The 144,179-nt window shown below is 38.6% G+C and overlaps 9 protein-coding genes, 2 long non-coding RNA genes and 1 other non-coding gene across 15 annotated transcripts; 4 read left to right on the top strand and 8 right to left on the bottom strand.

Annotated features, from left to right (window-relative positions):
• The first annotated feature begins 26,610 nt into the window (after positions 1-26,610).
• LOC145163480 (uncharacterized) lies at positions 26,611-26,922 on the top strand. Its single transcript, XM_079082316.1, has one exon. It carries the CDS (start codon positions 26,611-26,613, stop codon positions 26,920-26,922), a length of 312 nt encoding a protein of 103 aa, XP_078938442.1.
• Positions 26,923-36,088: 9,166 nt separating this feature from the next.
• LOC145165618 (uncharacterized) lies at positions 36,089-39,569 on the top strand. The gene is made up of 2 exons (XM_079084380.1): positions 36,089-36,298; positions 37,405-39,569. The coding sequence occupies exon 2, from the start codon at positions 37,438-37,440 to the stop codon at positions 39,304-39,306; it is 1,869 nt and encodes a 622-aa protein (XP_078940506.1). The 5' UTR covers positions 36,089-36,298; positions 37,405-37,437; the 3' UTR covers positions 39,307-39,569.
• Positions 39,570-40,447: 878 nt separating this feature from the next.
• LOC145162306 (uncharacterized) lies at positions 40,448-41,819 on the bottom strand. The gene is made up of 2 exons (XR_013739028.1): positions 41,254-41,819; positions 40,448-40,765 (listed from the first exon to the last, which is right to left on the bottom strand). It is a non-coding gene; the product is annotated as an uncharacterized LOC145162306 (long non-coding RNA).
• A 1,155-nt stretch (positions 41,820-42,974) lies between these two features.
• UBP22 (ubiquitin-specific protease 22) lies at positions 42,975-45,400 on the bottom strand. Of its 2 annotated transcripts, none has more exons than XM_079084381.1 (3): positions 44,379-45,400; positions 44,151-44,269; positions 42,975-44,054 (listed from the first exon to the last, which is right to left on the bottom strand). In XM_079084381.1, exons 1-3 carry the CDS (start codon positions 45,152-45,154, stop codon positions 43,240-43,242), a joined length of 1,710 nt encoding a protein of 569 aa, XP_078940507.1. In that variant the 5' UTR covers positions 45,155-45,400; the 3' UTR covers positions 42,975-43,239. The 2 variants fall into 2 exon arrangements, with proteins under 2 accessions (XP_078940507.1, XP_078940508.1); XM_079084382.1 differs by having other exon boundaries at positions 42,975-44,024; positions 44,379-45,399.
• Positions 45,401-51,523: 6,123 nt separating this feature from the next.
• On the bottom strand, positions 51,524-52,998 carry LOC145165620 (selenium binding protein). The gene is made up of 4 exons (XM_079084383.1): positions 52,556-52,998; positions 52,126-52,222; positions 51,937-51,996; positions 51,524-51,817 (listed from the first exon to the last, which is right to left on the bottom strand). Exons 1-4 carry the CDS (start codon positions 52,852-52,854, stop codon positions 51,737-51,739), a joined length of 537 nt encoding a protein of 178 aa, XP_078940509.1. The 5' UTR covers positions 52,855-52,998; the 3' UTR covers positions 51,524-51,736.
• A 30,527-nt stretch (positions 52,999-83,525) lies between these two features.
• Positions 83,526-86,984, top strand: LOC145163481 (uncharacterized). The gene is made up of 3 exons (XM_079082317.1): positions 83,526-85,110; positions 85,582-86,356; positions 86,645-86,984. Exons 1-3 carry the CDS (start codon positions 83,526-83,528, stop codon positions 86,982-86,984), a joined length of 2,700 nt encoding a protein of 899 aa, XP_078938443.1.
• A 150-nt stretch (positions 86,985-87,134) lies between these two features.
• Positions 87,135-87,608, top strand: LOC145163482 (uncharacterized). The gene has a single exon (XM_079082318.1). It carries the CDS (start codon positions 87,135-87,137, stop codon positions 87,606-87,608), a length of 474 nt encoding a protein of 157 aa, XP_078938444.1.
• Positions 87,609-113,141: 25,533 nt separating this feature from the next.
• LOC145165621 (uncharacterized) lies at positions 113,142-116,119 on the bottom strand. Of its 3 annotated transcripts, none has more exons than XR_013740147.1 (5): positions 115,849-116,119; positions 114,523-114,625; positions 114,270-114,342; positions 114,144-114,192; positions 113,142-113,342 (listed from the first exon to the last, which is right to left on the bottom strand). It is a non-coding gene; the product is annotated as an uncharacterized LOC145165621 (long non-coding RNA). The 3 variants fall into 3 exon arrangements; XR_013740146.1 differs by having other exon boundaries at positions 114,270-114,367; XR_013740145.1 differs by having other exon boundaries at positions 114,270-114,625.
• Positions 115,399-115,491, bottom strand: LOC145168112 (small nucleolar RNA Z105). Its single transcript, XR_013741699.1, has one exon. It is a non-coding gene; the product is annotated as a small nucleolar RNA Z105 (small nucleolar RNA).
• Positions 116,120-119,775: 3,656 nt separating the features above from the next.
• Positions 119,776-121,296, bottom strand: LOC145162307 (uncharacterized). Its single transcript, XM_079081490.1, has 4 exons — positions 120,965-121,296; positions 120,551-120,647; positions 120,384-120,440; positions 119,776-120,209 (listed from the first exon to the last, which is right to left on the bottom strand). Exons 1-4 carry the CDS (start codon positions 121,267-121,269, stop codon positions 119,910-119,912), a joined length of 759 nt encoding a protein of 252 aa, XP_078937616.1. The 5' UTR covers positions 121,270-121,296; the 3' UTR covers positions 119,776-119,909.
• A 2,028-nt stretch (positions 121,297-123,324) lies between these two features.
• LOC145163483 (uncharacterized) lies at positions 123,325-126,088 on the bottom strand. Its single transcript, XM_079082319.1, has 7 exons — positions 126,056-126,088; positions 125,853-125,970; positions 125,482-125,762; positions 125,349-125,403; positions 124,839-125,261; positions 124,317-124,757; positions 123,325-124,238 (listed from the first exon to the last, which is right to left on the bottom strand). The coding sequence occupies exons 1-7, from the start codon at positions 126,086-126,088 to the stop codon at positions 123,325-123,327; spliced, it is 2,265 nt and encodes a 754-aa protein (XP_078938445.1).
• Positions 126,089-133,409: 7,321 nt separating this feature from the next.
• MAPR2 (membrane-associated progesterone binding protein 2) lies at positions 133,410-134,073 on the bottom strand. The gene has a single exon (XM_079084384.1). The coding sequence runs from the start codon at positions 133,933-133,935 to the stop codon at positions 133,633-133,635; it is 303 nt and encodes a 100-aa protein (XP_078940510.1). The 5' UTR covers positions 133,936-134,073; the 3' UTR covers positions 133,410-133,632.
• Between the last annotated feature and the right edge of the window lie 10,106 nt (positions 134,074-144,179).

Here is a 144,179-nt window from a genome sequence, read left to right on the forward strand (position 1 = left end):
TATAGCCTCCCACCCCAGCCTCCAGCACCCTTATAGCATTTCCCATGTAAACCCTAGCCCCCATTGTTGAGTTTGAGTGTGTTTGTGCTAGTTTGGAAGCTTTGGACAAGTTGTTCATACAACTCAGCGAGTCGGATGAAGTTAGACTCGATGTTAGTATCGAAGAAGAAATCGTCGAGTTTTTGCCAAACTCGACGAGTAGAAGCGGGTAGAGGATTAGACTGGATGATAGGGACTCAACAAGTTGGCGGCCCAACTCGGCGAGTCCGGTCAAATGGAAGTTGACTTGACCAGGGGTAAATAGTCATTTTACCCTGAGATTAGTTATTAGTATTTGATTTAGTGTTTATGGGATTTGTAGCCGGGGAGTTCCGGAGCAGCAGTCAGGCAGATTCAGATTTAGCATCTCGGTAGCCAGCATTACGAGGTGAGTTTCCTTCCAGTAGGAACAGGTCTACGACCACAATGCCGGCCTGTTTAGTTAGCAGTAGTTCCGGACGTCGGTCCGATGCAGTAGTTCAGTGTGCTTGAGGTCTTTGTGATTCAAGCATGTCTTTGTGTTATGTGTTCCGGACTTCGGTCCGATGCAGTATGCAGTATATGTGTTTAAGCCAGTAGTTGTGATTATGCTATGTTATGTTCAGTCAGTTCCGGACTTCGGTCCAATGCAGTTTCCGGACTTCGGTCCGATGCAGAGGGCAAGGCCCTGGTTAGTTCCGGACTTCGGTCCGATGCAGTTTCCGAACTTCGGTCCGATGCAGAGGGCAAGGCCCTGGTTAGTTTCGGACTTCGGTCCGATGCAGTTTCCGGACTTTGGTCCGATGCAGTGGGCAAGGCCCAGTAGTTGCTTTATATGTTATTGTATGGTATGTGGTAGTTTGGGGGAAACTCACTAAGCTTTATGCTTACAGTTTCAGTTTTGGTTTCAGGTACTTCCGCTAGTAAGGGGAAGAGCTCGGGATGATGGCATGGCACACACCACAGCTTCAGTTTAGCCTGGGAGTTCACTCTGATAGTTTGAAATGATTTGACACATTTTCTGATTTGATACATTGATTATAACTTTTTGAGATAAATGTTCCATGATTTTATGATATGACATTTGATGTTGTGATTTTTAGTAATGTTGAAACAAAAATTTTTGGGTCGTATTTTTAGGTTGTTACAAGTTGGTATCAGAGCCTTGGTTTGAGGGATTCAGGCACACTTTCGGGTATGACTAGACTCAAACTAAGGAAATGGTAAGAGATTTTCAAAAGAAAAATGTTTTCTAAAGAATTTTTGGAAAAGAAACTTAAAAAGAAAAGAGTTTTGAGAAAAGGAAAAAAAGGGTGTGGTGCATGCGATCAGCCGAGCTCAAGTAAGTACTCCCAAATTACCCATACAAGTTTATGTTATAATTATCAGTTCCAGTTTCAGTAGAACAACATGCTAGAATAGGACTAAGGATCTAGGAGGATGTCTTATGTGCCTGTTATATGTGTTTCAGCTTATTGAAAATTATATGCTAGTATTGAGTAGACAGCAGTAGGATAGCCTGTTTAGGTTATGCCTGATAGTATGAGCTTAGCATTGTATGCTAGTACAGTTTCTCGTTATGAGAATAGATTTGCTTGAGTAGTTTCCTGTGTCCAAATGCTGCTTGCTTCGTGCTTAGTAGGACTCGGAGTGATGGGAGTTAGCCATTAGGTGAATACGCTACGTCACATGTGATCAGGGTTGAATAATCTAAGAGTGCTGGATTTGGCCCTATTGCGCAACTCTTGTTTGAGTCTAACCGTTATAGGGACGAGTCTTTTACTCGAAGGATTATCTGAGCCTCGTCACATGTGATGGTATTCAGGTGATGGCTAATTGGCATTACAAGGAGGCCTTCAGCGGCTGAGGACTGGATCGGGTGGAGTCAGAGATTTCCCAAGGGCAGGCCTAGGATGAGAGTATCAGATATCAGTAGCAGTAGAAGTAAATTAGTGGAGTCAAGGCAGTGCTTGAGGAAAGTATGGATAGATGTGGAAGGTAGTATGGGCCCGTACTACTGAAAGAAGAGGATCCGTACTTGAATCGAGTAAAGCTGAGATGATACCAGGGAACTTGTAGTAGCAGCGGTCCCTCGAGATATATCCGTGTTTCTGACGTTTTGTCGTGGTATGTTTTCAGAATGGTGGTTTTATGCCCTAGACCAGCAGTCGGCAGTTCAGGTGCCGGGGAGGGATCAGGATCAGGCTCGGGGGCCGAGCATCTAGATGAGCAGACCAGGGAGTTCCTCTCTTCAGAGGTTACTCGCACCATACTTGAGCAGACTCCTGTGATCTTCGGTTCGATCAAGGAGGGTATCTTAGAGCCGATGGACGAGAGGTTGAGCACCTTCCGTGCTGAGGTGGCGGCCATGATGGGGTCGCGCACACTCACTTTCAGGGAGTTTCGGGCTTGTGGAGCTCCAGATTATCATGGGGCGCGGGACCCCATAGCGAGTACCAGATGGTTGGCTGATGTTGCCAACGCTTTCCGCACCAGCAGATGTCCCGAGGGGGACAAGGTCAGACTAGCATCCTGTCTTCTGAAGGACAGGGCACGAGATTGGTGGGAGGAGGTCGGACATGTCATCGGGGATGACGCAGCGCTTGATGCCATGACTTGGGCTGATTTTACCACCATGTTCAGAGCCGAGTTTGCACCGGTTATTGAGGTGCAACAGTTAGCCAGGGAGTTTCAGGACCTCACCCACACTACAGAGACCGTGGCGGAGATTACCGCCAAGTTCAGGGAGACGGCTCTTCTTGTTCCTCAGTACGCAGCTGATGAGGAAATGAAGAAGGCCCGTTATCATGAGATGTTGCGGAGTGATATCCGCCAGTTTGTGAGCCGGTCCAGCTGTAAAACGCTGGATGATATGATTACGAGGGCTCGGGAGAGGGAGATAGATCTCGAGATGGAGAGGAAGAGGAAGCCAGAAGTGGCTTTTGGTACAGGGAGTTCGAGCAAAAAGCCCAAGGTGTCAGATCACAGATCCAGAGGACAGCAGAGCCACAGCCGGTGTGGCAAGTGTGGGAGATTGCACGATGGGGCGTGCAAGGCAGGTAGTGCCGGTAGCTATAAGTACGGTCGGACCGGGCATATGAGTAAAGATTGTACAGCTACTACTACCGCCACCGCAGCAGCTGATCTGATTTGCTTCCATTGCAATCAGAGGGGACATAAAAAGTCCCAGTGCCCGAGTTTAGCAGCAGCAGGGAAGGTGGCAGCACCTGCCCCTGCTACTTTGAGGATTACAGACGGCCGTCAGGGCTGGGGTGAGACGCCAGTGGCGAAGAGTAGAGCTTTCCAGATGACAGCAGAGGAGGCGCGAGCGACTCCTGATGTGGTGACAGGTATATTCTCCTCTTATCTCCTTATTGATTTTGATCGTTTCTCATGGTTATATGTTTTGTATAGGGTCGTTCTTAGTGAACGGCATTTCAGCTACAGTATTGTTTGACTCGGGGGCTACCCGATCATTTGTGTCTCTTGCGCTTAGCAAGAGGTTTAGCAGAGCTCCGGGGGAGCTGGATTGCCTACTAGAGGTTGAGATAGCTGATGACAGGACCGTCAGGGTCGCGAGAGTTCATAGGGCGTGTTCGCTGCAGTTATTTGATGAGCAGTTTTCAGTGGACTTGGTTCCCATTCCCCTGCGAGGGAATAAGGTTATAGTGGGTATGGATTTCCTGAGCCCCAATGGGGCAGTGATTGATTGTGAGCTACAGTTAGTGAGGGTTCGCACTCCTAGTGGGGGAGAGTTAGTGATTCAGGGCGAGAGGCCCCAGCGCGGACCGATTCTTTGTTCAGCAGCGAGAGTGAGGCGCTACTTCCAGCAGGGTTGCACGGGGTACGTCGCCTATGTTGTGGATGCCCGGGAGAAGGGCAAGGTGACTGTTGACGATGTACCGGTGGTACGTGAGTACTCGGATGTATTTCCAGAGGATCTGCCTGGGATACCTCCGGAGAGACAGGTTGAGTTTCGGATTGACTTGGTTCCAGGTGCGGCTCCGATAGCCAAGGCGCCGTATCGGTTGGCTCCTCCAGAGATGCAGGAGTTGTCTACGCAGTTGCAGGAGCTGCTAGACAAGGGTTTCATTATACCGAGTAGTTCACCATGGGGAGCCCCGATCCTGTTTGTGAAGAAGAAGGATGGGTCGCACCGTATGTGTATAGATTACCGGGAGTTGAACAAGGTAACGGTGAAGAACCGTTACCCACTCCCGAGGATAGATGATTTGTTCGATCAGCTTTAGGAAGCATCTTGGTTTTCCAAGATTGATCTGCGCTCCGGTTATCATCAGATGCGGGTCAGAGGTGATGACGTTCAGAAGACAGCTTTTAGGACCCGTTATGGTCATTATGAGTTTGTGGTGATGCCGTTTGGGCTCACCAAAGCTCCAGCCGCGTTCATGGACCTCATGAACCGCGTATGCAGGCCGATGCTGGATCGGTTTGTGATAGTGTTCATTGACGATATCTTGGTTTATTCCAAGACTAATGAGCAGCATGAGGAGCACCTGAGGGAGGTGCTAGAGACTTTGAGGAGGGAGAGACTTTTCGCGAAGTTCTCCAAGTGCGAGTTCTGGTTGCGCGAGGTGCAGTTCCTTGGACACCTCGTCAACCAGAAGGGGATATTGGTGGATCCGGCCAAGATAGAGGCCGTGATGCAGTGGGAGGTCCCGAGGTCTCCATCTGAGATTCGGAGCTTCCTAGGGTTGGCAGGGTACTACAGGAGATTCATCCAGGACTTCTCCAAGATAGCAGTTCCACTTACCCGACTGACTAGGAAGTCGGTGGTGTTTCGCTGGGGGCCTGAGCAGCAGTCGGCATTTGAGACCCTCAGACAGTGATTGTGCGAGGCACCGATTCTTACCCTGCCAGAAGGAGTGGATGACTTTGTGGTCTATTGTGATGCTTCGATCACATGGATGGGAGCAGTGTTGATGCAGCGAGGGCATGTAATAACATATGTCTCTAAACAGTTGAAGCCTCACAAGGCTAACTATCCGACGCACGATTTAGAGCTGGGGGCAGTGGTGTTTGCCCTCAAGATTTGGAGACATTACCTCTATGGGGTCTGTTGTACCATTTACACGAATCACAAGAGTCTGAGGTACCTCATGGACCAGCCGAATCTAAACATGAGGCAGCGTCGATGGTTAGATGTGGTAAAGGACTATGATTGTGAGATCCTTTATCATCCAGGCAAGGCCAACGTTGTGGCCGACGCCCTGAGCCGCAAGGCGGTAGCGGCCCCGATTAGGGATGTATGTCTGAAGATGACGGTGATTACTCCGTTGTTGGAGCAGATTAGAGAGGCTCAGGTCGAGGGCCTGAAGGAGGAGAGGCAGAAGTGTGAGAGGATTGTGGGCCGAGTAGCTTCTTTCAATTATGACAGTCGAGGATTGTTGACCCTTCATGGGAGAGTCTGGGTGCCGTATTGGGGAGGAGTATGGCAGGTGTTGATGGATGAGGCCCCCAAGTCCCGGTTCTCCATCCATCCAGGGGCGACGAAGATGTATAGAGATCTTCGACCCGATTATTGGTGGCCCTGCATGAAGCGGGACGTAGCTTGGTACGTGGAGAGATGTCTGACCTGCAGGAAGGTCAAGGCGGAGCATCAGAGACCCCACGGCAAGATGCAGCCGTTAGACATTCCCGTGTAGAAATGGGAGGATATCACCATGGATTTCATCACTAAGCTTCCCAGGACCGCGCGTGGAGTTGATTCGATTTGGGTCATAGTGGACCGGCTGACTAAGAGCGCGCATTTCATACCGATTCAGGAGAGCATATCGGCCGAGAAGCTAGCCAATATTTATGTGCGCGAGGTAGTGGCACGGCATGGGGTGCCTGTATCAGTAGTATCAGACCGAGACGTCCGTTTTACTTCCAGATTTTGGAAGCAGAGCGAGAGGACGATTCAGCACCGCATGGGTGTACGGCCAACATGGATGGGTGTACGGCCAACATGGGTGTACGGCCAACACACATGTGTGTACGGCCGCATACTCATGTGTACGGTCGTACACTCCCTCAAATGGAGTGTAGGGATTGATTTCAAGGCTATGAACTTACGCGACCCAATTCTATACTCAATGCTTGAATGTACTGAGCTTTGAACCCTTAAACAAACTCCAAACAAGGCTAACTGATAGCAGAAACGAGTCTGACACTCAGTTGAGTTGAATGGCTGGACTTTTCAAGGCAAAAAAATTCGGGTTGTCACATCATCCCCCCGTTAGATGGAATTTCGTCCCGAAATTAGCTTTCTTAGCAGTACTACTGGGGTTGCGCTCCTCTGATTTGCAGAATACTCCCACTTAGACCTGGAAACTTTGCCCTAATGTCCATGATAGGATTCATACTTGGTCCATCTATCATTATCTCGTGTATACAAGTCGTATATAATTAGGATTAGTAAGACGGTCGGATGTGCGACTCTGCCCCAAGTCCACAACCAAACAAGAAACAGGAGATAGAGCAGAAACACACATACTAGATCTACGTAATCATAATCATATACCACCCTCGCAGAACCTGAGCCGGTGGTGCAGATGGGTACAGAGGAGTTGGATGCCAGGATTCGAGAGATCCAGCATGATGAGGTTGCTGCTGCGTTCCGGGCACAGCTGCCAGAGATGTTCGGGTCGATTAAGACCGCCATGGTGGAGTACTTTGATGAGCGCTACGCAGCCCTTGCAGAGACAGCTGCAGCAGCAGCTGCATCAGTTGTATCCGCGGAAGGGGGAGGAGTTGGTAGAGGCTTTCAGTACAGGGACTTCGATAACACGAAGCCCCCTACTTTTGATGGGACGCAGGATCCCATCAAGGCTATGAGGTGGATCTCAGATGTGGAGGGGTGTTTCTTCACCTGCTCGTGTCCTATTGACCAGAAGGTCAGGTGTGCTCTGAACCTGCTGAGGTCTGGGGCTAAGGACTGGTGGAGACTTGCGACGGGTCGTAGACTGGTCATCAGAGAGCTGCTGTTACTTGGGAGCAGTTCAGGGACATGTTTCGCGCCCGTTACATTCTGCAGGTCGAGCGGGAACGTTTGGCACAGGAGTTTCTGAGTTTGAGGCAAGATGCGGAATCGGTGATGGAGATTACCCGTATGTTCACTGAGAGGGCGATGTTTTGCCCGGAGTTTGCTTCCGAGCAGGCCCAGATGACCCGTTATCTAAGCATGCTCAAGACTGACATCCGTCAGTTTGTGTCTACCCAGCAATCTGATACTCTTTTGGAATTGCAGGAGCCCGCTAGGCGGCGTGAGTTGGAGATTGAGCTGCAGATGAGGGAGCAGCGGTAGGCCCCGACGCAGTCGCAGCCGGCACCGAAGCGGTTTAAGAACGTTGATACTAGGACCGGGGGTCAGCAGAGCCGCACATGTGGGAAGTGCGGCAAGGGTCATTATGGTGTGTGTCGAACTGGTAATGGGTGCCACAAGTGTGGAAAGGAGGGGCATTACGCGAAGGACTGTCGCCAGGCAGTCCCAATTCAGGGTATGAGGTTATGTTATCACTTCGATCAGGTTGGCCACATTAAGGCCAACTGTCCATTGCTTGCCGCTAATCCGACGCAGACACCCGCTCCAGCTACCATGAGGATTGCAGATGGGAGGCCAGCTAAGGCAGAGCCTCCAAAAGCTCAGGGGCGTGCCTTTCAGCTTACGGACGAGGAGACCAAGGCAGCACCGAATGTGGTTGTTGGTATGTTTCTATCCTTTATCTCATTTACTATATCTGTTGTATGCTTATCTGTTGAACCTGTCATTAGGTACGTTTCTAGTGAACTCCCTACCTGCATTGGTTTTATTTGACTCGAGGGCGAGTCGGTCTTTTGTATCTCATACATTTAGTAGGGAGTTCAGGGTGCCAGTAGGCGAGCTAGAGTGTCCGTTGCGAGTCTCTATCGCTAACGAACACGGAGTTTCTGCTTCCTCGGTCTATCGAGGTTGCGAGTTGGAGATCTTCAGAGTGTCCTTTCCGATAGATTTGATACTGATTCCTATGAGGGAGGTGTGCGTGATCGTAGGGATGGATTGGCTTATCCGTTTTGGTGCCATGATAGATTGTGAGGGCCAAAGAGTGGTAGTTAGAACCCCAAGTGGGGAGAGCTGATTGTTTATGGCGAGGGCACCAGAGTGGGATCAGGGTTTTGTTCGGCTGCCAGGGCTCGGCAGTACATTCAGCACGGGTGTGCGGGTTATTTAGGATATATGATGGATACGCGGGGCAGGAGATCAGACTCCAGTTTCAGAGGTCCCCGTGGTTAGAGAGTTTGCTGATGTGTTCCCGAAGGAATTACCCGGAGTACCTCAGGAGAGGCAGGTCGAGTTCAGGATCGACCTGGTGCCAGGAGCGGCCCCTATCGCTAAGGCGTCGTACCGATTGGCACCACCAGAGATGCAGGAGCTATCGTCACAGCTACAGGAACTGTTGGGCAAGCAGTTCATTCGACCTAGCAGTTTCCCGTGGGGAGCACTGATACTCTTTGTCAGGAAGAAGGATGGATCGCATCGGATGTGCATTGATTACCAGGAGTTGAACAAGTTAACGGTGAAAAACCGTTATCCACTCCCGAGGATAGATGATCTTTTCGATCAATTGCAGGGTGCGTCTTGGTTTTCCAAGATAGACTTAAGGTCTGGGTATCATCAGGTCAGGGTCAGAGAGGAGGACGTGGAGAAGACCGCGTTCCGTACTCGTTATGGACATTACGAGTTCGTGGTGATGCCGTTTGGCCTCACCAACGCGCTAGCAGTATTTATAGACCTGATGAATCGAGTCTGCAGACCGATGCTCGATTGCCCGGTCATAGTGTTTATCGACGATATCTTGGTGTATTCTAAGACCCGAGAGCAGCATGAGGAGCATTTGCGGGAGTTATTGGGAGTTCTGAGGCGAGAACGGCTTTATGCCAAGTTCTCGAAATGCGAGTTTTGGTTACGAGAGGTCCAGTTCCTGGGGCACCTCATTAACCAGGATGGGATTTTGGTCGACCTGGATAAAATCGAGGCAGTCATGCAATGGGAGGTTCCGAAATCTCCCTCGGACATTAGGAGTTTCCTGGGATTGGCAGGGTACTACTGGAGATTCATATAGGATTTCTCCAAGATTGCAGTACCCCTCACTCGTCTGACGAGGAAGGGGGTGGATTTCCGATGGGGCCCTGAGCAGCAGAGGGCGTTTGAGACCCTCCGTCAGCGGTTATGTGAGGCTCCAGTTTTGAAACTCTGTTGAATCATGAAAAGTGACCCTCTTGAACTTCAGCTACCGCAGCCTACAAGCACCCGCAGTCAAGGTCTCATCAGCAACCTCACCCGGAGTCATCAGCAACCGCAGTCTATTTTACTAGATTACTTTACTTTGTCTATTTTCTGTAATACTCTCTATTGTCCAGTATGCCTTGCATGGCTACTCTTAGAGACGTAATCTAGTGTATTTCCTGAGACTCTATAAATAGAGCTCATTCGTTCTTATTCAATACAACTCTGAAGATATCTTTTCTATCTCTTTATCTGATCACGCATCTCTTCTTACTCTCAAATCTTACTAGAATATAACTGATTACAATCTCTCTTCGGAGCAAGTCTCTTGTGACTTAATCACTAAGTTTGATCTTCCTTATTAACTTGGTTTGAATGCATTCCTTGTTATGAATCAACTTATGTGTATACTTGATATAACAATTGTTGTCATTTCCATTTCTTTACTTTTCCGCAACTAACTCTCTAACTATCTAACTCTAACTTATTAATATTATTGTTGAGCTTTTAGATCCTTCGAGATTAACTATTCCGCAATATACTTGTTCTAATGTTTGTTCAAGTGTGTCTCAAAGTTTTTCTCTCAACAATTGGTATCAGAGCCATAGTGGTTGCCTTTTGAAAAACGGAACTCTGATTTTCAAAGGGCCTTCTATACCACTGAAGCTCATTTTTTTTTAAAAAAACTTCAAAAAGGGAAATATGGCACAATCGTTATCTCTGAATGTTTCCAACGGTGTTGGTGGTTCAAATCGAGCCCCAATACTGGTAGCAAATGAATATCATCATTGGTCACAAAGAATGGAAAGATACTTAAGGAGACTTGGTAGAGATGTATGGTGATCCGTAGAAGAAGGACCACATGTCCTAATTCTTACACCAGTCCAAACTGACGGCGCTACAACCAGACTAGGAGGAGGTTAACCAGTCATGAGCCGTCCCACCAAGTATGATCTCGATAAAATGGAAAATGATGATGTTGCTTTTTATGAAATTTCTTGTGGAGTTGCTCCTGACAACTTCGATATTATCATAAATTGCAAATCAGCAAAAGAGATCTGGGAAGTTCTCAAGAATTTGTACGAAGGCTCAGAACAAGCACAAGACAAGAAGCTTACAACCGCACTCAATGAGTTCAACAACTTCAAAGCTCATATTGGCGAAAGTTTGGAAGACTCCTTCAAAAGGTTCAACCTGATAGTCACCAAGTTATCCAATGCGGGTACCATCCGCAGTAACCATGAAACAAATCTTCAGTTTCTTAATGGCTTGGGAAGACATTGGACTACAGCTAAGATGATAGTCCAAGGCGATAGAAAGATTCACTCTTTGCCTCTCTACAAGCTCTATGGAGAATTGCAAGCACAAGAATCCACCGTACTCAAAGACTGTACTGACTTTAGCGGACCACTTGCTCTCATAGCACAAGCTCCACATAATCAATCTTACTCTCCCTCGTATGACACTCCACCGCAGTCATATGAAGCTGATTCAGAGTATGATGATGAAGAAGAATTTCAGAAGGCTATTGCTCTAGTTAGCCAAGAGTTGAATCGACTACCACCTTCTTCCTTTCGCAAGAATCAACAGTTCAACAATCCTCCATTCAACCGTAACTTCAACCCACATAATAATCATTCTCGTTATCCCAAAAGTTCTCATCCACCACCGCAATCTCAAAATACTCAACCAAAGGAGGCACCACAGTCTACTCAAACCACTGACTCCGGTACTCCCTCAGAAGACAAAACTGATGTTGTGATTTGTCACAAATGCAACAAAGAGAATCATTTTGCAAGAGATTGTAAGGCCAATGTAGTAAAAGACAGAGCATTCTACCTTAGAATGGCTCAAGAGTTGGAAGATAAGGAAAAGGCAAGGGCATACGTAGCCCATGTCAAAAGAGACCATGAAGTTTGGTCATCCGGAGATGAAGATGAAGCCATCAACAGTATCAAAGGAAAAGGTAAAATCTGCATGCTGGCAACTGCGGATGATGATGAGTCTACAAAGCTGGAAAAGAACTACTGCTACATGGCAAAGGATGGAACTCTAAGCATCGTCGAATAGGTAAAACTCATGATCCAAACTCTAAACTATAACATGCATGATTATCAACCTTTCATAGATAATCTTAATGACACATGTGTTGCCGTCCTTACAGACTATAACAAAACCTTAGATGAGAAGAACATTGCGTCCCAAGAGATGTTCCATGTAAGAGGACGACTGGATAACAAAAGACTCAAAATGGCTATGTTAGAAAAGGACTTAGAGTTAGAAAAAGATGCAAGAATGTTGAGTGAAACACAATTAGAGATAGCTTTAAACCAGAGAGATTTAGCTCAGAGTGAAATTGTACGCTTAAATCTTTTAATCGAAAAATTGTTCAATGAAAGTGAAGCTATTGAAAATTTGGTAAATAATGGAACCGTGGACAACACATACAATTGGGGTTGGTCAAATGGATATCCTACCGCAATGGATTCCTCACCCCGGTTTAACAAAGATAGACTGTATGTCCCTCCAGACCGAGAATTTCATTTCCCAATCAATGACAAGACTTTTTCCGAAGACATCAGAACACATTTCGGTAGACTTCATAATCTAAGCAATAATTTTGTCATTGAGGAAATCGTGCCTGAGGTTTCGGGTCACACACGTGATCAAATTCCTATCTGTGGCACCATTTACCCAAATTCTCAAACCTCATCCGAAGTTGATGAAGAAATAGTTGTTGAGGGTCCGGAAGTCTCGCAAAACTTTCCATCTCTGCCCTCAGACCGCAGTGTCTCTCACTGTAGTCAAAAGTCCCACAAAAGTTCCACTGAAGTCCCAACTAAGACTTACTCTGCGGTAGTCAAATCATCCCTACCGCAGTCCACGAACAAAAGTTATGCGACTCTTCAACCGATTCATCACGAATTACCCATAGAAAACTTTGAAGTGGGTCAATGTTCTCAAATCCCTGAATCTTCAAGTTCTGATGACTCAAGCCCTCGTTTTCATAAACTTTCAAAGGGTTCCAGGAAACCGCAGTTGAACAACAAACACTGCGGTTCCCCAAAATCCTTAGCTAAAAAGGCTTTCAAAGAGGAAATTCGATCCCGAGGCACAAATAGACAAACTTTTTCGAAAAACAAGAAGCATGTCAGATTTCCAAAGTCCAAGAGTCCAGAAAAATTTGTTTTCTCACACTACTTTTCAAAAAACTCTCCCATCAAGAAAACATACAAAAAGGAATGTACAGTTTCAACAGTCATTCCTAACTCATCTGACACAACCCAAAAGAGTGTAAAGTCTTTTCGAAACAATTGTTTTCAAGTCTATTCCTCAGATGATCCAAAATGGAAAGGTATCTTACCCACTCCAACACTTTTAAAATCATGACAAAATTTTAACAAGTGGAAGGGTATTCTACCAAATCCACCCAAAAGGACTCAAAGATCTACACGTGCTAAACCTTTTTCAAAACAAACTTTTTCAAAGTCCAACAACACTCATGTCAGATATTACCAACCTCGGACCGGTCACAAGTCCAACTCATCCTCTAGACCGCTGACCAAGCATGGTGTCAGAACAACAGACAAAATCTCAACCTGTAAATGTCAGTGTAGTTGCCAAAAAGATTCATCCTATGTCAAATCTAGTTGGAGTCGAAAACCTCGTAATTTTTCAAAAAAGCACAACACTCCAAAACTGCACAAACATCCAGGACTAGGATTAAAAGTTGACAAGAAACCCGTCCCTGCAACCTCGGTCCATGCATCATTCATAAATTCACCAATTGCCCAAGGCTCCAAACTAGTTTGGATGCCTAAGCTAACCGTGTAATTCTCAGGCTTTGTGCAAGGAGGAACAAGAAGATGAATGGTTAATCGACAGTGCCTGCTCCTTGCACATGACCGGAAGGTTAGAATACCTTCGGGATTTCAGGCCAATTTGCAATGGTGGAAATGTCACATTCGGCAACAATGCGAATGGGGTCATCCGAGGTTACGATGTTCTCACTACGGGGAACTTCTCTATTCAGAAGGTTGCTTATGTAGAAAGCCTTAAACACAATCTCATCAGTGTTGGCCAACTATGTAAGGCGGGCCATCGAGTTGAATTTGATGATCAATCTTGCTATGTAATGACAAGTGATAGGAACACGTGTCTGATCAAATCCCGATCCGAAGGTACCATGTATCCTCTGGATGTCTCTCTTATCATAGACAGATCGCAGTTGTGTTTCCTATCCAAAGCTGTATCCGAAGTCAGCTGGCTATGGCACCGCAAGCTAGCTCATCTCAACTTTAGGTACATCAACAATTTGGTCACCGAAGAACTGGTCAGAGGACTCCCTATTCTCAAATTCAGCAATGAAACTCTCTGTCCGACATGTGAATGTGGAAAGCAATCTAAAGCAAGTCACCCTATGGTGATTGACTCTTCAATTTCTGAACCACTGGAGCTCTTGCACATTGATCTCTGCGGTCCATCCACCGTAGCCAGTCTCCATCACAAGAAATACATACTGGTTATTGTAGATGACTTTACACGCTTCACATGGGTCTTCTTCCTTAGACTCAAGTCAGAAACACCGCAGATTCTTATCAATTTCATCAAGGAGATAGAACTTCAGATCAAGCTACCAGGGCATCTCTGATCAAACTCACAAGTGGATTCTCCACTTGTGAGTTTGATCAGAGATGCCCAGGTTAAGGGCATGCGACCGGAGAATTGGAAGCTGGAGAGGATCAAGGGTGAGAATACCCGGTTTGTGCTGGATAGTCGGGGATTATTGACCCGATGCGGTTGGGTTTGGGTTCCGATGTCTAGTGGGGTCAGGCAGATGGTCATGGAGGAGGCTCACAAGTCTCATTTTTCTATTCACCCAGGGGCCACCAAGATGTACAGAGACCTGAGTTTGAGTTACTGTTGGCCATGTATGAAGCGAGAAATCTCTTGGTATGTCCAGAGGTGTTTGACCTGCAGGATGGTCAAGGCCGAACATCAGAGGCCGCATGGTAAGCTGCAGCCTCTAGAGATTCCCATGTGGAAATGGGAACAGATCACGATGGATTTCATTACCAAGTTGTCGAGGACGACGAAGGGATTTGATGCTATATGGGTCATCGTGGATCGATTGACCAAGAGTGCCCATTTCTTGGCGATTCGGGAGGGTTCGTCGGCCGAGAAGTTGGCCGACATGTACGTTCGCGAGATCGTGTCTCGCCATGAGGTTCCCGTATCCATTATCTCTGATCGGGATGTCAGGTTTACCTCCCGTTTCTGGCAGAAGTTCCACGAGGAGCTGGGCACGCGATTGCACTTCAGCACAGCATTCCATCCACAAACTGACGGTCAGAGCGAGCGAACCATTCAGACCCTCGAGGATATGTTGAGGGCGTGTGTCATTGAATTCGGTGCGAGCTGGGATTCCCACCTACCGCTTGCAGAGTTCGCCTACAACATCAGCTATCATTCCAGCATTGGCGCCCCGCCTTTCGAGCTGTTGTATGGATGAAGATGTCGCACCCCGGTTTGTTGGGGTGAGGTGGGACACATGGTGATGGGGCAGACGAAAGTAGTCTTGCAGACTACTAAGAAGATTCGGCAGATTAGGCAGAGATTGCAGACCGCTCAGAGTCGGCAGAAGAGTTACGCCGATAGACGTTGAGCTGAGTTAGAATTTCAGGTGGGCGATATGGTTCTCCTGAAGGTCTCACCCGGGAAGGGTGTCATTCGCTTCAGGAAGAGGGGGAAATTGGGTCCCCGCTACATTGGGCCGTTCAGGATCATTGCCAGGGTTGGCAAGGTGGCTTACAGGCTAGAGCTACCGGAGGAGCTTAGTCGAATCCACAGCACTTTCCACGTTTTGCAGTTGCGAAAGTGCATTATGGATCAGGAGGCAGTGGTGTCGCTGGATGATATTCAGGTCGATGAGCGCCTGAATTACGTGGAGAGGCATGTGGCCATACTGGAGAGTAAGATGAAAGTTCTGCGGAACAAGGAGATACCTTTGGTAAAGGTACAATGGGAGCATCGGAGGGGATCCGAGTGGACGTGGGAGACAGAGGCAGAAATGCGGGAGCACTATACGGAACTGTTCGGCACGACAGACTTCGAGGATGAAGTATAGTTCAAGTGGGGGAGAATTGTAGCGCCCCGATTCTCAGGTATTGATTTAAATAAGAAATTCTTTGATTCCAAGGTCTACTCGACGAGTTGGTTGCCCTACTCGTCGAGCAGCAGCGGGTTGGTCCACCTATTTTAGTGACCTACTCGCCGAGTCCAAGAAGGGACTCGATGAGTAGGAGCTGGCAGATGAAACCCTAAATTTCGGGGTATTGCACCCTATTTAAAGGATCATTGGCCTCCCCCAGCCTCTCCTTTACTGCTTCTTGTCCCTCTCAAACCCTAAAGCGAGTGTGTGTTCTTTTGGTGTGTTCAAGCTTGGAGGAGGAATTGTGGAGGAGGAAACACTTGGGGAAGCAAGGAAATCAAGGCTAAGAACTCGTGGGGTGCTAAGAGATTCATTAGTTGTCACTCTCTGGAAGGTATTAAGCTGCTTCTTTGACTCATCTCTCTTTTAACCTCCTTTGGATGGGTTTTATGAAAGGCTTCTTATGTTTGAGCTAATATCTGAAGTTGTAACTTCAGATCTGGACTCCCTTTGGCCTCTAGATCCATAAAGTTATTAGCCTTGCCTAGTATGAGCCTTCCTTCAAGTGTGAGACTTCATTGCAAGCTTAGTTTTGTCATTTAAGGGTCTTAAAGTTTTGCATGCACGTAAAGTTTGCAACTTTACGTGATAAGCAGGCCTTAGAAGATTGGATTTGTAATCTGGAACCTTTGCATGGCTTAAAAAGCATCTGTATGGTTGAAGGATTGAAGGGACTCGGCGAGTCGCAAGGTCGACTCGGCGAGTCATATGAAGATAGTCATGTACTCGACGAGTTGGATGAACAACTCGGCGAGTCTGATGAAGATTTCCTTGGACTCGGCGAGTCAGTCAAATGACTCGGCGAGTCGGTTAGGGTTTTCCCAACCTTCGGACACATATGAACTCGGAGAGTTGTAAAGGGAAAACTCGACGGGTTGGACAAGGGGTTACGACCACTGACACTAGGAACTCGACGAGCCACTTGAGTGACTCGGCGAGTTGGCTAGTCATGCCAGGAACTCGGCGAGTAGTTAAGGGTACTCGACGAGTTGAGGTCAACATGGACTGTTGACCTTGAAAGTTGACTTGGACTTTGGACTAAGGTTGACTATTGGACTTCTGGAAGTATCTTGGAAACCTATGAACTTTGTGATGTGTCGGATATAGGTGGTGGAGTTTGTGGTGGTGATCCGGGAGTTGAGCTTTCTAGTTTCAGACGACGGTTGCGAGGTGAGTTATCCTCACTATACTAAGGGGTCTAAGGCACCAAGTCCGGCCCATTGGTTATGTTATTTTAGCAGTATTAGATGTTGAATATGAGTTAGTGTTGCATGCTAGTGGTTATGCCAGTTAGGTAGATCTGTAGGACTACCTGTGTTGTTATATGATTATTTTCATGCACAGTGGTTATGGTTATATGTGGACATGTTATGTGGTATGGGTTGAGGTGATACTGCTCCGTGCGGTAACTAACAAACCCGGGAGTATTCTGGATATGAGCTAAGGGAGACTCGTACTGTGGGCTCGAGAGCATTCCAGTTACGAGCTAAAGGAGACTCGTACTGTGGGCTCGATGGCAAGCCAGATGTGAGCTGTGGGCCGGTAAGGCAATCCAGACTCACACTGTGGGCCCAGGGGTAATCCAGACTTACAGTTTCAGTTTATTGTTTTAGGTACATCAGGGGATCGCGGCAAGGCGAAGGCGTGATCATACAACTCCTCATGATTTGTTATGTTTCTGGGAAAAACTCTGATATTATACATTTTGAAAACAAAGTTGTAATGATTTTAATGATTTGAAATGTTTTTTTTAAGTTTTAAATCGGCTTGAATTTTTGGGTGTTACAAGATTGTTACAAGACAATTCCATAGTCATGAAGTCTCACATTCAAATTACATTCCTTTGAACATCCTTCTTGCATAGAAGTTTCTAATCTAGACATAAATTCTTAACGTCCAACTCCCAATATGGAAACATTTCCATATTTGCCATATAACAACTCATTGTGAATAGAGTCTTATCTATTTATAATAATGTCGATATGGTCCATTCATTACTATACTTCCAACTGCTCACAAGCGACCAATCCTTAGCGAACCTTAGATTGTCGTTGACAGTTGTTCAATTTATTTTAGTCAAACCGGTTCTAGTCCCTTTTCCCTCTTATTGCCCAAGGCATTTGAAAATTTTTAGAACGGTCAAATATTACAGCATATGCAATCGATCTTATACCCTTAGCATATGGGATACGATTCATAATGAAAAACGTGATACTTTACTAGTTTTCTTGCTATAATATTGCCATAATATTTCTATTTGTCGTGTTCTCAAAGTTCGAACTATGAAGAGGGATGCCGTAATCATAATCGAACTTTGAGAATGCAATTAATAAATATATCCTTGACTAAATTCAATTAAAATTTATCGATCTAAGCTTTTAGATTGGAAACGAAGTATAACATTCTCTCCCTTAATTATAGCAAAAACAACTTTTCAACCCCTGCAACTTTGCAAAGTGAAACTTTTGTTTTTCTATAATTAATATTGCCAACTTGTAACACTTAAAATAATAATCATGCTCCAACTAACATGATGATTATATCCATTCCAGCATAACATTTATGCGCCCACTAGCTTTGACACGTATTCAGAAAACAGTTGGACTTCTAGAAGACAATACTTATTGGCTTCCAAAGTTCATATTTCCAATACGATGTGCTTCGATAAGCCTTTATCTAAGCTTCTCAAACTCACACACCTTTCCTTATACAACTCACATGTGTGTCTAAACTAATTCAGAACTTATATTACTAAGTCTAAAATGTTCAGACTAATTGCCAAATTTCACAATTCGAACTATGAAGAGGGATGCCGTAATCATAATCGAATTCGAGAATGTAATTCACATAATCGCTATCTCCTTAAAATCTCTCTTGGTGAAAGCGTTTCCTCACAATCATTTTCATGAAAGAGAGAAACCTTACGACACTTAGATCTTATGGTGCATGTGTTCCTATCCATGAGAATTTGTCATAACCATAATCATAAGATAATGTTCGTGACAAATCCAAACTCTTATGGATAGAACTTGTTCATACTTAATTTCTTGTCATCAAGGGTCCCACCATTGCTTCCAAGTTATTTAGCAGCTCACCTATGCCTGTCAATGTACTTTAATTGAACAAGGTGCTTGCCTTATGCAATCTATTGAGAACTCGCATAACTCATATGCATAATCAACTCAACTGGATTGGCACAGAAACAAGAATACGTCAACAGGATAGGTTACAATCCTCAACTCGTGTGCTAGTGTTTAATAGGGTCACTCTTGATTAGTTCTTGAACCTTTTCAAGATCATTTAGACTCCCACTGACCTCTTGACATATTAGATTCTCTTATCAAGAAACATTTCTTGACAAAACAAATATTCAAGAGTTAGTGTGTGTCTATATCAAGACAAAACCTACACGCAATTTGGTACTAGTTGGTCTTTGTCTCATTCAAGACATCACAACTTACCAAAATGTGCAAGTGTAAGAACATTCCTACTTAAGATTTTGTCACTCAATTCACAATCTTGGAATATGACTCTAAGACTTGATTTTGGAACGAAGTATGATTCACCTTTTGATTTAACCATTTCAACAATTTCTGATTCCTCTTCTTAGCCATACTAGTGATGATATATGGTCCATTAGCATGGCCTAGACTGATCTAGAGTGCCAGCCTGGCCTGGCGCGCTCCTGCCATCCCTGCCTAGCGTTCCCTTGCCAGCCCTGCTGGGGACTCTCCTGCCGGCCCGACCAGGCGCTCCCTCGCCTGGCGCTCACCTGTCATCCTTTCCTGGTGCGCGCCCGCCAGCCCCGCCCAACGCCTCCAGGTGGCCTTGCCCAGCTCCTTGCTAGTTGGGCCTGAATTGGGCTGGCCCAAGGCCTGACCCAATTCCCCTTGACCTAATTGCCCACTATAAATAGAATAGTGCCTCCTCCATGAAGGAGGACCCCCTTTTCCCTAAGACCTTTCCCTGGGACTCTTCCTTCATGGCTCAGCCGCCACACTATACTTCGGTCGGGTGGCTCAGCCACCACCTGCCGCCGTCAACCACCATACACCACCACCAGCACCAAGATGGTTCTCTCCAGCTATGGAGGACCATCTCAGATCTTCCAGATGATCTAACTTGGCCATCGGAGCCCGCTACTGGGGCACAGTCCGTGGGGCGGCTCTAACGACTTTGCACTGTGATGTCCAGATCTCCGCCGCAGCAGAAGACTAAAAGACTCGCCGGAGGACGATGTCGCATCATTTGGCGCCATCCCGGATTCGAGCAAGTAGCAAAAGCCTCAGTTGGTTTCAAGCTCGTTCTTCCTCACATCTGTTCAGATCTGATGGGTTTTCATCTCAGGTCTCCTCAGATTTGTTAATTTCTAGTATCATTTGTTCAGATCTGTTTATTTTTTGCCAAGATCTGTTCAAATTTGCTTCACCATCTTTAATCTTGTAAGTATAACCACATTTACCAGACTTTTAATAAATCATGACGAATAATGTTATTATTATTTATGGTGGACTTGACTAGTGCACAACATTGTGTACTAGTTCCTTTAGTTCTTCACTTGACTCACATACTTATGTGAACAAGGAATAAGTCTTAATTACCTAATTACCAAGATTCCCATACATCACACAATACAAGTTGTACGATTCCAAGTTTCTGTCCAATTGAAACTTAGGCGATGGGAATCTTTCCTTACTTAGAAAATTATGACACTACCATAAATAACATAACTAATAATCACATCCATTTCAACATTGCTAATAATAGAAATACACAAACATCAATTTTTCATACATGTCATTGCAAGGATAAATAAATAAGACAAAATCAAAATTTATTTTATTGCGGAAAAATTTGTCCTTACAACGCAACTCAAATGAAAAACTATGCTATTACATTTCTTAGCAATCTATCCTAACTCTAAAGTAGCAGCTCAAACATGCGATCGAAATCCATTTCTTCACAATCAGATTCAACACGCTTCTTCCTTTAAGCTTCCTCTATTTTCTTCGATCCTTCAAAACATCAAAAATGTAATCTTATCACATAATGTATCAAGAATCAAAAATAGGAACTTATAGAGTTAGTTAATGGATTTTACTTGAAGTAGAGCCATACGTCTTGACTCTCCCATCTCTTAGATCTCTTAGGTAAACAGGGCAACTTTGTCTCCAATGCCCCTTCTCTTGGCAATAAAAGCAAATTGACTCTTTTGGAACCGCACACGGAACTACTTCAGACTTTGCCTTTCTCTTATGATCAAACTTTTAGACCATGGCATGCCTTTCGTTGCCATTGCCTATGTCCATGGAGGTTTGGAAGGCAGATCCACCAATCAACTTTGCTTCTCCAGTGCGCCAAATTATTGTTGATTCAGCAGCAACAAGAAAATAGGTGAGATCGATGAGGGTCACGTCGTGGTCTATCATATAATACTCTCTTACGAACTCACTATATGAGTCAGGAAGCGATTGAAGAACCCAGTTAACAGCCAGCTTCTCACAAACAACGACTCCCAACATTCTTAACCTATCAATGTGTGACTTCATCTCAAAGACGTGTGCACACACTGACTTTCCTTCTTCATGTTTACTTGCCAAAAGGGTTTGAGTGAGCTTGAACTTTTCAAGCCTTTGAACTTGTGGGTTAGGGAGAACAATAGGAGGAGGTGGAGGAAGAGAAGCATGATCTCTCGTTCCTCGATTGAATCGTGGAATATCATCTTCATGTGGAAAGCTTGTTCAAAGGGATTTGGGAAGACCATAGTTGTCATACTTTGATATCTACAAATCGGGAGAAAATTCAAGTTAATTGATTGATTGAGTCCTTAATAAAACATCCAAATGAGATATTAAGGCTAGGACCCAACACAATATTTTACAACTTGGAAGAGGGACGTCGTAGTCCAAATTGCAGAACATTTGAAGGAAAGTGAATGACAATTCACTAATTTTCCGCCATGAAAAAGGAAAAAGAGATTAAGTTTTAAGTGTATTGAAAACTCCTAGATCCTTTGAGATTCATTGAACTTTTCAATGGCATGTTTAAATCTCGATATGCCCCTCGTTTTGTGACTGGGATGCCGAGGATCACAAAATAGGGTGTGAATAACCATGCAAATATACATGGTGCCCCCAATGTTACAATCACCTAATCGACGTGTCGGTTAACCACACACGCTCCATCGATATATGACAAACATCGAGTCACCCTTTGCCACCTTTTCTTAGAGCCCATTTAGTGTGTCGGTAACCACACACACTCCACTAACGTCGTAGCAAGGGTACAAAGTGTAATTTCATGGAATTGCATCAAATTCACTTTTGCCTAAAGTAACTAAGATTGGGAATTTTGTAAAAACATTTATTTACTTTATAATTCATTATACTTTTAATGGAAAGGGTTTGCTCTATCCTACCCGTTCGGCTAACGACCCTCCACCAATCAAGGAAGCGGTGGGTGAGAGTGGACACCCATGAAACTGTCATTTTATAGGCCATAACCTTATACCCCCCTTATAGATCGGCTTCGTGAATGAGGCCTACTAACGGTAAGACTAGCATGTAAGTTATACATATATAATATTAGACTTTTAATTTTATATATAGTATAAGGGTGTATTTTACACTTTTAAAATACTATGTGGTCTAATTTAATAAATTACACTTTTTAATTTAATTAAATGTAAACCATATCACTATGGATTTATTAACTCTCTTTTAATTATACATTTAATTAATCTAATAAAACCATAAGGGTGCAATTTGAATTTTTTCAAACATTAGGGTTTCAGAATTTAACATTTTAAAATTAAACTTTTAATCAAAATTTAAATTCCAAAACTTGAGGGAAAGTTTTGAAACCTTTCAAAACAATTAGGTTTAACTATTTAAATTTCAAAACTAAAACTATTAAGTTCAAATTTAAACTATAAAACTTAAGGGTGTAAATTGAAACTTTTCAATGTAACTAGGTTAAATATTTGACTTATAATAATCCTATATTATCCATATTTAACCAAATCCATCAATTTTGATGAAGATAATCATTCCAAACTTAAAAAATAGTATTTAGGCAAGAAAAATGAGTTTTGGCAATTATCCTCAACAAAATCTGGCAGAAAAATCGAAAATCCCGGCAACAAAACAGGAAACTCGTCGAGTTGGGCTCTGCACTCGTCGAGTTCATATAGAACTCGTCGAGTTCATATAGAACTCGTCGATTTCATATAGAACTCGTCGATTTCATGCTCCAGACAGCAAAAAATTTCGATTTCCTGATCTTTTACAGTTCACAATTGCATCAATTCATTATACAAACAGCCTAGGCTCTGATACCACTGATGGGTTTTGAGCACTACATCATTCCTATGGTGTACATGCAAACCCTAAAGCTTTGGATCTAGTTTGTCTAATGAACATGCAATAATCATCCAAAGCTCATAACCCCTAGATCTAGCATATGTATATCGAAATTGACATGTAAGAACAGATCTAGATGAATACCTCTTATAGAATGGCTTGAATCTTGTTTCCTTGGAGCTTGGAGTCACAAATGTCACTCATCTAATGGTTTACAAACACCAAGAGCAAGAGGATGACTTATGAGAAGGATAAGGAGCACCAAAAACGTCCTAGGGTTCTTCCAAAAGTTAACTACGTTTTTGGGGCCATAGGGGTCTTTATATAGTGATGCTATTAGGGTTATCAAACAAGGAAACCCTAATTTGACTGCTTAGGCTCCAAGCATCCCATGGACTCCTTTAGAACACCCCTTGGACGAATTCCTTATGGGCTTCCCATAGAATTTGTCCAACCTATGTTCCAAGGTGATCCATAGCCCAATTGCATTTATCTTATAATTACAATTCCAGTCCCCTAAGTTTAATTAATGTCTTTTAGTCACAAAACTAATTCTTAATTAATTCTTGACTAATATTAATTAAACAATATGATTTCTCCTTTAATATAATATTCATACAATATATTAATAAATCATAAATAATCCTCTTTCTCCATAAATCATCCTATCAAGTTGCTTTGGTGAAGGCAACCCAAAAGAACCATGCACAACCGGGTCAAATACTTACCAAATATAGTTACGGGCTTAGACACTAATCCAACAAATTAATGGGGTTCACCGGTCACAATCTGTTGCCATTAGGCACTATTCAACTGCCCTTAACGTTGGCCAGTCACGACAAGAGGGATCGAATCACAAGAACAATTGAATTCTCTGTGATCCGGTTTCCAGCAGAACACAATATTTTGTTGGGACGGTCGGCAATCTCCTTACTACACCTCGTGCCATTGACGATCCATATCATAGTTAAATTTAGCACACGCCAAGGATCAGCGACGATCATCGCTACAAACACCAAGGCACAACATTTCCACCAGATCATATCCGCTCCCGAATTGGTGCGAACCCCAAAGAAGTCGAAGGAGGGAGGTTCAACCGAACAACATCAAATAAACAAGGAATATCCAGAACAAGTCGTGCGAATTGGCACTCACCTATCGGACGAGACCAGGGCACGGCTGGTAGCAGTTCTGAAGCAATATTCCACCGTTTTTGCTTGGAAACCAACAGACCTGATAGCCATGGATCGACAGATTATAGAGCACAGCCTCAACATCGCACCTGGAAGTAACCCTGTAAAGCAAAAGAAGAGGGGTCAGGCGGCAGACCGAAACAGGGCTATAAACGCTGAAGTGGCCGACCTGGTGAATGCCAACATACTCAGGGAAGTAATGTTCCCATTGTGGATAACAAATCCTGTCATGGTAAAGAAAGCCAACGGATCATGGCGGATGTGCATTGATTACTCAGATCTCAATAACGGCTGTCCAAAGGATTGCTACCCTCTCCCGAAGATCGATCAGAATGTCCAATCGCTTGAAGGTTTTCAACTTAAATGCTTCCTCGACGCGTACAAGGGTTATCATTAGGTATAGATGAAGTGAGAGGATGAGGCGAAAACTGCCTTCCATACCGAGAGGGGTACCTTCTGCTACCAAGAAATGCCTTTCGGACTAAAAAATGTGGGCGCTACATACCAAAGGCTAATGGATAAGATATTTGCCGACCAAATTGGTAGGAATATCAAGGTCTATGTCGACGACATGGTAATTAAGAGCCGCGATGAAGAAACATTGCTCCATGATGTGGAGGAAACCTTCAAAACGCTAGTTAAAGTGCAGATGAAGCTCAACCCAGCTAAGTGCACTTTTACGGTAGAGGAGGGGCAAGTTCCTGGGTATCAGATATCCAAGGAAGGAATTTTGCCCAATCCCACCAAAATACAGAAGTTCCTTGAGTTGAAAACTCCCCACAATCTCAAGGGGGTACAGGTAATTAACGGTAGGTTGACGACACTGGGAAGATTCATTGCCAAATCTGCAGAAAAGGCACTTCCTCTATACTAAAAACTCAAACGATGCCTAAACAAAAAGCAGTTCAAATGGACAAAAAAACAGAAGCGGAATTATAACAACTGAAAGATACCTTACACCAACTACCGACCCTCGCCTGCCTGTTACCAGGGGAAACGCTGCGGATGTACTTAGCAGCTTCCAAAGAAGCTATCTCCTATGTGTTGGCGGTGGAGAGGGAAGGCAAGCAGATACCCATATATTTTGTTAGTAGAGCCCTACAAGGGCCAGATGTCAATTACCCGGCCTTATAGAAGCTGGTCCTAGCCCTGGTGTATGTTGCCAGATGGCTACGGAGATATTTTCAAGCCCACAAGGTGGATGTTCTCACTAGTTACCCGATAAAGCAAGTTTTGCTGAGGCCGAAAAAGTCTGGATGCCTGGCCAAGTGGGCCATCGAACTAGGCGAACATGATATCCATTTTCATCCCCGGACTAGCATCAAAGCCTAGGCCCTGGCAGAATTCCTGGTCGAAATCCCAGATATTATCAAGGGAGTGCCGACGATAATCTCCTTCGATCCACTCGAGCCTGAACCCGGCAAGGAACTTTGGAAGTTGTATACTGATGACGCGGAAAGCAAGGAAGGCTCATGCGCAGGCCTGGTCCTTCAAAAGCCCCAAAGGTGAAGAGATCACCTACGCACTGCGATTCGACTTCCAAGTATCCATCAACGAGGCAGAGTACGAGGCACTTCTGGCAGGTCTGAGGCTGGCTAAGGAGGTTGCACAAAGCATTTGGCAGCCCTCAGTGATTCACTACTTATTATAAACCAGATAAACGGAACGTGTGAGACTAAAGACCCAAGGATGCAGAAATAACTAGACGTAGTCTTAAGTCTAACCAGCACATTCAAAAGCTTTTCCATAAAACAAATCTCCCGGGGAAAGAAATCAAGGGCGGATGCCCTCAGCAAGCTAGCCTCAACTTCCTATGGTTACTTAACAAAGAAAGTGCTAGTCGAAGTGCTCTCGGAGAGAAGTATCGATAACCAAAAGGTTAATACAGTATCGACTACACCGGAATGGACCAAACTGTATGTCGATTACTTACGCCATGGCATACTCCTGGATGACCCTGAGGAGGCAAGAAAAGTCAAGATCAGGGCGTCGCATTTTGCAATTAGAGACGACCAGCTGTACAGGAGAGGGTATTTAAGCCCATGGCTAAAATGCATCTCTAAAACAGAGGGAAAGACGTTCCTGGATGAAAGCCATTCTGGGGACACGCGACACATGAAGGCGCTCGATCGCTCACGGGCAAAATACTCAGTCTAGGAGTATATTGGTCGGACGTGTACAACGACGCTGCGGCCCTAACCAATAATTGCAAAGAATGTCAGGCATTCGCTCATTTCCAAAATCAACCGGTCATGCCATTGACAAGCATTACCAGCCCCTGGCCTTTCCATCAGTGGGGAATCGACATAGTGGGACCTTTCCCACCGGTGCTAGGGGGTGTGAAATTTTTGCTAGTGGTCGTGGATTATTTCACTAAATGGATAGAAGCATAACCACTAGCCACTGCCACTGGCAATCAAATGATAAAGTTCATGACCAAGAACATCTTGGCCCGTTTTGGCACTCCCAGATTCCTCATAAGCAATAACGACACACAATTTGAAGGAAGTCCCTTCAAAGAGTGGTGCGAAGACAAAAAAAATTCACTGCCGGTTCACGTCAATGGCACACCCTCAGGCCAACGGACAAACTGAGATATCAAACAAAACCATAGTTAATGGTTTGAAGAAAAGGCTACTTAGATCAAAGTTCGCCTGGGTGGATGAGCTCCCGACATTGTTGTGGTCATATCGTACCACAACAAGGTCAAGCACGGGAGAAACATCATTCAGTCTAACCTACGGGACAGAAGTAGTACTCCCATTAGAGATAGTGGTCGGCTCCCTACGAACAAAGAGTTTCGAGGAGGCAGCTAACGAAGAAGGACGGCGCCAGGACCTGGACATGCTCAATGAAAAACGTGAGGCGGCATAGATGCCCCAAGCACTGTACAAGTCACGAACTGAGAACTATTACAACCGCCAAGTCCGGGTCAAGAACTTCAAAGTTGGAGAATAGGTGCTAAGAAAGAACGAGTCTAGCCACACTACACCATTGGGGAAACTCAGTGTCACGTGGGAAGGACCGTACAAAATCGTGGAAGCCCACAAGAATGACACTTATGTCCTAGAAGCTCAGGACGGGCGTGCCATTCCAAGAGCCTGGAGTGTGCAGAGCCTGCGACATTTTTACTCTTAAAACGAGTGTTATAGGTAGATTCAATGCTAGCAAAGGCATTCTATACTAGTTTTGATATGTAAACGTAACCAACAAAAAATACATTACCATTTTCAGTTTTATAACGCTCCAACACTAAAACTAGAAAAAATAGAGATAGCAATTCAAATGCTTCTTATTTTCAAGCTTGAAAAATTAAACAAAAGAGGTTGTGTACATTTACCGTGTGACAACAAGGACTGATCATCCAACGTCACATGAGCGAAATCGTTACAAGGAGGCAGCCAGGGGGTTTCATCAAAACGGCTCGTAACCTTTCCCCCAAAACATGTTCGTTAGTTACATTATAACAAACATATGAAAGAACATGTGACATAAGTGTATAAGAGTCATAACCTTCCACTAATAAGAAAAACAAAATTGGGTGAGCCTCAAGATGACGATCTTGGCTACACCTAGGGTCTTTCGGTAGCAAATCAGACTATGGTGCATATGGCAATGTTGTTATAAGAATACACAATGGAGTTGTTTCTATGATAATAGGCAGCCACATTGTTGCCAAGAGCCATACAACATAGATGTTGATGGACTATAAGTGACAGTGTTGTTTTCGATAGCGTTCTTCTTAAAGAGTAACCTTACTATAGCAAGATGTAATGTAGGAAACGCCTTATTGATCATCCGAGCATAAGAAAACCATGCTCATTATAAGAGAATAGACCAAATGTGGTGTTAAGCGTGACATAAACTTATGATGCGCGACAATACACGACTTATTTGCGCGGCTTAGAAGAATAGTTCGGGCTTAGCAGCCAGCAATCAAGGAGATGTCACGCGGGAGAGCATCACGTGGAATGGATCGAGCTTGGCTGCCAACGATCATAGATACATCACGCGGGAGATCATCGCGTGGAATGGATCGGGCTTAGCTACCAACGATCGTAGATACATCACACAGGAGAGTATCGCATTGAATGAATCGGGCTTAGCTGCCAACGATCGTAGATACGTCACGTAGGAGAGCATCGCGTGGAATGGATCGGGCTTAGCTGCCAACAATCGTAGATACATCACGTGAGAGATCATCGCGTGGAATGGATCAGGCTTAGCTGCCAACGATCGTAGATACATCACACGAGAGAGCATCGCGTGGAATGGATCGGGCTTAGATGCCAACGATCATAGATACATCACGCGAGAGAGAATCATGTGGAATGAATCGGGCTTAGCTGCCGATGATCAAAGATACATCACGAGGGAGAGCATCATGTGGAATCATATAGGCAAAGGTTGCAAGCCTTTGAGCCTCGTTGGCGGAGCATGTCGCTGTAGTGGAGCCGGGCTGGGGAGCCAGGCGTCTCCAGGAAAAGGTACTAGACTTTGCACGCGGAGCTTGCTGCTAGAATGGAGTCAGGATGAGGAGCCAAGCGACTCAAGTCAAGGATGCTGAACCTTGCATGCGGAGCTTGCCGTTATGATGGAGTCGGGCTAAGAAGCCAGACGACTCAAGGCAAAGGTACTAAACTTTGCCGACGGAGCTTGCCGCTAGGATGGAGTCGGGCTGAGAAGTCAGACGACTCAAGGGAAAGGTACTGAACTTTGCCGGCGGGGCTTGCCTCTAGAATGGAGTCGGGCTGGGAAGCCAGACGACTCAAGGAAAATGTACTGAACTTTACCGGCGGAGCTTGCCACTAGGATGGAGTTGGGCTGAGAAGTCAGGCGACTCAAGGCAAGGATGATGAACCTTGCTTGATTGGGCGCAACGGCCAGCAATCTATGTGTCCGACCCAGGTTATCATGAGCAGCTGAAGTGTAATGGCACCTGATGCTCTGTCGTATCATTAATTGTAGAAATAATTGGTGCCTCGTCATCTAAAGATACTGTCTAGAGCTATGCAACGAGGCTATTGAGAGCTGGACTATGGAGCTTCATTCAAGAGGTGTGTAGGGAGGATGCCTGGAACCTGTCAACACGGCTGCTGATAGCCGGGTAGCGCGATTGCTGAGAGTTGTCAAAGAAACTGCCAAAGACCAGTTAGCACGACCGCTGGGGAAAGTTGGGCATCATAACCGATGAGAGTTAGGCAAGATGGTTGCTGGGATTTAGGCCGCATGGTTACTAAAAGGAGTTGGGTATCATGGTTGTTGGGATCTAAGCAATGCGCCTACTGAGAGCTGAGCCACGAGACTGCCTGGGACCGGCCACCACGGCTACTGATAGCCAGGAAACATGATCGATGCTTGGTGTTGGGCCATGGAGCTTTTTATTCATTCATAACACCAATCTCTTCCCGGGATGCACAATCGTACATAACATCAACTCGTTATGTAGTTCAGCTCGAAATAGAAATAACACCTCTGCATAATGTTGTGCCACTACTTCCGCTCCCCCGTTTTTAGAAAGTGCGAGGAGTAAGAACAAATGGATGTGTGATATTGGCATGTTGCTTGCGCGTTCGAGCTTCATTCGTTTGCACATGTTTGCAAGTCCCATGCTCATGTTTTATAGACCGAGCTTTCCTCCGTCGGCGAGCTTTGAGCATCGCGACACTGGAGCAACTATCTAAAAGGACAACACAATCAGATTTGATAGTTAGTATACTTTATTGAAGTAATAAGCTGATTAAAATTGTGATAATCTTGAACTACTTCGCGAGTAGCAGTAGCGATAATGCACTACTCTTCTCCCTCCCATTCTCTTAAAGGAGGTGGAGGGTGGGAACAATGGATGTATAGTTTTTAGAAACTGGGCGACACAGTCGTTGGAAAGAGCTAGGCGACACCAGTGCCAACAAAGGCTGCATAGTGCGGCCGCCGAGAGCTGGGCAGCGCAACTGCTGGGAGTCGGACAACGTAACTGCTGATGACTGGGCTTTGCGGTTGCTGAGATGGGTCGCATCGCTAATGAGGGTTGGGTTGCTAGACTGCCTAAAATTGGTCGACACGGCTGCTGATAGTCGGGCAGCGCGGTTGTTGAGGGTTATTTCGAAATGCTTCGCGAGTAGTAATTGCACACTACTCTTATCCCTCCTTTTTATTGAAAATGTTGTGTGGATAGGACCGCAGAAGCGGATCTTGAAATTTATTTGATGGGGTTGCAGTACGCGAGCGCTGGGTGACTGACTGTTAAATTTGTCTCATAAGATTCGGTCGTTTTATTGTTGTCGACGCATCCCAATAAAATGAAGGAGCCCGCTTGGAAAGAACCCAAAATAAACTAGTATAGGCCTATTTGTCATAGGAGCCCAAGATTTCCAGTTTGATGAATTTTTCTTCATTATTGGGCCAAACTCTTTTTTTTAAATGCCGAGCGATCCGGGATGCAACGTGTATTCTGAAAGCGTATATTGGTTGAGCGGGGCTTGCGACACACCAACGTTAAATTGCTAATTATTGTCTTGCGACAGTGGCTAATTTAATTGTTGAGATAATGTAAATGGTCCAATATGGGAGAAACCTAAAATAGAACGACAACAACCCATTTGTGAATGAGCCCAAATGTTGAATCGTTAGCCCAAAACTTATCTCTCTCTCTCTCTCTTTTTCTTTTTTCTTTTTTTTGAAAACGCAGAGTGAGTTTTGACCGTCATATGCATTCTAAAGATGTATTTTGATGAGCAGAGCATGCGGAACTCGGGCGCTGAGTGGCTGAGTCTTGTAGACCGTTTTTGTTGTTGAACCAACCCATTAAAAAATGATTTAATGAAGGCTCAAAAAGTTGTTGAAACCCAAAATCTGTTGAGCCCAAAAAAGAATTGTTTAGCCCAGGAGCCCCAAAATTACACTATTAAGAGTCCATTTAAAATACTTAGCCCAACTTTTTTTTTGTTGTGGGTTAATCTGATTATTAGGGTAGACATATGAAGGTGTGCTTATGCGCCAGAGAGGATCTGCGAGATCACAACAGACAAGGCAGTTAGAGCTGCCCCAGGGACTGTACCCCGAGATCGGACTCCGACGATCAAGTTAGATCAGCTGGTAGATCTGAGATGGATCTCCTTAGCTGGAGAGAACCATCTTGGTGCTGGTGGTGGTGTACGGTGGTTGACGGCGGCGGGTGGCGGCTGCGCCACCCGGCCGGAGTATAGTGTGGTGGCTGAGCCATGGGCTGAAGTCTAGTGGCGGCTGAGCCACTTGGGGAAGAGTCCTCCTCTATGGAGGAGGCACTATTCTATTTATAGTGCGCAATTAGGTCAAGGGGAATTAGGTCAGGCCTTAGGCCAGCATTGTGTTGGATTAATGTCTAAGTCCATAACTATATTTGGTATGTACTTGACCCGACCTGGCATGGTCCATTTGGGTTGCACTTCACCGGCACAATTTATATGGATAGTCTTTTGAGAATAGTATATTTATGATTTATATTAATATATTATAAGTTCTAATATATTAATATGGAATCATATATTTCATTAGTATTGATCAAGAATTAATCTAGAATTAATTAAGTGATCAAAAAGAACTAATTAAATATGGACTCTTATATATATGGAATGGGCCAAGTTCATTTAGGTTGGGCTAAGCTTTCATGGATGGTCCATGGAGCTTTTAACCCATGGATCCTATGTAAATGAAAGGTCATGGGTATTAGGGTTTACATAGATGTAACCCTAATCCTCCATAATATATAAAGGGGTCCTTGGCTCACAAAATTGGCACAAGTGTGTGAAAATAAGAGTGGGCCGATTTTAGTGTGCATACATATTCTCTCAAGTTCTTCCAAGGTGTTTTGGTGATTTGTGATTCCATTTGAGGCTTCCACACTATTGGGGCTAAGCTCTTAAAGCTTGAAGACATCAAGCTACATCAAAAGGTATGTCATCTAACTAGAACTTTGTAGTATAGGTGCTTCATAATATGCTAGTTAGGATGAAACCTTGGAATAGTTAATATTTGCATGTATAATAGAGAAAACATAGATCCAAGGTTTATAGGGTTGCATGTACACCATAGGAGTGTTAGAATGCGCAAAACCCAACACATTGGGCCAGCCCAATTCAAGCGCACCTAGCAAGGAGTCGGGTAAGGCCGCCAGAAGGCGTCGGGCGGGGCTGGCTGACGCGCCCCAGGCAAGGCTGACGGGCGCGCACCAGGAAAGGCCAGCAAGGGGGCACTAGGCAAGGGAGCGTCAGGTTGGGCCGACAGAAGAGTCCCCAACACGGTTGACAAGGGAGCGCCAAGCAAGGCTGACAAGGGAACGCTAGGCAGGGCTGGCAGGAGCGCGTCAGGCCAGGCTAGCGCTCTAGAGCAGTCTAGGCCATGCTAATGGACCATATATCACCAATCCACAATCAAAAATGTAATTCAACAAGTATAATGTGTTAATTAAACCAATAAAATACCAGAACTCTATTATGAATGAGTTCTTCAAGCGTATTCTTCTCCAAATTGAGGTTTATTGCACGAGAAATGGAGAGTGTTTTCAGTTATGACCTAATGGGGTATTTATAGTCCCGAAAACCGTGAGTTATCATCCACTCGACCGAGCGGATTTGCCTAAAATTCTACTCGACATGGGCTTCCAAAACATGTATTTTTTCTTCATCGACTCAACCGAATGGAAGTAAAGGGAAATGCCACTCAACCAGAAATGCCACTCAACCGAGTAAAATGTTGTAAGCATGTAATCTTCAAAATATGTAACATTCGGATTCCAAGGTATGTCCTTTTAAGTATTTATTTTTGAGGATAATTGACCTACTCGACGAGTTGGAGCTATAACTCGCCGAGTAGAGTCGGGCTGGCCACGTGGGTTTAATGATCTACTCGACGAGTCGGGGAGTAGACTCGCCGAGTAGGCGCTGTGAGTTGAAACCCTAAATCCCCGGGTTTGGGGCATATATAAGGATAAGTATAGCCTCATTTGCGGCTCTCCATCTGTGTCCTTTCTTTGAGAGAAACTCTAATCGCCCCTTGAGCTTTTGAGAGAGTTTTGAGCCATTGTTTGAGATTTTGGTGCATTTTGGTAGAGGGAAAGAGGATTCCAAGCAAGGATTGTGAAGAAGTTGATAGATCTACTGCTTTGACGTCCATGAGCTTCTGTTTAAGGTATAAAGCTCGTACCTTTCTCTCTTGTATGGATAGATCTTATGGTTTTAGAGTTAGGGCTTCATTTCCATCTTATTTTGGGGACCTTGAAGGTTTTGAGCACCTTCTTAGAAATAGACATCAGATCTGGACCTTGTGAGGTCCCATGAGTCGAAAGTCCCCTGCTTTATTCAGCCATGATAGCCCCTTGAATGAGAGACTTCTTCTCAAGCTTGTTCTTGGCATTTTAGCTCTTTAGTGTTATGCATGAACGTAAAGCTCAAAGCTTTACGTGACATTCGAGCCCAGGGAGCCTAGATCTAGAGTTTGGAGTGATAGATCTGCCCTAAAACGTCTGAATGGGAATATAGACTAGATGCACTCGCCGAGTCCATGAGCCGACTCGACGAGTCGCTTGGGGTTTGTCCCGATAAGTCTGAGCACGTTGTGACCCAACGAGTAGGCGGGTCTACTCGACGTGTAGAGTTGGTCTTCATAGGGTCCCTGAGGGAACTAGGGAACTCGACGAGTCTCCCTAGTGCACTCGACGAGTCTCCCTAGTGCACTCGACGAGTCTGGTCAGAGTTGGACCGTTGACTGGAGTTGACTTTCGTTGACTTTTAGGGTTTGGTCAACATTTGGACATTTGGACCATTGGAGGGGTAAAATGATTTTTTTCCCTTCTGAGAGATTATAGGACGGGATTAGTCTAGCATATGAGAATCGTTGTTAATTAGAGGTAAATTACTTTATGTGATTAGGCGGAGGCTAGATCAGTACTTCGAGTTCAAGACTTTTCGAGGTTATCCGAGGTGAGTCTTCTCACTATACATTACCTAGAGTGGTATCTATGTGCAGACCGGAGGGTCTTATGTGTATTGTGTATGTTGAGATTATGTGCTTGTGTTATATGTATGATATGTGTTATATAGACCGAACCGGAGGGTCCAACGACTTACGAGGCCAGGCCAGAGGGTCCTCGATCAGATCGGACCGGAGGGTCCAACGATTTAGACCGGACCGGAGGGTCCAACGAGCTAGACCGGACCAGAGGGTCCAACGAGCTACGGGACTGGAGGGTCCAGCTGAGACACAGTGACCAGAAGGTCATACCGAGTTGTAGCCTTGAGTGGCTTACATGCTGTATGTGGTATTTTGGGGAACTCACTAAGCATTTATGCTTACCGTGTTGTGTGGAATGTGTTTCAGGTATTAGCGAGGATCGCGGGAAGGCGCCAACATGATTCGTACACACTGGCTGAGGATTATGTTTTGAGATTCTGGGATATGTTTTATTGTGATGACTTTTAATACACATGAGATTTTGAGATCATTATATGGGTTTATTGTGTTGGAAAAATGAAAAAAAAATGTTTTAAAATTTACGACGTTACAAAATAACTTTCAATTTTGCTCCGGTCTTCACGAAACTTGAACTCAAACTCCCGAGCATCATCCTAAGCACGAGCCAATCTTCAAATGCCCTACAAATCATCCAAAAATTATGCCAACAAAAAGATTCTACAAATCCACATAAAATGTCCCAAAGATATAAAAAAAATACGTGAAATGTAATACATATATGCCATGCAATTGAATGAAATAATCACATTCAATAATGCATAAAATGCATCTAACACAAACCAAGCTTCATTGGCTTATCCTTGATTTAGCCAAGAAGGAAAAGAGGATTTAGAGTCACTAAGATTCGAAATGAAGGGAAAAAGTGAAGGGAAAGAAAGGGGAATGAAGTCGACGAGGGGGGAAATATCATTGAAGGTGAAGATAATTTTTTGTGATATAACAAACCGAGTAATAAGGCTCATGAGTGTGGGCATCACACCTCATACATAATGTTGAGTTAGACGAAGAACTGCGACATGAACCCCACCCCGTCCACATGTGGTGTCCCATGACCCCTTCATAGGACTGTTCACTATTTGGAAAAAACCGAATTATCCAATTGGACAATTTGGATTGGACAATTCGGTTCGGATATTCAGATTTTTGGATTGGTTTTCAACAAAACCGAATTATTATTTTGGATTTCGGATTGGTTGTGGTTTATACAATAAGAACCGAATAGTCCAAAAAAACCGAATAAACATTTATTATTTATATATTTATAATATATATTTATAGTTATTTATTAATTTTGTAATTTATTTTTTCACATAGGTTCAAAACGTATAACCCGATAAAAAAACATTAGTATGCATTTTTCTCTCCAAAGTTTTCTATCTATAAAATATTTAACTATAATATATCTTCTTATTAGTTATTTATAAATTTCAATTCACAACTACATAAATTGTTTTTGATTCTTGTGTAAAGTTGGGTAACATTATAATTATATGTTGTTTTAAAATGTTTCGGTTTTTGAAAACCGAATTATAAAAACCGATCCAACCGAATTGTAATTGGATCGGATCAGATCGGATTTGAATTTAGTTTGAACTATTCGGATCCATATTTTGAAAACCGAAATCAATTTGGATTCACTTGATTGGATCGGATCAAACCGATCCATCCAAACGAACACCCCTAACCATGCCGGTGAACACCGTCCCTCCTTCACATGATGTTGATGTAGTTATGTCGATGAGGGGTGACATGATGATCATATCCATCGCCTTAATAATACATAAAATTCATATGCAAAATCATTTTTCCAACAATAACAAAAAAATGTCGGTGTAAGCACATGAAAGCTGGTAAAGCCTTTAACACCGACTAATAATAGAAAGTTATCAAATCTATTTTTTTTTCTGTTAAAAATTAAATTCAATCTTGATTTTTACAAAATTTAGTAAAATATAAAAAATTATATGAAATGATTACTTTTTTTTTTCATTCACTTTTTCTTTTCCCTCCAAACTTGAGGACGCATTTTTAGCGAAGGCAAAGCTTTAACTTAAGGCACGGAGTTGCGGCCAAAACCTAACAACCCTAAACCCCTTCTTTTACATCTTTCTGCGCCTCTCCCTCTCAAGATTTCAATTCGGTCGCCCCCTCTCCTTCATCTCATCTGCTCTTCATACCCTAATTCGATATTTTCTGCGCCGCAGCTTCATCTCCTTCACTCCATCATCTCGTCGTCTATCAGGTAATGAAAACCTTTTTTTCCCGATAGAAATATTAACAAAAATCATGTTATTGTTTGAATGTTCCTATTACAAGTCATCTGCTACGTGCTAATTGTTCACGCGTGCTTTACAAACAACACTATCGCTAAAAACAATGTATCGAATGCTTATGAACTTCGCACATAACCCATGGAGCGTGTTAGTTGTTACGATGTGTAATTGGAAAGTTTTACTTTAAGGTCTTAGAAGGTGCTGAAAGAACCCTTGGAAAATAAGTAAAGTAAATCTTTTACTGGTTTCTTTGTTGTAAATTGCAAGTACTTTTTATCAATAACTTACTTGAGATTTTGATTGCTTTGGGCGTTAACTGAAGTCGACGACTAGACTTTTGGTTATTTGGCTTTTGTGAACAGGGAAGTGGAGTTTTCATTTGCCCTTTTGGGAAAATCCCATTCTAAGAGTCTGATGTACTCTTTATAAGATTTTTGTAAGTTTCTTAAGGATGCTTTACTGATGAACAACCATCTTTGAAGTTTTGATCATGTTATCCTCCATTTACAAACATATTTCAAAGAAATTCTAGCATTATGAACAATGGAATATATGAATTTTACTATTTGTTTTGCTCATGTCATAGTCCATTTAAAGAGAAATACTAATTGGATCATAGGTTGGTTACACTTTTGTCATTGAACCATAAACAATGCCCCTCCCCGAACAACAGTTCAAACAATGTCCTCCTTGTGATGTTTTGGATTGGGTCTTTCAAGTGAGTGATTTCTTATTACTAACTCGACCAAAAAAACAACTTCCATGTCCCTTTATTTTATTTCTCTGGTTTGGCAATTAAATGGTATATATGGACAAATGTCACTAATCATATCTCAACATGGGAAGTGTTTTCATATTTTGGTTTAGTACACATTTCAGTTTTTTGCTTTCTTTTCCCTTTGGAACAGGAAAATGGCATGTTTTTGTGTTTGTTCTATTGCTTGTGTAAATGTAATCCATATTATTTGATAGATCCTTAATTGAATGAATATGCTATTCTAATTTGTTAAACATATCTATCAAAACTTATATCTTTAGACTCACATGGTTTTTGCCTTATGTAATTCTAATGTAGCTCGGAGCTGTGGATGCTTGATTTGCTGTAATCATGACAGCCCAAGCAAGCATTCTCTACATCACTTACTCAAATGAGCTTCTAAATGGAGAATCAATCTTTGTTTCCTCAAATTGCTATCCAGTCAAGGCTTCACGTTTTGAACCTGCTGGCCATTCATTTCATGATGCTGCACTTAAGCTCCGTGGCTGTTTCATGGAAGAAAACACAGATGATAATGATGATAACCAGAATTCACCCAAAGACAAAGAACATGATTACATGCAATCATCAGATTCATACAGCAGCAAAGGCAAAAAGAAATCTGGTGATGGACCCAACAAGCAAGATCATTATGCATTATTGGGTTTAGGTCACTTAAGGTATCTAGCAACCGAAGATCAAATCAGAAAAAGCTACAGGGAAACTGCTTTAAAGCATCACCCCGATAAACAAGCTGCACTTCTTCTTGTTGAAGAAACCGAATCTGCTAAACAAGCAAAAAAAGATGAAATCGAGAATCGTTTCAAAGCAATTCAAGAAGCATATGAAGTGTTAATCGATCCAGTAAAGAGAAGAATATATGACTCAACAGATGAGTTTGATGATGAAATTCCTTCCGATTGTGCCCCTCAAGATTTCTTCAAGGTGTTTGGACCTGCTTTTTTGAGGAACGGAAGGTGGTCTGTTGTGCAGCCGATCCCTTTCTTGGGAGACGAAAATACCCCTCTTAAAGACGTTGATTTGTTCTATGATTTTTGGTATGGATTCAAAAGCTGGAGGGAATTCCCACATGCGGATGAACACGATCTTGATCAAGCGGAATCACGTGATGAGAAAAGATGGATGGAAAGGCAGAATGCAAAGCTTTCAGAAAAGGCTAGAAAAGAAGAATACGTGAGAATACGCGCTCTTGTTGACAACGCGTACAAACGAGACCCAAGAGTTTTAAAAAGAAAAGAATTGATGAAAGCCGAAAAACAAAAGAAAAAAGAAGCCAAGTTTATGGCAAAGAAGCTACAAGAAGAGGAAGTGATTAGAATCGCAGAAGAAGAGAAACGTAAGAAAGAAGAAGCCGAAAAGGAAGCTGCTGAAGCCGCATCACAGCAAAAGAAAATCAAAGAAAAAGAAAAGAAATTGTTGCGTAAAGAAAGAACTCGTCTTCGAACTCTTTCCAACAATGTGGTGAGTCAGCGTTTGCTTAATATTACCAATGATGACGTGGAAAATCTCTGCATGTCACTTGATATTTTGAAATTAAAAGATTTATGCGACAATCTGGAGACAAAAGAAGGGAGTTCACAAGCTGAACTTTTACAAGAGGCGATTAGTAACACTGATGTTTCTGATAAAGATTATATCCCAAAGAATGTTCCGAATGGGTCTGTGAAGGTGAATGGAAATGCTCCCAAAAATAATAGTCCTAAACCTTGGGGGAAGGAAGAGATTGAGCTATTGAGGAAAGGGATTGCAAAGTACCCGAAAGGAACTTCTAGAAGGTGGGAGGTGATATCTGAATACATCGGGACTAATCGAAGTGTAGATGAGATTCTGAAAGCAACTAAAACAGTTCTTCTTCAAAAACCCGATGCCACAAAAGCGTTTGATTCGTTTCTTGAAAAGAGGAAACCGGGACCTGTGATTTCTTCTCCTTTGTCAACTAAGGAGGAAAGTGAGGGGGTGTCTTTGACAAATGGTAGTGAAAAGGCGGATGAAGTTGTTGAAAATGGTGTGGCTAATGGGGAGGAAGATGTGTGGTCAAGTGTTCAAGTAACAGCATTGATTCAAGCTGTGAAGACATTCCCGAAAGAAGGAAGTCAAAGGTGGGAGCGGATTGCGGCTGCTGTTCCGGGAAAGACGGTTAATGATTGCAAAAAGCAGTTTACTTTGCTTAAGGAGAAATTCAGGAACAAGAAAAAGTAGTAATGTTTTTCATGGTCTTCTATCGATTTTGACAGGTATGGGAAAACATATTTATTAGCCAGAGGTATAATTAATGATTTTTTTTACTACTATCAGTTGGTCTTCATGTGGCTCCTATGTGTATGCTAGGTGAAGCAGAAGAATTTGTATTTTCTTTTCTTTTTTATCATATTTTTATTGCAAGGTTGGACCGATATATTTCAAGTATGTGACCATTTTTGTTGCTAATGTCGAATGCATCAGTAGAAATTGTTTTGGATTTACTGTCATGCTGTTTCTGCTTTTTATTCTTTCAAATGTATGTTTGTGTTTTGTTTGTTGGTTATTTAGGAATTGCGTTTTAAAAAACATGAGCTTATATGAAAAATGGCCTTTCGTATCTTGTTATTTAAATGTATTTGTTTTCAATTACTGGCTTGCATTTTCTCTGTATGCAAGAGGTCATTGATGAAAGCAATCTCCTGCTCCCAGCTATAAATTGCTTACATCCTACACAATCATCGGACTCCATTATTATGAATGATACTTGGGTATTGTTGTTTGCTTGTTTATTTTTATTGATAAAAGTTGTTATCTGTGATCGTGAGACTTATTTTACTTTCTAATAGAAATATCGCTATTATAAGTTTTAAAAAAGTTTTTCTTATAAACCCAATTTTTTTTTTTGAATTGGTTAAAAACTAGTTGTTTGACCTTAATGAGAGTTAAAATCACTTATTCAAAAGTCAAAACTAATAACATAAATCTAAACATTTCAACAATTATGTTATTTTTATTACTTAAGCAGCTTATTAGCTTACGAAGGGGTTGTTTGGCAGGATCTTAATTTTTAAGAGGTCTGAATTTCTAAGAGGATTTGAAACTTTAAGATTTGAATTTTTAACATGCTAATTGGTTGGAACATCTGAATTGCTGTGTTAAATTATAAAATGACCATTTTACCCTTCAGTGTTATGTTTTTTTTGTTGAATTCAATGTTTATGTTTATAAAATAACCAAACCCACTTCTTGAACATTTATAACAAAAGTATAAACACAATACAAAAATCCAAATTAAAAAAAATAAACCAAACATAAATATTTGACAAAAATCAAATCAAACAATGCTCTAATATAAAGAGGTAAAAGTATGATGCTATAATAAATAAATAAATAAACGTACATTACTATTTCTTGTATTTAACCCTTACAAAAACAATCTTACAATAACTATGAAAACAACCTGAACTTTATGCTTATATGGATCAAATTACATGTATACAACCCAATTCATTTACACATCTTGACAAGTACAATACCATTATCTAAGAGAACACAAAGAAAAACTTTGAATAAATCATAAAATTGAAACCATTCCATTCATTCTTTGTGTTCCAAATCAGTGATATGTGGTTAGCTACTGATGATTGTCCTGAACCTTTCTTGTCCAACAAAATCCCCCTGCATAAACACTATCCCACTGCATAAACATGGAACATTCAACATTAGTTTCATACAAATACAGTCTTATATATATTTTCAGAAGAGACAGAAAAGGAACATTCAACATTAGTTTCATCTAAAGTTCCAATTGCTCAAGGTCAAACATCAATGCCTAAAGTTCCAGTTGCTCAAATGAGAGATAGAAAGAGAACAAATTTTAGCAAAAAAAATCACAGCCTTCATCCACCATCATCTTTGACCATTAAAAATCACACAATGCTCTAAATCAATAACCAATTTGGAAACAATACATCAGTGTATGATAATAATAATCATTATTATACTAGAAAACTATAAATTAATAACTAATTATGAATGAAGCTATGTTTCACCACCGATTCAAAACATCACAGAAAACCTAAAATATGAACATTTAAAAACTCAATACATTAAATCGATTTTCGATTTCACATCATGAAAAAAATTCGATTTCTCGAATGTGAAGTGATTTTCGCAACTTTATACCTGACCAACGAAGGAGATCGGAGATCGCCTGTCGAGACCGACGTTGTCGAGGGCGGAACCTGGAGAGGGCGGCACTTTCGAGGGTGGAATCAGCGAAGCCAGAGCTTGGCGTCGGATGTCGTAGTTCGGCGATGGGAGTCGATTTCATGGAGGTGGGAGTGATATCAAAAGTTGTGTGAAACTTGTAGGTGTGCGAGGTTTACGATGGGGCGACAGTGTTGCGCGAGTCGACGACGGGAAGAGGTGGCCGACGATGGGATGAGGTGTTTGGTGATGGGAGGAGGTGGTTCGCGTTGGATTTGATCGGAGGTGGGAGGAGACATGAGAGGATCTAATGAAGGTGGGTTATGGAATTGGAAGCGTTCATATGAGGGCAATACAGGGAAGGAAGCGTATTTTTTTTATTCAGATATAAGTTTAGGTCTGAAAGTTTAAGAGGATTTTAAGAAATTAAGAGTCTATTATTCATAGGCTACCAAACGTTCTACATCTTAAATATTAAGAGGTTGCCTCTTAATTTCTCAATTAAAAGGCTACCAAACAGCCCCTAAGATTTGGTATCACCAATAAACACCTTTGAGGCTATAACTTCAATAAACATATTTGTTTATATTACATGTGTTCAAAACTTATATATTGAAACACATTTACCTTTTTTTTAATCATTGTTTTAATATCGATCATATTCTTTTTTGCATCCCACACATCAATTTACCATTTTGCCTGTCCGGGTCATTTTATATGGATAAACATAATTTGCCTAACATTTAAGGGGTGTTTAGTATTGTTTTTCAACACAATTTATTAACTTAGATGTCAATAAGTAAAAAAAATGTTTGACAAACTCAAAAACATTTTTCATAATAGTTTTTTCATTAGCTTCAAAAAATAGATTTTTAAAACATAAAACTTGGCTTTTTGAAACTGTTTTTGAGTTTGTAAGTTTTTAACCAAAGTAACTTTAAAAAAGAGATTTTAAGCCTTATTTGATTTCTTGACTTTTTCAATATAAAAGCTAATCCAAATATTTTTTAAAAACTTTTTTTTTACCATCATGTCAATAAACACTTAGCATTTTTAAAGTTCAAAAACAATATTAAAGACCCCCTTGAAAACAGCTTAAATCAGCTTTGCAGTTTGTTTCCGTACAGCATTATATGGTAAATCAAACACTTTCTTCTAAACTCTATTTATACAGAAAGGTACGTTTTAAATAGCAACTTATAACATATAAGGTAATAAGTATTTATAAACACTAAAAACATCTTATAAAACGTGTTATACATCTCCATTCACCTTTCTTTAATTATGTGTTATGTCAATGTGACGTTACATCCTCAAATTTTTATTAAAATTTTCAAACTATGTTATTCCAAGTTTCATCTCTCAAAAGAAAAATGCAAATGTCTAGTGATAATAAACTTATATACAAAAAGGCATAAATTGTTTTAAATAAGCATAGAGCATCTTTCTTGTTCTACAAAAATATCAAAAACAATCTTCATGTCATTTCGAATTTATTATTTTATCAATTTTCTTTTTACCAAAGTCATCTTTTGCAATAAACGAATGAAAGAAAAAGATATACAGAGTCAAGCTAAGCCGTTACGCCACTCTTGACTAGACAACTCATTTTGAATCATTCGTTAAAAAGATTTCCATTCTAGTCATTTTGATATGTTAAGTCAAATCCAAACCATCAAAAAAATGCCCACAAGCTCTTAGACTTAAGTAAAAACTTCAATTATCAATTAGGAAAGAAGATTCCAAGTTAGAGAAATGCAAAATAGCAAAAAAAACCCTCTCACTTTCCGAGCAAAAGGAATTACTCTGTACATACATGAAGGTTAGAAAGCCAAACCCAATAAAATTGATGGCTGTTTTTCAATGGCCCTTATTTTGCACCATATTCTCAAACAGATTACCAAAAGTCAAAGGTACAACCGATCAAAGCATAACGTACCACCTTCCAAAATCCATCCATCTTCAGCAACAACCAGCAATCGACTTATAGGACTCGCCAGAACCCGACAGGAGATGACAGCCGGAATCCTCGCCGGATTTATGCTCGTTCGGTTTCTGAACATAAAACACCAAGTAAATTTGCGATGATCGGACAATTTCGTCCTCGACTTCCGTGATCCATGCATCATCACACTTGTACCATTGCTCATTCAACCGAAGATAAGTCACATAATGACCCGATTCAAGCATACCCGAATGAGTAATCACAGCAAAAACTTCAAAATTTGTTGAAATGTCTGATTCGTCCCCCTCAAACGCAAAAATCCGGTTCCCAAATCTTTTCCTGACAATCGAAGACGACACATACGGCGTCATGTCTAAAGAAAACGGGAACTGTAAATGTCGGTCGATCTTTCGTGACGCTTTTCTTGCAAGAGAGTGTTCGAATCGTTTCACATGTAAACATAAGACTAACGGGAGTCTTCTGATTGACATTTGTTTAACAGATTCGTGTCTTTCTTGACAGTTTTGGCAGAATAGTTTTTGGTCGGAGCCCAATTTTTCCGGCCGGGTGAAAAGGTCCAGGCAACTAGTCAAAGTTGAAATTCCGGTGTCTGTTGACTTTTGTGCTTTGTTACTTGCGATATGAAGAGTATGATCGATATTTGTGTTTAAATCAAGAGATATGTCTACACATGGATCGTAGGTAGTGGAAGTGAAACCGCAGGTTGTGCAGGTGACGTCGGATCTCAGTAACCCAGAAAACGCTCTATGAACTACACAATGGCAATCTCCGGCGGGATTATCTGTAATAATTTGACAGAAAGTTGATCCTCCTTAAACCCAAAAATCGAGAGAGAAAGTAGTCATTTTTCTATGGTTTTTGCCATCATGAGAATCTTTACCCATATAATCAATCGAATCAAAATTACCTTTGCTTGTGTTTCTTGTTTTCCCTTCTTTCTCATGGATCCGATCGAGCACTGACATGAAGAATTCATGAGCATCTTGTTGCTCGTAACAAGCAAGATTTTCTGAAAGCCGCCACCAACTGCAAGAGCCAGAAGATCGATTGTATAAGTATCCAAAAATTGAAGAAAGGATATGTGATTAACATTTAAGAATATAGAAAATTTGAATAAAATGGGAAAGATCAAGACCTGTATAGGAATTGAGCAGGACTGTAGGGTGCCCGGTCACCGGAAAACACTGCGGAGAAGATGACCTCGATGTCACAGGATAAACAAAACCGGTCGTTAGAGGCTTTCCGGCAAGAATCCTTGTTATGTCTACCACTAAGGAAGTAATTTCTAAAAGGAGGAGCATGAAGCAATGCTTGCAACACAGAGTTCATGAAACACGTGTTGCCCAAATTGTTCAAGCCTCTCAACCCCACCGGAAAACAAGATTTCGATATCCTTCTATCGTGATCCCATTCACCGCCGCCGCTAACAGTAACCCTTTTCAGATTCTTGAAATCGGAATTCAATCCGACCTCAGAACTCAATCGTTTCCTCTTAATATTAGATCTAACACCTTCAAGATTCCCATTTCCTAATCCTACAATCTGCTCACACATAACGGCTCTATCGAAATCGGGATCGTATACCTGATCATCGCAAGCGATACAATAAAGCTCAGATCTTTGGATGTCGACAGCAATCTCATGCCCAATCTGATTTTGCGTATGCAAAAGGGCGTGATTTGATTCTGGGGACAAAGAACAAGACATTGATGAACAGATCAAACAGATATATAATCTACCTTCATACCCACAACAAAAACTACATCTGGGTATCTCTGATTTCGATTTTTCCATCAGGGTTTTTCTATAAGGGCTTGCTTTGACCCACTTTTGGATCATATTGAAACCTTTCAGGCCATACCTGAGCTTGTAATCTGAAAGATGCTTGCAGGGATTTAGGGTTGTCGACATATTTGATGGAAAAAGGAAAAAATAAAAAATAAAAGCTGATCAATCACAGATAAACAATTTCCAAGAAACTAAAATAAATTTGGATTTTGTTGAGAGTGTTAATGAATCAAGAAATTAAATTAAAGATATCGATGGTACGTTACTACTGGAGAAGAGGGGAAACGAAGGGAAGGGAAGGAGGCGAAAAGCAGGGAGTGGAGACGAAGAAGACCGACTGAATGCTGTTTGTTCTACTTTCTTCTCGTTAACTACGCGCATTAAGATGGGCCGTTAGATTTTGATCATATAGGTGGGCCTACTTTTGATGTGATCCTGACCGTCGATGTGAAATTATTTATGCGATTGGTTTATGTGGACCAGATCAAGAAGTTGCGTGGGTGTTTCATATTGGTAGTGATCCCACTCAATACTCACAATTTTTCGTTAAAGCAACCACTCGAATCAAAGATTTTAACTTAAGTCAATTTGATCGGGTCATGTTATGTTAGAACATAGTGTGATAATCAAAGAACTTGTATATCCATATATATGATCATGATATATGTTTGTGTATCACTAAATTTTTGTATGATAAGTGATTACCTATTTGAGAAATGAGTCGATTCGTTATATAACAGTTTGTCACAAAAAAAAGAAGAGAGAGTAAGAATAAGCTTCCATATGAAAATTGGCAACTTCATGTTTAGGTTGAATACGATAAATCTTTAGTAAATTGGATTACGATTCCAAACATTCAAAAGGTTTCTAAGAGAATCCAAAAGCATATATAAATTTAACATTTATACATATAAATTGTATCACTAGTGGCGTTTAAGAGGTAGTTTTAGACGGTTTTGATAGTTACTAGCATTAATTAGTGTAACACCTACAATATGAGCTTGGACTTTTTGACCATTTCTCGACTTAATACCTATTCTATATTTCTATTATTATTAATGACGTTAATATTGATAACATGGTATTAAATTTGTGAAGTGTATAATTAAGGATAATGGAGGTGAGATGTAGATAAATCTTAAATACGCTTCATATTATTTATATGTCGTTAATTTATAAAAGATTGTTGAAGCGTGATAACAATTATATTTTTGCTTCAAGGTCAATGACCGAAGAGTAAATATCTAGAAGATATTCAATTTATTTTTTAATTAGTAAATAGAAAATTATTGGAGACAATGCAAAAGGCCAAACAAATAAATATAAAATAAATAAATGACTTTTTTGTTGCTTTGATCGATCAAGAGTAATGCAAGAGGCCAAATTGCCAAATTGGTGATTTTTTGCAATCAAGAAATGTGACGTTGATGCTTGGTATTGCATCATAGCATCAGAGTGCTTTAGAGGTAAACAATCTTCTTCTTAGAACCCTTATAATAAAAATCCTACAATCTTAATCAATGATGTGGTTTGGATGTTATTTTGATGTCTGCATTGCTTTAGAGTTTAGATGTTGACATTTTGACATCGTTGGCAAACACTTTGGTCACGCTATTTAGTGCCTAAAATGACATAATAACCTAACAAATTTAATGAATTGCCAATTAGCATTTCATTTTTCATACAACTTCGTCATTTATTTTTTACGATCTATTGATTTCACATAGTTTAATGGAACATTTTTTAAAATATGTCAGAATTTTTATTAATCATTTTCCTATTTAATACTTCAACAAGTATTGAAATTCAAATCTATTATATGTCAGCTTGAAATTTCATTATGTTTGGGTTTAACCTATTATATATCAACTATGAATCCCATCTTATTCATCCATTCATTCATGCATTAGGATTAATCTTGAAACCCTTTCGATCCGCCACTTATTTTTTGTTAAATATTCTCCTCTTATATTCATAACACTACACTTTCCTACTAAATTGTGTTGATTAGTCTTGTTATATTAGTTTAGTTGCGAATATTGAAATATTTTTTTAAATTTTGGAAAATTGACGATGGATTTAGGTTGAACTCGGTGACTTCAACTGTTCAATGGAAATAAAACAACCTTCTTTATATGTTTCATTGAAGTTTGTAAATTCTAATGCGTTGTAAAATTAAATGATAAGTTTTTATGAAAATTAATAGGAACTAGGAAGATTTTGTATGCTTTCGAATGGAAGGTTAAAGTTGTTAGGTTTAATAAATGAATGAGGGATAAGGTTTTATCTCGTCTTTTCGAGATCCAAAAGCATCGCATGCTTTCGAAGCTTTCACATGCCACTGACTCCAACAATAGCTATGTCGGTAATGAGGAAGGACATTAAGGGAGAGTGAGAGTATGAGAGATCTATTTAAAATAGGATTGGGGAAGAGGTGGGACCCATTGATATTTCCATATTAATTTTATTTAATAAAAGAAAAAAAATAATAAAAAGAAAAGCTATAAAAATAATTGCATATAACATGGACTAAAATCACAATAGTATTATAGCACAACAGCCAAATGCAAAATAAAAATTAAAGACCAATGATAAAATTTTAAACAAACCACATGATTTACTCTAAATAAAATACAATAGATCTAATTTTTAAGTTTGCATCTAAATATGACTATTGAGATTTTTTTGAAGTATAAAGAAAACCTTCGAAAAACTGAAAAAAAAAATTGAAACAGTGTATGATTAGCGATTTCCTAACCTACTTTCGGTACAAAATTGGTTTAGGAACAGACTCGGGCCTAACCAAATCAGTTATAAAGTTTTAGCCCAATTCCTCATTTCACGCCATCTGTGCATATGCTCTATTATTGAAGCTTTTTTATGGGCCTCAGACCCGCTTGTTGCACCTATGACCTATCTCAAGGAATACCATAAGGCCATTGAAAAAAAAACAGTAAATTTTCTAAACTGTTGTTAATTTCACATTCCAATTTTTAAAAAGAGAGGACAAAATGTGATATGGTTGGACTAGAAATATGTGTTGTGTTCATCAGTAATACTGCCGAAGCCCACCTTCTTCTTTGTGTTGAATCTTGGTATTCATCATTTTGCTCCCCTACATTTTCTTTTCCATATTTTTATACTTTGACCACCAAAAATTTACATTTGATGTATCAACCATCAAATATAAGTCTTGTAAGAGGCCTTTTTCTGATTTAATAAATTTAATAGGCTGTATTAATATTAGACAACCATAAATAAATGCCAGTTTCTTTTTTTACTTTAATTTGAACATAATAATTTAATAATTTAATGTTCAAGAAAAAAAAATCCAAGCTTAATGAGTTAACCCACTATCCATTTACCTATTTGTTTTTCTTTCATCCTCACAACTTTTATATATATATATATATATATATATATATATATATATATATATATATATATATATATATATATATATATATATAAACTGGTCATACAATGTCATTTGACTCAAACTGTTTAGTCCGTTTAGAAGAAAAACAAACCTTATGAACTTAACAAAACTAAAGAAAAAGATGTAGGCCCTTAACAACAATGACTAGAAAGTTCAGACACTTCATTCTTTGCTAGTTTGATGTATCATCACATTTGATATTTTGTTTGATACAAACTCCCTTTTGGAACAACAAAATATAATCTAAATTGATCATTATTTCGATCAAACAATGTCAGAAAAGGGTTTAGAAAGAGGATTATAATAGAATGATAATTGAGGTAGACCACAACTTAATCAACCCACATGTTATTCCCCTGATTTACAAAGCTTGGATGTCTTAATTGCATACATTTTCCAAAAGTTGTATTGTGACATCCCCTAATTTCTCGGCCAGAAAAGACCGATTTCGTTTATGCTTTTTAAAATAAAATCAGAGTAATCCTTTTAAAAGGTGTTGCGGAATTTGTTCCCATAAAAACATGATAATTATATTATCAAATCATTTCTGAAGAAATGTATTTTATTCACTTAAACCATTGGGATGTCATCGTCAATATAGAAACATAAGCATAAACAGAACTTACATTCACTTACACTAGTGATCTACATCTCTTTTAATCTCTCCGTGTAAAGTAATTTTGTATCGATACCTGTGATACAAACAAACTGAGTGGGTCAGGCTTGGGAGCCTGGTGAGCATATAGGGTTTTCAACCCACAATAAATAATTTATTATGCTTAAACATCAAACAATCAACCCAATTACCCAATCCTCATTATCTTATTTATTTCTTAAGGATTTACCCTAAGTATCAAATCTCACTCATTCCTAAGGATTCATCCTAAGGAATAGGCCCAAGGTTCATACAACAGGCACTACGTCACATAGTCGCCGGGTTTATACAATAGGCACTACGTCTCATAGTCGCTAAGGTTTATACAATAGGCACTACGTCTCATAGTTGCCAGGGTTTATACAATAGGCACTACGTCTCATAGTCGCCAGGGTTTATACAATAGGCACGAAGTCACATCGTCACTAGGGTTTATCTAATAGGCACGAAGTCACATCGTCGCCAAGATTTATACAACAGGCACTAAGTCCATAGCTGCCAACATACTAAATCCGTAGCTACCAACGTACATCTATACTGTACAAAATTCATAGCTACCAACGTACATCTATACTGTACTTCTATCCCTCATACTTTATCTACCCATGTTTTACCCAACATATTCGAAGATAAAATATATATACATTTTAAATCATTTTAAACATGTATAAAACATTCATTCAACACCCATCTCGAATAAACAAACAACATATATACACATATCACGTATTTTATATAAAATACTTCATATTTATGTGTAAGATGAAAGTAACTACACACTCACCTGATTTAATGAAAATCGGGCAGCAATTCGTTTTCTAAAACGATCGTTTCTAATAAAACCGGAAGTTTTATTGAGAAACCGGGCTCTACGAAAGGTCGGGCTTCAAAACCGAAAAAAATAAATTTTTCGGGCTTCTCGGGCTCTTCGTGGCGTATTCCGGGGGTTATGATCGATACCGGGGCTTTGAGGGATGCTAAGATGAAGAAAATATGAAGAAAGGGGCTAAATATGGCAAAATTCCAAATCTAACCGGGAAGGCTCGCATACCCCTTCTATTTATAGGGGTCCGAAGTCGGTTCCGGTGGTGGGGTCCGCAGGCGAGGGTCCGCAGGTGGCTGCACGTGGGCTACGCATGCGAGGCCTCGGTGTCGCCTCCTGATTGGACCGCGGCCTAGGGTCCGAAGCAGCGAAGAGAAGACACGTGTTACCATCTGCGAGGTTCGGAGGCTAAGGCGGTGCGAGGCTCGGTCCAGCTGCGAGCTTCGGATTGGGCCTCCCTTCGGTCGAATCAGAATCCGACACGCAGCTACTGTTCATGCGAGGGAAGGCGACACGTGGCTTCGCATGACTCACCAATTTCGGACACGTGGCACTCTTTCAGCGAAGGTGACGTGGCCGAAGCCACCTATGCGAAATTTCTCGGTTTTCGCGCCAAAACTTTTAAAATCCATAACTTTCGCATACGAGCTCCGTTTTTGACGTTCTTTATATGCACGCGTAGGTAAAATTACGCTCTACAACTTTCGTTTAGATTTCGTCGGCTAATTTTGACTTTAATTTTTATATTATTATTTTTAACAGACCGGGACAGAAAATCCGTTAAAAATTCATAACTTCTTCATCCGACGTCCGTTTTTGTCAGACTTTTTACCGTTGTGCTACTATTTATGAGACCTTCGATTCTCGTTTAGGTCGTGTCGGCTAAAAATCACTCGATCTAAAATTCGAGTTTTTAGCTGTCTACTGCTAAGCTGAAACTTCGAAAAATCATAACTTGCTCATACGAAGTCAGATTTGGGCGTTCTTTTTATATTTACTCTCGGTTTAACGAACACTACAAGTTTCGTTTAGATCACTAAGACCAAAAAGTAGTTTATCGAAAACCCACTTTTTACGACATTCGGCCCCGTGCCGGTTTGTCGCGAAACTTCGACATGTCATAACTTCTTCGTTATAACTCGAATTTCGGCATTCTTTATACATCCGTAATCCTTGTCACGCCCACTACAAGTTTCTTAATAGATATCGACTTTATCTAAAATTTAATTTTTGACGCTCATGTTTTATTCTTAATTAATTAAGCCCTAATAATTAAGCATAAAACACATAAAACACATAATATTCACATAATTCTTTTTCATTTCTCCAAAATGAGTCACAAATGTTAACCTAAACTATTTTGTTAATATTAATGCCTAGCCTAGAAACACGGACATTACATGTATTTCAACCTTAAGTCCAAGTTTCACAAAATCAACAATACCATAATCCAAAAGAGTACTAATAGTTTAGGCACAAAACTGAGAATAAATGCACTTGATTCGTGCATGTATTTTTGTTCTAGATTCTATGAGACCAAAAAAAAAAACTTATATACTGGTGTACACTCCAAAATAACGAAAGATCTCAAATTTCAGTTTCAAAAACTCAAATAGTTGAACTTACACAACAAAGAACACTGAGGGGGTGAATAGTGATGGATTACATCTAGGAAACCGTTTCAAGTTGGTCACAAAAACTAACAAACATTGATGAAAATAGAAAACACTGCTGCAACTTCAACAAGCCATTTAAGGTACATATCCCATATATGGGTGACTTGTTAGATCATTTGACCTGGTCAACGATATCCGATATCACAGCATCCATGTCCAATGCCTTCATAGGTCCAAATGGTCGCTTCATATCCTGAATATAACAAGGTATACAACAGAAATTTTCAGAAGAGAAGAACATTTGAAGGGCAAAAAAAGGACAATATTATTTTATAAAAATCACAACAGATTGAGAGTTTGTAAAGAGATTACCAGAAGACTGATGAACTGCTTGCCACCTTCTTCGCGTATTTCAAAGCATCCTCTTCTAGGCTGCAACAGACAGAATTTAAGTAATACAAAACAACGCTAGAAAGTAAACCATAAAGTAATAATCTAGTAGAAAATTAGCCTTTAATAGAATCAGTGTGTGTGTGGATAATCAGGTGTTAATAGAAATACCTTTTCTGGGTTGACGAGCACATTAATGCCAGATACAGCAGTCTCCAAACCAAGCTTCACCTTCGCAGCCCTTATTTTGAATTGAGTGCATTGTTTGCTGGTATACAAAAGAATATGTAAGAAAACCCAGTGTACAACTGTACACCTCCCAAACAAACAGGAAAAAAACCCTAATCTAGCAATTCCCATTTAACAAGTAGATTCATTTTCTTGTAATTTGAAATTTAAAGTCCTGATTTTCTCAGTCCTTTGAATTTAATGTTCTACTTGCCTTTTGCTTCATTTTTCTGACTATTGAGAAAAATTGCACTCTGTGTTATCAAATAGCGAAAATGGTTCCTACATTACTTCTTTTGTATCATCAACCCTGATTCTGGACAATAATAAGTAACTAAAAGGGGGAAATCGAAGAGAAGAAAGATAAACTTACCAGTGCTCAATCACGATCGTCTTTGAACCATTTACGCCGTTAGACGGTAGATCTGCTGCTGCTGCTTCTGTTGTTTTAGGTTTTGGTTGTGGCTTCTCTTTGGAACTGGGCTTAGACTTTGTATCAGGCTTCTCTTTGGAGCTGAGCTTAGCCTTCTTGGTCTTCGGCGCCGCCTCAATCACCACCTTCGCAACCCCTTGGCTCGCTTGGCGGGTCGAGCTTCGAGTCGCTCTTGTTGACTTGATATTCTCGGAAGCCGTGCCTTCTTTCCCGTCATTTTTACGCTTCGTCGGCGCCATTGATGATGACAGAGGGTTGAAGGGTGGAACCCTACCTTTGGTTTCGGCAATACGCTAGTGGGAACTCGGGAGCAGAGGTTCTACGGTGGTTACGGAGGAGTATGGTATAAGTAGCTCCTTTTCGATTTCCCGCGCACTCTTTGTTTGTTTTAATGGCATCTTGCCCCTCTTCTATCCCTTCAATCTCTATTTCTTGGGCCTTGGGATAGCTCTATTTTAGGGTTTCAACAATTTTCTTGTATTATCTTTTTTGTGCAACTGATTTACGGGTTGTTCCGTATGAAATAATAAAGTTCGGGTTCGGCAAAATTAACGGGTAGCGGTTAACGGGTGGCTGGTAGCGGGTAGCGGGTAACGTTTGATTTTTGAGCGTTTTATTGAAAGCTACTCCATGTAGCTTTTGATTTTGGAGTATTTTGTTTAGGTTAAAAGTTAAACGCTCCTGTCGTCGAACGAGATTTTTTCTTTTTTACTAGCGTTTTCTTAAAGCCTAGAAGTCAAAAGCTCCCAAACGTTACGTGCCGAACACGCCCAAAGAGTAACTTACACGAATGGTCCCTATAGTTTGGGGTAATTTGCGCGTTTGGTCACTAACTTATTTTTTTAACTCGGAAGGTCCTTACTATTTGTTTTTGTTACGCGTTTGATCATTGTCTTACCTAAAAAGACTATTATTTAAATAAAGAAAAATGGTGGGATATGTAAGGTAAGGTGAGGGGATAAGGTTGGGGGTGTGTTTATTTAAATAAATTAAAAAATCAATGGGAAAATAGTATTTTTAGGTAAGACATGGACCAAACGCGTAACAAAAACAAACAATAGGGATCTTCCGAGTTAAAAATATAAGTTAGGGACCAAACGTACAAATTACCTTAATCCATAGGGACCATTCGTGTAATTTACTCAATAATAAAATCATGTTCATTATACATTAACTTCACAGTTATTATTTTGAAACCGGACTTAGATTTCATCTCAAAACAATTTACTGATCAGTTGGCATTTTAAAAAGTTAGTAAATCATAAAAATATTTGGTAAAAAATGACTTTTAAAACAACTAAGAAGTTGGAATCTATACTTTTTCTAAACTCGTGATGATTTTTTGAGTTGTAAAAATCAATATTATCTTTAAATACCCTTAAACTAATACAAATATATATTAAAAAAAACAACTTATTGAGTTATTGATTTTTTTTCCACCACAAACTAATCCAAACATTTAAAAAAAATCATTTTCCTACCACCTATGTCAATAAGTCTTCATGTCTAAAAGTCATTTTGTAAATCAAAATGAAATCTCAAACACCCTCTTAATGTTTGTGATGAGAATTAAGGTACTAAAATGTTATTTCATTCCATTATATCAATCAACATTAACTTTATATACAACTTTATATACATGTGACAACCATGTACCATGTGACCTCTTATAGTCATCAAATCTTGGCAAAAACACAAAAAGATTACCATGATCAAACTTTTGAATCCGACATACTTAAGATTGAAGTCTATAAGATTCGAATGTGACCCGACTGATGATAGTGGAAACACGTCTGATCCTTCTTGCAGTCGCGAACGACATGTCATTTCTCTCCACACTTGTAGCATTTGAACTTGTGACAAGCAAACTCGTGAGTTCCACCACATTTCGCGCAAATATCAAAGTCCCCCTGACTACCAGTACCCAAGTTAGCAACCTAAAAACTCTTCGTCCATCATTAAATGAGCCATCTTTCTCTTTCCTAGTCGCGTGCCCACATCAAGATCTCCCCCAGTAGTCGCCTCAGCAGTCCCTCTCATAGTCTGTAAGGTTGTAGTTCGCTCATCGAATTTGGCAATTAGCCTGTCAGTAATCTGACCCACAATACCATGCAACTCTTCCCGCAATATCTATGAAACCTCAGTGGCAATCCAACCATGCAACCTTAAGTCCACATTAATGAATAACGAGAGCTGAAACTATAAAAAATAAAAAATTTATTTTATCTTAAAATTATATCAACATGGATGTCTATTTGTAGATAATAAAAAATTATAATTTTGATATATTTAAAATAGTTTTTTTCGATAAAAATAGTTCCTTAAAAATTATATTTAAAAAAACTATGTTTTTGTACATATTAAAGTAAAGATTATCATAGTTTAAGGAAAACATGTTTAATTGGAAAACATATATGTACTTATTTCCCCTTTCCGCCGATACAATAGAGGGTTCTAAATAACGTAAGACGTGACTTGACGGCAATGTCAAACCTCAATCTTTTTTGAATCGTAACGAACCAAGTCGTTTGTAAATGTGACTTAAGGCGACAATTTTGTATATAATTAATAATTTTATATATATTTTCTACTATTTGTAACACCCATAAAATTCAAGTTAAATTTAAACTTTTCAAAAACATTTAAAACCAATAGTTATTACAAATTTGTTTCCAATATAGTTTATATCAGAGTTTTCCCAAAAATCCATAACAAAAGAGGAGTTGTACGATCACGCATTTGCCTTGCCGCGATCCCCTGATGTACCTGAAACAATAAACTGAAACTGTAAGCCCAAAAGCTTAGTGAGTTTTCCCCAAAATACCCATACTCACAATAATACACATATAATCATAAACACAACATACTATGGGTCTAGTCAACCATCGGGTTGGAATACCCCAGGCCCTCAACCAACAGGTTGGAATGCCAACATACTATGGGTCCAATCATCATCGGGATGGAATACCCCAGGCCCTCAACCAACAGGTTGGGATGCCCCGGTCTATTGGCCTCCGCACGAAACAGATAAACCTCAACCGCCAAACAAACATGCGCACATATAACAGATAATTACATAACAGTCTATAGACAACACTGATCTAGCAGATCATACCACATAGCACAATACCATCCTATCTACCAGGATACCGATCTAACAGCTCATACCACATATCATATAATATTATCCTACCTTCTAGGATACCGATCTAACAGATCATACTAGCATAACATAACCATATAACAATCCAAATGGCCGACCTTGGTGCCTTAGACCCTTGACTATAGTGAGGATAACTCAGCTTGCAAATGTCGACTCGAAAGATAAGCTCACACTCTTGGATTACTGCCAAAAACTCCACCACCTATAATCGCCATACAACCATGTTCATAAGTTCCCAAAATGCCCCCAAAAGTCCAAAAGTCAACTCATGGTCAAAGTCAAAGTCAACTGCCAAGGTCAACAGTCCATGTTGACCTGAACTCGTCGAGTGCAACTAGACACTCGCTGAGTTCCTTGTATAACTAACCCTCTCGCTGAGTCACTCTACTGACTCGCCGAGTCTACGACAATCTTCAACGGACTCGCCGAGTTGTTCATCCAACCCATCGAGTTCATGACCATCTTCATATGACTCACCGAGTCTACCATGCGACTCGCCGAGTCCCTTCAATCCTTCATCCTTACAGGTGCTTTCTAAGCCATGCAAAGGCTCCATATTGCAGATCTAAGCTCCTAGGGCATGTTTATCATGTAAAGTTGCAAACTTTACGTGTATGCCAGATGATAATGCCCCAAAACAAGCTAAATGGGTGACTTAAGGTAATGGAAAGGTCATAGCTTGACAAAGACTGAAACTTTATGACAAAGAGGGGCTAAAGGAGTCCAGATCTGAGGTTGCAACCTCAAATCTTGACCCAAATCGGAGAACCACCACAAAACCCCAAAAAGGGCTCTAAACCCATAAATGAAGAGATCTAACCAAAGCAGAGTCAAGGTAACAAGTTGTTACCTTCAAAACGATGCCACGACAGAGAAGAATCCGGATCTACAACAACCCCTTGCTTCAAACTTCTTGAACTCCAAGCTCTTTACTCCAAGAATCTTCTTTCAAGATAAGAAGCACACAAAATAGAGGGAAATCACAAATTAGGGTTTCTGAATTCGAGGGAGGCAGTAAGAGAGGATAGGGGGATAAGTGATCCTTAAATAAGGTGCAAAACCCCGAAAATTAGGGTTTCATCCTCCAGCTCCTACTCGTCGAGTCCCTTCTTGGACTCGGCGAGTAAGTCACTTAAAACACACGGATCAACCCGCTGCTACTCGACGAGTAGGGCAACCCACTCCTCGAGTAGACCTTAAAATCAAGAATATTCTTATATAAATCAATACCTGAGAATCGGGGCGTTACAATTTTCCCCCACTTGAACTAGACTTCGTCCTCGAAGTTCGCTGAGGTAAACAACGCCGGGTAATGCTCCCGCATCTCAGCCTCTGGCTCCCACGTCCACTCGGATCCCCTCCGATGCTCCTGTTGGATTAATGTCTAAGTCCATAACTATATTTGGTATGTACTTGACCCGACCCAGCATGGTCCATTTGGGTTGCACTTCACCGGCACAATTTATATGGATAGTCTTTTGAGAATAGTATATTTATGATTTATATTAATATATTATAAGTTCTAATATATTAATATGGAATCATATTATTTAATTAGTATTGATCAAGAATTAATTTAGAATTAATTAAGTGATCAAAAAGAACTAATTAAATATGGACTCTTATATATATGGAATGGGCCAAGTTCATTTAGGTTGGGCTAAGCTTTCATGGATGGTCCATGGAGCTTTTAACCCATGGATCTTATGTAAATGAAAGGTCATGGGTATTAGGGTTTACATGGATGTAACCCTAATCCTCCATAATATATAAAGGGGTCCTTGGCTCACAAAATTTGGACAAGTGTGTGAAAATAAGAGTGGGCCGATTTTAGTGTGCATACATATTATCTCAAGTTCTTCCAAGGTGTTTTGGTGATTTGTGATTCCATTTGAGGCTTCCACACTATTGGGGCTAAGCTCTTAAAGCTTGAAGACATCAAGCTACATCAAAAGGTATGTCATCTAACTAGAACTTTGTAGTATAGGTACTTCATAATATGCTAGTTAGGATGAAACCTTGGAATAGTTAATATTTGCATGTATAATAGAGAAAACATAGATCCAAGGTTTATAGGGTTGCATGTACACCATAGGAGTGTTAGAATGCTCAAAACCCAACAGTGGTATCAGAGCCATGGGTTGTTTTTTATTATATTCATGCAAATGTTTGATTTTCAAAGTTGGAAAAAAAGGAAAAAAAATGACGTTTGTCAAATTTTAAGATAATTACTTGTTTTTGTGAAAAACTAATTTTTTGTAAAATTTGAATCATTTGTTATATGAGTTGAATTAGGTCAAATTTAGTAAAAGATAAAATGATATGATTATTTTATTAGTTTTAAAAGTTTGATCTAAATGTTTTAAGGAGTTACAAATTTTGTCATAAATTTTTGGAGCTCAAAAATTTTCTTTTTTAAAGTTGTGATCTTAAGAGTTTTGAAACTTCCATAAGTTATGGATATGAAAGTTTTTTTTAATAAAAAAAAAATTTGATTCAAAGTTTTTATGGAGTTACAAAACTTGGTGTTAATGTTTTAAAGAAATTCCATAACTTGTTCTTAAGTTATGGAACATGGAAAGTTTCATCATAAAACACCATTAATTCCATAAGTTATGGAATCCAAAGGTTTTCAAGAGTTACAAAACTTGCCCTCAAGTTTTGGAATTTGAAAAAAGTTTTTTATGAAAAAAAGAATTGAATTCTAAGACTCTTGGGTTCATATCTTAAACAATTAATTAAATGATTTTAATTTTGAATTTAATAATTGGAATTATGATGTTTTGTTGAATAGTTCAAATTAACTCTTATGGACTTTATTAATAGTTAATTAAAGCGTTTAATTAAAAGAGTATTATTAAATCCATAAATAAATGTATGGTTTGAGTTTAATTAAATTAAAAGTCTAGTTTAATTAATAGATTAAACCACCAAGTATTTTAAATGTCTAAAATACACCCTTATACTATTATAATATTAAAAGTTTAATATATTATATGCATAAGAGCAAGTCGTCTTACCATTAGTAGGCCTCATTCACGAAGCCGGTCTATAAGGGGGGTATAAGGTTACTGCCTATAAAATGGCAGTTTAATGGGTGTCCACTCTCACTCACCGCTTCCTTGACCGGTGGAGGGTCGTTAGCCGAACAGGTAGGACAAGGACTATAATTCTCCCTTCATTATAAGTATAATGATAAATACTAAGTAACTAAACACTTATAAATTCTCAATCTTAGTTACTTAGGAAAATGTGAATAAGGTGCTAATCCATGAAATTACACTTTGCACTTTGTTTAAGCTGTTAGTGGAGCGTGTGTGGTTAACCGGCACACTAACCTGGACTTAACAAGGTAGGCAAAGGGTAACTTAATGTTTATCATAGTATCGTTGGAGCGTGTGTGGTTAACCGGCACATCGATTGAGGGGTAAATATTAAGGGTACCAAGTATATTTGCATGGTTACTTCACACTTTGTTTTGTGATCCTCGGCATCCCAGTCACAAAACCTGAAGGGCACACTCGAGATTGAAACATGCCATTGAAAAGTTCAATGAATCTCAAAAGAATCTAGGAGTTTCAAAACCAATTAAAACCTAATAATACATTTCGTTTATCTTGGTGGAAATTAGTGAATCGTCATTCACCTACCTTCAAATATTTTATAGCTTGGATTACGGCATCCCTCTTCTAAGTTATAAAATAGTTTGTTGGGTCCTAGCCTTAATATATCATATTGGGTGTTATATTAAGGACTTAAATCAACTTTACGTGAATTTCTCTCATTGTTGATGTCTGGTTTAGACAACAATGATCTTCCCAAACCAAGCTTTCCTAATGAATATGACTTCCCGAGTTTGGCTCATGGAAGTCATTCTTCTCTTCCTCCACCTCCTCCAATTATTCTCCCTAACCCACAAGTTCAAGGTCACTCAAGCCCTAATGGCAAGCAAGGTCTATGTGTGATCACATCTTAGAGATGAAGTCACATATTGACAAGTCGGGAGAGTTGGGTGTCAAAGTCTTGAGAAAGTTAGATGTTCAATCACTTTCTAAGTCACATAGTGAGTTCCTTTGGGACTACCATGAAACAGACTATGACATGAACCTTAATGATCATATCTATTTGCTTGGTGCTGCTGAATCAACAATGATTTGGAACGATAGTAAAGCAAATTTGATTAGAAGATCAACTTCCCAAAAACTTTATGGACAGTGACAATGGTGACACTGGAAATCCAGAAAAAGCATTCTCTTCCCAATGGAAAGGGATTGGCCATAGTCAACCCGGTTGACCAAATGGTAAAGAGAAAGGCTAAGTCTGAGATAGTCCCATTACCAAAGGGTCCATATGTTTATTTTGCCAAAGGAAGGGGCGTTGATTACAAAGCTGCCAAATTTACCTAAGGATGTTAAAGTCAATAAGTTTGACTCTACATCAGGTAGAGCCCATTATCTAACTCTGTTAAGTTCTATTCTGAGATCCTCATTACATGATGTGACTGGGTCACATGTTGATGTTTTAAGAATCAAAGAATAGAGAGAAATCTTAAAGGAAGTATATGCTGATTCTGATCGCGAAGGTGGATTTCGATCGCATCAGAATTTTGAGCAGTTGCTTAAGAAGTTATGATATATTGCTAAGGAATAGATAACAACAATTTTCCATGTGGATTGTAAGGATAAGTTTTTCCGCAAAGTTTTAAAATAAAAGAAAATTGTTTAATTTTATTTATTTGAAGTATCCTTACAATGGCATTTGTGGAAAATTGTTGCTTATATGATTCCACTGACAGCAATATTGGAAAATGGATTTGATTCTTTCATTTGTGGTAGTGTCTAAATTTACCAAATCAGGAAAGTTCCTCATCGCCCAAGTTTCAATTGGATCGAAACTTGGAATCATGCAAGTTGAATAGTATGATGAATGAGAACTTTCAAGCATTGGAAAATCAAGACTAATTACTTGTTCACATGGATGTGTGAGTCAAGTGAAGGACTAAAGGGATCGAGTACACATTCTTGTGCACTGGTCATGTCCACCACAATGCTCGTTAAGACTATTTGATTTACTAAAGTTTAGTAAATATGGTTATACTTACAAGTTTAAGTATAATTCTGAAACATTGGAAAAGTCTCAATGTATGGCAGAACGAATGGGAAGAATCAAATTAGGCAGAAAGATAAAAGTTTCTCAAATCTGAAAAGATGGGAGAGTACTTTAGTATCATGTTTGTGATCATCTTAATGATTTAGAAATCATACCACACTTAGTCCTCTAAAGGTCATCTTAGTGCATTCTTATGACTAAGAAGAGGAGTCATGAATTGTTGAAATGGTTAGATCAGGAAGATGAGTCATACTTCGTTCCAAAACAGTTCTTAGAGTCATACTCCAAGATTGTAACTTGAGTGACATATCTTAAAGAAAGGTTTAAAACATTTGTCAAATGTAAGAGTAAAAGTGTCCTACTCTTGTACATTTGAAATTGGTAAGTTGTGATATTTTGGATAAAACAAAGACCAACTAAGGCCAATTGTGTGAAGTGTTTGTCTTGATAAAGAATCCGCACTATCTCTTGAATATTTGGCAAGATAGTCTTATATGTCAAGAGGATAGTGGGAGTCTTAAAGATCCTAAAAAGAATTTCAAGAACTAATCAAGAATAAAACCTGAGGTTCTTCACTAGCACACGACTTGAGGTTTATAACCCATCGTGTTGACATATTCTGTGCCCATTTCAGTTAAAGTTGGCTTTGCATAGGAGTTCTGAAAGTTCTAAATTGGTTGCATAACAACTTGGAAGCAATGGCAGACCCTGTACTGCCAGGTGGCAAGAAGTTAAGATTGCATAAGTTCAGTCCATATGAGTTTGGATTTGTCATTATCCTTGTCTTGTGACTATGGTTTTGATGATTCACATGGATAAGAACACATACACCATAAAATCTAAGGGTCATAAGGTTTCTCTCCGATTCATGAAAATGATGGTGAGGAAACACTTCCACCAAGTAGATTTGAAGCAGATGGCAAAAGGTCTAAACAATTGAGACTATGATTACGGCATCCCTTTTCATAGTTCTGAAATTGTTTAGACACACATGCATGTTATCTAAGGAAAGGTGTATGATTTTGATAAAGTTTTATCAAAGCATCTCGTATCAGAAATCTGAACTTTGGTAAGAAAGTCAATAAAGTATTGATTTCTAGAAGTCCAGCTGATTTCTGAGTACATGTCAAAGCTAGTGGGAGCATAAGTGTTATGCTAATAATCATCATGTTAGTGGGAGCATGATAATTATTGTTAGTGTTGCAAGTTAGCAATGTTAATTATAGAAAACAAAAGTTTCAATTCGTGAGGCTGCAGGGATTGAAAAAGTTGTTTTGCTATAATTAAGGGAGAGGATATACTTCATTTCAGTTCTAAAGGCTTAGATTGAGACCTTAATCATCTTTAGTCAAGAATATATATATGAATTTCATGTTGGATTGGTTCAACTTAAGGAAATTCTATATATTGTGTTCTCAAAATTCGATTATGATTACGGCATCCCTCTTCATAGTCAAATTTTGAAAACATGGCAAATAAAAATATTGTAGCAAAAGGCTGGTCTAGAATCATGTCTTTATGTGAGACATCATGAATCGTGTACCATTTGCTTTGGGTACAGGATCGATTGCATGTGCTATAATATTTGTGATTTCTAAATTTTTCCAAATGCCCAGAGGCATTAAGAAGGGAAAAGGTCTAGAATTGGATATGACTAAAATGATTAAGCAATTGTCGAGGACAATCTGAGGTTTACCAAAGATTGGTTGCTCAGGGACAGTTGGAAGTATAGTGCTAATTTTGGATGGACCATATTGACATATTCTGAAAAGAGGCATCTCTTATTCAGAAGTGATAGTCAAAATGAGAATATGAAGTTGTCTCCATAGGTGGAAGTTATCTGTGTAAGATTAGAAAACTTAATGCAAGAAGCATGTCCAAAGCAAGGTACTTTGAATATGAGACTTAGTTTCCATGGAGTTGATCTCCATTGGAATACCTTATAATGACTGTTGACAAGTCTTTGTGACTTTGTACATATTCATTACAGGAGGGTCAGTGCATATAAGTTTAAAATCTAAACAAATTGCGATAAATGATAGGAATTTGAAATTCTCACATTTTTCGATAAGGATTTGGGAGTGTGAAATTAGAATCATTGAAATTATGTTCAATTGGTTTATTTCACAAAGTAAGGATCATAGACAAACATAGAGTGCATACTAGGTGTATGGCAAAGCTATTGTTTAAGAAAAACATAGTGTACATGCTTGGAGCATGGGACAACTAGTGTTTTTAATTCAAGTATAAAGTTGATAAAACCGAAACAATGAATAATGAGTAATCAGTATGGTGATAAATAAAAGTGTTTATTTATATTCATAGGGTTTGATACCATATTTGATTCATTTATTCTTGTGTTTCACTTTGCATGTTTTGACTTCCAGAATAACTAAGTCGCTCTTCCTGAATGATTAAGTTATTCAAACCATCCACAGTCGGTCATATGTTGGAAGTAGATATGAATCAAGACTGTCATGGGTTGGTTTGTAGAGGTCCAAGTTGGTGGACAAAGTGGTGCTACAACACTCATGAGTGCTCATAAGTTCTGAGTATTGGATTCAACCCGCGCTCATTTGAATCACTTCATGGATTTTATCACGAGTGATCATGAGACGATAATATCTTATATTCTTCAAACCTAGAGATATGAGTTGTTACTATGAGTTGGTTATACATTGATTGCACGAAAACGCATTTGGTAACTCGATGTTATAAAACGTGCCTTTGTGTATGATTCAACAAGTAGTAGAACAAGCCATATGAGTCGAAGTTTATCCATTCCTTTTACCTTCGGGATAAAAGCGATATCTGTGGGCCCCTCGATGATTTAGCGATGACACATGTGAGTGCTTGGCCAAGCCAGGACTGATTTGATTTGTTCAATCAGTCAGTCATCATAAATCGAAAATCGGGAAACAACAAATGGACAGAGATAATGATTATAATCCATGTCTCAGTCCATATGATATCTAGAATGGAGGAATATATGATCCCTTATCTAATGGACAAGTCATTGACAAGGTCAGAGTTCGACAACGGCTTTAAGAGCTACGATTGCCAGTTAGGTTTTGAAGTCATACTCAATAATAGTTTTAGACTTATCCAAGTGGGAGACTGTTGGATTAATGTCTAAGTCCATAACTATATTTGGTATGTACTTGACCCGACCCGACATGGTCCATTTGGGTTGCACTTCACCGACACAATTTATATGGATAGTCTTTTGAGAATAGTATATTTATGATTTATATTAATATATTATAAGTTCTAATATTATGGAATCATATTATTTAATTAGTATTGATCAAGAATTAATTTAGAATTAATTAAGTAATCAAAAAGAACTAATTAAATATGGACTCTTATATATATGGAATGGGCCAAGTTCATTTAGGTTGGGCTAAGCTTTCATGGATGGTCCATGGAGCTTTTAACCCATGGATCTTATGTAAATGAAAGGTCATGGGTATTAGGGTTTACATGGATGTAACCCTAATCCTCCATAATATATAAAGGGGTCCTTGGCTCACAAAATTTGGACAAGTGTGTGAAAATAAGAGTGGGCCGATTTTAGTGTGCATACATATTATCTCAAGTTCTTCCAAGGTGTTTTGGTGATTTGTGATTCCATTTGAGGCTTCCACACTATTGGGGCTAAGCTCTTAAAGCTTGAAGACATCAAGCTACATCAAAAAGTATGTCATCTAACTAGAACTTTGTAGTATAGGTGCTTCATAATATGCTAGTTAGGATGAAACCTTGGAATAGTTAATATTTGCATGTATAATAGAGAAAACATAGATCCAAGGTTTATAGGGTTGCATGTACACCATAGGAGTGTTAGAATGCTCAAAATCCAACAGCTCCCACTGCACCTTCACCAAAGGTATCTCCTTGTTCCGCAGAATTTTCATCTTCCTTTCCAGTATGGCCACCGGCCTCTCCACGTAATTCAAGCGCTCATCAACCTGGATATCATCCAATGACACCACTGCCTCCTGATCCGTGATGCACTTTTGCAACTGCGAAACGTGGAAAGTGATATGTACCCGACTAAGTTCCTCCGGTAGCTCTAGCCTATATGCCACCTTGCTGACCCTGGCAATGATCCTGAACGGTCCAATGTAACGAGGGCCCAATTTCCCCCTCTTCCTAAAGCGGATCACACCCTTCCAGGGTGAGACCTTCAGGAGTACCATATCCCCCACCTGAAACTCTAACTCAGATCGGCGTCTGTCGGCGTAACTCTTCTGCCGGCTTTGGGCGGTCTGCAATTGCTGTCTGATCTGCTGGGTTTTTTCGGTAGTTTGCAAAACTACCTCCGTCCGTCCCATCACTCTGTATCCGACCTCACCCCAACAAACTGGGGTGCGACATTTCCGCCCATACAACAGCTCGAAAGGCGGGGCGCCGATGCTGGAATGATAGTTGTTGTTGTAGGCGAACTCCGCAAGGGGTAGGTGGGAATCTCAGCTCCCACCGAAGTCAATGACACACGCCGTCAACATATCCTCGAGGGTCTGGATGGTCCGCTCGCTCTGACCATCGGTCTGCGGATGAAAAGTTGTACTAAAATGTAACCGTGTGCCCAGTTCCTCGTGGAACTTCTGCTAGAAACGGGAGGTAAATCTAACATCTCGGTCTGAAACAATGGAGACCGGAACCCCATGGCGAGCAACGACCTCGCGAACATACAAGTCGGCCAACTTTTCGGCTGAAGAACTCTCCCGTATAGCCAAGAAATGGGCACTCTTGGTCAATCGATCTACGATGACCCATATGGCATCTAACCCTTTCGCCGTCCTCGACAGCTTGGTAATGAAGTCCATCGTGATGTGCTCCCATTTCCACATGGGAATCTCTAGAGGCTGCAACATCCCATGCGGCCTCTGATGCTCGGCCTTGACCATCCTACAGGTCAAGCACCTCTCGACATACCAAGCGATTTCTCGCTTCATACATGGCCACCGGTAACTCAAACTCAGGTCTCGGTATATCTTGGTGGCCCCGGGTGAATCGAGAAGTGAGACTTATGAGCCTCCTCCATGACTGTCTGTCTGACCCCACCAGACATCGGAACCCAAACCCGACCCCACCGGAAATCCACCCCCTTCCTCGTCAGACGAGTGAGGGGTACCGCAATCTTGGAGAAATCTCGAATAAATCTCCGGTAGTACCCGACTAAACCCAGAAAACTCCTGATATCCGAGGGAGATCTCGGCACTTCCCACTGCATGACTGCCTCAATCTTGGTCGGGTCGACCAAAATCCCCTCCCGATTAATGAGATGTCCTAGGAACTGGACCTCTCGCAACCAAAACTCGCACTTCGAGAACTTAGCATACTGTCACACCCCCAAACCGGAACGGCGGAAACGTTCGGGGGTGAAGGACGTCATGTTTAGTATCACAAGACATGCATCATAGTAATCAAAGTAATAAACAACCATTTCATTAGAAATAAAGTGTTTACAACGTATGTGTTTCACATAACATAGGTTACAAAGTAAATAACAAAAAGACATGAAGCTATTATGCTTCATCTTTTGAATTCCCAGTGCGCGTACCTGTCTACTAGTTACCTGAGAATACAAGTTATTTTGAAAGAGAAGATCAACATTTAAGCTGGTGAGTTCATAAGTATTTAAGTGATGTATTAGTAAGTTGAAAGCTCTTTTAGAAAAGTTCGCCTGTTCCTCCAGAAGATCCTATATCTTTTGATATGATGAAAATAAGTAAAAATGATTCTACAATCCTTTCTATGAGTACTAAATGAATATAAGTTATATAGAATACAGATCAAACAAACAATCGATTGTGTGAATCTGCCCTAAACCCACAACCAAACAAGGAACAAGGAATGAGGCGGAAGTCACACATCCCATTGTTTGTTAGATTTTTACTGTATATAACTCTGGTGCATTCATTTGGTACTCACGGAGTTAATTGTAATAGTTCCTTTATATTGATGAAAACATTCTTTAAGAAAACTCTTAATTCTTTTAGTAAAAATGGTAACCACAATAGTTCCTTCTACAATCACTTAGTTTATACTAGCTATATATAATCTAATATCGAACAGATAGTTAATTGTGTGAATCTACTCAAAGCCCACAACCAAACAAGGAACCAGAAGTAAGGCGGAAATCACACATCTAACTATCTGTCGGATATTACATATATATATAACCCTGATGTGTAAACTAAGGTATTATAGAATTAACCACTTAAGGTCCTTAAAGTTGTACTGGTTTAATAAAATGGATTAAACCTTTCACTGTTAAGTTTCTAGTTTAGTTTACTCAATGTTCTATCTGAAAATATGTTTTTGTACTAGAAAACGATGTATTGAATTTGTATACTATGACCTGACCTAAACCTGGTACTCCTTATGATTACTTGGTGTATATGGAATATATATATATAGTCAAGATCGAATAGATAGTAGACTGGGTGCATCTGCTCTAAGCCCACAACCAAACACGGAACAGGAAATAAAGCGGAAAGCACACATCCTACTATCTACTGGACTCAATTAATATATATCCCTGATGTATCTACCGAGAAATCATAAAGTTAGCATTATAGGTCACCTTCTAACCGAATGTTCATGTTACAAGTAAGTTATGTGGCGTTATTCTAATGTTTGGACAATTATTAGAAGTAATGAAATCTTGTACTCTTAACGCCTCAATCGATACTGTTGTGAGTTTTACATATGTTTATGTGTTTCCCTGTATCATACTTCGTGTTTGCTAACCCTGGTACGTTGTATTTGTACATTTGTTAGTGTAAACCTGGTATGACGTTTTACCTCGTGTTTGCTAACTTTGGTACGTGGTATTCGTACCGTTGTTAGTACAAACCCGGAATGATGTGTTATTACCTCGTGTTTGCTAACCCATGTACGTTGTATTTGTAACCTTGTTAGTAACAACCCGGTATGCTGTATTTTGTATATATTTATGTGTGTTATTTATTATTGTCCGGTACTTTGTAGATGTACCCTTTATAAATAATTCATGTATCATACTCGTGTTTGCTAACCCTGGTACGTTGTATTTGTACCTTTGTTAGTGTAAACTCGGTATGCTGTATTACCTCGTGTTTGCTAACCCATGTACGTGATATTCGTACCATTGTTAATACAAACTCGGCATCGTGTTCGCTAACCCATGTACGTTGTATTTGTACCATTGTTAATACAAACCCGGCGTGATGTATTACCTTAATTTGTTAAAAGTAATGAGTTAAAGATACAATATCTTCCTAGGATACTAGGAATATATAGTATAAGTGTGTAATTCATGATTTGTTCTTCTGTTATAGTTATAGTATGTTCCTCCCTGTACTAGTTATAGTATGTTCCTCTCTGCACTAGTTATAGTATGTTCCTCCCTGTATTAGTTATAGTATGTTCCTCTCTGCACTAGTTATAGTATGTTCCTCCCTGTATTAGCTATAATATGAACTCTCTGTACTAGTTATAGTATGTTCCTCTCTGTACTAGCAATAGTATGAACTCTCTATACTAGTTATAGTATGAACTGAACCCCTAAACTATACCTATTATAGTTTACTAGTATGTTTGTTTGAATTGTTACTACCTTGAAATAAAGACTCATTTATCTACTAAGTTATGATTTCACTTTAAAAACGGAGTTTTATAAACCATAAAGTAACATAACTTTTAAAAGAGTTTTTGCAATGATTTGATCACTTAATAACACATAAGAAATCCTTAAAAGGATGTTTATCACAAAACATTTACACAATTATCATTGTGTTCAACTTGTATTCCCCCCCTTAAAAGCATTTAAAACATTTAAAAGATTGATTATAGGGGTATGAACTCACCTTATGTGGGTGATTCAATCGAATATGTGCGTAAGGATGAGAAGTTCCACGAATGAATTCCCGAGACACAAACGAGTCCTAGATGATATATAATGGCATATAATGGCATGAATTTAGTGTTTAAAGCAACTAACATGCAAGGAAACATCCTTAGGGACTAGGAAACACTAGAAACTAAGTGCTACAATCACATGTGATTGTATTAAGGGGGTGTACGGTCACACCTAGGTGTTTACGGCCATGATGTTTACGGTCTAGGGAGTTTACGGCCAAGGGGTTTACGGCCAAGGGAGTTTACGGCCGTAAACTCCTGGAGATCATTCTCAAATTGTTTGTTCCATGCATTTAGGCTAGTGATTCTACTAGGTAGCAAGTGTATGAAAGGAATACTCACGATTTTGAAGCCTTAAAAGGGGTTTTCGGCCACCAAGAACAAGTGTGTGTTCTTGGTGTTCTTGGTGAAAGATGAAGATCTTGAAGATCTACCCAAAAAGACGATTTTCATGGATGGAATCAAAGGGTGATTCATGATTAAGAAGAATAACAACAACTAGATGGAATAATCACTTACGTTTTTGAAGATCAAGATGAAGATCCTTATGATACTTGAGAGAGAATGGATGTTTCTTGACTTGGAAATGTGAATAATGAAGAAAGTGAAGGAATATGAGACTTATGGGCATGAGTTTACGGCCACCATGAGGTTACGACCATAAACTCATGTGTTGTGGCCGTAAACTCCTCATGATCGAGTTTATGGCTTGTTTGATGGTTTTGAACTTCAGCAGATACTTCCTAATACTCATTCCTTGGATGTACTAGGCTTAGAACCCTCAAACGGTCTCTAAACAAGGCTAAAAGATAGCAGAAACGAGTCTGGCACACGGTTGAGTTGAATGGCTGGACTTACAAGGCAAAAAATTTCGGGTTGTCACATCATCCCCCCGTTAGATGGAATTTCGTCCCGAAATTAGCTTTCTTAGCAGTAATACTGGGGTTGTGCTCCTCTGATTGGCAGAATACCCACTCGTAGACCTGGGCAACTTTGCCCTAATGTCCATGATAGGATTCATACCTGGTCCATCTATCATTACTTCGTGTATACAAGTCGTATATAATTAAGATTAGTAAGACGGTCGGATGTGCGACTCTGCCCCAGGTCCACAACCAAACAAGGAACAGGAGATAGGACGGAAACACACATACTAAATCTGCATAATCATAATGATATACTAGCCTCGCGTATACACTTATTAGTGATAAGTGGACTGTATTCGTCCTTAGCCTCTGTGCTTGAACTTGATCTGTTGAACGAGTGGTATTTCGGGAAGGTCTGCTGAGTATACGGTGGCAAGGCTTCGGAGGGCAAAGTACACTTCGCATGAGTACTTCGGGGTTTAGAATACGAGGTAGACGATTCTGAAGTCTGGGTCGGACTGTCGTTACGAATGACGAAGGTATCGTGAATTTGACGGTCAAGGCGATGGAAACTTATGAACTTAGCATGGTGAGGACCACTCCAATTCATGATGAATGATAGTAACAGACTCTTTACTGAACAAATGTTAAGCCGATTTGAAATGAATGTTTGTTATTCGATGGTGTATCTCGAGTGTGTTCGACAATGTACTATGTGTAAATGTTCTAGTGGTTTCTGTTTTCTCCTTGATATTTGTTGGGTTTTGGTATAATACAACATCCTATGGTGCACATACAACCCTAAATACCTTGGACCTATGTTTTCACTAATTATACATGCAAATGGTTTCCAAGGTATTGAACCTATAGCTAGCATGCAATTGTCATACAAACTATATAAAATACTAGATAGAGTAACATACCTTTTGTGTGGCTGGAAGTCTTGATGTATTTGGCCTTAAGAACTTAGCCCCAATAGTGTGGAAGCCTCAAATGAAGTCACAACACATCAAGGACAAAGGTAGGACTTGAGAGAGAATCTCCATGCACTCTAAAACCTTCATGAACTCCAAGAACATGCACACACACTAAAGGGGTGACTAGGGGTGGCGGTTTTAGGTCATAACATATGTATTTATATGTGTTGAATTCTAAGAATCATGGGTATAACCCAAACCCATATCCAAGGATTTTATGATCCATGATTCATGTGGCCCAACTCTTTATGTATCCATACATAAACTTGGTCCAACATGGATCATAAGCCCAACACATATAAATATAACTAATTACCATAATTAGTCCCCATAGTTTTAATTAGTCTCTTTTGATCACTAAATTAATTCCAAATTAATTCTTGATCAATACTAATTAAAACATATGACTTCATATTAATATATTAGAACTTATAATATATTAATAAATCATATATAACCTCTTCTCTCAAAAGTCCATCCTAACAAATTGTCCTGATGATATGCAACCCAAATGGACCATGCTACTCTCGGGTCGAATACATACCAATAATAGTTATGGGCTTAGACACCTAATCCAACAGTCTCCCACTTAGATAAGTCTAAAACTATTATTGCATATGACTCCAAAACCCGACTAGCAATCGTAGCTCTTAAAGCCGTTGTCGAACTCTGAAGAAATCAATGACGCGTCCATTAGATAAGGGATCATATATTCCTCCATTCTAGATATCATATGGACTGAGACATGGATTATAATCATTCTCTCTGTCCATTTGTTGTTTCCCGATTTCCGATTTATGACGACTGACTAATTGAACAAATCAAATCAGTCCAGGCCCGGCCGAGCACTTACGTTTGTCATTACCAAATCATCGAGGGGCCCACAAATATCGCTTTTATCCCTCCAAGGGTAAAAGGAATGGATAAACTTTGACTCATATGCTTGTTCTACTACTTGTTGAATCATACACAAAGGCATGTTTTATAACATCGAGTTACCAAATGCGTTTACGTGCAATCAATGTATGACCAACTCATAGGCAACAAGTCATATCTCTAGGTTTGAAGAATATAAGATATTATCGTCTCATGATCACTCGTGATAAAATCCATGAAGTGAGTCAAATGAGCGTGGGTTTAATCCAATACTCGAATCCTTATTCCAGGAGTACTCATGAATGTTGTAGTAACTCTTACTATGTCCACTACCTTGGACATCTACAAACCCGATTCATGACAGTCTTGCCTTAATACCTACTTCCAATGTATTATCGACTGTGGATGGTTTGAATAACTTAGTCATTCGGAAAGAATAACCTAGCAATTCTGGAAGTCAAAACATGCAAAGTGAAACACAAGAATAATACTAATCACTCTATGGTCCCAAGCACCTTTGAGAGTAAATAAAACACCTTTTATTTAAACACCATATTGATTACTCATTATTCATTGTATAATGTTTCAAATAATCAACTTTATACTTGAATTAAAACAATAGTTGTCCCATGCTCCAAGCATGTAAACTATGTTTTCTAAACACTAGTCATGTCATACACCAAGTATGCACACTATGTTTATCTATGATCTTTACTTTGTGAAATAGATCAATTGAACATGATTCCAATGATGCTCATTTCACAATCCCAAATTCTTATCGTAAATGTAAGAACTCCAAATTCCTACCATTTACTGAAATCTGTTAGATTCTAAACTTATATGCTTTGATCCTCTCGTAATGATTATGCACAAAGTCACAAAGACTTGCCAACAGACATTACAGAGTATTCCAATGGAGAGCAATTCCATGGAAACGAAGTCTCAAATTCAAAGTACATTACTTTGAACATCCTTCTTGCATTAAGCTTTCTAATCTTACACAGATTTGAAGAACAACTTCCACCTATGGAAACCTTTCCAGATTCCCATTTTGACTATCACTTCTGAACAAAAGTTGCCTCTTTTCAGAATATGTTAATATGGTCCTACCAAAAGTAACAATATACTTCCAATAGTCCATGAGCAACCAATCTTTGGTAAACCTTAGATTGTCCTCGACAATTGCTTAATCATTTTAGTCATATCCAATTCTAGACTTTTCCCTTCTTAATGCCCTGAGCATTTGGAAAATTTAGAAAGGATAAATATTATAGCACACATAATCAATCCTATATGCGAAGCATATGGGACACGATTCATGATGTCTCACGTAAAGACGTGATCATAGACCACTCTTTTGCTACAATATTTTTTATTTGCCATGTTTTCAAAATTTAACTATGAAGAGGGATGCCGTAATCATAATCGAATTTTGAGAACGCAATATATATAGAATTTCCTTGTGTTGAACCATTCCAACATAAAACTCATATATATATCCTTGACTAAAGATGATCAAAATCTCAATCTAAGCTTTTAGAATTGAAATGAAGTATAATTTCCTCTCCCTTAATTATAGCAAAACAACTTTTCCCAATTGAAACCTTTTGTTTTCTATAATTAACACTTAACATAATGGTCATGCTCCCACTTACATGATAATTATTAGCACAACACTTATGCTCCCACTAGCTTTGACATGTACTCAGAAATCAGCTGGACTTCTAGAAATCAATACTTTATTGACTTCCTTAACAAAGTTCAGTTTTCTGATACGAGATGCTTTGATAAGAATTTATCAAATTCATACACCTTTCCTTAGATAGCTCATATGTGTGTCTAAACAATTTTAGAACTATGAAAAGGGATGTCGTAATCATAGTCTCAATTGTTTAGACCTTTGCCACTTCTCACAAGTCCATGTTAGTGTGCCGGTTAACCACACACGCTCCACTAACGACTTTGAGAATGCAAAGAACACAATTGCTATCTACTTAAAATCTACTTAGTGAAAGCGTTTCCTCACCATCATTTTCATGAATCGGAGAGAAACCTTATGACACTTAGATTTTGTGGTGAATGAGTTCCTATCCATGTGAATTTGTCAAACCATAATCACAAGACAAGGTTAGTGACAAATCCAAACTCATATGGACCGAACTTGTGCAATCTTAATTTCTTGCCAACTGGCAGCACAAGGGCCTGCCATTGCTTTCAAGTTGTTATGCAACCAATTGAGAACTCTCAGAACTCCTATGCAAAGCCAACTTTAACTGGAATAGGCACAGAAATGTCAACACGATAGGTTATAAACCTCAAGTCGTGTGCTAGTGAAGAACTTCAGGTTTTTATTCTTGATTAGTTCTTGGAACTTTCAAGAGCTTTAAGACTCCCACTGTCCTCTTGACATATAAGACTCTCTTGTCAAGAACCATTTCTTATCAAGGGTCAATGCGGATTCTTATCAAGACTAACACTTCACATAATTGGCCTTAGTTGGTCTCTGTTTAACCCAAAACATCACAACTTACCAATCTCAAATGTACAAGAGTAGAAACACATTTTACTCTTACACTTGACAAGTGTTATAAACCTTCCTTAAGATATGTCACTCGAGTTACAATCTTGGAGTATGACTCTAAGACTTGTTATGGAACGAAGTATGATTCATCTTTTTTGATTTTAACCATTTCAACAATCCACGATTTCTCTTCTTAGCCAAACAAATGCACTAAGATGTCCTTAGAGAATCAATTGTGATATGGTTTCATAATCACTAAGATAATCATAAAACAAGATACTCAAGTACTCTCCCATCTTTTTAGATTGGAGAAACTTTTATCTTCCTGCCTTATTTGATTCTTCTTATTCGTTTTGCCTAACATTGATACTTTTCCAATGTTTCAGAATTATACTTAAACATGTAAGTATAACCATATTTACTAAGCTTTAGTTAATCATGACGAATAGTCTCATCATTCTTTGTGGTGGACCTGACCAGTGCACACTCAAGTGTACTCGATCCCCTGATCCTTTCACTTGACTCACATATACATGTGAACAATGAATTAGTCTTAATTTCCCAAAGATGAAAATTCTCATTCATCATACAACTTGCATGATTCTAAGTTTCTACCCAACTGAAACTTGGGTGATGAGAATCTTTCCTTATTTGGTAAATTATGACACTACCACAGTCGAAAGAATCAAATCCATTTTCCAATATTGCTATCAATGGAAACATATAAACAACAAATTCTCACAAATGCCACTGTAAGGATATTTTAAAATAAAATAAAACCTTTTCTTTTATTTTAGAACTTTGCGGAAAACCTTATTCTTACAATGCAAATGCATGTGAAAAACTATGTTGTTATGTATTCCTAAGCAATCTATCACAACTCTTTAAGTAACAACTCAAAATTCTTCCTTTAAGCTTCCTCTTCACTTTGATTCTTAAAACATCAAGATGTGATCTAGTCACATCATGTAATAAGAATCTCCAAATAGGAACTTAATAGAGTTAGATAATGGACTTTACCTGAAGTAGAGTCAAAACTTTTGACTTTACCGTCCTTACAGACTATCAGGTAAATTTGGCCAGCTTCGCAACCAATGCCCCTTCCTTTGGCAATAGAAGGTTTGGGAAGTCTATCTTCTAATCAAATTTGCTTTTACCAGTGCTCAAAATCATTGCTGACTCAGCAGCACCAAGCAAATAGGTAAGATCATTAAGGGTCAAGTCATGGTCTGTCACATAGTAGTCCCAAAGGAACTCACTATGTGACTTAGAAAGTGATTGAAGATCCAACTTTCTCAAGACTTTGACACCCAACTCTCCCAGCTTGTCAATATGTGACTTCATCTCCAAGATGTGAGCACACATAGACTTTGCTTTGCCAATAGGGCCTGAGTGACCTTGAACTTGTGGGTTAAGGAGAATAATTGGAGGGGGTGGAGGAAGTGAAATTCCAAGAGATTTGGGAAGATCATAGATGTCTAAACTAGACATCTACAATGGGAGATCTTCAAGTTAGTTGATTTTTAAGTCCTTAATATAACACCCAATATGAAATATTAAGGCTAGGACCCAACACAATATTTTACAACTTGGAAGAGGGATGCCGTAATCCAAGCTATGAAATATTTGAAGGTAGGCGAATGACGATTCACCAATTTCCACCATGAAAAACGAAATAATTTATTAGGTTTTAATTGGTTTTGAAACTCCTAGATCTTTTGAGATTCATTGAACTTTTCAATGGCATGTTTCAATCTCGATTGTGCCCTCTCAAATTTTGTGACTGGGATGCCGAGGATCACAAAACAAGGTGTGAATAACCATGCAAATTCACTTGGTACCCTTAATATTATCACCTAATCGATGTGCCGGTTAACCACACACGCTCCACCGATCTATGATAAACATTAAGTTACCCTTCGCCACTCTTACTAGTCCATGTTAGTGTGCCGGTTAACCACACACGCTCCACTAACGACTTGGTAAGGTACAAAGTGTAAATTTCATGGGTTAGCACCAAATTCACATTTTCCTAAGTAACTAAGATTGGGAATTTATAAGTGTTTAGTTACTTAGTATTTATCATTAATACTTTTAATGAAGGGAGAATTATAGTCTTGTCAAACCCGTTCGGCTAACGACCCTCCACCAGTCAAGAAAGCGGTGGGTGAGAGTGGACATCCATTAAACTGCCATTTTATAGGCAGTAACCTTATACCCCCCTTATATACCGGCTTCGTGAATGAGGCCTACTAACGGTAAGACTGACTTTTACTCTTATACATATATATAAATATTAAACCTATAATATTATAATAGTATAACGGTTGAATTTTAAACTATTAAAATTCTAAGGGTTTAACTTGGAACTAAAGTATTCATGGGGGGAAACTTTACAAATTCCAAAACTTGAGGGCAAGTTTTGAACAATTCAAAAACCTTTTCAATTCCATAACTTATGAATTTAAAGTAGTTTTAATGAAAACTCTTCAAGTTCCATAACTTGAGGACAAGTTATGGAAGACTTTAAAAAATATTTAAGGAAAAAATAAACTATTCATTTTCATAACCTATGAGTTTAAAGTAGTTTAATGAATAAAGTCTTCAAGTTCCATAACTTGAGAACAAGTTATGGAAGACTTTAAAATCATTCAAGAAAATAAGACTCTTCATTTTTCCTAACTTATGGAAATCTTATGAGTTTTAAAGAATCATAAATGTGACTTTTCATATAACTTGAGGACAAGTTACAAAAACACATTTCATGAGAAACTTTAAGATTAATATGGATTGAAAACAAATTATCACATAACTTATCTATTAATCTAAACTAACTCATAAGAACAAGATAATTCAAGTCAAACAATTTTCATGAAATTAGACTAACCATTAAACTAATACAAAACATGAATCTATTGACAAATATCTTTGAAATTGGTTTAGCATGAACATTACCACATCAAAAACAGGTTTACAAGACCAAAAACAGCTTAGGGTAATGTTTCTAGTCCAATTCCAGCCTTAAAAGTCGAAAATATGCTGTCAGGGGGTCCAACTCGTCGAGTGCATGAACCAACTCGACGAGTTGGATGAATTTCTTCATGGACTCGGCGAGTTCGTCAGTGGACTCGGCGAGTCCAGTGCTCAGACAGCCAAAATTTTTGATTTTTTCAGCCATTTCAGCAAGTATAACATGAAAACAAGCCTTGGCTCTGATACCACTGTTGGGTTTTGGTATAATACAACATCCTATGGTGCACATACAACCCTAAATACCTTGGACCTATGTTTTCACTAATTATACATGCAAATGGTTTCCAAGGTATTGAACCTATAGCTAGCATGCAATTGTCATACAAACTACATAAAATACTAGATAGAGTAACATACCTTTTGTGTGGCTGGAAGTCTTGATGTATTTGGCCTTAAGAACTTAGCCCCAATAGTGTGGAAGCCTCAAATGAAGTCACAACACATCAAGGACAAAGGTAGGACTTGAGAGAGAATCTCCATGCACTCTAAAACCTTCATGAACTCCAAGAACATGCACACACACTAAAGGGGTGACTAGGGGTGGCGGTTTTAGGTCATAACATATGTATTTATATGTGTTGAATTCTAAGAGTCATGGGTATAACCCAAACCCATATCCATGGATTTTATGATCCACGATTCATGTGGCCCAACTCTTTATGTATCCATACATAAACTTGGTCCAACATGGATCATAAGCCCAACACATATAAATATAACTAATTACCATAATTAGTCCCCATAGTTTTAATTAGTCTCTTTTGATCACTAAATTAATTTCAAATTAATTCTTGATCAATACTAATTAAAACATATGACTTCATATTAATATATTAGAACTTATAATATATTAATAAATCATATATAACCTCTTCTCTCAAAAGTCCATCCTAACAAATTGTCCTGATGATATGCAACCCAAATGGACCATGCTACTCTCGGGTCGAATACATACCAATAATAGTTATGGGCTTAGACACCTAATCCAACAATATTACCACTGCCACAAATCGTACCGCGATGAGCGGGTACTAATAGTGCAAGTTTTTTGATAACTAGTGTCAGTACTTTATGTTTCGATCCTCTTTGGTACCTCTATGATCGCCTGACATATACAAGTTATGTATAATTAAGATGAATAAGACGGTCGACTGAGTAACTCTGCCCTAAATCCACAACCAGACAAGGAACAGGAATTAAGGCGGAATCACTCACTCCAAGTCTGCAAAATCTTACTTATGCACAACCCTGATGTATATACTAAGCCATCATACCTTCCCTGAATGGATCTTTAGTTCTCTTGTGAATGCTGTGACTTGTTCAGACGAATGAGTTATGATAATTACTTTTAAATGTTTTCCCCAAGTTTTAATCTTATATAAATATAAATTAATTTTTTTAAAGTAATTCTTTAATTCGAAAACGTACCCCTGCTCGCTGGCGACTCCGGGGTTGATTCTCCTGCGGTGATCATCAGAATTCGTCCATCCGCTCCTGAGTTCTTTGTTATCGGGCTGTCCCTCCTATAGTGTCCATAATCACCACAACCATAGCAGGCTTGGTTTTCTTCAACTCCTGGGACTTGGGAGATCGGTTGAGCCGGTGCCCTGCAGAAACGGACTGTGTGTCCCTTTCTGTGGCAGTTCAGACACTGCATTACCCGACATACTCCGGTGTGGTGATAGTTGCACTTTCCACACTTCGGGAGGGTTCTAGCATATCGACTGGCAAGTGCTGGAGTAGCAGGTGTTGTGGCGGCGTACATAGTACTCGTTTGCTGCTCCTGCGGGGTTTCCTGTGTTGTTCGCTCTTTCCTCTTGTTCCCCGACTTTCCTTTATATTCCCCTCCCTTTGATGGCTCGGGAACAGGGACCACCACGCCATGGCGGACTCCATGGTCAATGAGTCGTTGGGCCAGACGTTTGGCACTATCGAATGTGGCTGGGTTAGAAGACAGCACATCTCCTTGGGTCGGGGCAGTTAGACCCCAGATGTATCTTTCTATCTTCTTGCTCTCCGGGGTAACCATCCCGGAGCATAGTGTTGCTAGGTCGCTGAACCTATCAGTGTACGCCACTATGTCTGAGCCGACCATAGTGTGCTCCCACAGTTCTTGTTCCAGCTTTTGAACTTTGCCCCTTGGGCAGTATTCTTCCAGCATTAACTCTTTTAGGTTCTCCCAACCTATTGAGTTAGCCACTAATAGGGTCAGTGACTTAACATGGTTGTTCCACCATGTCAGGGCTCTGTTGGAGAAGGTGCAGGCAGCAAACTTCACTTTGCTCCCTTCTAGGCACGAACAGATTGCGAATACCGAATCTGTTTTCTCGAACCATCGCATCAGAGCGATGACTCCACCATTTTCATTAAAGGAACTGGGTTTGTAGTTCATGAAGTCTTTGTACGAACACTCCCTTGGGTGTCCGTGAGAATCTCCGGGGTTTGCTAAGTGGGTACCGCTACCAGATCCGAAGGTACCACTTTCGCCGAAGTGAGATAGAGCAGCTGCCACTGCGGCTGATATCGCAGCTTGGAGAGCAGCAGGATCGAATTGTGGAGGAGGTAGTGGAGTTTGAGTTGGAGTTATCGGAGTAGTGCGCATGTTTGATCTACGAGGAGGCATATTTGCTAAAAGAATACAAAGACGAGATGGAAATAAGTCTATCACAGTGGGTACGAGCTGAAAGCTGAAAGACTAAGTTATCCTAGTTCTGAATGTATCTGGTTCTGACTTGCATAGGGTTCTGGAAACAATTCATAAAGGAAGTCTATACAAAATAAACTTCATGAATCAGAAGTGGTTATCCTCGAATGAATTTCTGTGAACTGGATATCTGTTACTGGTTGCATGAAAAGTAATAATCTTAACACACAATGTGAGTAGTGTATTCACTAACTCACTAAGTCAATTAAGGTTATTATTTATTAGTGTGACGCATAGGACGTTTTAATTTCTCTGGCTGATCCTTCTCAGAAAACTTCTCATGAACCTGCTCTTGTTTCTCCTTGACTCTTCTGCTGACCGCTATGAAGAAGTGGTTACATCTATCTGGGTTTGTCGTGCGAGAATGGAAATGTTTAAAGAATTCATGAGTTTAAGTGTAACATTATGGGGTGATCCTTACTGGGTCCTCCTATAATTGCGCAATGTATACAAGTTGTATATAATTTAAGATTAAATAGACCTTCGAATAAGTGATCCTACTCCAAAACCACAACCAAACAAGGAACATGTAGTGAAGCACAGATCACAAATTCTAAGTCTATAAAATCTCAATTATATAAAACCTTGGAAGTATATACTCCGGAGTCATAGACCTACCAGAAGGATCTTTTAAGTTCTCACATAAATTGTTTATAGTGCTGATAGTTTCATTTTATTTACTTCTTTTTATAGTTTATTTTAGCACATTCCATATCATTTTAGTTAATCTTCATGCATATTTTCTCTTTTTATTATTTTTCTCCTTTACCGGGTGCTTTCCAGTCTTTTTAGCTTATTTGCAGGATTTTTCGAAGACTAATTGTTATTGGAGATATGGAAGGAGTGCGAGACTTTGGAGGCTTGCGGTTTGCTTGTGGACTTGAAGTGGTGCGATTGCGCTTGGTGTCAGCATAAACAAGAAATCAAGTTGGACTTAATTTTTGAGCGAGAATGATGATGAGGCGACACGGACTCGAGCTATGGAAGATTGAAGGAGCATTGGACCAATCATTGGAGGCTTTGGAATGGCACAATTGGGCTCTCAAGAGTTATACATGTGGGCTGAAGTGTGAATGAGAAGATTGGGCTAGGTTGTATTTTAAATGACCCAAGTCCCACAATCAGCGAGACCCACGCGGTCCGCGTGGATCCATACGCGGTCCGCGTGAATCGTGCTGACTTGATCCCGAGTTTTGACTTGTTGACTCTACTTGTGGAAAGTTGGTGGGTAGCTTTTGTGCAACTTTTTGAATCCGGAAATGAGCCTTATCTGCTGGAGTTTTGGAGCATTTTTCATCATCACTTCTTGGAGAAAACCACTCTTCTGCTCTCAAGAACATTGGAGAAGAAGTTGAAGAATTGAAGATTGGTGTTATTTTCTTTCCATCTTGCAACTAGAACAATGTTTGGTATCACTAAACTATATTGCATTTCTTTTACTTTGGCCATGCTTGGCTAGATTTTCACTTGGTTGATTAGGGTTTAATCCCATGGATGATTGGTTGTTTTGAAGACTATTATTATCTTGTGTTTGAAGTTTATGGTAATGTTTTCTAGTTAAACATCTGGTTGTGTTTATTTATCTTTGATCATGAGCTTAGATGAATGAATGCTTATTTTTGTTGACTAATTTCGTGGTTAAGTAATGGACCCTCAAATTAGTAAGCAACAAATGGTTTATATGTTTGTTTTCATTTCATTTAGACCAAGGAAATGTTTCCTCCATAATGATAATGTAAGCATTTGATTATCTTTTGGACTTGGTAACTCTTAGAACTTAAAGCTAATTGATTTTCGCAAGATTATATGCTTCATTGATTTTGTGACTTTAATTAAGGAAATGTGTTAAGAGCTCCTCTAGCCATTTTAATAACAATGAAGGGTTGAGGTAATTTGTGCTTATGGATTGCTATAGCCAAGTTAAATTAATTCACAAGTGTTGTTCTATTTAGTCTTATGATAAGTCAACCATGTCATCCATGTGGTGTACCTAAAATCAACTAATTTCACTTCATTGAATTTAATCAAATCTTTTACTTGTTTACTTGTCATATTTACATTCTAGCTAGTTTTAATTTTCCAAACTATCAAAAAGAACTAAACCTCCCATTTCACTTTTACTTTTGTTTTACAAGTGCTTGAACAAGTGATTTACATAGAGATTTAAATTGAACCAATCTCCGTGGATACGATCCCTTTACCACTATACACTATTTTAGTGTGTAATATTTAGGGAATTAATTTTGTTGGCCTCGACAACCACCAAATTTTGGCGCCGTTGTCGGGGATTGGTTTATTTTTAATCAATTTGTTTCTCTATGCCCAGATCTCAGCGTACAGGTGACTTGATTTACAACCCAGAAATTGAAAGAGAAGCAAGGCGTTTGGCGAAGGAAAAGCGAGTTGAACGTGGTCAAACTTCCAACCCTCACGGGGACCCGGAAGTTGAAACCGCTTCATCAAGTGAAACGGAACCCGATTCTAGTCCCGACCCTCGCCAAGAAATTCCCGAAACACCACCTCTACAACAAAATCCACCCATTATTGAACCAATCGAAATGGCGGACGGAGGAGAAGCTCCCGAAAGAACCTTAAGGCAAATGATGGAAACCGATGTTACACAAACTCCAACCGGTATCAATTACCCGGTTTTAAAGGGGGGCTTGGAATTGAAGTCAAGTTTAGTCCATCACCTCCCAACTTTTCATGGATTGGAGAATGAAGACCCTCATAAGCATTTGAAGATGTTCCACATTATTTGCACTATTATGAAGCCACAAGGGTCAACCGATGACCAAATCAAGCTAAGGGAATTCCCCTTTTCATTGGCCGATAGAGCAAATGATTGGTTATTCTATCTTCCCCCCGGGGTCGATCAACTCATGGACCGATATGGAAAGAGCTTTTCTTGACAAGTTCTACCCCGCTTTAAGAGTCTCAAGTCTCAGAAATGAGATTTGTGGAATCCGCCAAGGTCAAAATGAGACTTTTCATGATTATTGGGAGAGGTTCAACAACTTGTGTTATAGTTGGCCACAACACCAAATTCCGAAACAACTCCTCATTCAACACTTCTATGAGGGATTATTGCCAATGGAGAGGAGACTAGTTGATGCCTCAAGTGGTGGTGATGTCTTTAGTAAAACTCCACAACAAACAAGACAACTTTTCAACATCATAGCCGCGAATTCTCAACATTTTGGCCCGCGCCAAGATATGAAAAGAGACACACAACACAAATTAAATGAAGTGGGATCATCAAATCTCGAGTCTCAAATCAAAGATTTAACCTCCGTTGTCTAAAAGTTAGCCATGGGACAAACTCTACAAATGATGGTTTGTGGGATATGTGCAACAATGGGACATCCTACGAATATGTGTCCCATTCTTCAAGAAGATGCGGAACATGTAAATTCCACGGGAGAGTTCCAAAATTACCACAACAAGCCATCCGGTTACCAAAATGCTTACAATTCAAGTTGGAAGCCAAATCCCAACATGAGCTACAACCCAAGACCATTGCCTCAAAATGCATTGGTTAGACTTTCCTATCCACCACCACAACCTCATTACCAACATCCACAACCACACTATCAATCCAAACCACACCCTCCACATCACCAACAACCTCCTCAATCCCAACCAAGTAGCTTCGGAATGTCTCTTGAAGACATTGTCAAATCCCTAGCCACTAGTACCCAACAATTCCAAAAAGAGGCAAGAACTAGTATCTCCAACCTTGAAGCACAAATGGGAGATATAGTTACATCCATAAGCAAGTTGGAGTCCCATGGAAAGTTGCCTTCTCAAACCGAAAAGAACCCAAATGTCAATGTGGTGACCTTGAGAAACGGTAAACAAGCCGGAGAAAGTAGTTCAAAGAAGAAGCCAATGGATGAAGAGGAAGAAATAGAGGTCATTCCCATTGAAGATCCCATTGTCAAGAATGCCACACAAGCCGGAATTCCAAAGAAGACTACCCCTCTAGTGACTCCAATAACTACTCAACCGCTGTTCCCCTCTCGACTTGCAACTTCAAAGAAGAAAATGGAGGAGAAAGAGATTTTGGACACCTTTCGAAAGGTGGAAGTAAATATCCCTCTACTTGATGCAATCAAGCAAATCCATAGGTATGCAAAGTTTTTGAAAGAACTTTATACCAACAAGAGGAAGTTGAAGGGAAATGAGAAAATTTCTATGAATGAAAACGCATTCGCGGTTTTACAAAGGAAGCTTCCACCTATGTGTAAAGATCCGGAAATGTTTACGGTTCCTTGCAAAATAGGATATCTCACTTTTAGTAGTGCCATGCTTGATCTTGGTGCTTCTATTAATGTCATGCCCTATTCGGTGTATGAATCATTGAATGTTGGTCCTTTAAGTGAAACCGGTGTCATAATCTCTCTTGCGGATAAGTCAAGTGTCTTTCCTAGAGGTGTTCTGGAAGATGTCCTAGTACAAGTAAACCAATTAGTCTTCCCGATGGATTTCTACGTGATTGATCTAGATGAACAAGTGTCCTCAAAGTCGGGTATAATTCTACTTGGGAGACCATTCTTGAAGACGGCTAGAACAATGATTGATGTATATGCGGGAAGCTTAACGATGGAGTTTGATGGGGAGACAATAAGTTTTAACATCTACGATGCTATGAGATATCCTAGTGATGTTTCATCTTTGTGTTTTGTTGATGTTATTGAACCATTAACCCAAGAGTTGTTCGAGTTGTCTAATGGTGACGTATTGGAGATGGTTTTGAGCAAAGGCTTTGATTGTGGGAAATTAGCCAAGAAGTTGAAGCTCTACTCACTAGACCCCGAAATTGAAAAATTGGTTAACAATTTGGAGATCAAGAAAACCACTCAATTTAGTGTGAAGCAAATTGAATTACCTCAAACTCACACGAGATTGCCACCCTCCCTTGTTCAATCACCGGAATTAGAATTGAAGGTCATTCCTCAACATTTGAAGTATGCGTACTTGGGAAACAACGAGACTCTTCCGGTCATCATTTCAACTCACTTAACCGAACTTGAAGAAGAGCAACTCCTCAAGGTGTTGAAGGAGCATAAAGAAGCCATGGGTTGGACGATTGCGGATATCAAAGGGTTGAGTCCCTCCACTTGTATGCACAAGATCTTAATGGAGGATGAATGCAGGCCAAGTAGAGATGCGCAAAGAAGGTTGAATCCGCCAATGATGGAAGTGGTCAAGAAAGAGATTTTGAAGCTCTTAGATGCGGGAATGATCTATCCAATCTCGGATAGCAAGTGGGTGAGCCCGGTGCAAGTCGTTCCAAAGAAGACGGGAATCACGGTAGTTGAAAACAACAAAGGTATGATGGTCCCCACCCGCGTGCAAAACGGGTGGAGAGTATGTATTGACTACCGCAAACTCAATGCAAGCACAAGAAAAGATCACTTCCCATTACCTTTCATTGACCAAATGTTAGAAAGGTTGGCCGGGAAATCCCATTATTGTTGTCTAGACGGGTACTCCGATTTTCACGAAATCCCGGTGGCACCAGAAGACCAAGAAAAGACAACATTTACATGTCCATTTGGCACTTTTGCATACCGGAGAATGCCATTCGGATTATGTAACGCCCCGGCCACTTTCCAACGTTGCATGGTTAGTATCTTTTCGGAATATGTTGAAAATATAATTGAAGTTTTCATGGACGATTTTACGGTATATGGAAACTCCTTTCAAGAGTGTTTGACCAATCTCACAAAAATTTTGAAAAGATGTATTGAAACAAATTTGGTTTTAAACTTTGAAAAATGTCATTTTATGGTGAGTTAAGGTCTTATTTTGGGTCCCATTATGTCAAAGAAAGGAATTGAGGTAGATAAGGCCAAGATAGATGTTATTCAAAGCTTACCTTACCCGACTTGTGTTCGGGAAGTTCGTTCTTTTTTGGGCCATGCAGGTTTCTACCGGAGATTCATCAAAGTTTTTTCAAAGATAACAAGACCAATGTGCCAACTCTTGCAAAAGGATGTTGATTTCGAGTTCAATGAGGTGTGCAAAGAAGCTTTCGACAAGCTCAAAGAGTTGCTTACATCCGCCCCCATCATGCAAGCACCAAATTGGGATATCCCCTTTGAGATCATGTGTGATGCAAGCAACTATGCAATAGGTGCCGTTTTGGGTCAAAAGAATGGACGAGCCTCGCATGTGATCTACTATGCATCGAGAACACTAGACAATGCTCAAAGCAACTACTCTACTACGGAGAAGGAGCTATTGGCCATAGTGTTCTCCTTGGAGAAATTTAGACAATACCTACTTGGTACCAAGGTCATTGTGTATTCGGATCACGCAGCTCTTAAGTACTTGATGACGAAGAAAGATGCAAAGCCTAGACTCATCCATTGGATTTTATTGTTACAAGAATTTGATTTGGAAATCCGGGACAAGAGTGGATGTGAGAATCTCGTTGCCGATCACCTAAGCCGGATCACTTCAAATGAAACTCCTCTCCCTTTGCGGGACGAGTTTCCGGATGACCATCTCTTTGCCCTTACTCAATCTACTCCTTGGTATGCCGATATCGTTAACTTTTTGGTCACAAAAAGGTATCCCGACACATTCACACGTGCTCAAAAAGATAAATTGAAAAGTGATGCAAAATACTATGTGTGGGATGAACCTTATTTGTGGAAACATTGTCCCGATCAAATTATTAGGCGATGTGTGCCCCAACAAGAGCATCAATCCATTTTACAATTTTTTCATGAACTTGCTTGTGGGGGACACTTCGGACCTAGCCGGACCTTGAGAAAGGTCCTTGAGTGTGGACTATTTTGGCCAACCATGTCACGCGATTGTTACTTGTTTTGCAAAAGTTGTGAACGGTGCCAAAGGACGGGAAACATTTCACATAAAAATCAAATGCCACAAAATCCAATCCTTGTTTGTGAAGTTTTTGACGTATGGGGGATTGATTTCATGGGGCCATTTCCCGTTTCGTTTGGCAACATTTACATCTTGCTCGCGGTTGACTATGTTTCTAAGTGGGTTGAAGCCAAAGCTACACGATCGGATGATGCCAAAACGGTTATCGAGTTTTTGAAGTCTAATGTTTTTGTGAGATTTGGTGTGCCTAGGGCTTTGATTAGTGATCAAGGGACGCATTTTTGCAATAAGATGATGGAGGCCTTGCTGAAAAAGTACAACGTGACCCATCGTGTCTCTACCGCCTAGCACCCTCAAACGAACGGTCAAGCGGAAGTTTCGAATCGCGAGGTGAAGAGTATTCTTGAGAAAACGGTGAATCCCTCAAGGAAAGATTGGAGTTCAAGGCTGGATGATGCCTTGTGGGCCTATCGGACCGCGTACAAAACCCCGATAGGAATGTCTCCCTTTAGGTTGGTTTTTGGAAAACCATGTCACCTCCTCGTAGAATTGGAACACCGTGCATTCTGGGCGGTCAAGCAATGCAACTTCAACATTGATGAGTCGGGAAGGCAAAGGAAGCTTCAACTTCAAGAGTTGGAGAAGTTGAGAAATGACTCCTATGAAAACTCAAGAATTTACAAGGAGAGAACAAAGCTTTTCCATGACAAGTCCATTACCCGCAAGCATTTCGAGCCGGGACATAGGGTTTTGCTTTACCATTCGCGATTGAAATTATTTCCTGGAAATTTGAGGTCAAGATGGATAGGTCCGTTTGTTGTGTTAAAAGTCTTTGAGCACGGAGCGGTTGAGATCCAAAGTGAAGAAACGGGGCAAATCTTTAAAGTCAATGGGTATCGTTTGAAACCTTTTTATGAAGGTTTTAATGCAAATGTCCTAGATGTCATCCAATTGGATACCCCAGTGTACTGAAATCGATAGGGAAGCACGTCTCGCCAAAGACGTTAAAGAAGGGCATTTTTGGAAAACTTAAAGTTTTCATCTTTTCTAGTTCCAAATAAATGTCGTAGATAGATCCTTTTTGCATTTAACATTTCTTCTTCTTCCTTCTTGCAGTAAAAGAGTGTTGGATTTTAAGGCCCGGTGTTCGTATTGGTCGAAGGGCGAAAATTGAGAAAATCACAACAGACAACACGCGGTCCGCGTGTACTCGGGGGTGCGTCCGCGTGTATAAACAAATGGCCCGCGTGTGGTCTCCCAGATATGTCCGTGTCATTTTTTTTCAAAGGCAGAAGAGTTTCAGGATAACTCACGCGGACCGCGTGTACTCTTGGGTCTGTCCACGTGGTTTATTAAAACGAACCGCGTGTCATCTTCGAAGTTGTCCGCGTGCGATGAAGGAATACAGAAGTGCTTCCGAGTAATTAACGCGGACCGCGTGTACTCGCGTCCGCGTCCGCGTGTGTTGTTGACCAGCGTTGACCCGCTTTTGACTTCGTTTGACCACAACTTATGACTAATAAAACACCAGCCGACCCTTCTTCCTCTCTTCTTCTACATTCTTCTTCTTCCCTAAACTCCATTAAAGCAACCTTCATCTCCATCACTAAAACTCGATTTCCCGTCAAACCGCCGGTCGGAATTTCGTGAGACCACCGCCATTCTTCACCAATTTCCGAGCTCTACAACCCAAATTCCGGTCCGGTCTGTGGCCGGAATTCCGGGCGCCTCCACCACTCCACCGCCACTTTCCGGCCGTTTTTCGGCCAACTCCGGCCACCTCTCGCGATGACGACACCAAGTGCCTAAAATACTCCTATAGTATTTTAATGTATTGAACTTGATATGCTTTAACTTGTTGTTGTTTTGTAGTATCATAAAATACTCCCATAGTATTTTAACTTTGTGTACTGATTTAGAAATCCCTTGAATAGAGTTAGGTAAGTTTTAAGGCTGTTGCAACACCACATCACTCCCAAACACATGTCGGTCACATCTCGAATGAATATAGTTGATCAAGCTATATTGATTCCAGATGTGATTACATAACTGTCCAGGTTTGACCGCAGTGTTCAACCTTTAAATACTTCTGTTCTGTTCTTCTTGCGATACTTGTTCCAGTATGTATAAGCATGTATGTATAGTTTTATAAGGTATTGTTATACCTTTAAAATATATTATTATCCAGAGCACTTCGGCCCCATTGTATTTATAGTTTTATATCTTTTATAGGTTGATATACTTAGTTAACTATAAACAATGCTCTGATACCAATCTGTCACACCCCCAAACCTGAACGGCGGAAATGTTCGGGGGAGGAGGACGTCATGTTTAGTATCACAAGACATGCATCATAGTAATCAAAGTAATAAACAACCATTTCATTAGAAAGAAAGTGTTTACAAAGTATGTGGTTCACATAACATAGGTTACAAAGTAAATAATAAAAAGACATGAAGCTATTATGCTTCATCTTCTGAATTCCCGGTGCGCGTACCTGTCTACTAGTTACCCGAGAATACAAGTTATTTTGAAAGAGAAGATCAGCATTTAAGCTGGTGAGTTCATAAGTATTTAAGTGATGTATTAGTAAGTTGAAAGTGTTGGATTAGTGTCTAAGTCCATAACTATTTTGGTATTTACTTGACCCGATTGTGAGCATGGTCCTTGTGGGTTGCCTTCACACTGGTGACTAGACAGGATGACAGTTGAGGAGAGAGGTTGATTAGGGCATAAATATGATTTATTTATTATATTATATGATTAATATAATAATTTGGAATCATATTATTAATTAGTATTTAATCAGAAATTAATTAGGAATTAATTTCGGGATTAAAGGAATTAATTAAAAGTACAGGGGCTGTTTTGTAATTATTTGATAGTTGAGACTTTGGGCTATTGGATCACTTTTATTAAGGCTTGAACGAAAATCCTAGAAGGATCTAGGAGTTTTCGTCCAAGGGCTTAAGGAAAGGAGTCCATGGACTTGCTTAGGCCCTAAGCTAAGGGATTAGGGTTTCCACCTTGAAACCCTAGCTAGCCTCAAGTATAAATAGCACCCTAAGGCACTAGAATTCGTCTAAGCCTTGGGAAACCCTAAAAGGGACGAATTTTAGGGCAAGATATCCTTCTCTCCTCTCTCCCATATTCATCCTTTCACCTAGTGTGTTTGTGAGCCATTAGAGGTACTACACTTGTGGTACTTGCTTTCAAGAGCTAAGGAAATTCAAGGAACTAGTTGTTATTACTACATAACAACAAAAGGTATGTATTCTATTCTCCTATGTCAATTTCGAAAATAGTAGATGCATGCTAGGGTTCTTTTGTGTTCATAAAGTTGTATAACTAATAGTGAAAACATAGATCCAACTCTAGGGTTGCATGCACACATAGGATTGTTTGTATAAAACCCAACAGTGGTATCAGAGCCTTTGGTTAACTTGTTTTCAATTAGTATTATACAATTGTATGAACTTGACATATTAGGGTTTATTGCCAATAAACCCTAGGAGGCTAGGATTTTCAAGATTAGGGTTTGCAAACCCTAATTTGCAAGAGTTTGAATAAGATCTTCAAATCCTTTCCTTAAACCCTTAAATTTCGAAATCTAGGGTTTGTTTTAATCCCTTGATTTTCGAAATTAGCCTCCTCCCCAAGATAAGATCCTAAATTTTAGGGATTTGGATTATCTCATATCTTGTAATTATCCTCTAATTGTTATATATGGTAATAATAGGTTTTTTTTATTATCCTAACCATATTTTCAAAATCTAGAGAGATAATTAAGGGATTAGGATATCTTAAATGTATAAATGGTAATTATCCTCATGATTTAGATAATCCCTTATGATTTAATAATTAAATTAATAGTCTAATTCCAGATAATTATTAAATCAAGAGTTTTAATATTTAAAATTTTAATTTAAATAGTCTTAAATTTCGAAAATTTTAAAGTGAGATTAAAACCTAATTGTTTTGAAAAGTTTCAAAACTTGCCCTCAAGTTTTGGAATTTAAAAGTTGATTAAAAGTTTAATTTTGAAATGTTAAATTCTAAAACCCTCGTATTTTGAAAAGGTTCAAATTACACCATTATGGTTTTGTAAAGTTAATAAAACCACCTAGTATTTTAAAAGTGTAAAATACACCCTATACTATATATATATGACATTAAAAGTCTAATATTATATATGTATAAGTAAACAGTCAGTCTTACCGTTAGTAGGCCTCATTCACGAAGCTGGTCTATAAGGGGTGTTTAAGGAAGTTGCCTATAAAATGGCGATTGAATGGGTATCCACTCTTACCCACCGCACTCTTGACTAGTGGAGGGTCGTTAGCCGAACGGGTAGGATAGGACGAAACCTTCCATTATAAGTATAATGAAGTACAAAGTAACTACATGCTTTTACAAATTCCCAAATTCTAGTTACTTTAGGGCAAAATGTGAATTTGTATGCTAATCCATGGAATTACACTTCGTACCCTTGTCAAACGTTAGTGGAGCGTGTGTGGCTAACCGGCACACTAATTTGGGAATGACATTGGTGGCGAAGGGTGGCTCGATGTTTATCATAGATCAATGGAGCGTGTGTGGCTAACCGGCACATTGATTAGGTGATAGTAGCAATTGGGTGCACCACGTGATTCGTATGGTTATTCACACCTTGTTTGTGATCCTCGGCATCCCAATCACAAATAGAAGGGCATAATCGAGATTAAACATGCCATTGAAAAGTTCAATGAATCTCAAAAGATCTAGGAGTTTCAATTCATTTAAAACTTAAATTTATTTTTTCGTTTTTCATGGTGGGAATTGGTAAATCGTCATTTACCTACCTTCAAATATTATGCAACTAGATTACGGCATCCCTCTTCTAGGTTGTAGAATGTTGTGTTGGATCCTAGCCTTGATGTTTCATTTGGGTGTTACATCAAGGATTCTTATCAACTAACTTGAATTTTCTCCCGTTTTGTAGATGTCTAAATCTTACAATGGTCTTCCCAAGTCCCTTGGAACAAGCTTTCCAAATGAAGATGACGTTCCACGATACGATCAAGGAAATGAGAGTCATGCTTCACTTCCTCCACCTCCTCCAATTATTCTCCCTAACCCACAAGTTCAAAGGCTTGAAAAGTTCAAGCTCACTCAAGCCCTATTGGCAAGTAAACACGAAGATGGGAAACTTGTGTGTGCACACATCTTAGAGATGAAGTCACACATTGATAGGTTAAGGATGATGGGTGTCGATATCTCAGAAATATTGGCTGTTGACTGGGTTCTTCAGTCACTTCCTGAATCATATAGTGAGTTCGTTAGAGAGTACTATATGATGGACCATGATGTGACCCTCATTGATTTGACCTATTTGCTTATAGCTGCTGAATCAGAAATGATTTGGCGTGCTAATCGAGCAAATTTGTCTGGCAAATCAAACTCCCAAACTTCAATGGACATTGAAAATAGTGACATTGGAAATCCAGAAAAGGTAAATTCTGAGATAGTTCCTTGTGCCATTCCAAAAGAGTCCATCTGCTTCTACTGCCAAGAGAAGGGGCATTGGAGACGAAGCTGCCCTGTTTACCTGAGAGATCTAAGAGATGGGAGAGTCAAGACGTATGGCTCTACTTCAGGTAAAATCCAATAACTAACTCTATAAGTTCATATTCTTTGATTTTCAATACATGATGTGATAAGATTACATTTTGATGTTTTGTAGGATCGAAGAAAAGAGAGGAAGCTTAAAGGAAGAAGTAAGCTGAATCTGATCGTGAATAAATGGATTTCGATCGCATTGCTTGAAGATCGGATTTTTGAGCTACTACTTTAGAGTTAGAATAGATTGCTTAGAAATTGAAATAACATAGTTTTCATTTGAATTGCATTGTAAGGACAAGTTTTTCCGCAATAAAATGAATTTTGATTTCGTCCTATTTATTTATCCTTGCAATGGCATATGTGAAAATGGATGTTTATGTATTTCTAATTTTAGCAATCTTGAATTGGATGTGATTCTTGATTATGTTATTTGTGAAATGTCGAGGATTTGCCAAATAAAGGAAGATTCTCATCACCCAAGTTTCAATTGGACAGAAACTTGGAATCATACAACTTGGTTGCGTGATGAATGAGAAACTTCATATTTTGGAAATTAGACTAATTCTTTGGCAAAGTGTCAAGAGAAGGACCAGGAGATCGAGTACACTAGGTTGTGCGTTGATCAAGTCCACCACAAGAGTGATAAAGATATTCGTCATGATTTACTAAAGGTAGTAAATATGATTATACTTATAAGATTAAGTATAATTCTGAGTTGATTGAAAGAGTTTAAATCAATAGCAGAACGAATAAGAAGAATCAAGTAGGCAGAAAGATAAAAGTTTCTCTATTCTAAGAAGAAGGGAGAGTACCTTTTATTGTGTTTTATGATAAGTCTTAATGATTAAGAACCATATCTCAATTGATCCTCTAAGTGAGTCTTAATGCAATTGCATGTCTAAGAAGAGGAATCAAGAATTGTAGAAATGGTTAAATCAAGAAGTCAATCATACTTCGTTCCAATATCAAGTCTTAGAGTCAAGATTCTGACATGAGTGACAAGTCTTAAGTAGGTTTATAACACTCGACAAATGTGGAATTTGGAAAAGTTTTCTTATTCTTGCACATTTGAAATTGGTAAGTTGTGATGTCTTGGATAAGACAAAGACCAACCAGGACCAATTGTGTGAAGTGTTGAACTTGACAAAAGGCTACACTAACTCTTGAATATTTGTTTGTCAAGAAATGGTTCTTGACAAGAGAATCTTATATGTCAAGGAGTCAGTGGGAGTCTTAATGGTCTTGAAAAGTTTCAAGAACAAATCAAGAGTAAACCTAGTTGATCATCACTAGCACACGACTTGAGGTTTAAAGCCTATCGTGGATGACATACTCTTTTTCTGTGCCATTCCAATTGAGTTAATTATGCGTGTGAGTTCTATGAGTTCTCATTTGAATGCATAAAGACAAAGCACCTCGATCAATGGAAAGTACATTGATATGAAAGGGTGAGTTGCTTGGAAGACATGGTGGGCATTCATGTTACCATGAGGCAAGAAATCAAGATTGAACAAGTTCAGTCCATAATGTTTTGGATTTGTCGCAAACTTTCGTTTTGACAAATTCACATGGATAGGAACACATACATCATAAAATCTAAGTGTCATAAGGTTTTCCTCCTTCATGAAAATGATTGTGAGGAAATGCTTTCACTAAGAGAGATTTTAAGAAGATAGCAATTGTGAAAATTGTATTCTCAAATTCGATTATGATTACAGCATCCCTTTTCATAATTCGAATTGTGAGATTTGGCAATTGATCTGAACATTTGGGACTTAGTAACATAAATTCTGAATTGTTTAGACACACATGTGAGCTATCTAAGGCAAAGGTGTATGAGCTTAAAAAGCTTAGATAAAGGCTTATCAAAGCATTAGGTATTAGAAATATGAACTTAAGGAATTCAATAAGCATTGTTTTCTAGAAGTCCAATTGTTTTCTGAATACATGTCAAAGCTAGTGGGAGCATAAGTGTTATGCTGGTAAGAAAATAATCATCATGTTAGTGGGAGCATGATTATTATGGTAAGTATTGCAAGTTAGCAATATTAATTATAGAAAACAAAGATTCACTTTGCAAAGTTGCAAGGGTTGAAAAGTTGTTTTGCTATAATTAAGGGAGAGAATATTATACTTCGTTTCAAAATTCTAAAGCTTAGATCGAGAAATGTTAATAAATTTAGTCAAGGATACATAGTGCATTCTCAAAATTCGATTATGATTACGGCATCCCTCTTCATAGTTCGAATTGCGGGAAAATGGCACATAAAATATTATGGCAGAAGGCTGATAAAGTATCACGTCTTTATATGAGACATTATGCATCGTGTCTAATACGCTTCGGGTATGGGACCGATTGCATATGTTATAATATTTGACCATTCTAAATTTTCCAAATGCCTAGGGCATTAAGAGGGAAAAAGGACTAGAATCGGTTTTGACTAAAATAATTAAACAACTATCAAAGGACGGTCTGAGGTTCACTGAGGATTTGTCGCTTGTGAGTAGTTGGAAGTATAGTACTGGATGGACTATATTGACATTATTATGAATAGATAAGATTCTATTAAGAATAAGTTGTCATATAGCAAATATGGAAATGTTTCCATTAATGGGAGTTGGATATTAAGACTCTATGTAGATTAGAAACTTTTATGCAAAAGGATGTTCAAAGGAATGTACTTTGAGTGAGAGACATCACATCTATAAAATTGTTTTGTAACAATTTCTGATAGAGAACTTAGTAATTTCATTAGCCGGGTCTTGGTGACTTTTGTGCTATGACATTACGAAAGAATCATTGCATAAAGTGTTAGAATCTGACATATTCTAAAAGTGGCAAGAATTTGGTATTCTTATACTAATAATAAAAAAAAATTGGGGATTGTGAAATGAGTTTCATTGGGAAAGTTTTTCAATTGATCTATTTCACAGAGTATGGACCATAGAAACCAAAGTGTGCATGTTTGGAGCATGGGACAATTGTGGTTATAATTCGAGTAATAAGTTGATTGTCTGAAACAGTAAACAATGAATAATGAGTAATCAATATGGTGTTTAAATAAAAGTGTTTTTATTTACGCTCAAAAGTTTTGGGGCCATATAGGATTAATATTATTATTGCATTTCACTTTGCATGTTTTGACTTCCAGAATAACTAGGTTATTCAAACATCCACAGTCGGTCATACGTTGGAAGTAGGTATGAAGGAAGACTGTCATGAATCTGTCTGTAGATTGTCTAAAATGTTTAGACATAGCACAAGTTTGCTGCAGAGTTCATGAGTGCTTTGATAAGATTAGAGTATTGGATTAAACCCACGCTCATTTGAATCACTTCATGGTTTTATCACGAGTGATTGGTGAGACGATAACATTGTATATTCTTGAAACCGAGACGTGTGAGTTGTTATTTGCTGGTCGGTTGCACATTGACAATAAGTAAACGTACCAGTAACTTGGTGTTATAAAACTTATTGTTGTGTGTGATTCGATTAGTAGGTGCAAGCAAGCATTTGAGTCGAAGTTTATCCATTCCTTTTACCCAAGGTGGGATAAAAGCGATATCTGTGGGCCCCTCGATGATTTAGTGATGACAAAGGAAAGTGCTCGGCCGGGCCAGGACTGATTTGATTTGTTCAATTAGTCAGTCGTCATAAATCGGAAATCGGGAAACGACACATAGACTGAGAGAATGATTTCAATCCATGTCTCATGTCTATACGATATCTTCTAGAATGGAGGAATATATGATCCCTTATCTAAAGGACACGCGTATCTGATAAGATCAGAGTTGACAGCGCTTTTGGAAGCTACGATTGATGATCAGGTTCTGAAGTCATACACAGAATAGTTATTAGACTTATCCAAGTGGGAGACTGTTGGATTAGTGTCTAAGTCCATAACTATTTTGGTATTTACTTGACCCGATTGTGAGCATGGTCCTTGTGGGTTGCCTTCACACTGGTGACTAGACAGGATGACAGTTGAGGAGAGAGGTTGATTAGGGCATAAATATGATTTATTTATTATATTATATGATTAATATAATAATTTGGAATCATATTATTAATTAGTATTTAATCAGAAATTAATTAGGAATTAATTTCGGGATTAAAGGAATTAATTAAAAGTACAGGGGCTGTTTTGTAATTATTTGATAGTTGAGACTTTGGGCTATTGGATCACTTTTATTAAGGCTTGAACGAAAATCCTAGAAGGATCTAGGAGTTTTCGTCCAAGGGCTTAAGGAAAGGAGTCCATGGACTTGCTTAGGCCCTAAGCTAAGGGATTAGGGTTTCCACCTTGAAACCCTAGCTAGCCTCAAGTATAAATAGCACCCTAAGGCACTAGAATTCGTCTAAGCCTTGGGAAACCCTAAAAGGGACGAATTTTAGGGCAAGATATCCTTCTCTCCTCTCTCCCATATTCATCTTTTCACCTAGTGTGTTTGTGAGCCATTAGAGGTACTACACTTGTGGTACTTGCTTTCAAGAGCTAAGGAAATTCAAGGAACTAGTTGTTATTACTACATAACAACAAAAGGTATGTATTCTATTCTCCTATGTCAATTTCGAAAATAGTAGATGCATGCTAGGGTTCTTTTGTGTTCATAAAGTTGTATAACTAATAGTGAAAACATAGATCCAACTCTAGGGTTGCATGCACACATAGGATTGTTTGTATAAAACCCAACAGAAAGCTCTTTTAGAAAAGTTCGCCTGTCCCTCCAGAAGATCCTATATCTTCTGATATGATGAAAATAAGTAAAAATGATTCTACAATCCTTTCTATGAGTACTAAATGAATATAAGTTATATAGAATACAGATCAAAAAAACAATCGATTGTGTGAATCTGCCCTAAACCCACAACCAAACAAGGAACAATGAATGAGGCGGAAGTCACACATCCCATTGTTTGTTAGATTTTTACTGTATATAACTCTGGTGCATTCATTTGATACTCACGGAGTTAATTGTAATAGTTCCTTTATATTGATGAAAACATTCTTTAAGAAAACTCTTAATTCTTTTAGTAAAAATGGTAACCACAATAGTTCCTTCTACAATCACTTAGTTTATACTAGCTATATATAATCTAATATCGAACAAATAGTTAATTGTGTGAATCTACCCTAAGCCCACAACCAAACAAGGAACATGAAGTAAGGCGGAAAGAACACATCTAACTATCTGTCGGATATTACATATATATAACCCTGATGTGTAAACTAAGGTATTATAGAATTAACCACTTAAGGTCCTTTAAGTTGTATTGGTTTAATAAAATGGATTAAACCTTTCATTGTTAAGTTTCTAGTTTAGTTTACTCAATGTTCTATCTGAAAATATGTTTTTGTACTAGAAAACGATGTATTGAGTTTGTATACTATGACCTGACCTATACCTGGTACTCCTTATGATTACTTGGTGTATACAGAAAATATATATAGTCAAGATCGAATAGATAGTAGACTGGGTGCATCTGCTCTAAGCCCACAACCAAACAAGGAACAGGAAATAAAGCGGAAAGCACACATCCTACTATCTACTGGACTCAATTAATATATATCCCTGATGTATCTACCGAGAAATCATAAAGTTAGCATTATAGGTCACCTTCTAACCGAATGTTCATGTTACAAGTAAGTTATGTGGCGTTATTCTAATGTTTGGACAATTATTAGAAGTAATGAAATCTTGTACTCTTAACGCCTCAGTCGATACTGTTGTGAGTTTTACATATGTTTATGTGTTTCCCTGTATCATACTTCGTGTTTGCTAACCCTAGTACGTTGTATTTGTACCTTTGTTAGTGTAAACCCGGTATGACGTTTTACCTCGTGTTTGCTAACTTTGGTACGTGGTATTCGTACCGTTGTTAGTACAATCCTGGAATGATGTGTTATTACCTCGTGTTTGCTAACCCATGTACGTTGTATTTGTACCCTTGTTAGTAACAACCTGGTATGCTGTATTTTTTATATATTTATGTGTTTTATTTATTATTGTCCGGTGCTTTGTAGATGTACCCTTTATAAATAATTCCTGTATGATACTCGTGTTTGCTAACCCTGGTACGTTGTATTTGTACCTTTGTTAGTGTAAACTCGGTATGCTGTATTACCTCGTGTTTGCTAACCCATGTACATGATATTTGTACCATTGTTAATACAAACTCGGCATCATGTTTGCTAACCCATGTACGTTGTATTTGTACCGTTGTTAATACAAACCCGGTGTGATGTATTACCTTAATTTGTTAAAAGTAATGAGTTAAAGATACAATCTCTTCCTAGGATACTAGGAATATATAGTATAAGTGTGTAATTCATGATTTGTTCTTCTGTTATAGTTATAGTATGTTCCTCCCTGTACTAGTTATAGTATGTTCCTCTCTGCACTAGTTATAGTATGTTCCTCCCTGTATTAGTTATAATATGTTCCTCTCTGCACTAGTTATAGTATGTTCCTCCCTGTATTAGCTATAGTATGAATTCTCTGTACTAGTTATAGTATGTTCCTCTTTGTACTAGCAATAGTATGAACTCTCTATACTAGTTATAGTATGAACTGAACCCCTAAACTATACTTATTATAGTTTACTAGTATGTTTGTTTGAATTGTTACTACCTTGAAATAAAGACTCATTTATCTACTAAGTTATGATTTCACTTTAAAAACGGAGTTTTATAAACCATAAAGTAACATAACTTTTAAAAGAGTTTTTGCAATGATTTGATCACTTAATAACACATAAGAAATCCTTAAAATGATGTTTATCACAAAACATTTTCACAATTATCATTGTGTTCAACTTGTATTCCCCCCCTTAAAAGCATTTAAAACATTTAAAAGATTGATTATAGGGGTATGAACTCACCTTATGTGGGTGATTCAATCGAATACGTGCGTAAGGATGAGAAGTTCCACGAATGAATTCCCGAGACACAAACGAGTCCTAGATGATATATATAATGGCATATAATGGCATGAATTTAGTGTTTAAAGCAACTAACATGCAAGGAAACATCCTTAGGGACTAGGAAACACTAGAAACTAAGTGCTACAATCACATGTGATTGTATTAAGGGGGTGTACGGTCACACCTAGGTGTTTACGGCCATGATGTTTACGGTCTAGGGAGTTTACGGCCAAGGGGTTTACGGCCAAGGGAGTTTACGGCCGTAAACTCCTGGAGATCATTCTCAAATTGTTTGTTCCATGCATTTAGGCTAGTGATTCTACTAGGTAGCAAGTGTATGAAAGGAATACTCACGATTTTGAAGCCTTAAAAGGGGTTTTCGGCCACCAAGAACAAGTGTGTGTTCTTGGTGTTCTTGGTGAAAGATGAAGATCTTGAAGATCTACCCAAAAAGACGATTTTCATGGATGGAATCAAAGGGTGATTCATGATTAAGAAGAATAACAACAACTAGATGGAAGAATCACTTACGTTTTTGAAGATCAAGATGAAGATCCTTATGATACTTGAGAGAGAATGGGTGTTTCTTGACTTGGAAATGTGAATAATAAAGAAAAGTGAAGGAATATGAGACTTATGGGCATGAGTTTACGGCCACCATGAGTTTACGGCCATAAACTCATGTGTTGTGGCCGTAAACTCCTCATGATGGAGTTTATGGCTTGTTTGATGATTTTGAACTTCAGCAGATACTTCCTAATACTCATTCCTTGGATGTACTAGGCTTAGAACCCTCAAACAGACTCTAAACAAGGCTAAAAGATAGCAGAAACGAGTCTGACACACGGTTGAATTGAATGGCTAGACTTACAAGGAAAAAAAATTCGGGTTGTCACACATACAGCCGTTCTCGTCTCAGAACCTCCAATAACTCCCTGAGGTGCTCCTCGTGCTGCTCTCGGGTCTTGGAATATACCAAGATATCATCAATAAACACGATGACCGAGCGATCAAGCATCAGTCTGCAGACCCGATTCATCAGGTCCATAAATATTGTCGGCGCGTTGGTGAGCCCAAACATCATCACCACAAACTCGTAATGACCATAACGATTCCGGAACGCGGACTTCTCCACGTCCTCCTCTCTGAACCGGACCTAATGATATCCCGACCCCAAGTCAATCTTGGAGAACCAAGATGCACCCTGCAACTGATCAAAGAGGTCATCTATCCTCGGGAGAGGATAACAGTTCTTCACCGTCAACTTGTTCAACTCCCTATAATCAATGTACATACAGTGCGAACCGTCCTTCTTCCCGACGAAGAGGATCGGTGCTCCCCATGGAGAACTGCTATGTCGAATGAACTGCTTGCCTAGCAGTTCCTGCAGCTGTGACGACAGCTCCTGCATCTCTGGCGGTGCCAACCGTTATGGCGCCTTGGCGATAGGGGCCGCACCAGGCACCAGGTCGATCCGAAACTCGACCTGCCTCTCCGGAGGTATCCCAGGAAACTCCTCCAGAAACACGTCTGCAAACTCCCTAAATACAGGAACCTCGGAAACTGAAATATGATCCCTGGCTCGCGTATCCACCACATATGCCAGAAAACCCGCACACCCGTGCTGAATATACTGTCGAGCCCTGGCAGCTAAACATAACCCTGATCCCACTTTTGTGCCCTCCCCATATATAATCAGTTCTCCCCCACTTGGGGTTCGAACTACCACTCCCTGGCCCTCGCAATCTATCATGGCACCAAATCGACTAAGCCAGTCCATTCCCACAATCACGCATACTTCCATCATGGGAATCAGAATCAAATCTATCGGAAAGGACACTCCGAAGATTTCCATCTTGCATCCTAGGTAGACCGAAGAAGCAGAAACCCCGTGTTCGTTGGCGATTGAGACTCGCAACGAACACTCTAGCTTGCCTACTGGCGCACTGAACTCCCTACTAAATGTCTGAGATACGAAGGACCGACTCGCCCCCAAGTCAAATAGAACCAAAGCGGGCAATGAATTCACTAAAAACGTACCTAAACACAGGTATAACAGATAAGCATAACACATATATAATAAATGAGGCAAAGGATAGAAACATACCAGCAACCACATCCGGTGTTGCCTTGGGCTCCTCGGCCGTAAGCTGAAATGCACGCCCCTGAGCTTTCGGAGGCTCTACCTTAACTGGCCTCCCATTTGCAATCCTCAAAGTTGCCGGCGTCGGAGTCTGCGCCGGCTTGCCAGCTAATAAAGGACATTGGGCCTTCATATGTCCCACCTGCTCACAATGATAACAAAGCCTGACTCTGGAAGCCGGAGTCAGCTGTTTGCAATCCCTGGCCAAATGGCCCTGCTTGCCACATCGGTAGCACCCACTCCCTGATCGACACGTCCCTGAATGAGCCTTCCCGCACTTTCCACAGGTGTGGCATGGCTGTCCCCCAATTCTGACATCGGCGGTCTTGGACCGCTTCGGCGCCGTCTGCGACTGTGCCGGGGCCTGCCGCTGCTCCTTCAACTGCAGCTCGATCTCCAACTCACGCCGCCTCGCGGCCTCCTGTAACTCCATAAGAGTACCACATCATTGGGTAGACACAAACTGTCAGATATCAGTCTTGAGCATGCTCAGATAACGAGTCATCTGAGCCTGCTCGGAAGCAAACTCCGGGCAGAACATCGCCCTCTCAGTAAACATACGGGTGATTTTCATCACCGATTCCCCATCCTGTCTCAAACTCAAAAACTCCTGAGCCAATCACTCCCGCTCGACCTGTGGAACGTAACGAGCGCGAAGCATATCCCTGAACTGCTCCCAAGTAACAGCAGCTCTCTGATCATCAGTGTACGACCCAGTCGTCAATCTCCACCAGTCCTTGGCCCCAGACCTCAACAATTTCAAGGTACACTTGACCTTCTGGTCAGTAGGGCATGAATAAGTGAAGAAGCACCCCTCCACATCAGAAACCACCTCATGGCCTTGATGGGGTCCTCAGTCCCATCAAAAGTAGGGGGCTTCGTGTTATCAAAATCCCGATACTGTAAGCCCCGACTGGCTCCTACTCCTCCTCCTGTCGCTGATACAGCTGATGCAGCTGCAGCGGCAGCCGTATCTGCAAGGGCTGCGTATTTGTCGTCAAAGTACTCCATCATAGCGGACTTAAAAGTCCCAAACAACTCTGGAATCTGACCCCGGACAATCTCGATCACCTCCTCGCGGATGATATCCCTGACCCGATCCTCTGCCAACATTGGATCTCCCTGGCCGATAATTGCAGGTGTCGTTGGGGCATCCTGATCACCCTGCCCTGATCCCGATCCGGATCCAGTCAGGAAACGCCTAGTAACCACCATACTGAAAATACAACAGGAAGATATCATACAATCCGCAAAACAACCGGGAACCAACTCCCTACTAAATCCTAGGGTTGTGACTTCCTTGCTACGCGTATGGGTCATGTGCTTTCAGTACTACGGGCCCATACTACCTTCCACACCTACCCATATTTGTCCCAAGTATCACCACAACACCCTAACACTATACGTACACATGGCGGTCGCTCAACCTCACCCCTAGAGGAAGTCTAACTGTCTCACAACTAACCTACCGGTCTCACACAACCCCCCGACCATGAAATTTCCACCAACCCTGTAGCACTAATGTATGTTAGCCATACATAACGCTGGACCCTATAGACTTTCAAATATCCAATCCTACCCTAAGCCCTAATCAATAAGAACAGAACATAAGGCCAGATCAAACATTCTCAGGCTATAAGATCTTAGTTATATACAACTGTGATGCATACACAAGTAACTACAGTAATGATGCAATCTCATATAAGGAAAACCCTAGGATAACAGGCATCATGTAATCAGGCAATTCTATCATGCAATTCCTGAAGATCCCTAGCCTAGTACTAGCATGATGTGCTAACATATCACATAATCAAATAACTTGTATGGTATTTCGGGGTTTACTTACTGGCTTCGACTGATCGTACACTCTGCATCCTCCTTACTTATTTTGAAAACCATTTTAAAAATTATTTATCAATCCTTCCTTGATTTAAGACTGGATTCACATGAGTGTTCCTCCAATTCACTCAAACCAAGGCTCTGATACCAACTTGTAACACCCATAAAATTCAAGTCAAATTTAAACTTTTCAAAAACATTTAAAACCAATAGTTATTACAAATTTGTTTCCAAAATAGTTTATATCAGAGTTTTCCCAGAAATCCATAACAGAATATGAGGAGCTGTACGATCACGCCTTTACCTTGCCGCGATCCCCTGATGTTCCTGAAACAATAAACTGAAACTGTAAGCCCGAAAGCTTAGTGAGTTTCCCCTAAAATACCCATACTCACAATAATACACATATAATCATAAACACAGCATACTATGGGTCCAGTCAACCATCGGGTTGGAATACCCCAGGCCCTCAACCAACAGGTTGGAATGTCAACATACTATGGGTCCAATCATCCTCGGGATGGAATACCCCAGGCCCTCAACCAACAGGTTGGAATGCCCCGGTCTATTGGCCTCCGCACGAAGCAGATAAACCTCAACCGCCAAACAAACATGCACACATATAACAGATAATTACATAACAGTCTATAGTAGCGGTGTTAGTTTGGATGGATCGGTTTGATCCGATCCAATCAAGTGAATCCAAATTGATTTCGGTTTTGAAAACATGGATCCGAATAGTCCAAACTAAATTCAAATCCGATCAGATCAGATCCAATTACAATTCGGTTGGATCGGTTTTTATAATTCGGTTTTCAAAAACCAAAACATTTTAAAACGACATATAATTATAATATTATCCAATTTTACACAAGAAGCGAAAACAAAATATTTGGTTGTGATTTGAAATTTATAAAAACCTACTAAGAATATATATTATAGTTAAATATTTTATACATAGAAAACTTTTGAGAGATAATACATATTGATATTTTTTTTATCTAGTGAAACGTTTTGAACCAATTTGAAAAAATAAATTACAAAATTAATAGATAACTATAGATATATATTATAAATAAATAAATAATAAATGTTTATTCGGTTTTTTTTGGACTATTCGGTTCTTATTTTATAAACCAAAACCAATCCGAAATCCAAAATAATAATTCGGTTTTGTTGAAAACCAATCCAAAAATCCGAATATCCGAACCAAATTGTCCAATCCAAATTGTCCAATTGGACAATTCGGTTTTATCCAAATAGTGAACAGTCCTAGTCTATAGACAACATTGATCTAGCAGATCATACCACATAGCACAATACCATCCTATCTACCAGGATACTGATCTAACAGATCATACCACATATCAGATAATATTATCCTACCCTCTAGGATACCGATGTAACAAATCATACTAGCATAACATAACCAGATAACAATCCAAAGGGCCGACCTTGGTGCCTTAGACCCTTGAGTATAGTGAGGATAATTCACCTTGCAAATGTCGACTCGAAAGATAAGCTCACACTCTCGGATTACTGCCAAAAACTCCACCACCTATAATCGCCATACAACCATGTTCATAAGTTCCCAAAATGCCCCCAAAAGTCCAAAAGTCAACCCATGGTCAAACTCAAAGTCAACTGTCAAGGTCAACAGTCCATGTTGACCTGAACTCGTCGAGTGCAACTAGACACTCACCGAGTTCCTTGCATAACTAACCCTCTCGCCGAGTCACTCTACTGAGTTGCCGAGTCTACGACAATCTTCAATGGACTCGCCGAGTTGTTCATCCAACGCGTCGAGTTCATGACCATCTTCATATGACTCGCCGCGTCTACCATGCGACTCGTCGAGTCCCTTCAATCCTTCATCCTTACAAGTGCTTTCTAAGCCATGCAAAGGCTCCATATTGCAGATCTAAGCTCCTAGGGAATGTTTATCACGTAAAGTTGCAAACTTTACGTGCATGCAAGATGATAATGCCCCAAAACAAGCTAAAGGAGTGGCTTAAGGTAATGGAAAGGTCATAGCTTGATAAAGACTGAAACTTTATGACAAAGAGGGGCTAAAGGAGTCCAGATCTGAGGTTGCAACCTCAGATCAGGACCCAAATCGGAGAACCACCACAAAACCCCAAAAGGGCTCTAAACCCATAAATGAAGAGATTTAACCAAAGGAGAGTCAAGGTAACAACTTGTTACCTTCAAAACGATGCCAAGACAGAGAAGAATCCGGATCTACAACAGCCCCTTGCTTCAAACTTCTTGAACTCCAAGCTCTTTACTCCAAGAATCTTCTTTCAAGATAAGAAGCACACAAAATAGAGGGAAATCACAAATTAGGGTTTCTGAATTCGAGGGAGGCGGTAAGAAAGGCTAGGGGGATAAGTGATCCTTAAATAGGGTGCAAAACCCCGGAAATTAGGGTTTCATCCTCCAGCTCCTACTCGTCGAGTCCCTTCTTGGACTCGGCGAGTAGGTCACTTAAAACACGCGGACCAACCCGCTGCTACTCGACGAGTAGGGAAACCCACTCGTTGAGTAGACCTTAAAATCAAGAATATTCTTATATAAATCAATACCTAAGAATCGGGGCGTTATACTATTATTATATAAATCAAGAATATTCTTATATATATATATATATATATATATATATATATATATATATATATATATATATATATATATATGACTTAAGGCGGCAAATACAAGTCTTGGAGCCATGACGCGTCATGATGAGCTTTTTAGAACATTGACTGAGATTGATTCTCACATTCTCAACCTTTATTTTCCCAATTAAACACACACACACACACACACACACACACACACATATATATATATATATATATATATATATATATATATATATATATATATAGGAAAACCTTATAAAAACCTAACATATTTTCATCAAATTCTTAAAAAACATTATATTATTTTTTTTGTATGTTAAAACCCTTATATTTTTTAAAATGTATCATTTAAGGCATTGAGTTCGATAAATCCTAGATACCCGAAAATGCTAGGTAATTCAATTCTCAATGTTTGGTTTGTTCAATTCATTAGATTAAAAATTTTCAAAAAATATGAGGGTTTAAATGCACTAAAAAAATATAATGGTTTTTTAATCATTTCATGAAAATAGATTAGGTTTTTCTAAGGTCAGAAAACCTTAAATAAGAACTTCAGAAAACATAAGGGTTTTGGTGCACTAAAAATAATATAGTGGTTTATTTAAGCATTTGATGAAAATACGTTGGATTTTTCTGAGGTTTTCCTATATATATATATATATATATATATATATATATATATATATATATATATATATATATATATATATATATATATATATATATATATATATATATATATATAGAGAGAGAGAGAGAGAGAGAGAGAGAAATGATCATTTGAGAACTTATAGTTTCCCGAGAACCCGAGAACTAAAAGTGGACCGTTAGATTAAAAAAATTAAGGGCTAATATATTTTATGGCATTTTTGTAAATAAATGGGAAAATTAAACACGAAGGTATGGTTCTGAAGAGATTATTCCCCCAAATCAATCGATGCCGCTCTCAAATCCCTCGATCGTCTTTGTCCGTCATCCCTCTTTCTCTTACAACTTCATCGTCGATCCTTCCCCAATCCAGAACCATCGTCTGACATCTATGGTTTCCTCCGTCAAATGTCTCCCCTATTCATTGAATCAGGGAAGGTGAAGTGTAACATCCGGATTCCCAGGTATCTTATTTTAGTTATTTATTTTGGGTTTTATGGAGGGACTCGGCGAGTAGACGCTCAGACTCGCCGAGTAGGATCGCGAGTTCTTGACTGGATTAATGACCGGACTCGACGAGTAGATACGTGGACTCGGCGAGTCCGCGCTGTAAAGTGAAACCCTAAATCCCCGGGCCTGTGCCCTATTTAAAGGCCTTTATGGCCTCCATTTGCGGCCAATGCACCCCAGAGAAACCCTAGAGAGAGCAGTGAGAGAGTTGAGAGCAAGAAGAGGCTAATACATCACTTTTGGTGTAGTCTTGCTAGAAGGAAGAAGGAAACACCCATCTGGAGCGTGAAGGGAGCTTGGATCTGGGCTAATCATCTTGAGAGTTCATCTCTGGAGGTATAATCCCTTCTATTTCGTGTTGATATGATAGATTTCATGATTTTAGGGTTTTTACCTCCATTTTATGTAAGATCTAGTGAGTATGAGGCCCCCTTTGTGTTAATAGCATCAGATCTGGATCATGAGAGGTCCATAGAGTCACTATCCCTCAGCTTTATGCAAGCAAATGAAAGATTGGGGACTAGGTTGCCATTTTTAGAGTTATTTCTCCATTTATGACTTGTTGTGGGTTGCATGCACGTAAAGGTTGCACCTTTACGTGACATTTGAACATTTGAAGGGTAGATCTGATATTTAGGGAAGCAGATCTGACCTTAGGAGGTCATTTGAGGATGAACATGGAGGCAACTCGCCGAGTCCATAAGTGGACTCGACGAGTCGAGTCGGGGTTGCCCCGCGATTCGTGACAGATGTAACCCGTCGAGTGGAAGGATGACTCGACGAGCCAAGAGAGGCTGAAAGGATTCAGAAGACCCGCATGGACTCGCCGAGTCGCCTTGTGCACTCGACGAGTCGGGTCAAAGTTGACCGTTGACTTTCGTTGACTTTAGGGTTCTGGTCAAGACTGATTCAGGAGAGTTCAGGGAAGGGTAGAATGGCCTTCTACCAAATCTGTAGAGATGAGATCATGAGTGAATATTGATCGGGGATGTTATCTGAATAATAGGAGGAGGCTAAGTCGGGACGTCGAGCTCAAGAGTTTATCCGATTTCATTGAGGTGAGTCTTCTCACTATACATTACCTAGAGTGGTATTTATGTGTAGACCAGAGGGTCTTGTATGCTATGTGTATATATATGAGTTATGTGCATTGTGTTATATGTATGCTATGTGTTGAATAGACCAGGCCGGAGGGCCCAACGATATAGACCGGACCGAAGGGTCCAACGACACAGACTGGATCGAAGGGTCCGGCGAGCTATGACCGGACCAGAGGGTCCAACGAGCTATGGGACTGGAGGGTCCCGCTGAGACACATCGACCGGAGGGTCGTATTGTAGCCTCGAGTGGCGTATGTGTTGCATGTGGTATTTTGGGGAACTCACTAAGCATTTATGCTTACAGTTGTTGTGTTATGTGTTTCAGGTACTAGCGAGGATCGCGGGAAGGCGCCGACATGATCCGTACACACTGAGAGGATTTATGTATTTGAGGATCTTGGGATTTGTTTATTGAGATAACATGTGTTACATTGGATTACTATGATATTTTATGAATGAGAGTATATTTTTAAAATGAAAAATTGTTTTGGAAATTTACGTTGTTACATGAAGACTACTAATTCATGGTCCTTATCCTCCGTATCGTCGATGGTGAATCCACGAGCTAAGAGATCGATGTCATTAGTTTTCATCTTCAATTGCGACAGTAGATTGCCAAATACTTGAATATTATATGATGGATCTTTGATAGCCGAAGTATCTGTAATCACGTCGTACAGATAGAGATCCCCACTGAAGATCGGACTCACACACATGCGCTGAAGATCGATGAAGGACCAAAGTTATTGTCGATTTTCAACAAAATCATCGTCGATTTCAATGAAATAACCATCAATTTCTAGCACAGGTGATCAAAATCACACACATAAAGTCGATTATTGCTCATCGCAACTCAGGTAAGTTCGATTACTATTCCTAGTTTTATGAATTTGAACTTTTGATTTTGCAGTTTTCTTTCACAAAAAACCTTGTGTGAAACAAAGTGTGCTCCTGTGTAACAATATCTCTAATGAAACTTCATCTTATGAGGAAGAATACTATGATGAAGTGTTTATTTGTTTATAAACACAATAATAAAACGTAATTACTGGTGGAGTTAAAAATACAATAACTCATATCTGTAAAAAGATAAAAAGGGGATCCACTTTCTGACTTGATTAAAAGACATAAACAATTCAAGTCAACCCTCTTATAACTGATCATTTTAGCAGGTTTCATCTTGCTTTTGGAAAAGCCGAACTTGTTTTGCTAATTACTCTTATTTGAAGAAAATAGATGTCAATAAACAAGATTATAAAATGAAAAAAGTAGTAAATCATGGAAGTCGACTGGAAAGGGTTTTAAATGATAAATGGATATGACAGATAACATGGTTAATTGGCTGAACATATATTCCAGATGCATATTTTTGATGTGGGGAACCTGAACTCTGAGTTTATGACTCAGACATGGTCAAAATCCCCAAAACAAAAAGGTTTTTCTTCATGTTTCCTGTCATACTTTTTTATATAGATATATAAATGCGTCATTTTATATATATCTTCATGGTTTTCTTTAATTGTTTCAGAATGGCTACAAAAAGCAACATTGATGCTCATAAATGCTGCAAGTGTAAGACTACCAAGTGCTTGAAACTGTAAGTTCAAATTTAATAATGGAGATATGACCACATTCTCTAAAGTAAAAAGTGTTATAGCACTTAGCAACTGAAGTTTGAGTCTTTTTAACACAACGATTTCTTTTTAGATATTGTGTTTGCTTTGTTGCTGAATCTTATTGTACTGAAGCTTGCTCTTGCAAAAAATGCTGCAATCTACTTGATTATGAAGATACAGTTGAAGTGGCATGTGAACAAGCAAAAGTGAGAAATCCACTTGCATTTTCCACCAAGGTTCATTCTCTTGATCAAGTCTATGATCTTTAAAACATGACTTTACATTAGTATTACAAATTACAATAATCCTACAATTTCACTTTCTCTATTTGATTTTTTTTGGAAATTACAATCTGATTTTGTTGATTTTGATTTAGATATATTTTCAATCATAAAAAATGGATGATGTCATAATGAAAGAGGAAAATAATTAAAAATGGATGATGTCATAAAAATAGATATATTATAACACACATATTTGAATCAAGACCAAGATTATTTGGTTTCCTTAGGAGAAATGAAGGTATATATGATCTAAAACTTTAATTGTGATTTACTGCAATTTGCTCATATGATAATCTGTTGGAAATAAATCGTAGTGCTTGAGATATCTTTTGGGTGTCCTTATGTTGTTTGAAGATGTGATAATCACTTTTGATAATCACAAGTGAATCACATATGAATTACATGTGATTCATATGTAAATCACAAGTGAATCATTTTACTTACTAATGCAATAACATGAATTCTTCATCATGAGGAAAGCTTTTCATTCTGCTCATTCAATGATGCGATTCTCTTTGATGAATCAGAAACTGTTAGAAGTAAATCATCTCTTTCTTCTGATAAAAGTTGAGATTCCTTTTGAATACCATGAATCCTTGCTTTAGAAGCTTCTAGAAGGTGGTTATTCGTATCCAACTCTTGCTCAAGGCTTTCGTATCTTTCCTTGATTAACTTTATTTTTTTACTCATGTACTTTGTGTCTATCTCTCTTTATATATATCATTTATCTTACTGTGTGTGTTTAACTGTGTCTGTGTTTCTTGATCCTAAATGCAGGCCTTACACAATATGTTGAAGGCGCGATTCTTTCAAACAAAATCCTCCCCTCTTGTTGTTGATGATCGGCCGAGCTTCAACATCTAAATGTTGAAGAATCAAGACTTGATAAGTGTATAAGGTAAACACAACAACACCTCAACTCTATGGAATTTGATCATAATCAATACTTGATAAAGTAATTCCATTCCTTTACATGATTCCACCATACCAATTACATGTGATTCACATGTAAATCACATATGAATTACATGTGATTCACATATGAATTACATGTGATTCACAAGTGAATCACAGAAGAATTACATGTGATTCACATGTAAATCACAAGTGAATCACATATGAATTACATGTGATTCACATATGAATTACATGTGATTCACATGTAAATCACATGTAATTCACATGTAAATCACATATGAATTACATGTTATACACATGTAAATAACATGTAATTCACATATGAATTACATGTAAATCATATGTAATTCACATATGATTCACATTAAATCACAAGTGAATCACATATCAATTACATGTGATTCATATGTAAATAACAAGTTAATAACATATGAATAAGATGTGATTCAAAAGTGAATCACATATGAATTACATGTGATTCACAACTGAATCACATATGAATTATATGTGATTCACATGTAAATCACAAGTATTTCAAATTATTAATTACATGTAATTCACATGTAAATCACAAGTGAATCACATATGAATTACATATGATTCACAAGTGAATCACATAAGAATTACTTGTGTATATGAATTACATGTGATTTACAACTGAATCACATATGAATTACATGTGATTCACAAGTGAATCACATATAAATTACATGTGATTCACAAGTGAATCACATATGAATTATATGCAATTCATATGTAATTCACATATTAATCACATGTAATTCAGATGTAAATTACATGTGCATTTTTGTGAGTGTTCTTGCATTAATCAAATTTTTTAATTTTCTTGTAGATTTTGAAGAATTTATGGAAAATATTGAAGAGGTGAAAAGTAATAAATTGAAGAAAATATGAAAATCTTGATATAAAGAAATGATAACAATGTGAATATTCGTAGCATTTTTTATTTTTTATTTTGTATCGAATAAAATACTTGTACTATTATGTTTATAGAATGATTAATAAAAATGAGATTTTTTATGATTTACTTACGAATATTATAGTATAAGAAACATGCATATATTCATTTGAAAAAAAATATGCATATATGCACCTAAACTGTTGATTTTTTTTGTTAACAAAAAATATAGTATTTTTTAAATATTTTAGTTTTTTTTATTTATAAATTTACTGATTTTTTAAAATTTATATTTTTTAAAAAAATACACATTTTTTTAAAAAAATTTGCAATTTTTCTTGAAAAAGTTGCACTTTTTTAGAAAAAATTGCAATATTTAGAAAAAAATGCAGTTTTTTTGAAAAAATGCAGTTTTTTAAATGCGGTATTTTTAAAAAAAAAATTGCAGAAAATTTCAAATTTTTTTAAAATTTATGCTTTCCAAAAATATTAAAAAATCTGCAATTTAAAAAAAAACGAAAATTATTATTTTTATATAAAAAAATCCAAAATTTTGTTTTACAATGTTAATTTGAGAGTTTTTTATTAATATTTGCAATAAGACAAAAAATTAAGTTGGATTGGTATGGTGACGATCATGCCTTTAATGAATTAGTTTTAATCCAACGCTCCACTTTTAGTTCTCGGGTTCTCGGGAAAGTATGAGTTTTCAACCGATCTCTCTCTCTTTCTATATATATATATATATATATATATATATATATATATATATATATATATATATATATATATATATATATATATATATATATATATATAGGGTTGAGATCGGTTGAGAACTCATAGTTTCCCGAGAACCCGAGAACTAAAAGTGGAGCGTTGGATCAAAAGTAATTCATTAGGACATGATCGTCATCTTACCAATCTCATTTAATGTTTAATTTTTTGTGTTATTTAACATATTAATATAAATGTCTAAAAATTTACATCATAAATCAAATTTTCATATTTTTTTAAAAATAGTATTTTTCGTTTTTTTTAAATGCAGATTTTTTAATTTTTTATAGAAAACATGAAATTTGGAAAAAAAATTGAAAAATTATTTTTTTTAAAAAAACTGCAATTTTTTTTAAAAAAAATTGCATTTTAAAAAAAAAACTGCATTTTTAAATAAAAAAACTACAGTTTTTTTCAAAGAAAGTTACATTTTTTTTCAGAAAAAACTGTATTTAAAAAAAAAAACTCCAATCTTTTTTAAAAAACCTGCATTTTTTTTAAAAGAAAGCCAATTTTTATGTACATATGTGCATATTTTTTCAAATGCACATATGTACATTTCTTATACTATAATATTCGTAAGTAAATCACAACAAATCTCATATTTATTAATTAATCTATAAACATAATAGTACAAATATTTTATTCGATACAAAATAAAATATAAAAAATAAAAAATGTTATAAATTTCAAAGCGTTTTCATGTCTTCGTGTCAATATTTCCTTATTTTCTTCAATTTATCATTTTTCACCTCTTCAATATTCACCATAATTTCTTCCAAATCTACAAGAAAATTAAAAAAAAAATTTATTGATGCGAAAGCACTCACAAAAATACATATGTGATTTTCATGTGATTAACATATGAATCACATGCAATTCACATATGAATCACATTTACATATGACATCATATGTAAATCACATGTGATTTATATGTGAATCACATGTGAATTACATGTGAATCAAATGCGATTCACATGTGAATCACATATGATTTACATGTGAATCACATGTGATTTATATGTGAATTACATGTGAATCATATGTAATTCATATGTGAATTACATATGAATCGCATGTAATTCATATGTGATTTACATGTGAATCGCATGTAATTCATATGTGATTTACATGTGAATCACATGTAATTTATATGTTAATTATATATGATTTACATGTGAATCGAATGTAATTTATATGTGAATTACATATGAATTACATGTAATTCATATGTGATTTACATATGAATCACATGTAATTCATATGTGAATTATATGTGATTTACATGTGAATCGAATGTAATTCATATGTGAATTACATGTGATTTTCATGTGGTTAACATATGAATATGTACATATATACGTAATTCATATGTAATTCACTTGTAATTTACATGTGAATCACATATTATTCATATATGATTTACATGTGATTAATATGTGAATCACATGTGATTTACATGTGAATCACATATGATTTACATGTGAATCACATGTAATTCACATGTAAATATATGAATCACATCCAAATTAATACAATAGATATTATATACTACAAAAAAGATAATAATTGAGACTACACACCTGGAATCCAAATTAATGTGAGGGGATCCACATACAATTCATAAAGAAGCTGTAGGAGAACATAAAACTTGTTCATAAAAATCATTAAAAAAACTAAGAAATATGAAATTAATTGAGACTACACACCTTGAATCCAAATTAATGAACCATTGCATTGACATCAGGCTTTTTTTAGCATTTCCAGAATATCAAGAATAACCTTCAAACGACTTATATGAATAAGGCTTCAAATAACAATATTACAGCAACAACAAAAGTCAAAATGAGCCTATATTAGGAACCAAGGTTATAAAACAGTGGGAAATAGCAATATATTACCATTTGACACAAAAGCATGTGCATCCCACATAATTTATTAGCCAATACGTGTTTGGCTTACCTTAATTTATGACATTCAACTTGTAGGTGAATGACCTGCTGTGAATTACCTGCATCTGCATATGCATCCAATCCATCTTCAGATGAACTATCCTTCTCAGAATCTGCATAATATCAACATCATCAAATAAATATTACAAAACTACTGAAAATGTTGTTTATGACTTAAGAAATAAGAATGAAATTAATATAAAAAGTTGCCACTTGAAGATGAACCAGAATCGGATCTTCAATAATGATTAAAGAATGTCCATTTCTGATAATTTTGACCTAAATCATAAAATCATGCTGAAACCCTAAATAATTAGAAATTCAGGTTTGAACGCATATCCAAACAACCCCAAGATTCAATAACAGAAAGCCTAGATGATAAATTTCGGTTCAAATTGGTAATAAATAATTGAAGAAATTAAAAATTAGAAATATAATACTATATAATAGCCTGGAAAACTTATAAAATAAACACTTTTTTTGCAGTAAATTCTTAGGCAGTATGACCAAAATTTTACAAATACAATGACCAAATACTAAAATCAATAAAAAAGAAAATGCTATTTTTATATAAAAAAAAGTGTTATTTTTATTTTCAATAGGGTAGGTTGAAGAAAAAATGCAACAAAAATTTAAGATTTAAAACAAAATAGTGGCTCAAAAGTGCTTGAAAAATAATCACAGGTTATCCCTCATAGTTGTAATGATATGAGAGAGATTGTGTTCATCACCATTGCCACTTTTTAACCTCTGTTTCACCTCATTCTTAAAAATCACAACATAATAATTCAATTCATGTTCAAGAAACTAATCATCAACACATACTTAAAAGCGTACAGAAATCATTCGAAAGAATTAATAGTACAAAAAATGACGAAAATGATATTCAGAATGAGTAGGAGGTTAATTGTTCAATCACTTCGCATAATTTATGCTTCAGAAGACATTGTCAAATAAACTTTCATCATCATTATGCCAATTTCACCGATTTCAAACGAGTTATATCAAAAAACAGATCTAAACAAGAACGAAAAGATAATCAGAAGCAGAACGAAAATCATTTAACGAATTATGAAGGTAATTGAAATCATGAAATTTACCTGTAGGAATGATTCTAGCAGATCATGTGTTTACAGAAAATTGGTGTAAACTAGAACTATGACATCACTCTAAACGCTAATCGTCCCTAAATTTGAGCATCATTCGATTAAATGCACAATCAGTGATTTCAATCACAAAGTTTTCCAGATTCGAACAATGTGAAAAAATCGCAATCATTAAACTACAAATTATACACAAACAAAATGTGAATTCATGAAAGGAATCGAGAGGAAACCTCAATGGCGGATTCTAACGAGTATGCCTGATAATTTCATCAATAGGAGATATGTACCGACGGTTATTCGTATTGGTAACTGGAGAGAAGTAAAGACACGAAATCGTTCACCATAACTGATCGATCTACAACCCTATAGATCCGACGATCACTGCCGAGAGAGGGAAAGAAGAAGCAGACGTCACGACGGGAAATCATACAGATCTTGATGGATCGAATGTTTGAGCGAGAGAGGAAAAAGGGGAGGAAAGAGAAATAGATGATTTTTTTATCAGATATTAAATTTCTGATATGATTTAGGTATATTTGTATTTCCTATAATACCCCTAGTTCAATTAATTGAGATACCCATCGTTCTTATTTTTCCAACTTTTTTTACTAAAACGCCACCTTGCATCTCGACCCTTCTTTTTTTTGATCTAACGTTCCACTTTTAGTTCTCGGGTTCTCGGGAAACTTTGAGTTCTCAAATGATCATTCCTCTCTCTCTCTAGCTCTCTCTCTCTCTCTCTCTCTCTCTATATATATATATATATATATATATATATATATATATATATATTACGAAATTTGGACATTAGCCAAATTAATTTGCAACCATAAAGATCTTTTTTGTTATTTTATCAAATTTTTTTAGAAATAGAACCGGAAGTACCTTTTACATTTATCAAATAAACAAGATAATACATAAAACATGTGAAACATTAAATAAAATAGTCTTTATTTTATTTAACTCATAGTTAATTTATGGGTCGTTTGATAGTTGCTAACTCAGTTAAAGCTAACTGAGTTAAAAGTTGATTGGGTTAGAAGTTATGACTGAGTTAACTTCTGACTGAAATTTGATGTTTGATTTTGCATCTGATTGACTATGCAAAATGACTATATTACCCTCAAACAACATTTTCTATAATAATTCTGTTATGATTTACCATTTAATTTACAACATTACATTTTTTACTCGGCACATAGATATAAAAAAAACAATTTAGATAATTAATTGATCTAAAACAATATTAAATCATTACTATATATATGAAAACCAAAAAATCTACATGTAACATTTTCTTTTATAATCGTGTTTTCAATTGCTTTATATTGATCTTTCACGTCATTGTTTTTTAGTGATATTTATTGATCACTGTTACAAAACAAGTACTAATAACACCAATCTTGTTCAATCTTTACATAATCACCCTCACAATGTTTATCTATATCACCATTTTTTATGTTACATATATTTGAAATCCACTCTCATTGCAACGAGGGGAATAATGATATTTGTGCCAAAGGCAATCCAAAGACGGACAAAGAAAGCATACTCTGTGACTATTTTGATGATGCACCGGTATGAAAATATCATTGAAAAAGATGAATGAAAGCAAATCAGAAGTAAAAAACGATTGAAAGTTGTGGAGAAAGAAAAAAACGATTGCAAAATAGTATGGAAAAAGAAAAAACATCACACCTGAAAGAAGAAAGAAGAAGACGGAGGCGGAGTTGTGCGTCTTCTATTCACTCGTCTTGCGTTGAGATGGGTAGGGCAAAACGGGCATCTTGGAATTTGTTCCCAGTCCTTGGTATTTTAGTTGTGGACCGAGTTAGGAAAAATCAATGGACCGAGTCCTCACTTGTTGACCGAGTCCAAGATTTTTAATGAATAACAAACATGCTAAATGATTTTTTTGGACCGAGTCAATATTTGGATTCAATCGGAAGCTATAACAAACAGGCCCTTAGAAGACACGACAACGTTATGTCAATATCGTGTAAATTTCGTTAATTTTTGAGCTCGACATGATAGTCATTTTTTCTTTACAATACACATAAACATAAATTCCAATTTTAGTTTTCTTCCAATTTTTTCCGTATCATATATTCTTGTCGTGTGATGGATTAACCGGAGGGAGTGGTGCGGTTTCAGACTGCAGTTTTGCCACCGTGGCAGCCGAACACCGCCCCTCCGGTGCGGTAAAGGTGTGGCTAAGGCCGCAGTGCGGCAATGGAAGGAAGCAATGGTTTGTGATTGGCTGCCGTTCCAAATGCTCGTTTTTCAAACTTTTTTTTAACTAACTATATATAAGGTTTTTAAGATACGAAAGGGAAGCTACTTGAGGCTAGGAATTGAAATACTTTCAAAAATTCGAGTCTGGGTTTGTTAACAATGGAGGAAATCAGGCAGCAGGAGCTGCGAGAAAGAAGACATCCTATTTTCTGAATTTGGCATAATAGGTCCCTGGAGTTTGGTCTACGAACTAGAAAAAAATCTTGCTTAACTTCTCTCTACATAATTAGTTTCAGAAATGACACAATCCACCCTTGACTTATAAATCCCAATTATTTATTAAACAAAAAAAAAAAGCCAAAGTGTGGCACCACTCCTTGTGTGTGGTATGAAACCACATTTTTGTGGTAAATGGTGACGTGACGCCTACATGACACTGCGGTTTCATGAGGGAGTGTGACACCACGCCCTCCGACCTAATACATTGCCTTGGGATATAACTTGAAGAAGCGTCTTAAAGTTATTTGATTCGATTGTTTTTAAAATATTCTTAAGTGTGTATATATATATATATATATATATATATATATATATATATATATATATATATATATATATATATTAGAAAAACATCAATTCAGCATGTATCTCGTGGGTAACAGTTACAAAAAAATGAGAACTGAAATTGGTGATAATCGGTTGCATACTTTAGGAATCGAAATTGGAACTAGTTACATCTGTTCCGGCCCCATAATCGTTGGTTCTAGAGTGCTTTCGGTTCAAGCGTTGTCAAATAGTACAGCCCAACCAAAGATTGAGGGTTTAATACTCGTTCTTGATGAAGGATGTAGATTTACAAATTGAGTAATGAGCACAACTATAAGCTTTTCCAAAAAATTAAAAAGTAAATAGATATATGACTATATTAATATTTTTATAGTTTTATCAATTCGCATAATAAAATGTTCTAAACCGAACTGTAAATTGGTTGGTTTAAATCGAATTTAAATTTAGTTTGAACTATTTGTAACCATATTTTGAAATTGGAAATTGTTGAATTGGTAATAGGGATGGGCTTTTTGAACCGGTTTGGAACCGGAACCGATTTTGCTAGATTTTATGAACAAGAACCGGACTATAGATGCCTGTTTTCCGGTTATTTTTATTGAATGTAACCTGTTTTGTGATTTGCCACAAGAATAGCAATGTGCTTTCTACGTTTGTGGGGTTATAAGAAATGCGATGAAGGACAATGTTTAAAAATGAATATTTGAGTAGTTATCTTAATTCATATAATAATTTGTTTAAAATTTGAGATAATGGAGTAAATTTCTAGTCACTTCAAAAAAACAGTTTCTTTGAACATTTTTTCTCCAAACAATATGCAGTGATAATGGAGATAGACAGATAGTCATAATCATCGAAAAACTTTTTCTTTCTTAACTTACTTGTTCCATCACTTTATCCCATCACACACTTATCTCTTTGCTTTTAAACTTTCATGCCCACGAGTAAGATTTAAAAGACCTTAACATACAAAGATGTTTATAAAACTATATTCTAAAATCCAAATTCAAGAAATAGCAACACACTTTCCATTTATTTGTTTGATATGGCATCCTACTTTCATTTCTTTCAATTACAACATTTTTCTTTTGATTTTTTTTTTCTTATTAAGGCAAAAAAAAGGCATTATACAGGAATGTAACACATGAATTTCATAAGCTTTGAATTGGTCATGAAGAATGTAACTGAGTATCTAATGTACATAAATGGGTTCATGATGAATAGTAACTGAATATGTAATGGATATTAAGGTTGCTGAACTAAGCTCTTAATGAATATTAAGGGTTGATGAATGTAGAGGCTAATGAATATTATAAGCAGTTCAATCCAAGGTTGAAGGCTACAATAACTCAGAATTCAAAAAGACTGAAAACTGATCGATTATCACCACAGAGAAACAGATTCAAATACACATTATATAGAGATTTAGGTTTGAATGATAACACCCCCAAAATGCCCCAACAACACCATTTTTACAGAATTGCCCCTTCTATTGCTTATTAGCAGTTATCTCGGTTGCTATGATATCTTGGATCATACGTAGCCTTTTTTTTCGATCTTGTTGGAGCAAAAAAATCTGAGCTGTTTTCTTGCTTTTGAACAGATTATCTTCCAATTTTACAACATGACTGAACCTTAATTCGTAAAATGAAACCAACTCATGAATAGCTTTAACCAAATCTTTCTGCCAATCCATTGTCCCTGAAGTGGAATCAAGATCGACACTTTTACTGATACTGTTACTCTCAGATATTGAACATGGGATCGATGAGGTTTTTATATGCTTCATCTGAAAAGGGAAAAAAAATCACCAACCCCTTAAATTTATTTCTAAAACAAGTGAACCTTAGTGACGATTTACCATTGACATGGGCATCACCAAATATGATCGATGAGGTTTTTATATGCTTCGTCCTGGATGATGATGTAAACAAAGAACCAAAATATGATCGCAAGTACTTACTTTTGATGAAGAAGATAAGAATTCTTCAAAATCTCTGTTAAGCTCTCTGGACAGAATCTATCAAATCAGTTCCCCATGTTATTAGAGAGAGAGAGAGAGAGAGGAGGGTTTTTTCAATAAAAGACCTTACATTTTCACCTTTAATAATCAGGTGTTAATAGGAATACCTTTTCTGGGTTGACGAGCACATTAATGCCAGATACAGCAGTCTCTAAACCAAGCTTTACCTTCGCAGCCCATTTTTTTAATTGAGTGCACTGTTTGCTGGAGTACAAAAGACTATGTTAAGAAACCCCATTGCACACCTCTCAGCCAAACAGGAAAAAGAACCCTAATCTAACCATTCCCATTTTAAAAGTTGATTCATTTCTTGTGATTTGAAATCCATAGTCTTGGGTTTCTCAGTCCTTCGCCGTTATCTCGTTTTACTTCGTTTTTCCGACTATTAAGAAAAATTGCATTCTGTGTTTTCAAATAGCGAAAATGGTTGCTGTATTACTTCTTTTGTATCATCAAACCTGATTCTGGACAATAATAAGTAACTAAAAGGGGGAAATCGAAGAGAAGAAAGATAAACTTACCAGTGCTCAATCACGATCGTCTTTGAACCATTTACGCCGTTAGACGGTGGATCTTCTGCTGCTGCTGCTTCTTCTGTTGTTTTAGGTTTTGGTTGTGGCTTCTCTTTGGAACCGGGCTTAGCCTTTGTATCAGGCTTCTCCATGGAGCTGAGCTTAGCCTTCTTGATCTTCGGCGCCGCCTCAAGCACCACCTTCGCAACCCCTTGGCTCGCTTGGCGCGTCGATCTTCGAGTCGCTCTTGTTGACTTGAGATTTTTGGAAGCGATGTCTGCTTTCCCGTCATTTTTACGCTTCGACGGCGCCATTGATGATGACAGAGGTTAGTGGGGGGTGGGGGGGGAGCGAGAGGATCTATAGTGGCTAAGGTCTTATGGAAGAGTATGAGAGAAGTATCTATTTTCTAATTTCCCGCGCACTTTTATTATTATTATTATTATTTAGGGAAAAATACAAAACTATCCATTTTTCCTAATTACTTATCAAAAAATAGCCAAAAATAGCTCACAAAAGAGTAGTCAACTTTTGGTTGACTACGGTCAACACCCGTTGACTACTCTTTTCTCCTAATGGACTACTGTTTCAAGGGACCGTTTACTTTTTCGTGACCCATTAGCCTAAAGTATATAATAATTTTTTTTTCAGATTATGTCATTTTTCTATTGTTTTCTTTTGTTTGGCTACGTTTTTCTCTCAATGGAACACCCGAAGAACAACCAGGTTTGTCTACTTTTCTTAAAAATTTTACCGTGTTTGTGATTAGGAGTAGGTTTTGTTTATGGGAATAAATTTTTCTTTGAAAAAAAAAAATATAAAACCGTAGGTTTCATATGAAACCTACGGTGTACAAGTGCCCAATGCACTGTTTGTGCAGTGTCGACTTGTACACCGTAGGTTTCATATGAAACCGTACGGACGTTTTTTTTTCGTTTTTTTTAAATGGTATCAATAGAATAGGAATTGGATGTATTTTGTTGTGGTATAAATTTTTTTTTTTTTAAAAAAAAAGGGATGCTGTAGCTTTTTTTGCGAAAATCGTAGACTACGGTTTGGGAAACCGTAGGTTTCGAGAGGAAACTGTAGGTTTTAAAAAACCTACGGTTTTGAATGTCAAAAATGAAAAAAAAAATTATACAAAACGCGAAACAGTAGACGAAATGGCGAAACAGTAGGCGAATCTCGAAATCTACGGTTTCGTGGGCTATTTTTGGCCATTTGCTAATTTTTGGCTAAAAATTGATAATTACCTTCTTAATTTGGCTAGATTAGTAATTAGGCCTATTATTTAAAGGTTGCTAAAGAGACATCTCATACTATTTATACAACCCATAATAGATAATTTTTTGACTTTTTAACAATGATTATTATTTATTATTCTAAATTGTTATGAAATATTAGTTTGTAAATAAATATTGAACTTCTCATTTTTACCATAACTCTCTATCATTACTTAGCATTAGTAACAATCATTTTAATGTGTTTTATGAGTGTAATAATGCACCATCATAATGTGCATTCATCTTTCATCTTATTTTGGTTGTATAAATATGACTCATATGTATTAGAAAGTTCTCTTCACTCTCATGTCTTACTTTACTCTATAATTTATCTTGTTATTTGATCATATTTTATAACATAAATAACTATTTTTGTTATCTTTTATTTTAAATAATATTTTATAACAAAAAATTAACAAATATATATATATATATATATATATATATATATATATATATATATATATATATATATATATATATATTTATCTTATGTACGTATTTTTTTTCTCTATTGGAACAACTTTTTGTTTTATGATACTATAAAAATAATAAACACTATTAATAAATATATTTATAAAGTTTGTTCTAATTAATTTACGTATATACTTACAGGACTACTAGTGTTTAAACATTTTCATCAAATTTATAATCTAATTATTATATAACTATATAATTATTGTTTGTTATTTCCAAATAATCATATTTATTAACTTTTTATTTTAAATGATATTATCTAATAATTAAAAATAAATAAATACATAAACACAAAAATGTGAGACAAACTTTAATCATTCAATAATCATCTAATTTAAAAAATATTCAAATACGATACACAAATAATATTATTTAACAATCCTCTATAGTTATAAATCCACGATTATGAGGTTTTAACTGTCTATAAAATTGTAGACGTGACATAAACATCGTTTCCCATCCAGCTGCACACGGGGCTATGTGGCGGATCCAATAAGCCGAAATTGTAGGCATCGGACAATTTTCTTTTAGTTGTACCATAACATAATAATCACCATGTACAAGTGAAATCGTAATAATCCGATGGTACAAAAAAAAATTCCGGACCATTCAAAGAGGATAGAGAGTTAGGGAACCATGCTCGGTTAAGAAAGTAAGGACCACACCAAACATGTTGGCAATCAGAATACTCGTTTCAGGCATAAGCATCCGATGTTTCTTTGGTGAACGAGATCCAAAGAAATACAATGAAGTCCACAGTTCATGGACTCCATCTATGAAAACCATAGCGTATGCATCGGATGCACTCTGTAACTCGTGTACCATTTGTTTTCGAACGTAGAGCAACTGATCTTCGCCATACCCGAGACAAACATATATTGCTCGAAATCCGCAATGTCCATCACCCTCAACATTTTGTATACGTGAGACGTATGGATGAAACACGAGTGGAATTTCATCCATTAATAGATGAATGTAGCATGACTGAGGCTCTTGTTTCGAATCCAGAAATTTATTTAAGCCTGGAATTGTTTCATTCGAGTCTGGAATTGCTTCATTCAGGTATGGAATTGCTTCATTCATGTCTGTAATTGCTTCATCAAATTCTAGAATTGCTTCATTCATGTCTGGAATTACGATTACATATGAACTATGTCTTTCGGGTTCCTTGTTCATCCATGTTGAATTCAATCCATCATATTTTGATGTGGTTGAATAGCTACGTCTTCTGGGAGCTTGATTTGTAGAATCAACTCGTTTTTGTTGTTGTTTCTTCAAGTTTGGTCGTCCACGAGTATTTTTTTGAATTGCGGGTTCCTTAATGCGTGTTTTACTTGGTAGGAAGATATCTCTTAGCTTTCTTATCATACTTTTTTTTCCTGCTATTGACTGTTGATAGAACTTTTCTTTAATCATTTCTAAATCATCCTCACAATGAATATCCTCATTTGCTACAGAACTTGACTCTGATAAATCAAGCTTTCTCCAGAATATATCTATCGAATCTAATGGAATATACTCACCTGTATTAAAATACCATTAATATATAAAAATTCAATATATTAATTAAATTTAAAAAAATATTTGTTGAATATACTCACCCGAGTTCAAGTAAATTGATAACATGCAAGCACATGGTAAGCCACAATTATGTTGTAGTTTACAACCACAGTTTGATGAGTCAATTTGATTTTCACTCAACCAATAAAGTTCCCCAACTAGTTTATCGAAAGCTTCATGTGACACTGAACCCCACAATAATCTAAAACATGGCAAGTCGTGTTCCCGTTTACGAACAATTCTATTCTTTTCAAGACTATCATGTATCGATGGAAGTTGAGACCTCACAAATCGATCAAGACAACCAATAAATTTATCAAGAGAAGAATTTGTGCCATCCAAGTACTTCTTTAGATTTGAATGTGCACTCTCAACTCTATTTGTAGTTCGTTGTCCAAAGTTGAGATGTTGATCGATCCAGACTAAGACAAACATTTCCTTGTATTTGTTTAACCAAACTTCATCCAGATAATTTAAAACATCTGCAATTATATAAATGTTATTTATCTATAAAAATAATCTAAAATCATAAATAATTAGTTAGAAAATAAGAAGATTTGTACCTTGATATTTTCTCAACATCGATTGGAGTGTTTTGTAGTTTTCATTGTACATTATCCATGTTGGAGAGTCAACAAGTACAGTCCACATTAAACGAAAGGATTTCCACTCAGTGTCTATCTTGAATGTACTCCTCCAACGCTTTCTAATATCTTCAGTAATGTGCCATCTACAAAGTAATTGAGTGACACCGGGGAAAACTTGTTGACATGCGTTCATCAATGCCAATTCCATGTTTGTGGCAATAACGCGTGGGCGCATGCACTTGTCTAGTGTGGACTTTAGACACGTTAACACCCAATTATAGTTCTCCTCCTTTTCATTAATTATAAAAGCAAAAGCTATGCTAAATTTCTTGTTGGTTGAAGTTGTGCCAACAATCTGAACAAAAGACATACCATATTTGTTGCTCTTGGATGTTGCATCTATAATCAAAACGTGTGGAAATACCTTCCATATCTTCAACTATTGTGGATGAATGAAGAAAAGATTTTCCAATTCATTTGAAATACTGTTTACGGAGAACTCCGTAACAAAATATTTCTCGTTCAAAATTTCCATTAGAACCTACATTTAAATACTGTTAATTAATAAAAATTCAATACATAAATTAAATTTAAAATACTACTTGTTGGATATACTAACCTGCATTGGAGTTTTTCCATAATTTCGGGACGAGCGAATCTTGAGACGCTCATTGTATATGGTTTTTAGTGTAGAAACATTATTCTCGTCGCACTCCTTTAATATCGAGAGTATGTCATGTGGTGAAACATTCTGATTTGTCAAGTCAGCCACCAATTGTTTCTTGTGTTCTTTCAACCGCATAGCAAAAGCATGTCCCTCCATATATTCTGCAGGTGGATGATTATGTAGATCACATATCACCATGAGGGTCCAACCGTCATATTGTTTGATATACGAACCTACCAATTGAAAGTTACAATTGATTTTTTTGGTTCTAGAATTTTTAATTGTTGATTTGCTTTCGTATTCACGACCTCGGTCACAAATACGTGTGATATAAGACACCACGCCATTTTCTGTCTTTGATCTTCTCATCACGATTACATAACCAATAGAGAATGCAATGTTTTGCACCCATTCCATCAACTCATCACGAGACTCAAATACCTATTTTTTTTTTAAAAAAAAAAACTTTGTTAACAAATTGTAACACAATGATAAAAAAATGTTAATATCATGATAAATATAATACCCGCGTGGTAGAAAACGATGAAGTTGCCGTCATGTTCTCAACGCCTTCATTTGAATTATTTCCATTCGGTTTCCATATTTTTTGTTAAACACTGCACTATATATATATATATATATATATATATATATATATATATATATATATATATATAATACTAATTTAAAAATAAATATGTTTTATAAAAATATTAGTGTAAAAAACGTGATAGTCCAAGTGCCCATTTTATTAAGGGGGTGTTTGGATAGGAAAAAAAGAGGTGCTTATTGCTTATTCCCACAATAAGCTAACTTTGAGTGTTTGGATAAAATCCAGCTTATTAAGCTAAATAAGCTAATTTTAATAATCATCTCTTCCCATGCTTATTGCTTATTCCCACCACAAATAAGCTAATAAGCAATAAGCTAATAAGCTAATCCAAACACCCCCTAAAAATGTGTTAGCCCATATGTAAACCCAATCTAGACACCATATAAATACAACAAAAACCTTAAAATTCGTTAGCCACCACTCAAAATCCATCGCCTCTTTTGTCTCTCTTTTTCACTCGACTCTTTCACATGAATCAACCTCCTGTTCTTCCTCTTTTCTTTGTATCTTAAAACACTGGTTTCGAGGTCGACCACTGCTGTCGTCTCTTTCCCTCCGTCGTCTCCTCCGATTATTCCTTCATACGGAATAATTCAACGAATCCATGGTTGCTGCCATCGCATATGGTCTTGACAAGAACAAAGGTATTGACCATGGTGATGGAACCTCCGATTCTCGACAGAACTCTCCCTTCTTCACTCTCACGCTCATCGTCGGTATACCACCGTCGGACCACCGGTGGCGGTGAAGGTGGCGGCATTATGATAAATACTTCAAAAGTTGATTTCAGATTTGGAATAGATTATTTACCTTGATTTTGGTTTGTTCACTGTTAATTTGTGTTATCAGTCTTATAAATTAAGAATTTTTTTTAAACAAAGTGGTTAGTGGTTAATTATGAACAAGTTTCAATATAATCAATTTAATTCTTATTAAAGACACATTCTTCAAAAAATGGTTAATGGTTGCTTAATCGAAATTTATGATTGGTAAAAAAACAATTCACCCTGAAAGAAAAAAAAAAGTTGAAATGTATAAAATTATTATCAATATGTCGGGTTTGAAATGTTAGTTTGACTTAAAAGATTTAAAAGCTAAAGTTGTCATTTTGTTTTTTTATAAGGAACTAAATTGTAAATTGTCCAAATATGTTTCTTTGTTGAATCTTAGGCAGTTAAACGTAAATCTCAACTACAAAAATCCATATTTCCAATACAAAAAGCTATTTGACTTTTAAATTAGGTGTATAAAGGTGTCATAATAACAACATCCTTTAAAAAAGAATTACAAATTTATCCATTTTGTCTAGGCTTGAGGGGTCACTTAGCCGCACCTTTTTGTCTATTACATGATTGCCACAACTTTTTAGGCCAGTGGTTTTATGTCAACGTTACATGTGATTGTCACACCTTTGAATGTGGACTAGGGATGAAAGTGGGTCCAAATCCAGACCGGATGGACCCGGACCTGGAAAACCCGAAACGGGTTAACGAGATTTTATAAAACCGGCAACCAGACTGGTATATAGGAACCAATTCTGGTTCGGTTCTGGGTACGGTACCATGTAAAGTGGGTCTAGAACCGGAAAACCTAGAAACATCAAAGTGAGTAGGTTGGAACCGGATAAAGTGGGTTTAGAACCGGAAAAACCAGAATGTTTTGGTAATTACTTACTACTTAGTGGGTTGAACTTTAAAAAATTTCATATTGATATCCCGACTTTGGGGGACTGTAACTCATTGAATATGAAACCAAAATTGATAAAATTATAGTCTAAAATCATGTACAAACTCTAAACTACACTCTGGAAAAAACCGCATGTCAATCCGACTTTAAACGAATGAGATATGCACGTGTTAACATTTTCATAGAATACAAAGTACAAAAACAAATAGCTGAAAAGTTGAAAATTTTCAGTTTTGATATCCTGATTTCGGGGGACTATAAATCATTGAATATTAAACCAAAAATGACAAAATTATAGTCTAAACTCATGCACAAACTCTAAAATACAAGTTGGAAAAAACCACATGTCAATCCGACTTCAAACGAATTAGATATGCATGTTTTAAAATTTTCACAGAATACTAAAAAACTAAAAACTTTTAGCTTTGATATCTCGACTTTGGAGGACTGTAAGTCAATGAATATAAAACTAAAAATGGAAAATTTATAGTCTAAAATCATGTACAAACTCTAAACTACACGTTGAAAAAAACCGCATGTCAATCGGAGTTGAAACGAATGAGATATGCATATTTTAAACGTTTCACAAAAACCGGTTCCGACCCTAAAAGTGGTTCCGAATCCTAACACCGGTTCCGGTTTTTAGACCCGGTTTACCAGGACCCGATGGAACCAAACCCGGATTACCTGGAACCTGGATAAAGCCAATTTTTAAACCCGGAACCGATTCTAACGATTTCGGTTTCGGTGCGGTTTTCCGGTTCTAAATCTCATCCCTAGTGTGGACTCAGCTACGAACTCGGTGACCTCGGTGAATACCGTGTCGAGGCCTCGTCATGTCGAGCTCGGTTCGACAACTCGGTGATGGTTCACCGATGAGAGAGATTGTTTTTTACCCATTTATTATTCAAACCTTTTTTTTCAAAAATTGTATTCTTTCCAAAAAAATACTCAATTTCAAAAATATAACTGTTTCTTTTTTAAAATTTCAAATTTTAAACTCTCAATCTTCTACTATAAATAACTTCATCCTTATTCACTCTTCACCCCATTCAAATCTCATTAATTCTATTCTTTTAACTTTCTTATTTTTCCATCCTTTTCTACACCTAATCACTAAAAATGGTTATTGTTTGGTCGATTGAAGAAGAGAACTTACTCGCTTGTTCATGGATTGATGTAGCAAAAGATCCACACCACAATGACAACCCTTCGACTACTTTTTGGAGTAAAATCGCCGACATATACAACCGCCAAGTTCGTTAATCTCGAAGAAAAAAATCTATTCTACACCAAACGGAGAAACGCACATGCATTCACAACTCGGTTTACCATTGTGTTTCGTAGGGTGATGCACGATGCCGGAAATGGTGAAAACGAAAATATTTTGCTAGAGAATGCTCTTGAAGCTTACCGTGTTGAAATTGACAAACATTTCAAGTTTGTTGAGTTTTGACAAATTGTGAGGCAGAGCCCCAAATGACGTCAAATTTGAAGCCTTTGTCTTCTAGTTTTTAATAGGATGTGTGTTTGAATTTTTAGTGTGATGTTTCTGAATTTCTAGCGGTCTTGTGATGTTTTTAATTTCTATGATTTTTTTTTGAATTTCTATGGTTTTTTTTTAATTTCTATGTTTTTTTAATTTCTATCTTTTTTCAATGGAATTTAAGTTTTTAAAAAAATAATATGTTTGCAATATTTATTTTCTATATATATATATATATATATATATATATATATATATATATATATATATATATATATATATATATATATATATCATGGCAAGTGTGGCAACCCACGCCATGCAAATGACAAGTTTTGGCTAAAGTGTGACAAAAATGACGTGGCGCCTACGTGGACCGTGGTTGCATTATTTAAAGACCCCTAGGCCTTTGATTTTCGGCCATCTCTTCTTCCTCTTGGGTTGGCCTTGGGTTGGTTGAAATTCTTACCTCATCCCTCCTCTCTCCTCAATATCCTTCTTGTTAGCTTGGGTTTGAACCATTAGAGGCACGACGCTTGTGGTGCTTGCTTCCAAAGCTTCAACAACACAATGATCATTGTTATTTGCTATAATAACAATAAGGTATGTAATCCTAAACCCTTTTATGTGATTTTCAAAAATAACCTAGGGTTTCAAGGGTTCTTATTTTGAAGTTCATAGTCATAGGTTCAATAGTGAAAACATAGACCTTGTTTTAGGTTGCACGCACACTTAAGAGTTTTAAGTTTGTTTTGTAATGTCTAAAACCCATCAGATACAACCTTAATGCTTGACCATATATGAATTCCACCCACAAGGATATAGAAGGGCATCTCAATCTGACATCATGAAGTAATGTGGATATGTCAACAAGGTCAAAGGCATTGGAGAAGTCCACCGTAAGCATGGAAAGAGACCCGTCATTGTGGCGCTCACTCAACACTATGTTGGCGCTATGTAATCAGGCCTCAGCGCTACCCGACACCCCGAACCCGAACTGAAAATCATTGAGATACTTGGCAATTTCTTTACCAACACCTTTCATAGCCAGCTTGGAAACCAAACATCTTCATATAGTGCCTATTGCAATAGATCGTATTCCCTAGTCAGGTTTTAAAAGCAGTGTAGGAGGAGCATAGGCAACAAATTCTGCCAAACTCGAAGGGCGACTTCCCCCTAGCCATAGATTAACCACACATGGAATAGCACGTAGGAGGTCTTTGGCTATAGTTGAACCTTCTCCACAAAGAGCATCTAAAATGTGTTGAACTCTCAACTTATCTCTCCCACATGAGGTTCCTTTAGGGAATGATTTAATGCCCCTAAGGACATTGTCAATATCCACTACAAGGGAAGGTACTGAACATATGGTACTCGACATGGATCTTGGCGGCTTGTGTGGATGCTTATTCTCCAATGCCTTCGTGGTATCATCCTCGTATGGAGGAACCCCCGAGGAGCATAATACTTTCATTGCTGATGTGAAATGCCCATCTGCAACCTTACGGAGACATTGTCTAACGTTAGTACCGCCTCGTGTTCTATCCTCCTGAATGTACTCTTCTTTTTTGCCTTATTGCTCCAGCCTTGCATTGTCAACCAAGTTTTTAACAAGCTTGGCTACACCCGTCTTTTGTACCCCAAGTAGCTAATGCGTTTAAGATATTACGATGCTGCAAGGACTTCCTGTACCCGGACCTACTTTCTTGCCTATTCTTGGGCCTGAACACTTGAAGAGTACACCTAGGAAGAATTAACAATATAACCCACACTTCAACGGACCTGGGATGAGCAGCCACCTTGGAAAGGGATGCTTTCAAAGCCTGAGAGAAAGTCATACGATAGTTATAAGGGATACTTTTGACTATGGTGATAGGTATCTTAAACACACGATCAAGGGGTTGAGCATCCAACACAAACCCCTCATTGAGGTCGACCTCTAGTTCATTGGGTGGCAGCTTTTGAATACCAACAATATGTCCGCTCATATCATCAACCTCGCCATTAAATTTAACAAGACCATTTGAGTGGCGACATGAGCGACTTAAGGCATGTAGACTCATACAATCCCCACATATCCATTGACCAAACTCCTTCAATGTTTCTGCCACTGACGTAAACAATCCATGGTCTAAAGAAATAGCCTCTCGCAACACAGCTTTACGCTCATCCGTAAGGAGGTGCAAGCTCTTGATATGAGAAATCCCCTTACCGCCTATTTCACCGTTCGGGCAACAATGAAACTCCCGAAAAGGACACGGCCAAGTTCTGCTCGCAAATGTATGAGAAGACGCCATAAACACACAAACATATCTTATTAAAGCCTCAAGGAGAGGCTCGAAATGAAAAGCATAAATCCAAAGTAAAATGTGACACTCCAACAAAAAGTTGGAGTGCACAATGAAAAACAACATGGGGAAGAGACTCTACATCTTCTCGAGTCCTAAAATGGCTGCAATACTTGAAAAACTCATTTAGACATTTTATCGAACATCTGGCGGGCAGAAAAAAAAGTGTTTGATTTGCACCAATGAAGCTTGAGAATTTAACCCATGAATAATCTTCAAGCTTGATGATTAAGAAGGAAGAATTTCGAGTTTAAGAGAAGACGATTCTGAAACTTTTTTTAGGGGTTTGAGTATCGTCTAGTGCGGACGATTTGAAAGATAAGGAATCCTCTTAAATTCAATAGGCAACCTTCAAGATTGCTGATTTGTGGTTGTAATAGTTAATGACAATTATGTAGCAAAAAATATAAGAAATAGAGTAAATAACATTTTTGATAAATTTTGTGCAAAATTTTGATAAATTCAAACTTTGTGGTACGTTTTTGATAAATTCAAACATAAGGTTATTTTTAACAAGTTTTTAATGATCAGCTTTTGTTTGAAGTTTGAAAGATGCTTATCTCATGCGAAATCGGATCGTACATAACATGGGGTTAGGTTCATCCAAACTTTGATTTAAAGAGGATTTCAGCATTAAAATTTCAAACAAAAACCGTTTCCAAAAACCCTACATATCGGCAGCAGAAAAAGAGAGAGACAACATTTAGAGGCAAAACAGTAAAGGAAATTGTGGAGTTCTTTGCAATTTAAGGTAAAATCTTGTATCAAGCTTTGAATTTCTTATGATTATAGCTTTGTGAAGAGGTTTATTGACTATTTGGTTGATTCCTATATCCCGTAAGATTCTGTCTTGCAATACCCAAGATTGGGCAATGATAAATGACTAAGAGTCTAAAATACCTTTTATTGATATATTATTTTATTTTTTTTGAAATTTCTCTCCTATTTCATAAAAAGTACATAATTAACACTTTCCTAAAAAATACTTATTAAATTATTTTTAAAGCTAGTTAAAATGTACCAACTCAACATGTATCCCACTCACTAGTATGATGGAAAACTCCTACCACCCTAGCCTCACATACTAACTCCATAGATGATAAGATAGATGACCTTATGCTGTTATGCATATGATATTCGGGCCCCAATGTGCATAACAGGGAAAGGGGTGTAAGCAGATAGATACAACCAATAAAGCTCAAAGAAAAAAACAAAAAGGGGGTAATAAGCAGGTAAATATGAAAACACAATCATTGAGGTATGTTTTTTCCCAAATGTAAAATCTGCTCCATTGTATGTAATAACCCGTAAAACTTTTTGGAAATGATCTAACAGTTGAAGTAATTGTTCTTCACAATGGGGCAAAAACCAACCTCCAAAAAGCAGTTTACTTTTACCCGAATATGAGGGATTGGTAAACCCAACAGACCCAAATAGGCAAGATAGAAGGAAACTTGTTAACCAAGCTCAAATCAAAATCTGACCAATAATTGATTTTAATCTTAACACCAAACACATGAGTCAGATGCCAAACATAAGAAATCAAATTATGATCTTTACAATCATGAGTCATGATAGCTAAGAGAGCAACAAGGCACGATTGGAAAAGCATTTTTCAGCTCCTAAAATCCATCAAAGCAAAATCCTTGTTAATTCTGACTATCCTACTATCTATGCATAGAAACAACTAATATTCACATTAATCACCATGTTATCAATCAGAGTCGATCTATAGGGAACAGAAAAATGAAGACACATAATTTGAGACAGAACTCTTATTCAAGCCAAACGATTCAACCCCATTACAAGTGACACACTTACACATATAACTTAGGGTTCATTTCCACACAGTGACTGTATAATATTTCTATGGTTTTTATTTAAAGTATGCGAGAGATACACAACTAAAACCAACAGTGTTGCAATTTGATAAGCCAAACAGTCAACTGTATAGAAAATCGATCATCTAATTAAGCAGCGAGAGAACCAACAATTGGGTACTTAGCTTCGAATTTCTTTTCCCAATCATCAAGAATTCCCAACTCCTTTTCGGTGAGCCCATGGAGAGATCCAATAACATCCTCATCGTTCTTGCTCATCTTGGCTAGGGCCCTGCTCGCATCTTTACCGGCAAACATTGCGTAGGAGCCGCCAGGACCATAGAAGGGCTTTGCGGTGCTTACATCAAAGATACGACCCTTCACGCCGATGTATATGGGGTTTGATGGATCTGTGCCATCGTACTGCTTCAACTGATCTAGTGTTAGCTCCATAGATGAAGATGAATTTCTGACCTTCTTTGTGAATTTTCAATTTTAGGCGAGTGCTGTTTTCGGACTGAAGAGAGTTGATTTTTAGATCAAGTTTTCTGAGTGGTTGTTGGGATATATTCCTTTTTCCAATCGGTATTGTTTAGGGTATTATCCTTTTATCAAGAATCGAAAAACAAAGTAATTTATTCTTGTTTTAAATTTAGTACTTTTTTTTTAAAATATATATATATATATATATATATATATATATATATATATATATATATATATATATATATATATATATATATATAATATACTTTTGAAAATATATGTTTAACTTTTGGACAAAATTAGGCCTGACAATCGTGTCGTGTTCGGGTTGGCGTGTCGCGGGTTGGCGGGTTGGCGGGTCAAAATATGCCAACCCAAACACGACCCATTTAAATATACAGGTCACGGGTTGACGTGTCATGGGTTGGCGGGTTTGGAACATAAACTCATATATGACCCACGAACCCATTTATTTATACGAGTTCACAGGTTGGCGGGTTTGTGAGTTAGATTTGGGTTCGTGGGTCGGATTCCATAAATAAAATTAACAATTAAACATAAATAAATTCTTGATGGTTGATACAAACATATCTGAATTTTAGACACTTAACTACTTAAGTCTTAAAGTCTTAAACATCCAAATGAAAATTAAAAACATTCATAGAAACATGTTCAATGCCTCAATCGCTCATACAGCCATACGCCGATACGCCATTTGATTTAGGGAAAAAATGAGGAAAATCAATTGGTTACAAACTTACTTACGACCTTATGAGTTAGGACCACAAGTCAAAATATCAATACATTTAAAAATAAAAAATATATTTTTTTAATTAAAAATATAAACGGGTTGGCGGGTCAACCCATTTATTTTTTGAGAAACCCATATATGACCCGTTTAATAAACGTGTTGGCAGCTTAGCGGGTTGTCGGGTTGAAAAACTCAACCCAAACCTGTTTATTTCGTGTCGTGTCGCGGGTCGTGTCGCGTGTCCTGTCGAGAATTGCCGGCCCTAGACAAAATTATAAAAAAGGTCCTTATACTTTGTTATTTTAGTGGGTAAAATCAAAACCTTGACAAAATTATGGATATGGTAGTTCTGTTATGGATCTAGTATGTGTAAAAAAAAAATTAATGTTTTATATTTAATATTTAATTTACATTTTTTTTATTATAAATTAAACACTTATTAATATTAAAATAGAAAAAGGTCTATACCCGCACCATCTATATATCTATCTATCATCACTTTCTACGGTACATTCTCAATTTCAATTAAAGATGAAAATGATTTCTTACAATGTCTCTTTCTATCTATACTAAAGATCAATGTTCTAAATAACGTAAGGCGTGACTTGGCGGCAATGTCAAGCCTCAAGCTTTTCCGAGCCTTGGCGAGCCACGTCGTTTGTAAAGCGTGACTTAAGACAACAATTTTATATATAATCAATATTTTTATATGTATTATCAACTATTATTCTATTTTATAAAAATATATGAGTTAAGGCGGCGTTTTAGTAAAGCTTGGCGGCAGACACAAGCCTTGGAGCCATGACGAGCTTTTCAGAACCTTGTTAAAGATGAAGATGTTTTCTTACAAACATGGGATGAAGGTATTGATCTTCCAATTTTGTTTCATATGTATATATATTGGTGATTAGTGGTTTTTGGTCGATGATAGTGGGGACGGTCATAGGTATGGCAATGATATAAGGTGGGGGCGAAGCCATGTTGACTTGTGTTTGAAAACCCCAGGGTTGTGGGATGTAACATTCATTTTTCAGAATTGATCAGTCAGTGACCTAAAGGAGACAAAGTTATGATTTTTGGAGAAAACAATATGCCATGGGGTGGTGGGTTGATGACCACGACGTGTCATGACAATTTAGTGAAGAACGCGTCTGGCTTGTTTACCACAACGTGGCAAGGTGTTGGTCGTTGTGTGTCATCTGTTGCAGCCAAGTCCATGAATTTAGTAAGGTTTCTCCCATATTTAAGGACCTTAACTTTAGGGTTAGGTCATTCTCTTTAGCCTCCACCCTCCAACCTCGACACCCTAGCCATTTTTTTTAGTGTTATTGAGGTGTTCTTGGCCATTTGAAGGTTCATTTCTCATGCCTTGGTGTAGAGCTTGAAGATCAAGTTGCTTGCAAAGTGTTTTGGTGAAGAGCTCAAGCGTAGATCTACCAAAGTGACTTCATTTAAGGACCATTGTGAGTATAAAGCTTCAACATTTGCTTCAAGTTTGTTAGATTTAGCTCATGGACCATTTTTATGCTTCTGGCCCTTCTTGGTGGTGTGCTTGGAGTTAAGATGACTCCATCCCCTTCTAAGCTCTAAGAACTGTCTTTTGGTGTAATGTCCCAAAAATACGAAGTGAAGATTTTCTTTAAATCAATCAAAAACAACAATTCATTCAATTCGAAATCCCATCAGAGTACAAAACAAGTCAAGTAATGCGGAACACTGGTGGATGCAGTGCAATCACTTCGAGCTCTTCCTCCTGGAACCAGAAGTAGCTGAAACCATAAACATAAAACCGTAAGCACAAAGCTCAGTGAGTTTCCCAAAATACCGTATACCATACATACATATCAGCTCGAAGCTGTAACAGGTCTATTTCGTCCCCGAGTCTATTTCAAAACAATCGGTATTTTTCAACCGTACAGGTCTATTTCACCCCTGGGTCTAATTCACCTCGAGTCTATTTCAACTCAATCGATGTTTTTCAACCGAACGGGTCTATTTCACCCTTGGGTCTTTTTCACCCCATATACGTATAACATACATTCTTATCAACGAGAGTCACAAAAATAACAAGCACATAACGACACCTAGTGTCCTACAGTACAGTGAGAAGACTCACCTCGATCGGTAAACGAAAAGATCTCACACACGAGCCGCTGGTGCTAAACTCTCCTACTAAACATATCTAAAACAAACCCTAATTAGCAATTAAGGTAAACACCACAACTTAGTAGGTCCAAATACCAAGATAAATCCTCATTTGGGCAAAATACCATTTTACCCTTCTAAGTCCTTAACCCTCACAGTTGACCACAATTCAAACTGGTCAAAAAGTGTAACATCCAAAAATTTTACGCCAAATTTAAACCTTTCAATCATAAATAAAACCCAATAGTGTTGTTTACAAAAATGTTTTCAAATCATTATTCAATCAGAGTGTCCCAAAAGCCATATCATAAGGATGAGGAGCAGTACGGTCACGCCTTCTCCTTGCCATGAACTCCTGAAGCACCTGAAACAATAAACTGAAAACTGTAAGCCCGAGGGCTTAGTGAGCTACCCCCAAAATACCAATACCACACTGATAATACCATATCCGTAATAATCAATCAATCAACATGCATACTGGGCCATCGGCCTGACTGGACCGCCCTACAGGGCCTACAGTCTAACTGGATCTATACCGAGCCTTCGGCATGACTGGACCGCCACGTGGGCCTACAGTCTCCCCGGACCGCTCATAGGATGTGTTGGCCTTCAGCATAAAGCAGGACCGCCTCAACCCAAGCAACAAGCAATTAACCATGTGCGCATAACTAACATATACTGGCATATACAACATCAAACATATCTATCTCACTGATCACCAAACATAGCAATCTCTCATAACTAGAGTACTGACCTAGCAGGTCACTAACATATCAATCCCTACGGATCATGAGAGCATAACATACTATCTATCCTGATTCTGATCTAACAATCATAACCACATGTAACATACCATAACAATAACAACTAAAAGGGCCGGCCTTGGTGCCTTAGACCCTATCGATATAGTGAGGATAACTCACCTTGCAGATGTCGACTCGGAAGATAAACTCCAACTCTCGGATCACTTGCCAAAGACTCCTCCACCGATTACCATAATACGAAAATAACCGTAAGCCCTTGACCTTACAAGGTACTCCTTAGACCAACTAGTCAACCCTTGGACAAAGTCAAAGTCGTCAGTCAAGGTCAACAGTCCATGTTGACCCTAACTCGCCGAGTACCCTCGGCTACTCGCCGAGTTCTTTGAAGTACTTGCCCACTCGCCGAGTCACCGGGGTGACTCGCCGAGTTCCTTCGGTTTACGATCGAAACCCTAAGCCCACTCGTCGAGTTTCCTTCTTGCAACTCGACGGGTACACACGTGTACATAAGTTGGGGGAACCTTAACCGACTCGCCGAGTTGTTCATCCACTCGTCGAGTCTACGACAATATTCATCGGACTCGCCGAGTTGTTCATCCAACTCGTCGAGTTCAATGCATATCTTCATATGACTCGCCGAGTCGACCATGCCACTCGCCGAGTCCCTTCAGACCTTTTTGCCAAACAGACTCATTTGAGCCATGCAGCGGCTCCAAACTACAGATCCAAGCTTCTAAGGCATGCTTTTCACGTAAAGTTGCAAACTTTACGTGCATGCATAGCCACAAAGGCTCTAAATGTCAAATCCAAGCTCACAATGGGGTTTCCTACCCAAGGAAGGCTTCATTCATGCCCAAACCAGAAACTTTATGACTCTAGGACTTAAGAAGGGTCCAGATCTGAAGTTACAACTTCAGATCTAGGCCATAGTCCACCATATCAACTCAAAGATCCATAAAAGCCCCAAACTCAACCAAAAAGATCTCTACAAGGGGAAAAGAAGTAAAGGTGGCGACTTGATACCTCTAGAAGATGCTAGCTGAGGTAGATTCGGGTTCCCACACTTTCCTTGCTCCAATTCCCTTGCCTTCCAAGTTCCTTTTCTCCAAGGATCTTCCTCCCAAGCTTAACACACACAAGAATGAAACATCACACGAATTAGGGTTTTCTGGGCTCTCAATGGACTGCAAAGAGGCCAAAGGAGGCTTATGCTTCCTTAAATAGGGTGCAAAACCCCGGATTTAGGGTTTCATCTGCCAGCTCCTACTCGTCGAGTCCCTTCATGGACTCGGCGAGTAGGTCACTAAAACACGTGTACCAACCCGCTACTACTCGACGAGTAGGGCAACCAACTCGTCGAGTAGACCTTGAAATCAAAGAACTTCATAATTAAACAATACCTGAGAATCGGGGCGTTACAATTCTCCCCCACTTGAACTAGACTTCGCCCTCGAAGTCTGCTGGAATAAACAGTGCCGGGTAATGCTCTCGCATTTCCGCCTCCGGCTCCCATGTCCACTCGGATCCCCTCCGATGCTCCCACTGCACTTTTACCAAAGGTATCTCTTTATTCTGCAAAATCTTCTTCTTCCTTTCCAAGATGGCTACAGGCCTTTCCACGTAATTCAGGCGCTCATCGACCTGAATATCATCCATCGATGCTACTGTCTCCTTATCCATAATACACTTCCGCAATTGCAAAACATGGAACGTGCTATGAATTCGGCTGAGCTCCTCCGGTAGCTCAAGCCTATAAGCCACCTTGCCAACCCTGGCAATAATCCTGAATGGCCCAATATAATGGGGACCCAATTTTCCCCTCTTCCTGAAGCGGATCACACCCTTCCAGGGCGAGACCTTCAGAAGTACCATGTCACCAACCTGAAACTTTAAATCCGATCGGCGTCTATCAGCGTAACTCTTTTGCCGACTCTGAGCGGTCTGCATCCGCTGTCTGATATGCTGGATCTTTTCGGTAGTCTGCAAGACTACCTCTGTTCGACCCATCACTCTGTGTCCAACTTCACCCCAACAGACAGGGGTTCTACATCTCCGACCATACAACAGCTCAAAAGGCGCGACGCTAATACTAGAATGATAGTTGTTGTTGTAGGCGAACTCTGCCAGCGGTAGGTGAGAATCCCAACTCCCACCGAAATCAATAACACACGCCCTCAACATATCCTCGAGGGTCTGAATGGTCTGCTCGCTCTGACCGTCGGTCTGCGGATGGAATGATGTACTAAAGTGCAGCCGCGTACCCAGTTCCTCGTGGAACTTCTACCAAAAACGGGAAGTAAACCTGACATCCCGATCGGAGACTGGAACCCCATGGCGAGAGACAATCTCGCTGACGTACATATCGGCCAATCTCTCGGCCGACGAACTCTCCCGTATGGCCAAGAAATGGGCACTCTTGGTCAATCGATCCACGATGACCCATATAGCATCAAGCCCCTTCGCCGTTCTCGGCAACTTGGTAATAAAGTCCATCGTAATCTGTTCCCATTTCCACATGGGAATCTCCAGGGGCTGCAGTTTACCATGCGGCCTCTGATGCTCGGCCTTGACGATCCTACAAGTCAAGCACCTCTCGACGTACCAAGCGATTTCTAGCTTCATGCACGGCCACCAGTAGCTCAAACTCAAATCCCGGTACATCTTGGTGGCCCCCGGGTGTATCGAAAAGTGGGACTTATGAGCCTCCTCCATCACTGTCTGCCGGACCCCTCCGGACATCGGAACCTAAACCCGACCGTGTCGGGTCAATAATCTGCGGCTGTCCTGAACAAACCAGGCGTTCTCGCCCTTAATCCGCTCCATCTTCCAGTTCTCTGGTCTCATGCCCTCGACCTGAGCATCCCTAATCAAGCTCACAAGCGGGGAATCCACCGCTATCCTCATACACCTTGCCGGGGTAGAAGACCCAGCTGACTTGCGGCTCAAAGCGTCCGCAACCACATTCGCTTTACCAGGATGGTAAAGGATCTCACAATCATAGTCCTTGACTACCTCCAGCCACCTGTGCTGCCTCATATTCAGGTTCGCCTGATCCATGATGTGCCTCAAGCTCTTGTGATTCGTGTATATAGTACATCGGACCCCGTACAGATAATGCCTCCAAATTTTGAGAGCAAAGACCACCGCTCCCAACTCAAGATCGTGCGTAGGGTATCTCGTCTCATGCGGCTTCAGCTGCCGCGATGCATAGGCTATCACTCGTCCCCTCTGCGTGAGGACCGCCCTCATACCTGTGATGAACGCATCACAAAATATTACGAAATCCTCGACTCCCTCGGGGAGCGTCAACACTGGCGCCTCACACAAACATCGCCGGAGGGTCTCAAACGCCCTCTGCTGCTCAGGGCCCCACCAGAAATCCACCCCTTCCTCGTTAGACGAGTGAGGGGTACTGCAACCTTGGAAAAATCTCGAATAAATCTCCGGTAGTACCCTGCTAATCCCAAGAAACTCCTGATGTCGGAGGGAGATTTCAGAATCTCCCACTGCATAACCGCCTCGACTTTGGCCTGGTCGACCAAAATCCCGTCCTAGTTAACGAGATGTCCGAGGAACTGGACCTCTCGTAACCAAAACTCACACTTCGAGAACTTGGCATACAGCCGTTCTCATCACAGAATGTCCAGCAACTCCCTGAGGTGCTCCTCGTTCTACTCTCGGGTCTTGGAATACACCAAGATATCATCTATGAACACAATGACCGAGCGATCGAGCATCGGTCTGCAGACCCGATTCATCAAATCCATGAATATTGTCGGTGCGTTGGTGAGCCCAAACGGTACCACCATGAACTCGTAATGGCCATAACGAGTCCGAAACGCGGTCTTCCCCACGTCTTCCTCCCTCACCCTGACCTGGTGATACCCAGATCTCAAGTCGATCTTGGAAAACCAAGATGCACCCTGCAGCTGTGACAACCCGAAATTTTTTTGCTTTTAAATCACAGTCAGTCAACTCATCAGAGTGTCAGACTTATTGGAAATGAGTCCTAGTCTGGTTAAAGGTCATTCTAAGGAGTTATTAGCCTAGTACACTTAAGGAATGAGTGTTAGAATGCACCTGCTAGAGACACTGTACAACACTAAAGCCCTAAACTCCAACATGTGGAGTTTACGGCTGTAAACATGGAGTTTCCGGCCGTAAACCCAATCCTGGCCGTAAACCCAATCCTGGCCGTAAACCCAAGAGTATATATGTGGTCCTTGATCATTTTCAGCCATTTCTCACATTCCAACCTCAAGAACACTCCTATTCTCTCTCAACTATCATCCCGATCTTCACTCGAGATCTTAAAAAACGTAAGTGTTCCTTCCTATATTTGTTGTTACACTTCATCTTCTAGTCACACTCTTTGATTCCATCCATGAAAACATCCATTTTTGACTAGATCTTCAAATCTTCAAGTTTCACCAAGAACACCAAGAACACACACTAGTGTTCTTGGCCAAAATCGGCCATTTCAAGCCTCTACATCATAAGTACTCTTCCCTATACTTGATATCCAGTTAAGGTTCGTGCTTAGGACCTTGAAAACATCAAAAATGAAGGATCAAAAGGAGTTTACGGTCAAGCCATCTCCCTTGACCGTAAACCCCTATAAGTGTGTCATTTGAGCCTTAAACTCTTCCTAAGGCTTGGACTTGAGGCTAAAACACTCCCATGTGCTTTGTAAGACCTTAAACCACACTCACTTCATAATGCCCATGAGTTTACGGCCGTAAACTCCTTTGGGCCGTAAACTCCATGTTTAGCCTCCAATGAAGTGGTCTTCCTCACCATTGTTTAGAGCAAAAATCCCTCAAGCTTCCCTAGCATTCAAACCCCATCGTATGTAACTTTGACCATGAGTTTATGGCCGTAAACTCCCTTGGCCGTAAACTCAGGACCGTAAACACCAATACATGGCCTTAAACACTCTTTAGTTGAATCACATGTGATTCCAACACTTGGTCAAAGTGTTCCCTAGTCCCGTGAGGTGTTTCCTTGCATTTGGTTGCTTTCAAGCACTATATTTATGTCCGTATATGCCAACGAATGTCATTTAGGACTTGTTGTGTCTCGAGACTTCGCTCGTGGGACTTCTCATCCTTACATGCATATTCGTTGAAACACCCACATCAGGTGAGTTCATACCCCGAAATGAATCTTTCAACTGTTTTAAATGTTTTAAAGGGGGGGGGGGGAATACAAGTTGAACACAATGATAATTGTGTAATTGTTTGTTTTAAATATTTCAAAAGGATTACTTATGTCATTTATAAGTCGTGAAGACATTTCAAAAAAAAACTCTTTTAAAGTTATGTTACTTTATAGTTTCACAAAACTCCGTTTTTAAAGTACTGGCATAACTTGGTAGATAAAAGAGTCTTTTCAATATCAGTTCAAGGAAGACAATAGTAAACTATAATAGGTATAGTTTAAAAATCCAGTTCATGCTAGATACAATACACGATAATATAAAGAGAACCCACTATAAAGAGAAACAGGGAGGAATACACCATACTAAGTACCGGGAAAAATCACGTTAATATATCTTGCCGGGTTTGCATTGACACTGGTACGATTTTACGTACCAGGACTAGCAGACACGAGGTGATAAACCTAATAATATGTCTTTCCAGGTTTGCATTGACACTGGTACGATTTCACGTACTAGGACTAGCAGGCACGAGGTGATAAACCTAATAATATATCTTGCCGGGTTTGCATTGACACTGGTACGATTTCACGTACCAGGACTAGCAGGCACGAGGTGATAAACCTTTCAGTAACCGACTTAGGACTAAAGGCTACTTTAGACTCCCCGAGGTGTATCGTTCATTTAATACTACCTGGAGTCAGTATTTTATTACTTTATAACCAGCAGTGCTATTGCTCAGGTGAAACATTATTTTCCCAATTACATTTACTTGTGATCTTCTCACATATTCATTAATGTATAAACTATATTTAGTTAAAGATAGTCCCATTTGGAAAAATACCTACTAATACAAGGAGTGAACACCCATAACATTTGATGCCTTGGTAGAAGGCTACATTTAGTAGAAAGGACCATAATGCTAACTTTATGATTCCCTAATGTATACATCATAGGATACATATATATCAATAGGATTCGACAGGTAATAGGATGTGTGCTTTCCGCTTCATTTCCTGTTCCTTGTTTGGTTGTGGGCTTGGAGCAGATTCACCCAGTCTACTATCTATCCGATTCTAGATATATATGTCCAGTACACATTGAGTCATCATGAAGGTACCAGGTATGGGTCAAGTCATAGGACACAGAGTCAATGCACAGTTTTCTAGTTCGGAATATACTTTCCAAATCAGAACGTTTGGTATACAAAACTAGAAACTCACCAGCTGAGGGTTTAATCTATTTTATTAAACCAATCTAAACCTAAAGGACCTTAAGTGATTAACTCTATAATACTTTAGTTTATACATCACGAAGATATATATTATTAACACCCAATAGGTAGTTGGATGTGTGCTTTCTGCCTTACTTCCTGTTCCTTGTTTGGTTGTGG

The sequence above is a fragment of the Lactuca virosa genome, chromosome 3 (genome assembly GCF_052849685.1).
Source record: "Lactuca virosa cultivar CGN04683 chromosome 3, Lactuca_virosa_CGN04683_v6, whole genome shotgun sequence".
Taxonomy (NCBI): domain Eukaryota; kingdom Viridiplantae; phylum Streptophyta; class Magnoliopsida; order Asterales; family Asteraceae; genus Lactuca; species Lactuca virosa.

Bases quoted from the DNA above. Each gene is read 5' to 3' on its own strand.
- MAPR2 (XM_079084384.1), bottom strand. From the start codon at position 133,935: ATGGAGCTAACACTAGATCAGTTGAAGCAGTACGATGGCACAGATCCA.
- LOC145163480 (XM_079082316.1), top strand. From the start codon at position 26,611: ATGGCACACCCTCAGGCCAACGGACAAACTGAGATATCAAACAAAACC.
- LOC145163482 (XM_079082318.1), top strand. From the start codon at position 87,135: ATGTCTCCCTTTAGGTTGGTTTTTGGAAAACCATGTCACCTCCTCGTA.
- LOC145163481 (XM_079082317.1), top strand. From the start codon at position 83,526: ATGGGAGATATAGTTACATCCATAAGCAAGTTGGAGTCCCATGGAAAG. The intron at 85,111-85,581 runs GTATGATGGTCC...TGGTGAGTTAAG, and splicing joins GGTAGTTGAAAACAACAAAG to GTCTTATTTTGGGTCCCATT. The intron at 86,357-86,644 runs GTATCCCGACAC...ACGGTGCCAAAG, and splicing joins AACTTTTTGGTCACAAAAAG to GACGGGAAACATTTCACATA.
- UBP22 (XM_079084381.1), bottom strand. From the start codon at position 45,154: ATGTCGACAACCCTAAATCCCTGCAAGCATCTTTCAGATTACAAGCTC. The intron at 44,270-44,378 runs GTCTTGATCTTT...TGGCTCTTGCAG, and splicing joins CCTGCTCAATTCCTATACAG to TTGGTGGCGGCTTTCAGAAA. The intron at 44,055-44,150 runs GTAATTTTGATT...TTTGGGTTTAAG, and splicing joins AACAAGAAACACAAGCAAAG to GAGGATCAACTTTCTGTCAA.
- LOC145165620 (XM_079084383.1), bottom strand. From the start codon at position 52,854: ATGGCGCCGACGAAGCGTAAAAATGACGGGAAAGAAGGCACGGCTTCC. The intron at 51,997-52,125 runs GTATTTCTATTA...TGTCTGTTGCAG, and splicing joins TGCTCGTCAACCCAGAAAAG to CCTAGAAGAGGATGCTTTGA. The intron at 51,818-51,936 runs GTAATCTCTTTA...TGTTATATTCAG, and splicing joins AGCAGTTCATCAGTCTTCTG to GATATGAAGCGACCATTTGG.
- LOC145162307 (XM_079081490.1), bottom strand. From the start codon at position 121,269: ATGGCGCCGTCGAAGCGTAAAAATGACGGGAAAGCAGACATCGCTTCC. The intron at 120,441-120,550 runs GTATTCCTATTA...CTGATTTGATAG, and splicing joins TGCTCGTCAACCCAGAAAAG to ATTCTGTCCAGAGAGCTTAA. The intron at 120,210-120,383 runs GTAAGTACTTGC...TTCCCTTTTCAG, and splicing joins TCTTATCTTCTTCATCAAAA to ATGAAGCATATAAAAACCTC.
- LOC145163483 (XM_079082319.1), bottom strand. From the start codon at position 126,088: ATGACGGCAACTTCATCGTTTTCTACCACGCGG. The intron at 125,971-126,055 runs GTATTATATTTA...AAAAAAAAATAG, and splicing joins CATCGTTTTCTACCACGCGG to GTATTTGAGTCTCGTGATGA. The intron at 125,404-125,481 runs GTTAGTATATCC...ATTTAAATGTAG, and splicing joins ATGGAAAAACTCCAATGCAG to GTTCTAATGGAAATTTTGAA.
- LOC145165618 (XM_079084380.1), top strand. From the start codon at position 37,438: ATGACAGCCCAAGCAAGCATTCTCTACATCACTTACTCAAATGAGCTT.